General features: G+C 42.0%; 1 protein-coding gene across 2 annotated transcripts; it reads right to left on the minus strand.

Moving 5' to 3' along the window:
* Positions 1-27,426: 27,426 nt before the first annotated feature.
* Positions 27,427-110,307, minus strand: TRPC6 (transient receptor potential cation channel subfamily C member 6). 2 transcript variants are annotated; one of them, XM_081950363.1, is made up of 12 exons: positions 108,350-110,307; positions 69,001-69,772; positions 65,690-65,869; positions 56,703-56,867; positions 50,497-50,713; positions 43,263-43,496; positions 41,941-42,205; positions 39,588-39,783; positions 37,557-37,760; positions 35,408-35,491; positions 34,613-34,688; positions 27,427-27,838 (listed from the first exon to the last, which is right to left on the minus strand). In XM_081950363.1, exons 1-12 carry the CDS (start codon positions 108,490-108,492, stop codon positions 27,687-27,689), a joined length of 2,688 nt encoding a protein of 895 aa, XP_081806489.1. In that variant the 5' UTR covers positions 108,493-110,307; the 3' UTR covers positions 27,427-27,686. The 2 variants fall into 2 exon arrangements, with proteins under 2 accessions (XP_081806489.1, XP_081806488.1); XM_081950362.1 differs by having other exon boundaries at positions 69,001-69,775.
* Between the last annotated feature and the right edge of the window lie 33,872 nt (positions 110,308-144,179).

The following is a 144,179-nucleotide window of genomic DNA, read 5'->3' on the forward strand; positions in this document are numbered from 1 at the left end:
CTGCCAGGAGGCACACCTCCCAGACTTTCCAGAAAACCATCTGTATCTTATTTCCCAGTTTCAGGCAAATTTTATGAACCCAATAAAGGATTCATTTCTGTTCATGGTGATCATTAATCTTTGCTTAAACATTAGGGAAAGCAATCCCTCAAAAAGCACATTCCCCCCGAGGATGGTGAGGTTGACACCTGTGAGCAATAATTTTCTTGTGCAATAGCAATCAAATGAAAATCAAGATTCGTGAAAGAATGTTCCCTGATGAGGCAAACAATCTTCTGACTAGAATTTGGGCAGCCTGATACTTGAGGAAATGGTAAACAGCATAGTCAACAGCCTTCCATAGTGAGTACAGACAGAGCTGGATTAAGCCTAACTGATGTTGTAAGCATCGTGCAGTAGTGGTACCCCTCAACAGAAGCAGGAGAAACTGTTCGGGCCTAAGCTTCCCAAGAGCATGAAGCAAACTCCTTGTCCTGACCCCCAAAAAACCCTTTTTATTAATTTACTGTGAATTCTGCTCATTCACATCCTGCAAAGTCTTTCAAGGGAGGATTTACAATCACAGACCTCATCTGGCTTGGAGAGCTGCCAGGCCCATATCTGCAAAACTTGGCAAGGAGTCTCTGAGAGTCACAAACCAATTAATCAAAGTAATTGTCTCCTGCAAACTCCACTCCCCTTTCGCTCCTCCTTTATTTCCTCTGGGAGGGACCATTCATCATCCACCTGTGGCCTTACTCCCAAGTCAACCCCTGTTCTTCGCTGTTCCCTTCATCTGGCAATTCTGGGCATGCGCACACTGGGAACAGGCTCCAGCTGTTTGTCTGCCTCACTGATGTCTGACTCTGAAGGCAGCTGATAACTGGCATATGGCTCTGTCCCCCCCCCTGCCTCCGACACAGAGTCCTCATCAGAGTCTTCACCAGACTCCAGGACTGGCCCTTGTTCCTCCTCAACCTCCTCACTGTCCAGATCTGCTGCCAGCTCCGTTGGTCGCTGGCGGGCCACAACAGAAACTCTCACACTAAGAGATGGTAACAAATATGATCTCCGACAAAACCTTCAAACCAATTTTTCAAACCTTAGTCACTCACTATGCAAAATATCTTTTTTGAACTATGCTGCTACATGGCAGATAGAAACTATTACTAAAGTGGAACGTGGCCACGAAATGATTTAAGGGCCTGAGAGCTGAGTAGGGAATTCTGTGGTGCTCCCTTTCCTTGGCGCTTATTTTGCTTAATGGTTAATCCAGGCTGACTAAATCACCATGACTATGACTTATCCCATGAAGGATACCCTGTGGAAAACCGGCGGGAAAACCTTTGCATCCCTTATGAATGATTTTAGATCATGTCAAATTCCCTTTTCCTTTTGTCCTCCAGTCAAAATGTACATATGTACATATTCAGTTCCTCCAATCTTTCCTGATAAGTTATGTCCCTCAGACCTTGCGCTATTTTTGTTGCCCGTATCTGAATTCACTTAATTTTATCAATATGTTTTTGAAGTGAGGTCTCCAGAACTGGACACACTATTCCAAATGGGATTATCTTCTCCTTCTCCTCTTCACAGTCCTTTTCTCTTTCTCCAGTTTCATTTCCATCATTTCTTTTGTTGTTGTTGTTAGTTGTGAAGTCATGCCGGACGCACCGTGAACCCATGGACAACGTTCCTCCAGGCCTTCCTGTCCTCTACCATCCTCCAGAGTCCGTTTAAGCTCAAGCCAACTGCTTCAGTGACTCCATCCAGCCACGTTATTCTCTGTCATCCCCTTCTTCTTTTTCCCCTCAATCGTTCCCAGCATTAGGCTCTTCTCCAGTGAGTCCTTCCTTTTCATCAGGTGGCCAAAGTATTTGAGTTTCCTCTTCAGGATCTGGCCTTCTAAAGTGCAGTTAGGGGTGATCTCCTCTAGGACAGACCGGTTGGATCACCTTGCAGTCCAAGGGACTCGCAGGACTCTTCTCCAGCACCAGAGTTCAAAGGCCTCAACTCTTTGGCGCTCAGCCTTTCTTATGGTCCAACTTTTACAGCCATACATTACAACTGGGAAAAACATAGCCTTGACTACATGCACTTTTGTTGCCAGGATTCCATCTTTTCTACTTGTTTTCAATTTTATCTTTCTTCATTTCCTTCTCCCCAACTCTCTCAGGTGATGGCAAAGACAGAACCTGCAAGAAATGAAATGTTTAATAATAATAATAATAATAATAATAATAATAATAATAATAATAATAATAATAATAATAATAATAATAATTCAATTTATAGGCCGCACCCTCTCCACAAAGGGACTCGGGGCGGCGTACAACTCAATATACAAATAAATGACAAGGAGGAGGTAATCAAAACATTGTACAATTGATAAATAAATAATCATAAGTTAAAAACAACACAATAAAATTTAAAACAATTAAAATACCCAAAAAATCAGTTAGTTTAGATTTAAAATTGTCCAGGGGGGATTAGAAAATGTAGTTATAATTCAAGCCAGGCCAGCTAGTTGGAACAGGTGGGTCTTAAGTTTCATGCGGAAGGAGCGGAGATCGGTAGTTGTCCTAATGCACATTAAAAATCATGTGCAGTAACGGTAGACTATGCAAAGTAGAATGTACTAGTTTTTTTATTTGTACAGCATGGCTCATCTATATTTTATTGGTTTTGTAATTTGCTAACCTTTGTTTTTGTCTATATTCTGCTTTATTGCCATTTTAATTTCATTATTTAGCGACAGACAGGAAGTTCGTCACCAACAGGAATGGAACTAAAAATAAAACTGCCATTACAGAAAATATCCTTATATAAATTTATGGTGAGACAATATTTGGAATGATTTTTATGTAGTTGGTGATTTCCCCTCAGAAAGATATTGTAGAATGGACAAACAATTAGGAGGCTAAAGATGAAAGCGAGAGAGAGAGAAAAACAGTACCGTATTTTTTGGAATATAACACACCTTTTTTTAAATTTGCCTCTTCAAAACGTTGATGTGTCTTATATTCTGGTGCGTCTTATACTCTGAAAAATACGGTAAATGTCTAAAGCAGGGGTATCAAACTCAAGGAGTGTCTAAAGCATGGTGTTTAAATCTGGCCTGTGGGGCCAGCCTGGGAATATTAACGACCAGCCTATGGCACCTCTGTCAGCTAAAATGGGCTGCATGCCCCCCACCCATCCCCATTTTCGGCCTCCACAACCTCCAGTAGGACAAGAAGTAATGCACATAAGCTTGTTAAAGTGAGATCTAACCTAGAAATAGGGAGAAATTTCTGACAAGTGAGAACAATAGAATACATTGCCTCCAAGAGTTGTGGGTGCTTCATCACTGAAGGTTTTCAAAAATAGACTAGACCACCATTTGACCGGGATAGTATAAGATCTCCTGCTTTGAGCAGGGGATTGGACCAGAAGACCAAAGTCCAGCTCTATGATTCTATGTTCTATAGTTTTTTTCAGCTTCTTGTACTGCAATAAGCATATGCCACAAACTACCCATATTTTTCGGAGTATAAGACGCTCCGAAGTATAAGATGTACCTAGATTTTGGGGAGGAAAATAAGGGAAAAATATCTGCCTCTGCCTCCCAGCAATTTGCCTCCTTGTAACAAACAGTACAGACAATATACACTGTTTGTAGTATTATATTATATACTTGTACAGATGCTGTTAAAATTGATGTGCTTTCCGGAAGTATAGTTATTCTCTTCTTTTTAAAAGAATAGCACTTTTTAAAACAATAGCACGGGGCCTCTTTGGATCAAGCATTTATTTTAAAAAGCTTCTTCATTTTGTTATGTTGTCTATAATAATAATAAAGCAGTCTTTAAAACATAAGTCTAATAATTTGAACATTCTATAGGCATTTATAGCTGTTGACTTACCTCTTTGCAGCAAACAGCCTGATTAGCACAAGAAAAAAAAATCTGCCTCCCAGCAATTTGCCACACATGCTGCAAGTTTCACTTTCAATTTCTTCCAATCATCAGCTGTTACAGGCTGCAGGGATTGCTGTAGCTTATTGAAGCCTCCGCAAGACCCCGTTTGTTGCAAAGAGGTAAATTGCTGGGAGGCAAAGGGTTGGGGTGAATGGGGCTACATTCAGTGTATAAGACACACCCAAATTTTCACCCACTTTTAGGGGGTAAAAAAGTGCGTCTTATACTCCGAAAAATATGGTATTGGAGAGCAAACTTGTGAACTTTCTAGAATGTTGGACTTGGTGGATTTCTGGCTCATTTTAACAGTTTTATCTACTTTTAAAAAAAAATATTCTGGAAAATAACCAAGCTCAGAGAGCAATAAGGCCTCTGCATTTCAACCCTGAGCTACATATATTCTCTCCTTTTAAAATCACAGTTTGTTTTATGTCTGTTTGAGAAGCCAAAGATGCAACAGATAACTATGCTGGACTACTATTTTCTGTTTCTGCGGCAGTAACTATATTTCATAGTAAGGTTGAAGGAAATATTTTATCAGAGATTTTCATCTTGATGATTTATTATCTTGTGAACATGATATATTTCCAAATACGTATACAAGTCTTAACTAACAAAACACACATCTTCTTTCCCAAGTTCCAGGATCTTTCCTTAGAAGTCAGCAGCATATTTTCATCCTTTTTTTTTCTGAAGTTGGACAGTTCATACTTCTGAAGTAAAGAGGTTTGCCAAATACATAAATTAAAAAGGAATTTTTAAAATAAAGCAAAGGTCCCAAAATGTATAGGCGAAACGAAGACAGAAACGGGACTTTGCCCCAGGTCTGACTAGAGAATGAATCCTTGTAGATGACCCTCACTCTGTCAAGGATCTAGGAGTACTCATCTCAAATGATCTAAGTCCCAGAGCTCACTGTAACAGCATTGTCAAAAAGGCATTAAGAATTGTTAATCTAATTTTGCAAAGCTTCTTCTCTGCCAACATTGTACTGCTAACTAGGGCTTACAAAACCTTTGCCAGACCAATCCTCGAATACAGCTCGTCTGCCTGGAATCCACACTGTATATGGGACATTAATACGATTGAGTGGGTCCAGAGGTATTTCACAAAAAGAGTACTCCACTCCTCTGCTCACAATGGAATCCCTTATGCCACCAGGCTTGAAATTTTGGGCTTGGAATCTGGAACCTATGGTTGGACCTAAGGATAGTACACAAAATTGTCTGCTACAATGTCCTACCTGTAAATGGCTACTTCAGCTTCAACCTCAATAATACATGGGAGGACAATAGATACAAACTCAAGGTAAACCGCTCCAAACTCAATTGCAGAAAATACGACTTCAGCAACAGAGTGGTCAACGCCTGGAATGTTCTACCTGACTCTGTTGTTATATCCTCAAATCCCTACAGCTTCAACCTTAAATTGTTTACCATGGACCTCACCTTATTCCTAAGAGGTCTGTAAAGGGGGCATGCATAAGCACACCAGTGTGCCTACCGCCCCTGTCCCACTGTCCCCATTTACTTGTATTCATTTCCTTGGTTCATGTCCATGTTCATACTTATACCTGCTATCCTGTACATGTTTGACAAACTAATAAAAAATTTTTTCAAGATTTATAGACCGCCCCCTCTCCCCGAAGGGACTCGGGGCGGTGTACAGGCGTCTCATTAAAAACAGATACAAAAGATAAATACCCTATACCCTTAAAAACGAATTAAACTTAATACAGCTGTACAGAATAGTAAAAATTAAAATCAACTAAAAAGCATACCCCTAAAAATTTAAAAATGCAGGCTTGAGGGACTAAAATTGGGAATTAGGCCAGGTCGGCTAAATTGAACAGGTGGGTTTTAAGCTTCTTACGGAAGGAGCGGAGGTCGGTGGTAGTTCTGATATCCAGGGGGAGGTCATTCCAGAGGGTTGGGCCCATCACAGAGAAGGCCCTACTCCTGGGCATCGCCCGCTGGCATTGCCTAGTGGACGGCACCCGGAGGAGTCCCTCTCTGTGAGAGCGAATCGGCCGAAGGGATGTATGGGGCAGGATACGATCCCGCAAATAACTAGGTCCTGTGCCATGGAGCGCTTTAAAGATGATAGTCAGCACCAATAAAATAAACAAACAAATAAAAGAATAATATGTGAGAAAAATCATATTCTTGTTCAGATACTTTACAACTGACCATTAAAAGGTTATGCATTGAGAGACAGAGAAATGGTATGTCTAATTACTGTTGTAACTGAAAGGATAGAATTGGAAGTTTACGGTTGCAATACTCCCAGCAAATATTCCACAAAGCATTGCACCATAGTCTTTGCTCTTTAACATCATAAAAATATATAGAAGGTTTGACTTCAGAATCAACCTCCTGGTTTCTATCCTTTGTTTTTTTCCTAATCCAAGAGTTCAACAGGAAAAAAAAAGGTGCTAGAAAAATGACTCTGACTTTACCGAATAAAACATTTTATACTTTCTTGTATGTGATCTCAGCAGATGCAGGATTTTACTAGACTGGAGAAACCTACTCCAATGAAGTATCTTTTATCTTTATAGTTACGATCCAGTGGTTTTTATCATTAAGCTTATTTATATATTAGGGTTTTTTTTGCAGGGGTGGTGGAGTAATCAAAATTGACAAGGGCCAGGAAAGAAAACATTTCATCAGCGTTCATTTCAGAGGCTTCCAAAATTGGAAGAGCATGAAGCTGAAGTCCAAGGTATTAAATCTAATGTTCTTCACTACCCAAATCCTTTCTTGCAAATGCAGTATCATCTGGATACCATCTGTGGCAATTAATCCTGCAAGGGAAGGTTTGTCCAAAATGACGTCTCTTGAAAGAGCTCTGGGTTCCTTCAGTGGAGCAAATGACATCTATCCAGTGGTGAAATTCAATTTTTTTTTACTACCGCTTCTGTGGGCATGGCTTGGTGGGCATGGCAGGGGGAGGAAAGTTCAAAATCTCCATTCCCTCCCCAATCCAGGGGAAGGATACTGCAAGATCCCCATTCCCTCCTCACTCCTGGAGGAAGGATATTGCAAAAATCTCCATTCCCACCCCACTCTGGGGCCAGCCAGAAGTGGTATTTGCTGGTTCTTTAAACTACTCAAAATTTTCACTACCGGTTCTCCAGAACCTGTCAGAACCTGCTGAATTTCACCCCTGCATCTATCAATACTCTGCAAAAGCTTGCCCTCTGGAACAAGGTTCCCTTGAAATTGAGTGGCTCTCACCCTACTGATACTTTGAAGCAGTGGTGGGATTCAGCTAGCTTGCACCTCTTTGCTAGAACCGGTTGTTAACTTTCTAAGAAATTTGGAGAACCGGTTGTTGGAAGAAATCATTGCATTTTAACTATTTTCATTCCTCAAGGTGCTCTGGCACCTTGCCTGGTTTCTAACTCTGGGTTGCAGATATTTCTAATCTAATGATTGGCATTTAGGGCATCTTTTTGCAGGCAAAGAAGCTTTTTTGTATTTTTGTACAGGTAATCCTTGACTTACAACAGTTCATTTAGTGACCATTCAAAGTTACAATGGCTTTGAAAAAAAGTGACTTATGACCATTTTTCACACTTAAATCCATTGCAGCATCCCCAAGGTCACGAGAGGCCAGCCGAGGAGAAGCGCTCCTCGATGTGAATGAACTCAAGTGGGCCACGCCCACCCAGTCACGTGACCAACTAGCCACACCTACCCAGCTGGTCATTAGGGCAGAGCACCAGTTGTTAAATTATTTGAATCCCACCACTGCTTCCAAAAGCCCAAAGCCCTGGATCTTCGCCCAGGTCTTTGGTGAGGATGAAGGACACACCTTTCTTCCTTTTTGTTACCTTCTGGATTTGTTTACTTTGCCATAATTGTTCTTGTTTTGTGCTGTTTTTGCTAGTTCCTAAATTTTCTAAATCAAACTGAAGGCCAGAGGCTGGATCCGGCCCATGGGGTGCTTAGATCTGGCCTGCAGGGTCACCCTGGAAACAGCGAAGGACCAGCCCGCGCTGCCTCTGCCAGCAAAACTTTTTTCACTGGCAGAGGGTTGCAGGAAGCCATCGCAGCTGAAAACAGAGCTCGCGAGGACTGCGCGTGGCCCTCCCAGGCTCCATTTTTACTGGCAGATGGTTACAGGAGGCAGATGGTTACAGGAGCCAGAAACGAAGATTGGGAGCCCGTTTTCACTGGCAGAGCACTTCGGACACCATAGGCTACATGAGTGATGTCGAGTTGACCAGGCCCACCTTGGCCATGCTCCCCCCCCAAGGTCAAACACAACCATGATGTGGTCCTCAATGAAACTGAGTTTGAGACCCCTATTCTAAATTGTTCTTTATTATGGAATGTGTTTAACAATTGTAAACTGCCCAGAGCTGCTGGGAGTTGGGTGGCCTATAAATGTAATGTATTACTACAGTTGTTTGTACAGTCAGCCAGATGTTTAGTCTGGATTTGTCATTTTTATCTACCTATCGAATCTTTCCCAAGGACCTGGAACAGGAATCTGATTTTTGATGGTGTTAAAGCTATTATTGCAAGATGTAAGCTGTTCCAAGTAAATCTGTGCGCATGTGCTGCGCTTGTGCATGTGGGGGATGCTGGGCCCCGTTGCAACATACCAGTTGCAACGGGATCCGGAACCCACCACTGCAGTCGGCCTAACAAAAAGGAGAGCGTTCCACACTGTAAGTGGCTGCTAGACTGATAGCACACTCCACCCCTCCATCCTCTTTGCTCTCCACCCACCCATCTTTTGGGTTATCGTATCGATGATGCGTTATTCTCATTATGCCCCTTTGTCATTGTTTGTTTTATTGCTCTATTATTTTACTTCTGTTCTGTTTACCCTCCGTTCACTCTCCTTCCTTGTTATTATTGTAAGTCGCTTAGCGTAGCCTCATGGTGAGATAGGCGGAAAATAATTTCAACCAATAAAAAAATTAAACATTTTAATGTTTACATTATAAAAATGATATTTTAAAAAAAAAAAACATTCCAAGCTCTTCAACCGATATTCTGCTGTGTATTCTCACTCTTATGGACATGGATTGGTAGATGTAACAGTTGCTTTGCAAAAAAATAATAATAATAATGGTATTGCACACCTGCTGTTTGAAATTTTGCTGCCCTAATCTCTGAAGATTAATTTGTTGCAAACACCTTCCAGGGTCATAATTTTGTTTTGTTTTACAGAAAGCATCTTGCCTTTTTCTGACCATAACAACTCAAGGCCAGCCACTTAAACCAAAATAGAAAAATTCATTCTAATTTTAAAACAATAGAAATTATTATCTTAGAGTAGTCGCTGCTGTTTCTGCCTCCTTTTGAGGAAGGGGAATTCTAAAGTCCCCTTTATTGCTGGTCAGCCAATGCACATTTTTAAAAAACATTTAGAATAATATTTAGAATGTTTCATTGCCAGATAGGAGAAATGTTGCTTTTCCTATTCATAGACTGAGCAAAATATCACTTTTATTAATGAATGGTTTTAGAGTCAAAAGAAGTATGGGTTGGAAGGTATCTTTTTGAATCACATAGTCCAGCACCTATTTGTTGCAGGAATTCATTAAACCATCCTCCACAACTGGTCATCAAGCCGCAGTTGAAAAATTCCCAAGGCAGGAAACCCATCCTCTAAGGCAGTGATGGCAAACCTTTTCGGCACCAAGTGCGTTAGGGGTTGGGACGCACATGAGGGGGGTCATGCGCACATGTGCAGAAGTGGGGGTTCATGTGCAGGGTTGTATGTGCATGCGGTAGGTGGGGGAATGAAGGGAGGTCACACACACATCGCATTATGGGTGCATGTGCACGCACATGCTTTCGCCACGCAGCGACTAAAAGGTTAGCCATCGCTGCTATAGAAGCAATGGTGTGCTAACAAACATCTAACTGACTCTGCCAGCTCTGTTGTCTTCACCGTGCCATGCGATGAGCTGCCAAACAGCTGATCAGCATGTTAGGCTTGGTGGTTCAGCTTTGCTCTCAACCAGCTGGCAAAATTCCCAAGAATTCAACAATTGGCTCTCACCAGCTCCACCACTATATATATATACAACGGTGTTGGTCTACATCAGCGGTTCTCAACTTGTGGGTCAGGATCCCTTTGATCCCTTTCGCAGGGGTCGCCTAAGACCATCGGAAAACACATATTTTTGATGGTCTTAGGAACCAAAACACCAATTTGATGGCTGGGGGGTCACCACAACATGAAGAACTGTATTAAAGGGTGGCGGCATTGGGAAGGTTGAGAACCACTGGTCTACGTGAATCCCGAGAACTTTGCATGATTCTTTCATTCCCAGTGCTTTTATCTACTCATCCATCTGTCCATGGAGGTCCCTGCCAACTCCTTTACTCTGTTCCGATTATCTAAAGGAATAGTACTTGATTTCCAAATCCTCTATGTACCTAATAAACAATCCAGCAAATAAACTGCAATCGTTTACACAAGATTTTTGATGGGTTATAATGACTTGAAAGAACATGACACAAACCACTGCCCCAATCAAGGATTTCGACACACTGGCTCCAGTCCATGTTGGAGTGAAGAAAAAGATGATCAGACTTAAAAGTCTAATGGATACAGCCGAATAAGTAAAGAACAGATTCTCTTTCCTATGCTTTAAAATGAAAACAAAACAAAACCCAAACCATTTAAATTTCATTGCATAAAGTGAAAATTCAAGTATGTTGCTTCTCTTTGTGAATGTTCAAACAAGTGTGTGGCATTTTCTGGCTATTTTGGCAAGACTTTGACAGGTGGAAAGGGGGCATGGAGGGCTGCGCGTGCCATTCCAGACCTCCTTCGCAAGGTAAGTGAATGTCCACAGACGGAGTACCTGTGAAGACCTGGCGGGGAGATGAATAGGCAGGGTGAATGTTGCGGAGCTTCTGTGGTCGTTTGTAAGGGCGAACAACTTTCGTGGAGCTGCGACATTCATAATTTTGGGACTTATTCGTAAAATCTATCACGTAACTTTCAACATTTGCTAAGGGAATGCTCATAACCCAGGGATTACCTGTAATCCAATGGGATCTGACTAAAGCCCTATAGAGCACAATTAGGATCTCATTTTTTCCTGCTGCTGATCCCTCTAGTGATGCATCCCAGAAGTTTGTTCTGCCTTCACACTGGCCGCAGTGTTTGCTCATTTTTGCAGCCATCTGTTTATGGGCACACTTTTTCTTTTGTTGTCTAACACCAGCACTGAATTGCAGTCTCCACATTTTTGACCAATTTTCCAGCAAGGCCAAATCATTTTCCATGTTAGAAACACCCCCAAGAATGTGAACTCTATATTACACACCTTTCTTTCATCATCAAACAGCGAAACATTACCTAGCAATCCTTCTGTTATAGGCTCTCCAAGCCAAAGAGATACTATCGGTCAAAAGGAAAACAATTGAAGATAAGATCAAGAAATTTGCAAGAAGCCAATTCACATTTTCAAAACTCGCTGAACTGGAAAGTGGCGAATTTCTAAATGATATCAACCCATTTCACTTCAAGCTTCCAATCTTGTTTTGAAATTGTATTTGCTAGGATGTCAAACTTAGGTGATCCCTAAGCAACCAACCAGGGACATAGTGGCCCAGTGGCTAAGATGCTGAGCTTGTCAATCAGAAAGGTCGGCAGTTCAGTGGTTCGAATCCCTAGTGCCACGTAACGGAGTGAACTCCTGTTACTTGTCCCAGCTTCTGCCAACCTAGCAGTTCCAAAGCATGTAAAAATGCAAGTAGAAAAATAGGAACCACCTTTGGTGGGAAGGTAAATACTTTCGGCATTTAGTCATGCCAGCCACATGACGACAGAGACATCTTCGGACAGCGCTGGCTCTTCGGATTTGAAATGGAGCTGAGCACCACCCCCTAGAGTCAGGAACGACTAGCACTTATGTGCGAGGGGAACCTTTACCTTTATCAATTTAGAATGTATAGACATTTTTAGTTTTATTGGAGATTGCAGTATAAAACCAATTATAGGAAAGACAATATTATGTGGTGGAGAGGTTAGAGAAGATATAAGTGATGTTCACCTTCACTTTATGCAATTAAAAATGGATTTTACCATTTCCTATATGTCAGCTGAGCAATAGGTCAGAGGACACCCATTTTATGGCACATTATAGCTTTATCACTCTTTCAAAATTGAACTGTATAAAAACACCCACTCTAAAATGCCAGCTGCTTCATCTTTGGCTCGAGTTAGGTCAATCAGATCTTATTACATACGTTTTAAAAGATGTCGCCAGGCAGTTTTTCACATAGATTTGAAGCATACTCCTATTTGCTTGCAAAATCTTCCACTGTCTCACGTTAGGGAAAATGTGATCACATTAAGGGAAGTCGAAGCTGTGTTGTAATGAAATTGCCCAATGAAATAAATTATGTTTAAACACGTTTAACTTCGAATGAATTATACTTGTATATAAAACATGAAGAAACCCAGGTTAGGGGCAATATAAAGCAGTAGAGGCACTGATTTGTTATTCTCAGTCTGTGAACATTTACTTAGGAAATAAACCTCCATTAGCAGACCTTTGTAATTTTAGGACTCTATTTTGACAACGGTAGTTTTATACCGGTTTGATAGATCAATGTCCCCCTAAGAATTCTGGGAAATGTAGTTTCGTAACGATGCTAAGCATTCTTTTTAGCTGCTTTGCTCATTTCGTAGTTTAAATATACTTTGTGTCAGCCCTCAGGCTGCCATGCAGGGGGACCCTGTCCATCACCATGTCATGTTGATGTTGCCTCTCTGATGTCAATTGAGCCTGTAGCTGCATGTGGCTCTTCTATTCGGGTGCAACTGCCTACTCTGATGTAACTCTTTGCTCTGATGCGGCTAACCAGGAATGGGGCTATGATGACACTGAGTGGGGGTGTGGCTGGAGGTGTGGCTCATGGTGATTGGTGATGGTGGGTGGGTGTCATCTGGGTGGAGTTGTGGGTGGAGCTGGGTGGGGTAACAGTATATATATGGGTGATGGTGTTAACTTGGGTAGAACTGACTTGGATTTGACTACCTTTGTATCATTGTCATTTAGTGCTGGTTATCACGTAGTTTGTTCGATAGAGATAAAAGTTTTTCACCAAACATTGAATTTGAATTGAATTTATTAGCGCTTATAGACCGCCCCCTCTCCCGAAAGGGACTCGGGGCGGTGTACAGTCCATGTCAAAGAACAACATTAAAACAATTAAAATTACTAAATGGACAATATATATATATATACAGATATAGAATAGATGGATAAGAGGAGGATAAAAGATGTGCAGGACTGTGTTGCTAATAAATAATTGAAATATACAGACATTAAAATCCCAATACCCTATAAAATTAAGTCTACAGAATAATCCCCTTAAAAAACCAGTAAAAATATAAATGATAGGCGTTGAAATTATGCCAAACAAACTGAATCTCTGTTTGTATGCAACGTGAATGCTGGAACGTGACACTTTGTATATTGAATTAGGAAAAAAATCCTGTGTTGAGTATGGTTTTTATTCCTGCCCTCTAGAACAGGGGTGTCAAACTCGATTTCACTGAGGGCCACATCAGGGTTGTTTTTGAACATGGGTGCTGGGGTGGGCATGGCCAGGGTGGTGTACAGCTGGGGTTAATTAATTGCAAGGTGTTCCTTTCAGTTTTTGAGGCCAATAAGAAATGGTACGGCTGCAGGTGCCAAGTTTAACAGGTGTCAGAAGTTACCTGAAAAGCGGAGTTTCTGTCTTGATAACATCTTCCGTTGGAAATGTTCTTCTTTGAGGAGCCTATCATTACATCTTGTTGATGCTTGCAAAAGATTTGTCTTTGCCTAAATCTTTCCAGTTGCTTAAGTGGTTTGGCTCAGTTTGGTTTGATCTTTTTCTCCTGGCTTTCCGTGTTTATTTTAATTGTTTGCATGCATTGTTTTTATTTTTTAATAAATCGCTTTCCATTGCAAAGTACCATATTTTTGGAGTATAAGACGCACCTTTTTCCCTGAAAAAAGAGGGTGAAAATCTGGGTGCATCTTATACACTGAATACAGCATTTTTGGCCTCCCAAAACCTCACCCCCTTCACCAAAATGGCCGTGCAGAGCCTGTAGAAGGCTTTTAGAGAGCTCCTGGGGGCTGGCGAAGGCAGAAATGAGTGAAAAACAGGTCGTTTTTTGCTCAATTTTGCACACACACCCAGCCCCCAGGAGTACTCAATAAGCCTCCTAAAGGCTATGCATGCAATTTTTTTGACCAAAAACAGGCCTGTTTTCATGAACAATTGACTGTTTTTTTGCTAATTTTGGGGTGCTTCCACCCACAGGAGCCCCTAAGCCCCCTAAAGGCTATTCATGGCTTTCTTGGGGAAACAAATGGGCCTGTTTTCACGAAAAACGGGCCGTTTTGGGGGCGTTTGCAGAGTGCAAAAACTTTTTTTTTTTAATTTGCCTCTTCAAACCTTGGTGCGTCTTATACTTCGAAAAATACGGTAGTCTGAGATGTGATTATGTGGGAAGGGATATAGAAATGTGTTCATGAAATAAAATATTGTTTAATATATTTTAGAGTTGGATCAATTCATGGATGTCACAGGAATCAATGACTATTAGCCTCGATGGCAGTGGGAATGCCTCTGACGGCCAACTTCTGGGAGGCTCGTAGGCTTCCTTGTACAATTGGTTGACCATTCATGGCTACGTTAGATGGGAATTGCTTAGTTTCTTATGCCCTTATTTGATTTCTAAATATCTATTTCTATTACAAATCTATTACAGGGATGCAGTGGCTCAGTGGCTGAGATGCTGAGCTTGTCGATCAGAAAGGTCGGCAGTTCAGCTGTTCGAATCCATAGCACTGCGTAACGGAGTGAGCTCCTGTTACTTGTCCCAGCTTCTGACAACCTAGAAGTTCGAAAGCATGAAAAAATACAAGTAGAAAAATAGGAACCACCTTTGGTGGGAAGGTAACAATGTTCCATGTGCCTTTGGCATTTAGTCATGCTGGCCGCATGATCTTCAGATAGTGTTTCCTCTTTGGCTTTGAAACGGAGATGAGCACCGCCCCCTAGAGTCAGGAACGACTAGCACATATGTGCAAGGGGAACCTTTACCATACCGTTTACCTATTGCAAACTAGGAGTCACAGCCTGTGCAAAGTTACTTAGTTATGCAAAGAAGAGGTCTACTGGAATTACAAGCACTCATAGACTTAAACAACTATTTCAGGAAGGAAATGGTACTTTTGAGCTCTCTTTGAAATAAGGGAAATGGACACATTGCCCCCTTGTGGTGCTTCTGGTTAATTTATTTCTATTGTAATGTTTAAACAAGAATATTGAAAATGTTTCTTCTGATAATCCTGGAGCCCTGCCCATTGCAATGCAGTCATGTATTGTGACAGCTATAAAACAGTTTCTCATGTGAGCAACCCAGTTTTATGACTTTTTAAAAGCAGCGCCCATTTAGCGAATGCAGCAGTGATAAAATGAATGCCGCAGTCGTTAGACTACATGGTCATTAAATGAACCTGCAGTTCTCTAAAGCGCAGCTTTGCTGAAATGGTTCAGGAAAACCATTCTAAAATATGGCTGTGTGATGGAGTCTATAAATACAGCTGTGTTGCCCATGCAATCATATGACCATGGGTTCTGACCGTCAGAACTTTGGAACCCAGTTGTAACATCCTTGTTCCAGTTAGGTCATAACTTCAAAAGAATTGTTCTGATCTAGACTTCCCAAAAAGCACGAGGCAGAGTCCTGGTCCCGACAAAACCCCTTTTATTAAATAAATGTGAATTCCTCGCATTCACATTTCAGCAAGGCCTGGCAAACAGTCTTTCAAAGGAATATTTATGACTATAGACCTTATCTATCTTGGAAAGCTGCTGTGTAAATATTTTCCAAATGAGGTGCTGTGCAAGGAAAGACTGAGCACAGAGACTCTGAGATTCATGGACAGGTTTTCACACTCCTGAAACGAATGAACGAATTGTTTCCTGCAAAAGCCACTCCTCTTTTATTTCCTATGGGAGGGGTCATTCACCATCCACCTGTGGCTTTACTCCCAAGTTGACCCTGATTGCTGAGTTGTTCTTTTCTTCTGGCAGCTCTGTGTATGCGCACACTGGGAACAGGCTCCAGCTGTTCCTCTGCCTCACTGCTGTCTATCTCCGTAGGCACCTGATCACTGCCACACGGCCTCGGCCCCATCTCTGCCTCAAATGGAAAGCCCTGGTCCGAGCCTTCCCCAGCCTCCAGGACTGGCCAATGCTCCTCCCCAAACTCCTCACTGTCTGACTCTGCTGGCCACTGGCAGGCCACAACAAGGGTTGTAAGTCAAGGATTACTTATATGTGATCTTGGTATTATTCCAGTAACTGAAATGCCCCAAGAGAAATGCAGTATCTTTTCCCTAGTACTTGAAAAAAACTGATTTGGTTATAATCCAGGATAGGTGATTACTGAGTTTTTCATTAACGGACAGCATTCTGAATATCTTGTTTGGCACGATGGAAGTACTTCACAGGCAGAGGTGGGCTGCAGCCAGTTTGGACCGGTTCCCCCGTACCAGTAGTTCCGACCACCAACTGGGCCTGCCCACCTGCCCCAGTGCTATCCTGTCCTATATACCTCACCCTGCCTCACTCACCCCGCCCACAAAGCCCAGCTGATTTCCGTGCCTTGCCTGCTCAACTCACCGCAGCTCCCCAAGAAAGTGTGCTGGAAGCCGTGCGCATTTAAATGTGTGTGTGTGTATGTTTGAAGCTGCGCACAACTGCGGAAGGCCCGAGAGAGTGTGAAGCACATGTGCGCATGCGTGCGCTCACAATTCGCGTTAGGCGAACCGGTTGTTAAATTATGTGCAGCCCACCACAGGGCTGAGCTGATAGCGAAAGAGTCCATTTTTTTTTATATACAAGCTCGGAGTTCCTGAAAGAGAATAAATGATTAGATTTTGCTAGCAATTACATGCCCTGCTTTTTATCTTTGTGTCCTCTGGCTGGCAGGCATGGCCTTAAAATCAAATATTATCCGACTTTTTGAGTGTCCTTTTTTTTTAAAATGGTGAGTTTTAATTATGAACCGTTTTCACAGCTGCACTCGTTCAAATGCTTACGCACCGTCACTATAGAAAAGGTCTGCTTCTTTCTTTTCTTCATCCAGACGTCGTTTCTTTCCTGATTCCAGTAACAGGCTTCGATCCAGCCCCCTTTCAGTCAGATACTTACTCAGATAACTCAGTGCAGATATTGTGAGTCAGAGAAGGAGAGTGAAGACAGCCTCTCCTCAACAGTCCACAGAGTATATTGTAGATGCAGATAAATAGAGTCCTCAGTCTGACAAGATTTTGTCTGTAGTGTGAAAACAATAAACAACAGCTTGGAAGATGACAGAGATGGAGGGGTTGACTTATTCTCCAAAGCACTTCAGGGCAGGACAAGAAGCAGCTGGTGAAAACTCATTAAGGAGAGAGCTTACCTGGAAATGTCCTGACAGTGAGAGCTATTAATCAATGGAACAGTCCCATCACTGGAAGTTTTCAATAAAAAAAATGGACAGTCATTTGTCCGCAATAGTATACGTTCTCCTGACTTGGGGCCTGGACTAGAAGATCTCCAAGATCCATTCCAGCCTTTGGTTTTATGGAATAATCGGCATATGTAATTCTTGGTTTTGAGCTTGACAGTAATTTCATATACATACATACATACATAATGCCTAATATAAGCCCTATCCCCAAAATAAGCCCTGCTTAAGAGCCTGCGCAGCAGGCCGCCTGCCCGTGTGGTTGCTTGCAGTGCCATGACCACAAAGGCAGGCCCTTCACACTGAGATCTTCCATGCCCCGACACCTTCCTCATGGTGGCAAAACCAGCAGCCATATGCAATAGTCCACATGGCCACTGGCCCACTTTTTCTGCTCGGTTGTGATCTCAATGGAGCAGGAGGCCGAGTGGCATGCTGGTGCCACCGTCACAAGGCAAGGCAGGTGTCGGGATGTGGATGGCCAGCCCGCAGGGGCCCTGAGGTAAGCCAGTGTGGGGCACAGGAGGCAGTTCCACCACCCACCCGCCTCACAACGGCAAAACTGATGTGGAAAGTGGCCTCTTGCCACAGTGTGAGCAAGCAGGCGAAGTGGGCCTCCCATACATGAAAATAAAATAAGACACACCCCCAGTGGTGAAATTCAATTTTTTTTACTACTGGTTCTGTGGGTGTGGCTTGGTGGGTGTGGCAGGGGAAGGATACTGCAAAATGTCCATTCCCTCCCCACTCTGGGGCCAGCCAGAGGTGGTATTTGCCGGTTCTCCAGACTACTCAAAATTTCCGCTACCGGTTCTCCAGAACCTGTCAGAATCTGCTGAATTTCACCCCTGCACCACCATCCCAATCAATCCTAGTGCTTATTTGGGGCCCAAAAGAAAATAAGACCCGGTCTTATAGTCGGGGAAACAAGGGTGTATATACATATATCGTAGATTTTCATTATGAATTTTGTTGCAGATGCCAAGAAAATTAACCCTGTGTCCCCCTCTTCACCCCATCTGTTCTCCTTTTCCAGTTTTCCACTGTTATTTCTGGTAAACCTGTGTAGGAGCCATCTTCTCCTTCCTTGCAGGCTATCAGAGACAAAGGGGTGCTCTACTTTCCTTTTCTGCTGTACAACTAAGGACTTAAGTCTTTCATCAGATTTTGGACCCATCCCCCTCTCCTTTGTAGCAATCCAAGCTTATCCAGCCTGTCAAGGTAAATGCATGAGAGCTTCTGCTTTGCAATCGAAAAGTGTCTTCCAGATAGAGTTCAGAATTTTGCATAAGCCATGAGATGTAGAGGTGAGATAAAAATATGTGACTGCATTCTGAATTGCTTACTAAAAAGCAGAGGCATCACCCTGCCAACAAAAGTGCATATAGTCAGGGCTATGATTTTCCCAGTTGCAAAGTATGGCTGTGGAGATTGGACCATAAGAAAGGCTGAGCTCCAAAGAATTGAGGCCTTTGAACTGTGGTGCTGGAAAAGACTCCTGTGAGTCCCTTGGACTGCAAGGCGATCAAACTGGTCAATCCTAGAGAGATCAACCCTGACTGCTCTTTAGAAGGCCAGATCCTGAAGAGGAAACTCAAATACTTTGGCCACCTAATGAGAAGGAAGGACTCACTGGAGAAGAGCCTAACGCTGGGAAAGATTGAGGGCAAAAGAAGAAGCGGACGGCAGAGAATGAGGTGGCTAGATGGAGTCACCAAAGCAATAGGCGTGAGCTTAAATGGACTCCGGAGGATGATAGAGGACAGGAAGGCATGGAGGAATGTTGTCCATGGGATCACAATGGGTCAGACACAACTTCGCAACTAACAAAAAAAATCTGAATTGACAGCAAAGAGTCAGAAGAGTTGGCAAAAGCAAGGGAGGGGGGAAAGAACTATTGAAAGGATTCATTAAGACTTAGGCTTGTTAAATGCCATTTGCTCTGACAATGTTGTATTTTAAATTAACAGGTGGTTTACCAAGTTGGCTGCCTGCCCCTTTTGAAGGCCAATTTTGATAATCTACCAGCAGCTAACTTGGACTGGTGTTGTAAAATAAAACTGGCTCAGACCTGTCTAATACTTGGATGGAAGACCACCATAAATCCCTAGGGCTGAAGGTTGAGTTTGGAAATCTAAACGCATTCAAGAAGAAAGCTACAGTGGTCGAGAAAACTACATGGATATGTCTGCAAAGTCAACAGGAGTTAAAGTGTTGAGTTTATGTTTACCGACCAAGAAATAAAGAGACACTAGTATATATCTATTTCAAGCTATTTATCTCTCATCAGCTAGCCATGCTCTTCTGGGATTCGAACCCGGGCTACTGTATACTAGTCTATCTTTATTTCTTGGTCGGTAAACATAAATTCAACACAAAAATAGTTGGTCACAAGAGCGACTCCCTGCAAAGGCTCCTGGATTGGGGCTGAAAGCGAAAGTGGAAGCAGTTTGCTACATCCCATAATTGGTTAGACCAGGTTGCCCTGATAGTCTCACTGAGGGGGTGGGGGTGGAGGGGAAGGTTAATGTCATTCAAAGCACTTAGACTTATATACCGCTTCATAGTGCTTTTGCAGCCCTCTCTAAGCGGTTTACAGAACCAGCATATTTTCCCTGATAATCTGGGTCTTCATTTTACCAACCTGGGAAGGATGGAAGGCTGAGTCCACCTTGAGCCTGGTGAGAATCGAACTGCCAAATTGCAGGCAGCTGGCAGTCAGCAGAAGTAGCCTGCAGTACTGCACTCTAACCACTGCGCCACCAAGGCTCGTGTTGATTGTTATTTTGAGGCACCAATTCTGAACAGCATTTTGCTATCACTATTCTATAATCTTTATTTCATTCCATAATCCCAGGATCCAGAGGCCCTCCGGAGGCCAGAAATGGGTCCATTTCCGGCCTTCCAGATCTTCTGGGAGGCCTGTTTTTTCCCTTCCCGAGCCTCTGTGTGGGCCCTGAACTTACCTCACATCCAAAAAGGCCCTGGGAGGGGACCGGTGGGCTGGTCCAGCCAGGGATAGGATTTGGAGGTTCTCCGAACCAGCCATAACATTAGCTACAGATTCTCCTGAACTCGGGTGAACCTGTAGCAGCCCACTGCAGGTTAGAGTGCAGTACTGCAGGCTACTTCTGCTGATCATCGGCTGCCAGCAGTTCGGCAGTTCAAATCTCATTGGCTCAAGGTTGACTCAGCCTTCTATCCTTCTGAGGTGGGTAAAATGAGGACCCAGATTGTTGGGGGCAAGAGGCCGATTCTGTAAACCGCTTAGAGAGGGCTGTAAAAGCACTGTGAAGCGATATATAAGTCTAAGTGCTACTGCTATTTATTCAAGTTCCCCACAAATACACACATAGTCCACACTAAAGATCAACTCTGCATGATGAGGCAGGGTGTGGAAAGAATGGCTGTGTTTTCACCATGATGCTTTATCAGAGGCATGGTGTCTTAAATGAACTCACTTACCTGAGTCTTCTAAATCTTCATCCCACCTACTCACTCGGGTACACTTTCCAGTGTTACAACACATTGAGCAAAAAGTCTCAAGGGTGTATCTGTTGTATTTGCAGATAAGGCTGGGAAAAGAAACCTACTCGAAACTCCAGAGGCAAACAGGTTTAATTCCAAAAAGAAAGTAGGCCATGCGTAACTTTGATAGCTATGTTGAAGAAGGAACATTAAGGACTCTCCCCTCCCTTCCCTTCTCATTGTGCCAAGAGAGAGAAATATCTGCCTCTACCTAGGATAGAACTCATGGCCTCCTGATTGTGAGGCGAGAGCTCCACCTCCAGGCTACACACCACTCCACTACTCCTTTCTATAAAGACTTGTGGCAAAATATACTTGCATTGTTCAACTCAGCCTCTTAGTCAAGGTCTTTAGGTTCTTCTTTACTGGAAACATACTATGCTCGACATGCTCTGCAGAGATATTGTTGGCCCTCTCTTCCTGAAATATAAATGGTCAAGCACGGGTCAACAAAGAGATAACACAGCGCTTCAACACAACATTGGGCTATTTAAAACAGTATCAGTTCAAGGGGGGGCTGCCAAGGTCTTCGCTCCCACCAGCTTTGCCCCACCATTAAGATACATCACAGGGCTAAATGCATTCAGAACGCTGTAAGGAAATCTCTTTGCAAAAGGTCAGAGCTTAAAATATATAGCTAAATCATCTATCCCTTTGCTTACTCTGAATGAGAGTCAAAGAGGATGACTCAGAGAGAGAGAGAAAACAGCTGGTGGAGATGCTGGAGATCAAAACCTATGCCAAGGACTTAGAACAGAGGAATCTTAGATCAGTTTTCTCTTGCCAGGTTTCCCTACCTCTCTCTCAAGCCCTTTTGTGTCTTGGTGCAGCCCAGTGGTGGGTTTCAATTTTTTTTAGAACCTCTTCTGTAGGTGTGGCCTGCTTTGTGGGAGTGGCTTGTCGGCCATGTGACCGGGTAGGAGTGGCTTGGCAGTCATGTGACTGGGTGTCCATGGCCAACTTGTAAAACGTGGTGAAACTCACTTAACAACACTCTTGCTTAGCAACCAAAATGTTTGCTCAGAAACTCTGGCATTTGAAGCACGCAAGTCTTAAAGCTGTCAAGTTACAGGACCCTTGCATTCCTAACCCTTTAGAAAAAAAAACCAGGAGTGTTCAAACTTGACAGCTTTAAGACTTGTGGACTTCAACTCCCAGAATTCCTCCTCCAGTCATGTTGGTTCTGGAACTCTGGCATTGAAGTGTGCAAGTCTTAAAGCTGTCAAGTTACAAGACCCTTGCACCCCTAACCCTTTAGAAAAAAACCAGGGATGTTCAAACTTGACAGCTTTAAGATTTTAAGGTTTAGATAGGACTCTTAGAGGTGGGTGGGGCGATTGGTGAACCAGCCAATCAATGAGCAGCGGGCAGGGCAAGCGTGGTGCAGACGAGCGGGGAGGAGGGAGCTGGAACCGGGTCTAAACGGCACGGTAGATTTGTGGAACTTCTTCTATAGAAGAGGTTAGAACTGGCAGGAACCAACCCCTGGTGCAACCTCATTCCAACAGATATTAAGTGAATAGCGTTTATTTCTGCTGCGTGTATTTCAATCTGTTTAGTTTTAATGCCACAGATTAGAATTAGTGGAGGGAAGGGAATGATTTAACCAGTGGTGGGACTCTAAAATGTTAGCAACTGGTTCTCTGTCTGGTTGCTGAGTGGGCGTGGCCATGGTGGGTGTGGCCTACTCAGCCTTCTGTGCCACAGCAGGGGAGGGCTTTTCACCCTTCCCAGGCTCCGGAGTCTATCCCTGAGCCTTCATGAGGGCGAAACCAGCCTCCCTGGGCTCTGGGGATAAACCATAAACAGGTCTGTTTCCGGACTTCCGGAAGATCCAATATTTGCCTTCCCAGACCCTCCATGCGGCCCCTTCACTTACCTAGCATCTAAAGTGGGCTGTGTGGAGACTCCTGAGAGGGGTAGGATGGGGTGGGAGTGCCCAGCGGGTCCTTCCAACTACCGGTTCACCCGAACCAGTGCGAACTGGCTGAATCCCACTACTGAATTTAATCCTTTTCTTGCTGGCCTATTGCCATGTATGATTATAAATAAATGGTTTGGGGCATTTTTCTAGGCTGTTGTAATTTATCTTTTGGGGGACTTCAATGATTGAAAGCAAATGCAGGAAACCAGATGTTCTTTCTCCAGCATCTTTAGTTAGAAAATACATTCAGAACCTTGGTTGGGAAAGGATGGTGCTTGAATTCTTTCAGACTGTTGTGCTGTCTCAGTTTACAAAGATTTCATAAGCAGGAGCTGGGAGTGCAAAAGAAATCTACACACATTTCAAAGAAAGCACATGGGCACAATGCATGGAAACTGTTGTGGCCTGTCAGCCGCCGGCCCCTCCAGCAGCCACATCAGATGAGGAGGTAGCATGGGAGTCAGGGCCAGCATCAAGGCAATCTGAGAGCTCGGGCGGGAGAGGGAATGGAGTTGTCAGAGAGAGAGACAGAGGCGGAGCCTGGGCTGTCCGTCAGCCCTCAGATGGAGAGTCAACAGCCCCCAGGTGTGGAGGTGGCAGATGAGGAAGAGGAGGAACAGCTGAGTCCAGTGCCTGACGTGCAGATGCACAAAAGGCAGAGGAGAGGAGAGCAGTGGGAATCTATGGGCTGGTCCTTGGGATGGAAGAGCCACCGCTGCTAGCGAAGCCCCACCCTAGTTCTGGGGATAAAAGGCGGGGGCTGGAGATGAATAGGTATGGCAGACAACTATTCATCTTCTAGCCCATCAGCCACTGATAGCCTGCACTTCCGAATGCTGTCTGGAAATTATCAGAATTCTTCTTGGAATCTGGCCAGTTCCGGGGATAAAGGGAGCGAGCGTCACTTTCCACAGGACTTAGAGACTTCGTAGCTTGCTGTGAGAGAGCGGCTGCTGGTGCTTCTAATAAAGGGAAGGTTTTGTTAAATACAAAGGGCTTGTTGTGTTTGGGAGCCAGATCAGAATAGAAACAGATTGCACTGAGGAGCGAAGAGGTTCTATTTGTTTTTCCATGCTCTGATCAAACGTTCACACCAAAAAGATGTGAGAATCAGAGCACATCGAGGTAACCCTTGACTTATAATCATGCCTTTAACGAGAATTCGAACATACAACAGCTCTGAAAGAAGTGACTTACGACCAATTCACACACTTACAACATAGCAGTGTCCCCCCGTCATAGGTTCATGATTCTTCTGCTTGGCAACCAGTGTGTATTTATGATAATTGCAAACTCATTGTGATTGCCATTTATAAACTTCCCAGCCAATGTCTGATAAGCAGTGATAATGGGGAAGTCGGATTCTTTTAATAAATGCACGATTTGCTTAAATCTTGGCAAAAAAAGGTAATAAAATCAGTCAGGTCAAATGATGAATGCTGGCGCAGTGGTTAGAATGGAGTACTGCAGGCTGGTGACTGCCAGCTGCCTGCAATTTGGCAATTCAAATCTCATCAGGCTCAAGGTTGACTCAGCCTTCCATCCTTCCGAGGTGGGTAAAATGAGGACCCAGATTGTTGGGGGCAGTAGGCTGACTGTAAACCATTTAGAGAGGGCTGTAAAAGCACTATGAAGCGGTATATAAGTCTAAGTGCTATTAATATTGTCATAAGTTGAAGACTGCCTTTGTTTTGGAAGTTGCATACAAATATGGTAATCAAAAGGTGGGTTTTTTTCAAGGGTATTTATATGTTCTTAAGAGCAAGTAGCAGAATAACAGAGTTGGAAGTCTTCTAGTCCAACCCCACCACAGAGGGATTGCATACTAACTTAAGTATTTTTGTGTAGCTGCGGATGACAATGAATTTATATTTTCCACTATTTCCAATACTGCGTAGAAATAAATCCAGCTGAAAGATTTAGATTGAATCTATACCTTCTACCTCACAGCACAAAATAGTAATGATGAAATACTAGCTACTTAAAAGCCAGTGGAGAGTGAAGTAGATGTATAAATACTCACATATAAACTTCACATGAAAAACAGTAACTTTAGGGTTTTCAACAGTTTCTCAATCTTGGCCATTTGGAAATGTGTGGACAGATGTACTTCAACATAGCTGGCTGGGGAATTCTGGGAGTTGAAGTACATCTATCTTCAAAAGGTTGAGAAATAGTGGTTTTCAGAATCAACTATGTATTTTCCAATCATTCTCCTTTTGGGCCTTAGCTGTTTATGGCTTCTATACTGCATTTATGTGACAGAATAAACCTTAAGTTTCATACCAAGAAAGTCATTTCTTCACTTTCATTTAATTGTATGCTGAAGCCCGAGAGAGAAATGTGTGTTTTCTGATAATGAATAAACCCGGCTTATGACATCCTGCAAACAGCTCCATACACTTTATAATAAATAATATAATAAATATAACCCTGCCATAATTTATACATATACTGTTGATGATACCACCTTATTCTGCTTTTTTGTAACTTGGTAATATAATTTGTGTCTGTGTGTGAGATGGTTATTGTAATTCTACATAATATGGTTTAGCCCAGTGATAATTAACCTCTGATCGGTGGACTCCTAGGTGGCCGTGATGTCGTCAAAAGTCTCCGAAGGCTGGAAGAAATGTTATGATTTGGTTGCAGGAACTGGGTATGTTTAGCTTAAGAGAAAGAAGGACTAGGGGAGACATGATAGCAGTGTTCCAATATCTCAGGGGTTGCCACAAAGAGGGAGTCAAACTATTCTCCAAGGCACCTGAGGGTAGAACAAGAAGCAATGGGTGGAAACTAATCAAGGAGAGAAGCAACTTAGAACTGAGGAGAAATTTCCTGACAGTGAGGGCAATTAATCAGTGGAACAGCTTGCCTCCGGAAGTTGTGAATGCTCCAACACTGGAAGTCTTTAAGAAGATGTTGGATAGCCATTTGTCTGAAACGCTATAGGGTTTCCTGCCTAGGCAGGGGGTTGGACTAGAAGACCTCTAAGGTCCCTTCCAACTCTACTATTGCATTGTATTGTATGATTTAAATCTTGAGTCTTGGGGGGGAGGTCTATGGCCCTGGTACGTGACCACAAAAGGTATTTAAAGGGGGGGGGGGTCTGTGGTTAAAAAAACATTGAGAACCAGTGGTTTAGTCAATTCTTCAAAAAAATGCTGCATATGATAATTTCTTAAAAGGAGAACTAGGTCTCCTAAGACATTTTCGTTAGGCCAAGACAGCTAAAATACTAGTGTTTAAATTCCTTACAAAAATGATATTACAATACAGGTAGTCCCCAGCTGACTGGTTGCTTAGAAGACATTTATGAGACTCCCTAAAACAGTGATCCCAACCCCCCAAGTCTGTGCATAGGCCGTGCAAACAAGCGAAGCCCCATCCATAGAATACAGGCAAGTGAAACCACGCCCCCTCCAGTCTGTGGAGAAACCTCTTTCCACGGAACTGGTCCCCAGTGCCCCAAAGTTTGGAGGGGCCCTAAACGGTACTCATCACTTGTATTCAAACTTCCTCCTTCCTTGCAGTCACATGCTTGCATTTTGGGTGCTTGGCAACCTGACTGCTTTTATGGTTGTTTGCAGTATCCTGAGGTAATGTGGCTGAGATTTAGGACATTTTTGGCCAGAAACTGGTGTTTGCTTCTAATTCCCATCACAAAGCACTGCGAACATAAGATTTGCTTCAGAACCACAGTATTCAGTTAACACGGACAACGTTGGTTGCTTAACAACCGCAGCTTTGGTATCCAGCAGGTTCTGACCAGTTCTGGAGAATCGGTAGCAGAAATTTTGAATAGTTTGAAGAATCGGTAAATACCACCTCTGACTGGACCCGTCCCCATCTATTCTCTGCCTCCCGAGTTCCAGATGATCGGGAGGAAATGGGGATTTTGCAGTAATCTTCCCCTGGAGTGGAGAGGGAATGGAGATTTTACAGTGCCCTTCCCCTTCCATGCCCACCAAGCCACACCCACCGAGCCACACCACGCCCACCAAGCCACGCCCACAGAACCGGTAGTAAAAAAATTTGAATCCCACCATTGGTGATGACCCACTTAATGACTATCTCGACTCATTACTGTAATTCCAGGCTCAATTATGGTTATGGCATAATATATACTACTACTACTATAAATGTAGTATGGTGATACCTGTGGTGTTGTAGTACAGTAGTTCTAAAGTTACACAACTATTTCCAGATGTATTCTTTTGAACCTTTCTACTAAGCCTTTCTACTGACAATGAAATTCATCTCTTTGGTTAGTTGACAATTTAATTGCACCTCTATCTGTTTAGTAAAAGGAGCTTCAGTTCTTTTCTTTTTTATGACCGGAACTCTTTTTCCTAGCTAATTTATTGCAACCTCACTTTATTTTAATGGACTATGATTACAGATACACATAAGATATAAAGTATGCGTGTTTGAACATGTCATATATGTGAAAAAGAACAATGTTAACAGAATCCAGCAATTAAAGTCATATAGTTTACGAGACGGTGTTTTATGTCTTTTTTTAAAAAAAATTTTAAGACTATTTTTGAAAAGTTCTTTTCTTCTTCTCTCTTTCTCCTTTGGTGCATGGGATTGAACAACTCAGTCAAATGCTGTTTCTTCCCCTGTTACAAATAATAATAAAAAGATCCATTCAAGTTGTGTCTGCTGTAAAAGTGCCAATTAAGTTTGAAGGGGAACAAAGGGGAGGTAAACACTGATATGGCTTTCATTGAGTCTGCCAGCTTGGATAATTTTTGCTTCTTTTCCTTTTGAGAAAGAAGTTCTTGTTATCTGCTGCTTTGTTCCTGCTTTGGTTCAATACACAGTTTCTCCCCAAGTTTTCTGATAAGTTCTGCCAGGTCTTCTGTGTTCTGTGATTTTTCTTCAAGGAGCTCATATCGAAGGCTTGAGATGTCCTGTTTAATTTCTTTCAGCTCACCTGTAAAAGAGAAAAGATCAAAGGCTTAGGAACATAGGAAGCAAGGACCTATTTTCCAGAGGGAAGCTAATAAATAAAACACCAGTAATGAAGGTACAGTAATGATGGGATGTGGTGGCTCAGTGGCTAAGACGCTGAGCTTCAACAGTTCGAATCCCTAGCACTGCGTAACGGAGTGAGCTCCCGTTACTTGTCCCAGCTTCTGCCAACCTAGCAGTTCGAAAGCATGTAAAGATGCAAGTAGAAAAATAGGAACCATCTTTTGTGGGAAGGTAACACAGTTAGTGTTCTGTGTGCCTTTGGCATTTAGTCATGCCAGCCACATGACCACAGAGAAGTCTTCAGACAGTGCTGGCTCTTTGGCTTTGAAACTGAGATGAGCACTGCCCCCTAGAGTCGGTTACAACTAGCACATATGTGCGAGGGGAACCTTTACCTTTACCTTCATGAAGGTAATGAAACCTTTATGTTATTATTATTTTTAATAACAAATCTTGCTTTTCAAAGGAGGTAGGTTATTTTCTCCCCCAGAAATACAGAATCTTTCTCAGGAAGAGAAATAAGGTTTAACGTTGGCTCTCGAAGCAGAGCTAATTCTGCCACTATTTTGAATAGCTTCTGCAGTATTTGATAAACGTCAGTTATATTGATATGAGGATCCTTGTCCTTCCCAAAGTTGCAACTGGAGTTTCTGTTCTTTCTTCGAAGACTTTTTGCTTCTTATCCATGAAGCTTCTGATCCAAGAAGCGAAACATCTTCAAAGACAAGCCAGACAGTCCAGTTGCCTCTTGTAAAAGCACCTTTGGGGAAACCATGAACTGGATGACGGAGAATTTCCATAGACATTCTTGTCCTTCACATCTACAGTATACGGATCCCTGACAGGAGCTATTTTTAACTTCATGGTGGGAATTTTTGGGCATCAGGTTCAAATACCATCTTTGTTTCCAAGAATGCTATGAGATATAAGACACACGTTCATTTTTTTTTTTTTTTACAGTGGGAAGTTTTAGCCCTGCTTTGGTTTGTCATACTTACAAGTGATTGTTTGTCCTTGACTTACAACCATTCATTTAACAACCTTTCAAAGTTGCAATGGCACTGGAAAAAGTGACTTACGCCTGATCTTCACACTTATGACCATTGCAACATTCTCCTGGTCCCATGATCAAAAGTTGGATACTTGGAAACCAGGGTGTATTTACAATGGTTGCAGCATTCCGGGCTCATATGATTGCCATTTCTGACCTCCCCAGCTGGTTTCTCTAATCATCAAAGTCAAATTCAAAGCTGGATTTGCTTAACAATCAGATGATTGACTTAACAACTGCAGTGATTTGCTTAACAATTGTGGCCCGCCAGTGGCTAGCGGAGCTAGCAGCGGAGTCGAACAGTGAGGAGGTTGGGGAGGAACATGGGCCAGTCCTGGAGGCTGGGGATGGCTCAGACGAGAGCTCTGCATCAGAGGCAGAGGTGGGGCCAAGGCAGTGGTAGGTTGCAGGCGGTACGCCCCGGTACAGGCAGCACCGGGTACCGTTACGGTCTGCCAGGAGCACCGGGTACCGTTACGGTCTGGTGCTCCGGACAGCCCACCCGTCCATTCTCCTTACCTGTATTTGAGCTCTTTGGCGCTTCCACGCACGTGCATGGACCGTATGGCGCCTGTGCAACGCTCCGCTGAGCAGCTGGAGCATCGCAGAGGCGGTGCAGGAGGTAAGGATGCATGCGTGCACTGCGTGTGTGTGCGTGTGTGCTGCCCCGTTCATATGGTGGACATAGGCCCCGTTGCACCATACTGGATGCAATGGGATCAGGAAGCCACCACTGGGCCAAGGCCGTCTGGCAGTTCTCAGCTGCCTTTGGAGCTAGACAACAGTGAGGCAGAGGAACAGCTGGAGCCTGTTCCCAGTGTGCGCATGCACAGAGCTGCCAGAAGAAAAGAACAGCTCAGAAATCAGGGTCAACTTGGGAGTAAAGCCACAGGTGGATGATGAATGGCCCTTCCCATGGGAAATAAAAGAGGAGCTAAAGGGGAGTGGGCTTTTGCAGTAAACAATTCGTTTGTTTGTTCGTTCCAGGAATGTGAAGATCTGTCCGTGAATCTCAGAGACTCTGTGCCAAGTCTTTCCTTGCACAGCACCTCATTTGGGAAATATTTACATGGCAGCTTTCCAAGCTAGATAAGGTCTGTGGTCATAACTTCACCTTTGAAAGACTGTTTACCAGGCCTTTGCTGAATGTAAATGAGAGGAATTCACATTCGTTTAATTAAAAAAGGATTTTGTCGAGACTAGGAATCTGCTCCATGCTTTTTGGGGAAGCTTAGGTCAGAACAACAATTGTGGCAAAATGTTTTTGTAAAATTGGGCATGACTCACTCAACAACCATTTTGCTTAGCAATGATATTCTGCAAATAAAGGTGAGCCTTTATTTGTTGGTTTGTGTCGTGTCCTGCAAAGAGCGCAAAGTGTTATGCCTCATTCTGCTTCTCAAGTCTTAGCCTCAAATTCCAGGAAAGGACTACATCGGAAAGGACTACCTAACCCTAACCCTAACCCATTTCAGAGAAGATGCTAACTGGCCTTATCTTATCTTGTCTTGCCACTGACATCAAAGCACAATTTAAGGCCTTAGGACAGACGGCTGCTCAACATGAAATTCCCTTTGAAAAATCAAGTCTGCCTTAAAACTTCCAACATTTTTTTTACATCAGAAATCTGCTCCTTTCTTTAGTTTCGCAGTCAAATGCGGAAATGCTGTTCTATCCACATCTACCAGGGCTCGTATTATGACTTGCAGATTGAGATTCTATATCCTGTTACAAATTGCAGAGGTCAGGTTTCTGGATCCACCACAGACTCAAGCAGACAGCCAGAGGAAAAATAAACATATATATAAAAGTGCTGCCCTCCCCAGTCGTTTACTACTCCTCTGTAATGAGACCACTGGTGGCATTGCCTGCACAACATACAGCAATAATAATAGCCATGGTGGTGCAGTGGTTAGAGTGCAGTACTGCAGGCTACTTCTGCTGACTGCCAGATGCCTGCAATTTGGCAGTTCGAATCTCACCAGGCTCAAGGTTGACTCAACCTTCCATCCTTCCGAGGTGGGTAAAATGAGGACCCAGATTGTTGGGGGCAAGACGCTGACTCTGTAAACCCCTTAGAGAGGGCTCGTAAAGCACTATGAAGCAGAATATAAATCTAAGTGCTATTGCTATTATATACCACCCCATAGTGCTTTACAGCACTCTTTGGGTGGTTTATAGAGCATATTGCCCCCAACAATTCGGGTCTTCATTTTACCAATCTTGGAAGTCTGAGTGAACCTTTAGCCCAGTCAGGATTGAGTTCCAGGCTGTGGGCAGAATTTGCCTGCAATACTTGCACTGTAACCATTGCACCAGTGGTGGGTTCCGGATCCTGGTGCAACTGGTACGGTACAATGGGGCCCAGTGTCCCCCACATGCAGGCGTGCAGCACACGTATGCGTCCTTACCTCTGCAATGCCTCCACAATGCTCCAGCTGCTCGGTGGAGCGTTGCACAGGCGTCATATGCTCTGTGTGAATGCGTGGAAGCGCCGAAGAGCTCAAATACAGGTAAGGAGCTTGGGCAGGTGGGTGGGCCCTCCGGAGCACCGTATTGGAACGGTACCCGATGCTCCTGGCAGGCACCGGTACGCCCGTACCGGGGTGTACTGCCTGCAACCTACCACTGCATTGCACCGCCAGGGTTCATTCATATACCATGGTTATTTTTGTTCGTTTGTAGGGGTTAAATCATGCCAGCCATCGCTTCCCCTCCTACCCAACCTCACCAAGAAAACCTATTCTGGTTCACTATCTTGAACGTGTGATGGAAGTCAGAATTCAGCCCCATCTCTTGTGCCGTATCTTCTTGCAGATGGTAGATTTTAGCACTATGGGGATCAATATTACTAGCCCCACTGCTAGTAACTCTCCAAACACTTGTTTAAATTTGAAGAGAAATTGCACATTTCCCTTTTCCCCTCTGAAGTGTTTTACCTTTGGGAACTGTTTTCTTTTAAGCTACTCTTATAAAGAGGAGGGAGGGAGATCTCAGCAATGCAATCTAAGTAGTCCTTGCTTAATGACCCATTGCTTAACACCCATTTGAAGTTAAGATGGCCTTGAAAGGATGCTTTAGGTGTCTAAGGCTCTTCCAAATGTCTTAAAACCTAAAGCATTTTTATCTGCTGGTTTTTTTTTTTACGAAGTATGATTTTTAATGGTTTTCAATGTTTCTGTGTTGCAAGATGGCCAGAGCTGTTGGATACAAAATGGGCAGCACATAAATTTTTAGAAATAAATAAATAAATAACCAACCACATTTTGGTTGTTAGCCTGCATTTACAACCAGTTGCAAATTGCATAAGAGGAATGTGTGATGTTTTTCACCATTTTCTGGCAGAAAACAGCAAATATGTCTGTTAGACATTCTGGAATTGATTAATGAGCGTGCGGTTCACTTAACAACTGTGGTGATTCGCTTTATGACCACTGTAAAAAATGCTCATAGAGTAGAATCAAGTCATGTGGCAACCCATTTAAGAATGTTAGTAAAACTCTGAGCACAGTTGTGGTTATGAAGTCAGGACTATCTGTAGATAGTTCATTAGTGGAGTTGGAATATTTTAACCCTTGTTCCCAATTCCATCTCATGTCTCTCTTATGCTTCAGCTAATCAGTCATATCATTTTTTTTTCTGTTGCTGCTCAAGGTGTCTGTTTTGGCCCCAAAGTTTTGAAACTCTGCTTTAACGAGCCTCAGTTTTGTGCAGGTCTGGTCACTCAATGTTCTGAAAGGCATCCCTTTAATTTTGGATATTTTAAAATTATGCAGTAGTTTTCCTAGCCAAGGGAATACTGTTCTCTTGGTATACTAGCAGATCAAACTTTTGAAAAATAAATATAGTTTTTTTTTACTGCCCCTGTTCTGTCCCGTGATTCCAATGAATATGCAGACACAGGCTTGGCTGTCTGCCATGACTAATTACATAAAGCCACCCCTTGGCTAGGAGCCTAGAAAGTTATCTTCAAGAACCCAAGATTAAACTTACAGAATGCTTTCTCAACGGCTCCTATAATGGACTGTTGTTTCCTACAAAGATTCCCCTCCCTTCGCTCCACCTATAAACTCTTTGGGAGGGGCCACACCCTTAGCCAGCTGTCCTTACTTCCTTCTATGATGTCTTCTCCACAGCTGTTCCTTTCTCCTATCATTTCTACACCTACGCACATCAGGGACAACCTCCCTCTGTTCCTCCTCACTGCTCCCTGACTCAAATGCCACCTGGTGGCCAACAGGCCTCTCTATTCCTGCTCTGACTCCAAACACCCTCCAGAGTCTTCCTCATCCTCCAGAGCAGTCCCCTAATGGTCAGAGCTTTCAGAGTCCACCAACAGCTCAGCCGGACGCTGCTGAGCCACAACAGCCCCCAAGAAAGAAAAATAGCGTTTGTGATCAATGGGAAAGATTTTGATTTTGGGGTTTTTATGTATGTTTGTGTGTTGAAGAAAAGTTATACAGGTTGTCCTCAACTTACAACAGTTCATTTAGTGGCCACTTCAAATTACAATAGCAATGAAAGAAGTGACATATGGCTGTTTTTCATACTTATGGAGCAGCCTCATGGTCATGCGATCAAAATCTAGTTGCTTAGCATCGGATTCATATTTATGACCATTGCAGTGTCTTGGGGTCCTGTGATCATCTTTTGTGACCTTTTAACAAGCAAAGTCAATGGGGAAGCCAGGTTCACTTAACAGTCATATTATAAACGTTATCAACTGCAGAGATTCACTTAACACCTGGGATAAGAAAGCTCGTAAAATGGGACCAAAGTCACTTCATAAATGTTCACTTCACAACAGAAATTTTGGGCTCAATTGTAGTCATAAGCCGAGGACTACCTACCATATTTTTCGGAGTATAAGATGCACCTTTTTCCCTTCAAAAAAGAGGGTGAAAATCTGGGTGCATCTTATGCACTGAATTCAGCATTTTTGGCCTACTGAAAACCCACCCTCTTTGCAAAAATGGATGCACAGAGGGTTTGGGAGGCTTGCAAGGTGCTCCTGGGGGCTGGGGAGGGCAAAAACGAGCAAAAAAACTGGCCGTTTTTGCGCCCGCCCTCAGTAGCACTCTACAAGCCTCCCAAAACCTCTGCATGCTCTTTTTTTTTTCAAAAAACAAGCCGGTTTTTTTACTCGTTTTGCCCCTCCCCCCAGAGCACTCTAAGAGCCTCCCAAACTCTGCATGCCCTCCCCCCCAAAAAAAGAGAGGTGTGCAGAGAGTTTGGGAAGCCTGCAGAGTGCAAAAATTCATGGTGTGTCTTATACTCCGGTGCATCTTATAGTCCGAAAAATACCGTATATTTATAGGTGTATTAAGCCCACCCAAGATTCAATTACTACACTTTGCTGTAATAACGGATTCCTGCATTGGGCAATTAGGTTGGGATAAGTGATCACCAAGATCCCATTCACCCCTTACATTTTCTGCTTTCTACATCCATGACCTGAAAACTCTGCTTCTCTTATTCATCAATTTGCTAACGAACATTGGGCAGCATGATCTTGAGTTGAATCTTCTACAACTGCATATAATCTTGAGTTGACACTTCTAGGCCATAGATTAAAAATACATGTTTGGCAGCAAAAATACAACTAAAATCTTGGTGATACAAAGAAACAAGAAATCTTTTTTTTAATCTAATATTAGAATTATAGGCATTCACCCATCTCACCTTCATTGACTTCATCACTCTCTCTGTCTACTTGAGCTTTCAGTACATATCGTTTAATAAGACGTTTCATGATCTTCTAGAAAAGAGAAGCATAAAGAAATGATTTGTTTTGATGAAAGGATCCCAATTCTACAAGCTGACTAATGCTTGGCTTGCCCTCCAGGAACTATTCAGCGTCTTGCTATGACCAAACGGATGCTTATACAAATATTGCCGTGTCATGTATATTAGCAGCCCCCAAACTTTAGGGCACCAGGGACTTGTTCCATGGAGAGAGGCTTTCCAATGGACTTGGGCTTCGCTTGTTTGCATGGCCCTGTTCCTGACATGCCGTGGCCCAATGCTGATCCACAGCCCGGGGGTTGAGGACTCATGATGTGTGTGTCTGTCTGTGTGTATTCCAGCATAACTCTGGAACGCCTCAAGCAATTTCAACCAAACTTGGTACACAGATGACTTACTCTGGAGAAAAACACTCTGGGGGTAAGACACCCCTAACACTCCTTGGTGTGTGTGTTACAGCCTGTTGAGTTGTACTGCCATACTGGCTTCTACTGTACAGTGCAGTGGAATTGCCATGGTAGCAGCTTCACAGGACTCCACAAGGGGGTTCCCTCTGATAAGGGGAAATTATGTTTGTTCCGGACATTTCCCCCCTATAAATAAATACCTGGGCAATGCCGGTTTATTAGCTAGTTAAGTATATTAACTCAGAAACTGCACTGAACATAGTAGGACTAAAGACTATGTCTTTAACTGATCTAGTTAAGCATAAGATGCAAACTTGATACTTACCTGGTACTTTCTCTGTGAATTATTTGAGCTGTTTAAGTCGATGTCATCTGGGCTTTTTATATTTGGTAGCTTATTATGCTCCATCTGAAAATAAGAAATAATGAGAAGTTTTCCTAGATAATTCCAGCTTATTTTTCTTCCTTTTTTCTACCTGCTGAATATTTCAAAGAAGATAAGCAAGGAACCCCCAAATATAAGCCAAGGAAAAATAGTGAATCTTTTTATTTAGTGGTACAATTTTATTAATTGTCACCAACTAACAGTTGGGTTCTGTATAGATATATCATTTCAATTTATTTTCTTTCTTTTCATGGCGTTTTGTATTCAGTCTTCTGTATTATTTTTTTATCTAGGAACTTGATAGTTATATATATTATATATATAATTGATACCAAATAATTGTGATGATATTGACAAATTTGGTAGCCTTAATTACATTGATCAGGCATTACTATTATAACATTGTACATAATACAATCAACTTTCAACTTCTAATCCTTTCATCTTCATACTGATGTTAACATATTATATAGGAATATGGATAATATTTTCTCCTTTCTGATTTCCACCTCTATTCTATATCTTAATAACACAGATCTTATATTAGTAGATATTCTATTTCTATCCATTAACTCTTGCCCATTTTAGTATTTCAATTCTTGTTCATTTTTTTTCCCCCACACTCCTCCTTTGGGGTTTTGTATTGATTATATTAAGAACTTGATAGTTTTTGAGGATACAGGCTCTCTGCTTTACTAAATTAAATGGTTTCATACTCATCTTGAGGATCATGTTCGCATGGATCAAAGTATTTTAAAAAATCACATTTCATATTTGCTGGAGTACTTGCTTACTTCGCCAAATGACTGAAACTTTAGCTACAAACATGATAAGGGAAGAGCAAGCTTCATACTGAACACAGGAACTATCAGAGATGAGCTCCAAAAGACTGATCATTTTATTTATTAATTCATAGGAGCTTTAGAAGAGAAAATAAAATAAACATCTCCTTCACTCCTGTTTTTCCTTTGCCTTCCCCTAAGCGAAAGATTGATATTCTTATCCTTATTTTCTTCATTTTAAGGAAAGAAAGCTTAACATGCAAGTTGGTTATTGGAGTATTCCATAATAAACTTAATTTGTCCTTTTGAATCTCCATAATTGGCTTAATTCTATTTGCATCCATCTCTCTCTCTCTCTCTCTCTCTCTCTCTCTCTCTCTCTCTCTCTCTCTCTCTCTCTCTATATATATATATATATATATATATATATATATATATATATATATATATATATATATATATATATGTGTGTGTGTGTGTGTGTGTAGGGAGGGGAATGTATGCGTGCGTGTGTGTATATGGATGTATATGAATATATTCTAAATTATTTTTAATGTAATGCAGAAAAAAATATCTCTAATTTTCATTTTTAACTCTCTCTCTCATGAAAGAGAATTTCCTTTCTAAAAAATTTTCAGAAAAGAAGTCTGGAGCATTTGCAGCTGTTTAGTTCTAAAGTCCACGATATATGCATCCATTTCTATTTTTTCACATAAAATCATCTCTTCAGCAATCTACAGTTCTCCTGATTTCTCATACTTCCATTAAGAAGTCATCATAAGGAAACTTCATCCACGCAGAGCTTTCTAATTCGAAGTGATGGAAAGATCAGGGCCACTAGCAATAGCAGGGACCTCCTACAATACACTGCCACTAAAAGAAAGTCAGAAATAATTCTCAGTCCCTCTGAAAGTAAGACATAAAAAGCAGAAGGCAGATTTCATTGGGTAGTTGCATTAAATTGTTTCAGGGTAATAATATTTCAAGACTGGCAGTTAAATTTTAAAAGGCCCAAGTGAAATGACATTGCATTACAGTCTGTGGACACGTGGTGGCAGGATGCACAAGGCCTGCACATTTTTCAATTGTCTAATAGTCTAAAAATTGGCTTGAAGCAATGGTAAGTATGCTGCCTCATTTCCTGAAACAGTAGGGCAGCAGTGTAATAGCTCATGATTTTACTTGCTGAAATCACACATCCCGAGGCAGCCATTGTGTTGAATGGTGTAGGAATAGCACCTACTTCCACCTCCAACTCAAACTACGAAAAAAAATATATGTAATTCTAGTATGTGGCAGCTGGTTACCTGATTCATCTCAGCATCCTCCTGGAAACCTTTCGCGTGGCAAAACAGTAGCTTAAACATCCACGTCTTCATTCTGAGAGAGACGTACAGCAGAGATTTGGGGCTGGGCACTAGATTGAAAGGGACAGGAAGTGTTCTGCCTTCCTCAAAATAAGAAAACCAGAGTTTCGCTCTGGCAAACTTCCATTCTACATCAGCATCATCCTGGAAGGCAAAGAAAACAGTCGCGGCTACTTGAAACAGTGGGACACAGAAGAGAACATACACTTATTTAAACAGCTGTAGATTTGTCTAAACACCTACAAATGCTATCTCTCTGTCTCTCTCTTTTTCTGTCTCTCTCACACACACTCTCATACAAACACATGCACACACATTTTTTTAATATATGTATGAGCAGTTAAGTGGCCTAGATGTTAAGGTGCTTGCCTCACATTCAGGAGGTTGGGAGTTCAATTCTAGGCAGCAGCAGATATTTCTCTTTCTGGGAATCTAAGAGAAAATATCTGCTGTGAACTGCATGTAGGTGTCAGGAAGAGCATCTGGCCAGTAAACACTTAGCTCCATTCAGTCGCCCCGACTCCACCCCAATGCCAGGGGATTACAGAGTTGCAAAAAGAAATAAAATAGATGCCATTCTTCAAAATCAACATTTTCTCAGGGTGATCTATGTTGGGTTTTTGGAGCTGACTATAAATATTGTTAAGTAAACACATGAAAGGCAAATACATTAAATATATAATTAATTAACAACTATTAAAAAGCACACCACTAAAGCAATAAAATAAAAGAAGCAGCCTGAATGCAAATTTCTGAACAGCAAGATGTTAAAAAATCAGCACACTGATTGAGCGATTCAAATAAAAGTTCTTTGCTTGGTGCTAGGAAATAAAAAAACTAGTTTCCTCAGTGCTGAAAATACTTCTCTTTTTCCCCCATAGTTTATTACCTTATTTTGTCAGGTGATTCTTTCTGGAATTTAATCAAAATCCTTTTTTTTTATTCCATCCTGCTCTTTTATGTCTTATCTTCTAGAATGGCAGAGAACCAGAGCTGGATTCCTATACCGGTTGGTACCAGTTTGTTTCACACGGGCACCAGCCATGCATTCCTAGCGCATGCACAGTTGACTGTAAATTGTTCTGTGCATGCACAGAAACATGTCGGCAATGGTAGAAGAGACCAGGGAACTGGTTCAGGGGCGTGGCCAGCCTAGGTCCCTGTCGGTTCTGCATGCATAGAAACATGTCAGCAATGGTAGAAGAGACCGGGGAACTGGTTCAGGGGCGTGGCCAGCCTAGGTCGCTGTCGGTTCTGCATGCACAGAAACATGTCGGCAATGGTAGAAGAGACCAGGGAACTGGTTCAGGGGCGTGGCCAGCCTAGGTCGCTGTCGGTTCTGTGACCCAGGCCAAATTACCACTACAGGTTTGCCTGAACCAGTGCGAACTGGTAGAAACCCATCTCTGCAGAGAACTATCTAGCTATAGCTTCAGAAGGTGAGTTTTACATCATTTTTAATAGCTTTTCCCCTCAAGCTAACATCCTTCAACTTTTCTTCACAGGCCTTAGCGTGCAGGCTAAGCATCATCTCTGGGCATGTTGTAGCCTGTCAACATCTTACTTAAATCACAGTGTTGGAAATTAGATATAAAAGTAACAGAATACTCTTGCTGGATTTGGCCAGAACATAATTCTGTCCAAAGAAAGCAACACCCAGGAGTACTCAAGAAGATAATAGCTCTCATGACAATCTTCCAGAAGAGGCCTTGGCCAAAACAGAAGACTGATGCAAATATAAAGTTTTATTGCTGAATACTCATATTTAACTATCGGCAGAGCCGTAAATATAATTTTAATGAACAGTAATAATTTTAAAGAAAAGCTCTATTAGCTCAAAGACTGCTTCTACGCCACAATGTTTCCTGGGGTTTTTTTTTTTACTAGCATGGCTGTAGTTCCTAATTAAGAATATATACAACATTTTAATGTCTCTGAGGAAAACCCGTATCAGTTTAATCAGAATATTACCTCAATTTCCTGGAAGGAACTATTAATCATTGCGATAAGCATGTTCAACAAAACAATAACCATGGTGACATTATAAACACCATAAAGGACATAGCCAATATTTTCAATAAATTTGTGGTTATAATTTATGACCACAGATTTTACTTCAGAAAGTCCAAATATTGCCCAGAACAAAGTCTTGAAGCTTTCTTCCACTCTGGAAAAAAAGAAAAGAATAATTAGAAGCATGAACCAATCTTGCAAAAGATCTAGAAAAGAATAAATAGAAGCATGAACCAATCTTGCAAAAGATCTAGAAAAACATGAACTGCAGTAGCAGCAACCTGCCTATCTTTAATTAATTAATAGCATGCCATGGGTGGTACTTGCAAGATATGCATTGTATATTTGTACAGGTAGTCCTCCACTTATGAGCACAAACAAGCCCAACATTTCTGTTGCTAAGTGAGGCATTTGTTAAGTGGCTTTTGCTCCATTTCACAACTTTTCTTGCTACAGTTGTTAAGTGAATCACCGCAGTTGTTAAGTGAAACTGGCTTCCCCATTAGCTTTCCTTGTCAGAAGGTCGCAAAAGGTCACACTGCAACCATCATAAATATGAGCCAAGTGCAAACCATCTGAATTTTGATTACATGACCACGGGGAGGCTGCACTGGTCATAAGAGTGAAAAACGGTCATAAGTCCCCTTTTTTCAGTCCCTTTGTAACTTCAAATGATCACTAAATGAACTCTTGTGAGTCAGGGACTACCTGTATATCGAAAAATGCAAGATGAAGGTGCATTTGTCTCAATCTAAAACCTACCTGCTTCTACTATAACAATGCCATACTAACATTCAAAGGTGGTGTGACATCATACCTATCATCCTGCATTTTTGACTCATCTTTGTGAATACACACACATATCACAATGAATTGGGCGTGTCCAATTTTCCAACTTTCAATTTCCAAACATTAGGGGGTGCTCAAAAGTTGTGACATGCCTTGGGGATTGTAAAGGTATTTTGGTTACTTTAATAGAATTTAGATGTGCTTGATAAGTAACTACATAAATATCACAACTTTTTAATATTTTGTTTCTTCCATTTGATAATATATTAAACTTCTGGGGCTCAATGATTCTGGGTGGATCACAACAATAAAAAAATTACAATAACATAAACATCAAATTTTTAAGTGAGACATGATCAGATGTTGCTAGAAAAAGATAGGAAAAATGCAATTACTTTGGCAAGTCAAAAGTAGAAATGTTTCTAATCATCTCCCCCCCCCCTACTTCTTTTAAATATTATCGCCTTCCTTTTTTCTACATGTTTACATTTTCTTAGTGTGTTTGAAAGAAATGGGCATGCTCTGGCATAATCTGATTTGGACATTTTCTTAATATCTTTTTACATATTAACAGCAATTTCAACTATTTTGAGTGTTGGTCCTGATGAAATCACAATGCTATGCACACACACACACACACAAATCAGTACTGGATTGGGAAAACCCTAATGCTTCAATAACAGCAAAATGGGACAGAAAGAATATAAAGAGAAACAAAATAGAGCAATTAGAACTGGAGTTTGTTAGTCAGCATAAAATGCTGGATAGCGAAAGGAAAACAGTACATCTGGGAAAGAGTGTAAACAAATCCAAAATATAGTTGAAGGCACAGGTAGAGAATTAGCTGAAATCCCAAGCTGCAACAATTTACAGTATGAATTTTGATACAGCCCTTTTCCAATTTATTTCATCATGCACAATGCTGGATTTAGGATTGTAAGATTCTCTGCATACAGAAAGTCCTTGGAGGAAGATGTGCTGGATATGTTCACTGCCTTGAGTTGCTTGTAAAAATAATAAGGCAGGATACAAATAAATAACCGAATAAACTAATTAAATGCATGCTCACACATCTGCATCAGAATATTGAATTTTGAATGTACACAGAGTAAAGAATATGAAAAGTATTTCACAAACTTCCTTCTGCATAATATCTCTTCTTAGGAAAATGTACAGGCATCCTAGTTCCGCTTTCTCTAATAATCTTATCAATCCATTTTCTGGCAACCCAACAGTATGAAAAAAACAACAACACACTGATTAAAAGGAATAATGCTTCCTCAAATCCATTCATGAAAACATTCACCTAATCTGATTTCACAGATCTGAAGGCATCGATATTAACTGCATAAAAAAACCAGTACAGCAAACAAATGTTTCAGGGTCAGCAACCATAGCTAACTATGACAAGGGAATCAAATACATTCTGCTCACTCTAAGAATGTTGCCAAGTCAAAAAGACTTAATCCAGCTGAGTGCCTTCCAATGCAATCATTCACCGATTCCATAAGGATTAACTTACGTAGTAAACGCTTCATTCTGCTTTGCTCCCAAGTAATAGGAGTAGAGATTAAACATTCCTATCATGAAGGCCACAAAAACCATGATAAATATGACCATGAACTTGAATATGTCTTTCACGGTTCTACCAAGTGATATCTGCAAGGGTCCAAAGCTTTCGTTGGCAGGCAAAATGTAGGCGATGCGTGAGAAACTCAAAACCACAGCAATTGCATACAGGCCTTCGGATATGATTTGAGGGTCAGATGGATCCCAGTCTATTCTTGCTAAAAAGAAAGAAATAGAAGAGTTTTAGTTTAATATGTTGAGCTTTTGTCCTTCTACTTGCCTGCTCAAGACAGTAGGTCAACCACAGTACAGGCTGTCCTCAGCTTACAACAGTTCATTTAGTGCAGGGGTTGGCAACCTTAAACGCTCAAAGAGCTACAAAGGTCCTAAGCAGAAGACCCCTGTTCAGTTCTGGAGCTGACCGGAAGTTGGGTTCCCCCACCATAGAGTCTCCTCCTAGCGTGGAATCCTTTTTCCTCTACCTGTCCTAATCGAAAGCTCTATCAATTGTGGAGCCGACGGTGACAGGGAGCCACAGCAGAGGGGTGAAAGAGCCACATGCGGCCCCAGAGCCACAAGTTGCTGACCCCTGATTTAGTGGCTGCTTGAAGTTACAACAGCACTGAAACGTACGAACATTTTCACACTTATGACCATTGCATTACTACCTGTAGCCTAGGTATCATTTAACCTTGTATGAAATAAAACAAATGAGCGGATCTTCCTTTGCTCTGGAACTGAGTTCATGCAACAATGTGCAGAAGTGTTTCTCTTTGGCTTCAACACTGTTTACATTCAGGATTGCAATGAACACATCACTTTTCCTGCCGATGATGGCTGATAAACTTGGTGAATAAATTATGGCATCTCATAAGAAGAGTTAAACCAACCTTTTATATCTTGCTGCTTTTTATTATAATTTGGGATTGCAGCCAGTGAAGGACAAGAAAGCTAGGATTTTGAGAGTCGCTGTCTCATCAGATTCAGGTGGTGTCATATTTTGGGGGGAAAATGTTTTAAAAATTGTTGTATATTTTATGGAAATGGCTTGTTTATGTCTGGCTGATATTTATTTTATAGCATTTAATTTACTTTCAGTAAAACCTCTTTTACTTTAGAAGGAAAAGGACACGTTTATGTGGTGTTATTCTGTTTCATTTCAAAGATAAACCAAGTTTGGTTTAAAAAAAAGAGGCTTGGCTTATTTCTGGATGGGCTTATATATAAGTATATACGGTACACTTCGGAATAACAATATAAATCTGAGCTGCTCACCCAAAGTGTAGTACTTTATCCTGGGATCCAATGTTGCATCTGACAAGTCCTTCATCTCTGGATCAGCGTCAACAATATTCTGGGCTCTAGACGCATGCCAGAAGGCCATAAACCTTGCAATGAATGAGGCTGCAAAAATAGCCAACATACCAAAATCTAGCATATTCCACAACTCAAACAGGTATTCCTTGGGACCTTGGGACCAGATTTCTTTACATTCAGCCCATATCATACCTAAAAGAAAAAAAAGAAGAAAACAGAACATTAGCTTTAGACTTCATGCCTCTCCTTACCTCTAAAAGACTCTGAACACGTGTTCTGACCTAGGCTTTCTTAACAAGCAAGAAGCAGTCTCTTGGTCCCGGCAAGATGGTGAATTCCTTTCATTCACAGCCTGCAAGGCTTGGCAAAGTCTTTCAGAGGAATATTTATCAATATGAACCTTATCTCACGTGGCCAGATAACTAGTTTCCAAACGCAGGGCAAGGCAATACTTGGCACAGAGTCTCTTATAGTCACAAACAGAACTTCCCACTCTTGAAACGACCAAATGAATGAATGGTTTCCTGCAAAAGCCCACTCCCCCTTCGTTCCTCTTTTGTTTCCTATGGGAGGGGCCAATCACCTCCAAGGTGTGATTTTACTCCTAAGTCGACCCTGCTTTCTTAGTTGTTCTTGTTCTCTAGCAGCTCTGTGCATGCGCATTCTGGGAACAGGCTCCAGCTGTTCTTCTTCCTCACTGCTGTCTAGCTCTCTCTCTCTGCCTCAGTGCCCTCGTCTGAGCTTCCATCAGCCCCCAGGACTGGCCCATGTTCCTCCCCAAACTCCTCACTGCCCGACTCTGCTGCAACTCCGTTGGCCACCGGCGGGCCACAACAACACGGTGCACAATGGTTAAAAGAACAGAGATGGGGGCAGGTAGGCAGGTGGGAGGGGTAGCTGAAGCATGAGCTGTACTTGTAAATGCAGACTAGCTGACAAGCACCCAAATTTTGATCACACAACCGTGGGGATACTGCAGTGGCCATAACTTTGAGGACTAAGTACCATATGTTCAGTGGCTTTGAATGGTCATTGAATGGTCATTAAGTGAGGAGTATCTATCGTTCTCACAGTCAGAAAATTTCTTCTTATTTCAGGTCTGGTTCTCCCTCTGTAAAGTCTCCATGCCCAGTTAATCTCTGGGAGCTATGGAGAATAAATACCTGCAGTCTGTGACAGACCTTCAAGGATCTGACCGCTGTTATTATCTCTCTCCTTAATCTTCTCTTCTTTAAGTCAAGCATATCTAAATTCTTGTTATTCAAATTTTTATTGGTTTTTAAAAAGATTTCAGGGGGAAAGGGTTATAGGGTATAAAACATTTTGACAGCTACATCATGCGGGGAGGAGGAGCCCCCCCCCAGGTCTTGCAACTTCCAAACAATGATAGAAAAATATCAGCATTTACCTAAGTATTAGCAGTTTAAAATTTGACACAAAATCATCAGTATGTTTCAATCATTTGTTTTGTATCACTTCCATAAAAATACATTGTAGCAACAATTGCAATAGTATTCCAAATCACTTTTGTGATCTGAGTCTTCTAGCTGTTGCATCCTCTCTCCCATCCACCGGCTGAGCCTCAGCCCCTCCCTCCCTTGTTTCTTGTGTGACATCCCCCATTTCACCTAAAAGAGCACTATGTTTTTTAGCAAAAGCCTCTGCTTACGCTGGTGTGTGAATTCTAATTCTGTTGCCCTCCCAAAAAATCAGCATGCTTTCTGGAAAAAGCCATCTGAACCAGACCCCATTATTACATATTTTTTTTGCTAAGAAGGAATATCTCTTACTTTTTGGGGGATCTGTAGCATATCTAAATTCTTGTTCACTTTTCATGGAATCATCACCATGTTAATTGGATTTTCTCTGCATTCTTTTCAGTTCCTTAAGTTCCAGTTCTTGCTTAAATTGTAGTGATCAGAACTGGACACAGGGATAATCTGACCAGCATGGAGCAGAACTATCATTTCCCCTTATGTCACCATTCTACCTCTGTTGATGCAACTCAAGGCTGCTAATGACATTCTCAATCATCCAGGTCACAATTGTCCCAAAGGTATTTTTCCAAAAAGCAACTGGACTTTCTTGGTTTCTTTCTCCTATGAAAACATTCCGTTTCTCATTCAAGAAGCTTCTTCAGTTCAATGAAATGAACTTCAATGAACTGAAGAAGCTTCTTGGGTAACAAGCTAAACATTTTTAAGGGAAAAAAATCAAGAAAGTCCAGACGCCTTTTGGAAAAGCGTCAAGGGGCAACCCAAGACTGCATTAATTCTTTTGACAACTGCAGCACAATTCTGGGTCATGATAACTTATGTTCTACCAGATGACCTATAAACCTTCTCACAAGTACCATTCTTGAGACAAATGTCATCTATGTTGTCAGCTGGGCATCCCATTTTTCCTATATGAACGCTACATTTTTTTCATGACTGGTTTGAATTTAGATGTAAAGGGCCCAATGGTTTATTCTATCAAGATTCTTTTAAGTCTCATGTCTGTCTTCTGAAGTATTAGGGGTCTCCTCCAGCAAAACAACAACAACCAACCCACCCCCAAAAGCAGTAAATTCAGGTTTATATTTTTAACAAACCTATACTGGCTTCTAGCAATATCCTTATTTCATTCTAAGTATCTGTGGTGCTTGATTAGATTTTTCTAGGATTTGTCTGGTAGTGGTATGAGATTGATCAGCCTATAGCAGGGATGGCTAACCTTTTTGTTGTTGCGTGCATGCACAGGGGGGCATTTTCATTGCATTTTGGGGCCTCGTGTGGCACCCCCGTGCCCTGTTTTGGGCCTGGAAGGCCTCCTGCACCAACCTGGAAAGCAAAATGGGGCACGGAGATGCCACATAAGGCCCCCAAAATGCAATGTGAGTGCCCCCCTGCATATATGCTCCATCCCCGAGCATGCACGTATGCATCCCCTGCATGCACCCCACTTCCCACGCATGCACAGCAGAGACCCAAAGACCAGCTGGCTGGCAGGAGGCATGCATGCAAATGCAATGGAGCTGGGCTGGGGCGATGACTAGTGTGCCCGCAGAGAGGGCTCTGCATGCCGCACTTATGCCATAGGTTCACCATCACTGGCCTATAGCTCACTGAGTCCACTTTTCCTAGTTTGAAAGTAAGAAAAAATATTCATTCTTCACCAGTCTTCCAATACTTCTTCTGCATTTGACAAAACAGTAAAAGGTTCTAAGATCACATCCACCAGTTCCTTAGCCCTCTGGGATTCATTCAAAACAGCTAAGTGTTCCTTCACCAATTATTTACCTATTATAACCTATTTTGTTCTATGCCCTTATGGTGTGGCTTCCTAATACTTCCTAATGGTGGGATGCATCTCCCTCCAGCAAAAGCTAAACAAACCTGCTTTAGCAAGCAAGGAGGTACAAATGTTTGTGCAGAAAGCAAGGGGATTGCTGCTGTCTATGGAGAACCCATAAAACATTTTTTCTTGGAGTCAATTGAGAGCAGTCAAATTAGTTAAGTTGCAATGTAAGGAAGGGGGGGAAGGGAGGGAAGTGGGTGAGACAAAGAACAGACTGAATAGATCAAGACCTGGATGTCAGCTCTATTTTATTACAAAAGTCACAAACTTTCTCTTTTCAGCACAGTTGAGATTTATTTGACCTGAATATTTAATCTAACGTAGAATTGTTTTGAACTGCGTTCCTTGTGGAACCATTATGATTTGCTGCAAACAAAGGCATTGTCAACAAGGAAAAAAACAGATCAGACAAGCCAAGTCTCAGATTTTTCTGCACTAGGAAGCATTAAAGTACAGTTATTTGGTACCTTGAGTTCAAGCTGGCATTTTCAATGAGTGTATACGTATTACTGTATAACAGACTTGTCATTTCATGGGTCAATGTATGCTTTGAATACGATTCAGAAGAAGCCCTTAAACCTCAAGCAAAGCAGAAAACTTGTCTGCTGTTCCTTCAAGCAACTCTACTTTTTTTCAGGCGTTGTGTGAGTTATTCAAGTCAAGCTCCTTAAAGCAGCTACATCGTTTTTCGTAATCATACAGAGGACTGATAAAACAGAGGTCATTAATGAATAACTTTGCTTAGGCCACATTTGAGCACTTTAGGATAAAAGTGTGTATGTTCCTCTTTTTTATATATGAAAAAATATTAATTATGAAGTAAAAGAAACAATTTCATGGAATCCCACTAATTCATTTACGCTTCAGGTCTTAAATTTATTTACTTTCATTACATTGAATAGAGTAGAGTAGGGTAGCGTAGCGTAGCGTAGCATAGCATAGCGTTTATTGTTTTGATTATGAATGGTCTGTACACCGCCCCGAGTCCCTACGGGGAGAGGGGGCGGTCTATAAATTAAATAAACTATAAACTAACTAAACTATAGCGTAGCATAGAATAGAATAGAATAACAAGAGTTGGAAGGACCTTGAAGGTCTTCTAGTCCATCCCTCACCTTAGGGAGGAAACTCTACACCACTTCAGATAAATGGATACCCAATCTCTTCTTAAAAACTTCCAGTGTTGGAGCATTTAATATTTGTTAATATTTAATATGATTATATTCATTTCTCAAGAATCGTACTTACGGTAGTTATCTGGAAGATCAAGCTGACTCTCTCTTGTATTACATACAACTTTTCTCTAGAATTCACCAACAGTATTTCATACACTTATTAATGTCATGTCAACCTACAAATTCTTTTTTAAAAACATTGCTACAAAATATCTATATTTACATAGAAACTACAGCCAGAAATGTCTTTTTCAATTGATGTATATTGTTAATTCTACAGACTAATTGTTCTGTAGTGCTTTCACGATAATGTTTGACCTTGTTTTTCACAGCATATGGCTAAAATACAATAAGCAGATGGTCAGGAAGTATATTAAAACTTGAATTCTTCTTCCTAGGATTGTGAAATGCAAATTGCAATGGAATTAATAGCATTTCAGCTGCAAGCTATTTTTTAATGCAACTATGAAATGTATTATCAGGGATGAATATATAACATATGGACACTGAGATCAGTTTAATTGGTCCAGCTCTAATGAATCTGACTCCAAAAATGGTACTCGTATGAATAAGCAATGCATTCTATGCTTGGTCTTTTTCCTCGTTTGGGACTTTAATACATAACTGTAAATTCCTTTAGTTTGTATTTCAGTGTTGTGATACTGCAGCAACCATTCAAACTTGTGATTGTGCTGAATGAATGGTAGTTATGACCGGTCCTCAAAGTCCTGGCTGGCACAGCATCTCAAAGGGTCACAAGATGACCAGGGCATTTGGCATTGGCCTGGGTTTCTAATTGTCAATAGCAATAGCGTTTAGACTTACAATGTATCACAAAAGTGAGTACACCCCCTCACATTTTGTAAATATTTAAATATATATTTTCATGTGACAACATTGAAGAAATGACACTTGGCTACAATGTAAAGTAGTGAGTATGCAGCTCGTATAACAGTGTAAATGTGCTGTCCCCTCAAAATAACGCAACACACAGCCATTAATGTCTAAACTGCTAGCAACAAAAGTGAGCACACCCCTTTACAGCAATCTCTTAAGCGGTTTACAGAATCAGCCTATTGCCCCCCAACAATCTGGGTACCTCATTTTACCAATCTCGGAAGGATGGAAGGCTGAGTCAACCTTCCATCCAAGCTAATTATGATATGTGACCTTCCCTGCTGGCTTCCCACAAGAAAAATCAATGGGGAAGCTGGAGGGAAGTCTTGATCACATGAGGTCCTCATTTAACAACCCATGCTTGCTTAACTATGGTAACTGGGGACTGCCAGAACTGCCATTTGCACTGCACCTGTAAATGTCACTTAGCAGTGGAAATTCTGGTCCCAAGAGTGATGTGGTGGCCTAGAGGTGGAGCTTTCACCTCACATTCAGGAGGCTGTGAGTTCAATCCTAGGTAGAGGCAGATATTTCTCTCTCTGCACACCATGAAAATACATCTGCCGAACAAAACTCCGCATTGGCAACAGAAAGGGCATCCGGCCAGTAAACACTCTGCTAGCTCCAATCAGTTGCCCAGACTTCACCCCGCGAGGGATTATGGGATCGTTAGAAGAAGAAGATGATGATGATGAATGGAAATTCTGGTCCCAATGATTGTGCTTAACTGAGAACTACCTGTAAAACATCTTTGTTCTGACCTAAGCTTCCCAAGAGCATGAAGCAAACTCCTTGTCCCAGCAAAAAAACCTTTTATTAATTTACTGTGAATTGTGCTCATTCACAGCCAGCAAAGTCTTTCAAAGGAGCTGACAGGCCTATATCTACAGAACTTGACAAGGAGTCTCAGAGAGTCACTAACCGATTAGCAAACTAATTGTCTTCTGCAAACTCCACTCCCCTTTCACTCCTCTTTTATTTCCTCTGGGAGGGGCCATTCATCGTCTAGCCTTACTCCCAAGTCAACCCCTGCTCTTTAGTTGTTCCCTTCATTTGGCAACTCTGCACATGCGCACACTGGGAACAGGCTCCAGTTGTTTGTCTGCCTCACTAATGTCTGACTCTGATAACAGCTGATAACTGGCATACGGCTCTGGCCCCCACTCTGTGTCAGGCCTGTAGTTATGTTCCTTTTAGGATCTTTGGCCTGCCACACTTTCTTATATTTTCCTATGCTGTTTCATTAGTGTAGTAGTTGGGAGGGGGGAATAGAAAGGAGTAGGATTGTGGAATGTTTTGTTGTCATTCTTTTCTAGAAGCTCAAGGTCATCTTTTGTCTCCGCACCTCGACACCTGACCGGAAGCAGAGGGGTGTAGATGCCAGCGTTGAAGATGATGATTGGAACATGTGATGGATTATGGGGTGTGGGGATAGATCATGAACTTTCAACTGGGTGGAATTCCAGGAAGAAGATCAGAGTTGGAATTCCACAGTATGTTGCCAACATGCCTGTATGATTAAATTAGAACTTTAAGGATGATTCTGCCTTGGTCTCTGATTGATTTCATGCATGGTATTTGGAACGCTGACATTCTACCTCCAACACAGAGCCCTCATCAGAGCCTTCCCCGGACTCCAGGACTGGCCCATGTTCTTTCCCAACCTCCTCACTGTCCGAATCTGCTGCCAGCTCTGCTGGCCACTGGCGGGCCACAACAATCTTTAAACATATGTAGCCTCTGCTATTGTTGCAAAACAGAACTTCAAGAAATATCTTTACCTATTACCCATGAGATGATCAGCATTTCCATCCAGGAGAAGCAAGATGTCTTCATTCGAAACAGCTGTTTTGCACTATCTGTCATGGTTTCGTTGGGCTTTAGTTTGATGCCATCAAATCTGTCTGCTGCATTCATGACCAGGAGCCCAAGGAAAATGGTGAAAGAGGCCGCATGTGCCACAAATTTCATAAAGGGCCCACGCATGATTCTACCCAACTGCAAGACAAGTCAAAAAAGAAAACTTCTTTCAGATTACATTTAGAGGAAACTGGGGAAAGTATCAGAAATCAGTGAACGCATCAAGTAAAATTATGAGCTAAGCCTCATGTAATTTAGCATAGAGGCAGTCCTCGACTTATGACCAAAATTGAACCTAACGTTTATGTTGCTAAGTGAGACATTTGTTGTGAGTTTTGCTCCATTTTATGACCTTTCTTACCATAATTGTTAAGTGAACCATTGCAGTTGTCAAGTTAGTAACATAGTTTTTAAGTGAATCTGGTCCCCCCATTAACTTCTGTTTGTCAGAAGGTCACATGGCCCCATGGGATCACATGACCGTGGGACATTGCAACTGTGCTAAGTTTGAATCAGTTGCAACCATCTGAATTTTGATCACGTGACCATGGGGAATGTTGCAATGGTCGTAAGTATGAAAAACAATCATAAGTCACTTTTTCCAATGCTGTTGTAATTTTAAACTAAACAAACCACTGTAAGTTAGAGACTACCTGTATTTGGAGGGTTGGAGGTCATCGTCAACTGCTACTTGGTATTTTTTGTATATGCTAGATTACAATTTCCATCACCATAGCCGTGGGGTTGAATGGGGAGAAGTTGTTTAACTGGAGATGGGAATTGTACTCAAACGCACCTAGATGGATCATGATCTAAAACAGGGCTGTCAAACTCAAGCCTGGGAGGTGCTTAGATCTGGCCCATGGTGCCTCCCTGGAAACAGCGAACCCTAACCTGCCATGCTTCTGCCACACTGTGCTTCTGCCAGTGAAAACGGAGCGCTCCTGAGCTCCATTTTCACTGGCAGAAGGTTGCAGGAGGCTCTGGCAGCTGAAAACGGAGCTCGTGAGTTTGTTTTCGCTGGCTGAGTGCTAGGGCCACTATCGGCGCCTCCGACAGGAGTGATGTCAAGCTGGCCATGCCCACCCTGGCTACAACCACCCTGGCCACACCCACTCCACCCCACCCCAAAGTCAAACACAATCCTGATGCGGCCCTCAATGAAATTGAGTTTGACACCCTTGATCTAAAACAACCAAGAGCGGATTATAGCATCTTAAATACATTTACTGAGCACATTCTATCAGAGATGTAAGTCATCATCACATTTCCTAAGTACACAGTGAATATGTTGCTCATGTATATCCTTCATGGATGGATGCAAGCAGTGTGTTGGACTAATGTATAACTTTCCCAAACCAACAAGTCACACTAAGTGCAACACTGTGCATTTATTCCAAAGCGTGACTCACTGCATTTCGTATGTTTTATGTTTGCTCAGAGGGCTTCCTAAAATAGGTTTTGCCTTTCTTCAGAAAAATAGGCAGCTGTCTTCCATGGCCAGATGGCCGCCGTTCCTAATCACTCTTCTTAATGATCTGAGAAAGTTTTTGTTAAAGCTTCCAAAAGGACAGTTAAAGACTTTGATGATTAAAATGCACTTTATAAAAAGCCTGGCTATATTCTTTTAAATTGACTGTGTATCTGTATTTAAATCTGTATAAATTTGAAGGAAAAACGAAAGCAGGGGAATGAAGCATCACTATGGAAAAATTATCAAAGTAAAACAAGGTAATGGCGAAATAGCTAGAGAAGGATTAATTTGATTCTACTTGTTTTAATAATGCCATAGATCTGTTAAATATGATAGAGACATGTAAAGAAACATTGTGCAATAAAAATAAATAATAATAATAATTTGCATCACCTGTAGTAAATATCAATAGATGACATTTTGGGGATATGCTAGATTATAATGTCCATCTTCTACCAACCACCATAGCTATGGGGTTGGGTGGGGAGAAGTTGTTTAACTGGGATTATGGGAATTATAATCTAACACAGGCCGATGCATCACAGTTTAAAACAACCAAGAGAGGGTTGTGGTACCTTATTTACATTTATTTACACCCCTTAGTGCCTCATAAAATATGAATATGCAGGTTTTTTAAAAAGGCAAATTTAGACAGGAAATTGACCCACAGTCCCATATTTTTAACCCACTGTAGTAAATCTCCATTCTAAAGCAGTGCTAATAAAGAAAATCTTACAATGGGAAATCCAGTTGGGATAATCCCATCCATGACTGAACTGAAATCTCATGGTCAAAGATGGACACAACCAAGAACACTTTGTACGTGTGTGTGTGTACACATATAAGACATATTCATATATAGCAGTGATGGCGAACCTTTTTTGGCTTGCGTGCCACAAGTGGGGGGAGCGCAGGGGGGTCGAGTGCGGATGTGCTGCACCCATGATGCAACGCGCAACCCCCCAGTGCGCATGCGCGCAAACCGCGCGACCCCCCCATTTTTACATTTTTTTTTGCCCTCCCCATGCTCCAGGGGCTTTATAGGAGCCTGGGGAGGGCGAAAAGAGCCTCCACCGACCCCCCGGAGGCCCTCCGGAGGCTTCAGGGACTGTCCAGAGGCTTTCCTGAAGCCTTCGGAGCGCTTAAAACCACCCTCCGAGCAAACCGGAAGTGACTTCCGGGTTGCTCGGAGGGTCGTTTTAAGCGCTCTGAAGGCATCAGGGAAGCCTCAGACGGTCCCTGAAGCCTTCGGAGCGCTTAAAACCACGCTCCGAGCAAACCGGAAGTTACTTCTGGGTTGCTCAGAGGGTCGTTTTAAGCGCTCCGAAGGCATCAGGGAAGCCTCGGACGGTCCCTGAAGCCTCCGGGGGGGCAGGGGAGGCTCTTTTCGCCCTCCCCAGGCTCCTATAAAGCCTCTGGAGCCTGGGGAAGGCGAAAAATAGCTTTTAAAAAGGTGAACTCAGCTGGCCAGCGCGCGCTGGCCAGCTGACAGGCCAGCGCCTCGCGTGCCCTGATAAATGGCTCCGCGTGCCACTTGTGGCACACGTGCCATAGGTTTGCCATCACGGATATATAGCAATAGCACTTACACTTATATACCATCACAGTGCTTTAGGGCCCTCTCTAAGCGGTTTACAGAATCAGCCTGATGCCCCCAATAATCTGGGTCCTCATTTTACCCATCCTCGGACGGATGGAAGGCTGAGTCAAACTTGAGCCTGGTGAGATTCGATCTGCCAAACTGCTGGCAGCCGGTGATCAGAAGAAGTAGCCTGTAGTACTACATTCTAACTACTGCACCACCACGGCTCTGTCTTATATATACATATGTCCCAAATTCTCCTGGGATGTCTATTAATTAGGAAAATGCTGAAAAACTATTCTTCAAGCAGTTCAAATACATGAAAGATTGGATTAAGTGTATATGTCTTCTGATCAATACTTAAAGAGAGGAATTATAGTTAACAGAAGGGATGATTGATGGCAGAAATGTATTCCACGTTCAAATATTAGTTTCAACCATCTAAATAAAGTTGCAAATGGCTCTGTCCAGCTAAGACACTATACTTCAGTAAACACAATATTTAGGTTAAAGTAAAGGTTTTTTTTAAAATAGGAAACACAGAGGCACAGGCAGAGAGACAGACAGACAGAAAGTGTGGTTATTGTTAAGGCACCAGGCTGGTAAGCAGGAGTTAGGCACACTCCTCCAGACCACTTCTGAGATCTTGCCAAGAAAACTGCAGGAAGCAGGTTTTATGCCAAAGCTTGCTTTTTTATATAGTCTACATCTGTTCACTCATTTGATAATCATCATTAGTATGACAAATAACTCTTTCTTCTCCCTCTGTCCTGACAAACTTTATCAGCATAGGAAATGTCATTCATTTTTATTCATTTGGAACTTACGCATGGAAGTTTTTATAACCACAAGTGGTCTAGTAGCAAAGCACAGGGACTGCACATGGAAAATCTTGGGCTGAAACCTTGTGCCTAATAATCTGTATTTTATAATAAAGATCAATCAAAATGTAATCATATTGACGACCTGCTCTTCTGTATCTTTAGTTTAAGCACAATTGTAATACACTGCATGAGCAAATTTGCCTGCAGTCTTTATATAAATGACATATCTGTTTGATGTTAAGCAATCTAAGAGAGATTGTCTTTCAACCCTTCCTTCCTTCCTTTCTCCTTCCCTCCCTTCCAATCAAAATGAGGGTTTATAAGTTAAGTCCTTTTGTTGACATGCACTTAATGTGCTCAAGTACGACAAGTTCATGGTTTAAAGTAGGCATGAGTAAAATGTTTCAGATTTGAAATATTTTAATTTTGGAAGTGGATTGCTGCAATCTTCTGATCACAATGGAAGAATGCAAACTCAAAGCAGGACCAATGTTCCCTCTAATTTTTTTTCAATGTGAGCAGAAAAGTATAGTGTTTGAGCGGCACATTTTCATGCCTGAACACCTGAATTTTTTTCACAGATGTCACCTAAGACAACAACGAAATCAGTATCATTTGAAACTCAAAGTTATGTTTCTTCAAGGTACCCGCTTAATTAAAAGTGTTATATAATGTCAGTATCACTTAACAATGCTCCTGCTTAGCAACCAAAATGTTGGCTCAGGAACTCTGGCATTTGAAGCATGCAAGTCTTAAAGCTGTCAAATTACAAGACCCTTGCACCCCTAACCCTTTAGGAAAAAACCCCAGGGGTCTTCAAACCTGACAGCTTTAAGACTTGTGGACTTCAACTCCCAGAATTCCTCCTCCAGTCATGTTGGCTCAGAAACTCTGGCATTTGAAGTGTGCAAGTCTTAAAGCTGTCAAATTACAAGACAACTCCCAGAATTCCTCCTCCAGTCACGTTGCAGCGACATCATCTGCATGGATCTGCTCCATCTTTGGTTTCTTCATCATGGGCAGGGCTGCTGCTGAAGGTGCCGACGAACCGCCGCCGCCACCAGAATAACTGCTGCCACCTCCTCCTCCTCCAACAGTACCACCACATTTGCTGCCCGGTGCTGCGGCTGAGGTGAAGCCGGCAAAGCTCCAGCCGGCATCCTCGCGCATGGCAGGGGTGCCTCCCCCTCCGCTCGGAGGACCTGAACTCAGCCCCGCGTTACTCCTGCCCCCTCCTCCTCCTCCGCCGTGCTTTTGAGAAGCCATGAGGCATTTTTCCCCTGCTCCCCCCCCCGCCTTCCTACTGGCTCCTGCAGCCTCATGGCTCCTCAAAAGCACGGCGGAGGAGGCGGCAGGGGTAACGCAGAGCTCAGCTCAGGTGCTCCGAGCAGAGGGGGAGGCGCCGCTGCCACGCGCGGGGATACCGGCTGGAGCTTTGCTGGCTTCACCTCAGCTGCAGCGCCGGGATGCAAATCCGGCAGTGCTGTTAGAGGAGGAGGAGGTGGCAGCAGTTATTCCGGTGGCGGAGGGGGCTTTACCCTCAGTCGCCCCATGCTCATCAAAAGAAGTCCAAGGAGGTCCTTTGCGGGCAGCCAGTTCTAGCTGCCTGCAAAGGACCTCCCCAGCTCCCGGAGCCTGTGGCAATAGAAATCACTGCGCGGCAGTTGAAAAGTGCTGCGCGGTGTTTTCTTGCCCCGTGCGCGGCCGCGCAGCCGCGCACCTTAGAGGGAACATAGAGCAAGACCAAAGGTGTTTTTCCAAAAATCAACTGGACTTTCTTTTCTTTTTTTTCCCTTGCAAACATTTTGCTAGAACTTACACTTTCCCAGTTTTGGTATGCATGTAATTCATTTTATTGCAACTGATACTGGTCCAAAAAACTGCCTCTGTCAAAAAACTGCCTCTATCAGTCAACAATCTCAAGTAAATCAGACAGGAAAATCAACTAGATGAGCTAATTCTACTTTATTATAAGACTACATTAACAGAACCTTACAAGTCTTAAGATACAAACTTCTCATTGCTACTTTTAATAGTCTAATCCATTAAGACAAATCCTTGCTATGGTTCTTTCTCTGGCTGTTGGAGACACTAGGGGGGCTTCTGCTTCTCTTCTCTGATGGTTTCCTAGGCAGCATCTCTTGCCTTCATCCCCAAGGTCATTCACACATTCCATTACATCATCTACATGCAAACCAAGCCCCAAAGCTATTAAAAAGTCAGGCCCATCTGAGCACCAACTCGTACCTTACTACATGGAGCAATCCAATAGGCCATAGAAAGGAATGGCAATCCAACAGCTACAGCAAGAACCACTAAAAACTTTACTGCCATGGTCTGTTGCCGTAAACCCGACAAATTCTCGTACCAGATTGAGAGAAGCTGCTGCTGGCAGTTTGGATGTGCAACAAACTGCAAAAAAAGAGAGAGAAAACACAAAGAAGCGTTAGCCGTAATCTGCCACTCACCTCAAAAGTAGAATGCTAAAATAATATTAAAACAAAAAAAATATCTAAGTAATCTTCACATGACAGTCGCAAAGGAAGCATGGAACTTAAAGTGGGGCAGGGACCTCTTTATGTGCCTTATGTTTTTTCTAAAGTAGAGAATTTTGATTACTTAACAAAAGGAACAGAAGAAATCCTGAATTTAGTTTTCAGCAATATTGCTTTTAAAAAGATTTTCCTTCCCAAAAATGTCCCCAGGTGAAGACTACTACAAATAAGAGCATAAAATGTGCTAGACTGAGTCAAGTCAATGGTATATTTTACTGTATCCTGTTAAGATATTACTTTAATAATATCTTTGGGATTTCTGCAACACGAATCTGATGGCAGGAACCATTCCTTTTATAATATTACAGCGTCTCATAAAAGAAGTACAGAAGCAATTTGGCATTGAAAATGAAAAATATGTTTTGGATTTTTAATAGCCATATTTGATCTCTATCGCTAGTATCCAAGAGCATTAAAGAGTTTTAATGCTCTTTTCACTTCTCTGCTTACATGAAGTTGGACCTCAATTGTTCAATCTTTATGAGGCTGCAGGGAGAGATGGAGGGCTTTTTAAAAAAAAATTAAAGAGAGATTTAATTTGCTTGTTTTTGAATTTTAGAGGTGTTAATATACATTGTTAAATATACTGGAGATTTAAAATACTAATATATACATTACAACAACATATGTGCCATCTTAGTACATTTATCCTGAATTTGAGCAGCTGATCTTGGTAACTGTGAGGCTGCATATAATTGGCAAGTCCCAGCAGAAGAGAATATCTCTAGCTCAAGGTTGAACTATGGAATCCTTGGTTCTCTTTGAGTTGTTGGGAGTTTTCTCTTTGGTGATCCCTTAATCTAGGTATTGTTTTCTGCTCAATTGTTTGAAACTGATACAATACAATACAATACAATACAATACAATAGTAGAGTTGGAAGGGACCTTGGAGGCCTTCTAGTCCAACCCCCTGCCTAGGCAGGAAACCCTATACCGTTTCAGACAAATGGCTATCCAACATCTTCTTAAAGACTTCCAGTGTTGGGGCATTCACAACTTCTGGAGGCAAGCTGTTCCACTGATTCATTGTTCTAACTGTCAGGAAATTTCTCCTCAGTTCTAAGTTGCTTCTCTCCTTGATTAGTTTCCACCCATTGCTTCTTGTTCTGCCCTCAGGTGCCTTGGAGAATAGTTTGACTCCCTCTTCTTTGTGGCAACCCCCGAGATATTGGAACATTGCTAGCATGTCTCCCCTAGTCCTTCTTTTCATTAAACTAGACATACCCAGTTCCTGCAACCGTTCTTCATATGTTTTAGCCTCCAGTCCCCTAATCATCTTTGTTGCTCTTCTCTGCACTCTTTCTAGAGTCTCCACATCTTTTTTACATCGTGGCGACCAGAACTGAATGACCATTGTCTTACCTGAAGGGTCCTTTTCAGGGCGCTGCAACGGAGAGTCCAAAGAAGGGTTAAACACAGCCAATCTGCCCAGAACTGAATTGAAACTTTAAGCCACGCCTCTGGTGCTGACTCTCCTCAGATTTATTCAATGAAGACGTGGAACAGTTGCGCGCTGAAACTTCAACTGGAAGTCTAATATGGAACAAGTCAAAAATAGTCCAACAACAATAACAGAAACAACAAACAACACTTTGACTTCACAAACAGCAGCGGAGAATAGACCCCAGGGCGGGGTGGACTCTCCGTTGCAGCGCCCTGAAAAGGACCCTTCAGGTAAGACAATGGTCATTTTCCAGGGCGCTGCTCTGGAGAGTCCAAAGAAGGGACATGCCCAAGCTAACTATCACTAGGGCGGGAAGGCTCAGCCATCAGGGTCGCTCCGCTGGTATGGATGCCCTGAAGAACACGCCTCCCAAAGGCCCCTTCCGCCGATGCAAAACTGTCCAGTTTGTAATTTCGGACAAATGGAGACAGAGAAGTCCAGGTGGCCGCCTAGCAGATCTCTTCAATCGGTGCCTGTGTAGACCAGGCAGCTGTGGTGGCGGCGCTTCTAGTCGAATGTGCTGTGATATTACGAGGCACAGGAACGGACTGTAAAACGTGGGCAAGCGCAATGCAGGCTCGCAGCCATCCGCCGATGGTAGATGAAGAGACCTTCTTGCCTTGAGAAGCTGGTTGAAAGGAGATGAATAGAGATTCGGATTTCCGAAAACTGGCCGTGCGCTTGATGTATCTGCGAATAGTCCTGCGCACATCCAGCATGTGCCAGCGCTTTTCCCTCGGGTGCCGAGGATGCGGACAAAAATCCGGAAGGACCACCTCCTGCGCCCGATGAAACCAGGAATTGACCTTCGGAATGAAGGAAGGGTCGAGCCTCAGGATTACTCTGTCGTTACGAATGAGACACAAGTCCTCTCTGACTGACAAGGCAGCCAGTTCCGATATGCGACGAGCAGACGTGATAGCGACCAGAAAAATCCTCTTGAATGTGAGGTGTCTGAGACTGGCCGTCTTAATGGGCTCAAACGGGGGCCTGATGAGGGACCGCAACACTACATTGAGATCCCAAGATGGGTATCTGTGGACCACTGGGGGTCTCAGGTTGGTCGCTCCCCTGAGGAAACTGCGGATGGTCGGATTCCGGCCAAGAGATGCGTAGCCCTCAACTGAGAGGATGGTTGACAGGGCTGCCGCCTGGCGCCTCAGGGTGTTAGGAGCCAGGCCCTTGTCCAAACCTTCCTGCAGGAAGTCCAGGATGACAGGAACCGAAGCAAGGGGCGCAGACGTACCATGAGCCGTGCACCAGCTGGCGAAGGATTTCCAAGTGGCGTTGTAGATGCGCGTCGTGGACTGCCGTCGTGACGCTTGGATGGTGCCAATCACCTTGTCTGACAACTTGCCTCTGCTTAGGAGATCCCTCTTAAGTGCCAGACGGCCAGCTGCAGCCACTGGGGTTCTGGATGTTGAAGGGCCCCCTGGCTGAGAGAGATGTCCTGTGGAGGAATCCGCCACGGTGGTGTGATCCAAAGACTCACCAAGTCTGCAAACCAGGTTCTCCTGGGCCAGTACGGTGCTACCAGCAGCACCTCCGCCTCCTCTGCTAGGATCTTCCTGATGACTCTGGGAAGAAGAGGTAGCGGGGGGAAAGCGTAAAGCAGACCTTTCGGCCACGGGCCGTGCAGCGCGTTGACTCCTTCCGCCCTCGGGTCGTGGAACCTTGTGAAGAACCGCGGAAGATGCGCGTTGGCCGCGGTGGCGAACAGGTCCACCAGCGGGAGGCCGAACCTCTGGGACAGTTGCTGGAACAGCAGCGGATGTAGACGCCACTCCGAGTGGTCGACTGTGGATCTGCTCAGCCAGTCCGCCTGAGTGTTGCTCACGCCCGAGATGTGCTCTGCCTGAAGAGAAAGGAGATACCTCTCCGCCCATCGACCCAAGAGCTCCGCCTCCTTCATCAGGGATCTGGAGCGCGTTCCCCCCTGTCGATTGATGTGCGCCTTGGTGGCGACATTGTCTGTCATGATGCGCACGTGGTGGCCCTGAACGGTGCTCTGGAAGCGCTTCAGCGCAAGCCTGACTGCCCTCAGCTCCAGCCAGTTGATGCTGTGAGAGGCTTCGGAAGGGGACCACCTGCCCTGTGCGAGCTGGTTGTGGCAGTGGGCCCCCCAACCAAACAGGCTGGCATCCGTTGTGATGGTGAGCCTGACTGGCTCCTTGAATGGCGACCCCTTTAACAGGGCCGGAGACAACCACCACTTTAGAGAGCGACGTACCTCTGCTGGAACTGGAATCAGTCTTGTTGAGCTGCTTTCGTTTGTTCTTTGATATGGAAGCAGGAGCCACTGTAGGGGACGGGAGTGAAGTCTCGCCCAAGGCACGATTGACAGGCACGAGATCATCTTGCCAAGGAGCTGTGAGAGCTGAACCACCTTGACTAGACGTGACTGCTGCACCTGAACGACCATCTCCCGAAGGCTGGCCACACTTTCCGGGGACAGGGATACCGTGCACGAGGTGGTGTCGATGACGGCCCCTAGATGCTTCAGTCTGGTCGTGGGAATGAGATGACTTTTTTCCAGGTTGATGGTGAACCTGTGGTCCCGGAGCGCCTGCATGGTGTGTTCTAGGTCGCTGACAGCTTGTTGATGCGATGATGACAGAATGAGAACATCGTCTAGGTAACAGTGGAGTCTGACCGGACGTGACCGTAGAAAAGCCGCCACGGCTGCGAGAACCTTTGTGAATGTCCTGGGCGCCGATGACAGGCCGAATGGCATTGCCCGGTACTGGTAATGGAGGCCCGCGTAAGAGAACCTCAGGAACTTGCGGTGGGCTTTGCGGATAGGGATGTGGAGGTAGGCCTCTTTGAGGTCTATGGACGTTAGTATATCGCCTGGCCTGATGCACCCCAAGATGGACTGGAGGGACTGCGTCTTGAACCTGTGATATGTCACGTGGTGATTGAACCTCTTTAGATCTAATATCCCCCTCCACCCTCCTGAGTTTTTGGGGACCAGAAACAGGATGGAGTAAAACCCTCTTCCTTCCTGGCCTGCTGGGACAGGTTCTATGGCCCTGATCTCCTTGAGGTGCCTTATCTCCTGTTCCATGAGGGATCTTTTGACTAACCCTGAGGGAACTGGACACCGGATGAAGTGGCGGGGAGGGGGGGACCAGAATTCTAAAGTGAGACCCATGCGGACCGTTTGAAGAACCCACTGGTCCGACGTGGTCTGCTCCCATTTGGCGTGGAACAACTGCAACCGCCCTCCTATGGGAGCTGACCTGTGATGGTCATTTATACCTCCTAAAGGGTCGGGAGCCGGAGCCCCCCCGAAATGGCCGCTTGGAGAAGGGCTGCTGGCGACCTCTGTCTCGAAAGGACTGACGGTCCTGAGACCGCTCACCCTGCTGGGGATACGCCCGATGATAGGGGGCGGAGCTGGTGGAGGGCTCATTGTTCCGAAAGGCCTGCCTCCTGTAAGAGCCAGGACCTTTACGATCAGGCTTTTTGGTGACTGATGGCATCACTTTCTTTTTGTCCTTGTTTTCCACAAGGACTGGATCAAGGACCTCACCAAACAGCTTGTCCCCTTTAAAGGGGGCAGTAACAAGCTTCCATTTGGAGCGCATATCCACATTCCAGTGCCTAAGCCACAGGAGGCGTCTGGAAGTAACATTAGACGCTAGGGCACGCGAGGCAAACTTAGCAGCATTCAGAGTGGCATCAGCAGTGTACTCTGTGGCTGCCATGATTTTATTGATATCCTGCCTGACTTTAACGTCCTTGGCAGGTATCTTCCTCAACAACTGCCTCAGCCACAGGAGAGCCGCCCTGGAGAAAAAGGAGGCTGAAGCGGAGGACTTAATGGCCCATGCAGCTGCCTGATGGGTCTTGTGACAAGCAGTTTCGGTTCTCTTGTCCTCAGCCTTGAGCCCCTCCAACAGGTCAGGAGGGAGCACAGAAGAGGAGGTAAGAGCCGCTACAGGGGGATCGATAGGAGGGAGCTTGAGCAGCTCCTCCAGGCTGGCATCCACCGTATATAGCTTCTTGTCATGGCTGCTGGGGGTAGCCATGGTAGCTGGCTGCGCCCACTGTCTTTGAACTAAATTGAGGAACATCTTGGGTACAGGAACTATTTCCTGGACCGAAATGGGTTCCTCAAAGAGATCCCCAGATAGATCATCAGGGTCTACAACCACCTGAGCTGGGGGGGTGGACCCCATGTGAGTTGAGATCTTAGCCTTATCTAAAATGGTTTTGAAATTATCCAAATTAAATAAGCCTGAAAAGGCCGGCTTTTTGGCGGGGCTTGCCTCATCCCCAGAGAATTCAGCTTCCTGCCTAGGAAGAAATTCCTCTTCTTCCTCCCAGTCTGACTCATCGGAGGCCACTGAAGAATGCAGGGACGGAGGTGGAAGGCTAGGAGTCATCTCTCTGGAATCCTCCTGGGGTTGCAAATGGTGGGTCTTGCGAGTGCGCTTGCCACCTTTTCGCATGCCTGCCTCAGTGCCCTGGGAAATGGCCCTGTTAATTATTTCCTGCATTTCAGTGGATAGGTTAGGCCCTTGGTCCTCAATGGGGCGAACCCCTTGAGTGGGCCCGGGGATCGGCTGTTGAGGGGCTAAGGGCCCCATTGGAGCTGGTCCCTCCTCCATATCAGAGGGACAGGCAAAGAGATCAGCCTGATCTGCCATGGAATGGCCTGGAGAAGTTGCCATGGCCAAGGAATCCCCTTCCTCTTCACTATCAGAAATGGGGCCTCCCTGGGCTGGAGGAATTTCCCTGGAGGGCTCCCCAGGAGACACCGAAAGGGAAGATCGGGCCTGCTGTTGGGCTTTGGAAGACTGTTTTTCTAAGGCCTTCTGTCGCCTTAATGCATCTTTGTCTAGGCCTGAGCCCTGCTTGAGGCCATGCCTGGAGTAAGGCTTACTCCCTCTAATGGCCTCCCTGGCAGCTTTCCCGGCCTGTCTTACAGGGGCTCTGGAAGAGACACCCTCAGAAGTCTCAGGGGCCTGATCTGCCATGGTAACAATCACTGGTTGGGACAGTAGGGGGATGGGAAAACCACCACTCACCACCTCCAGAAAGCCCACCACAGCACGATGCTCCTGAGGAGACAGAGAAACTGCAAGGCCTGAAGTAGCTTGGAATCTTTTAGGCGCGAGCAGAATTCGCTCCCAGCGCCTGCAGGAGAGTAAAGGAGGCGACCCAGCAGGCCACGATCCCACGCCGCTATCACTTGCTTGGATTGGGGCCCAGGTCGCCGGTCACACCGGGCAAGTCTGACTCCACGCGGCTCCTGCAAAGAGCCAGGCACCAGGCAGCTGCGGCAAAAAACTTTTAAAAGTAAAGCCGGAAGATTGCGCAATCCAAAATGGTGGCCGGAACTCACTGGAGCTTTGCACGCCAAATTTAAAGAGGGAAGAAGCCAAAATGGCTGCCCTGGAAGCCCACGCTGCAATTTGACTTGCTAGAAGCACAAATTGCAACGGAGGGCTTCCAGTGGAAATCGGCCCCCAGTATGGGTGCCCCAACAGCGCTGGCGTCGGCACTCCGACCCACGCGCTTCCCCCAACAGCTGCCTGTGGCTTCTAGGAGCCAGAGCAAAGCCCCGGACTCCAGGAGAGCCGAAAGGGTGAGAAAAACCCAATTAAAAAGGGAAAAAAACAAACTTAAATTTAAACTCACCAGCCTGCTCTAAAAATCCTTAAATATACTGTTTTAAAAAATTATTCTTCCTCTGGAGAGTCCAAGGAATCAATCTTAGAACTGGAGAAAATCTTAAAGCGCGTCCACTGGGCTAGCTGAATTGAAAAAATCTGAGGAGAGTCAGCACCAGAGGCGTGGCTTAAAGTTTCAATTCAGTTCTGGGCAGATTGGCTGTGTTTAACCCTTCTTTGGACTCTCCAGAGCAGCGCCCTGGAAAATGCAGTATTCCAAGTGTGGCCTTACCAAGGCATTATAAAGTGGTATTAACACTGATAAACTGAGAGCCACCTAGAAAAACTCCCCCAAAATGCTAGGGAATTCCTGGAAGCTTAGCATTTAAAAAATCAGTCGTCAACAGACATAAAGCACATTTACACACAATTCAAAGGAGAATAAAGAAAAATCTAAGAAGGAAACAAAAAGATCGGAATAGCCCCTTTCCCAGTTAAATCGGGATTAACATCACACAACAATCAAGCAGAAAATAATCAAGGAATTACCACTCTCTACCAACATTGGTAGAGCAAGCTGCTGAATCTAAACAAGGAATAAACCCCACACTCACTAGCACTGGTGATGTTATCTAGTTGAGTAATGAAATGTTTACAAGCAAACTAAACTCATAGACCACCAAAGACTCCAGTTTCCAGCCTGTAGTTGTTCATATTTGGCTGAATTTGCATTGGCTTATTTCCTTATTTAACACACGTATAGATGCAGCCATGTATTAATGGAACTCTAGATGGGAATCAAGGATGAAAACTGAATGCAATTATCAATGTTGGTTTAAAGGAGAAAAAATACAAATGAGAGACCACAATAAAAATTTCACAGTTGTGGATCATGTACAATCAGTTATGGATTTGCAAAAGAAGGAAATCCATAATTGTGATTTGCTATTTATGGTATAAGTCTATTACATTTTTGGAACTGAGAATATATTTTAGTAAGTTTATATTTAAAGTAATGATGGACTCAACTAATTATTTTAATTTTCTGGAGTTAAACATACTAGAAAATTGTCTATCTAGGGGGCCGAGATGGTGCAGTGGTTAGAGTGCAGCACTGCAGGCTATTTCAGCTGACTGCTAGCTGCAGTTCGGCAGTTCAAATCTCATTGGCTCAAGGTTGACTCAGCCTTCTATCCTTCCGAGGTGGGTAAAATGAGGACCCAGATTGTTGGGGGCAATAGGCTGACTCTGTAAACTGCTTAGAGAGGGCTGTAAAGCACTGTGAAGAGGTATATAAGTCTAAGTGCTATTGCTATTGCTATTTTGTATTATCCACTAAGATTTGGCAGCATGATTTTTAATGGATGTCAAAAAGTGGGACTTGTTGATGACATGTGGTAATTCCTTGAAAGCAAGGAAAGCCTACAAAAAATGCCACCAAGTTAAGTAGACTGATCAACACCAATCATTCTCCAGGATATATGAATATCAAAAATTTAAATGCTCCAGGATGCTGCTTTGACTATTAAGACTATTTTTGGTGTTCCATGCTAACAGTATTGAATAATTGTGAGGGGCTTAACTGAAAACCCCTCAGTTAATCCCAGAACTCACTTTTTTGACTTCATATTTTATAGCCCGTTTTAAGCGGCTCAGACTTGGACGTCCATGCTCCCCATGGTTCAGTTCAACATCTCCGTTGAGGATAGCTTCCACTTCTTCTGTGTTTCTGCACAAATCAAGAAGTCCAACCACAAAGTCCTTGCACTGCATTGACAATTTTTTGTAATCGTTCTTTGAAGGAAAAGAAGTTGATGAGTAAATAAACAGACCCTCCCGTTCCCAGCAATACAAGTGTACAGAGGAACTCTCTTAGTAGGCTGTTGCAAGTAGGAAGACTCTACTACAGAACGTGTTCTACTTTGGGTCTAGCTGTGGAATTTTCTGTTCTCCAATGGGTGTAGATTAGTGGATGTTATACCAGTGAACATTAACTTCCAAGTAATTAGATATGACTATGAGATAATGGAGTGGAGTGTTTGGCATGTAATGTTAAATATAGCAATGCAATTCTTAGGCACCATAGGTCAGCCTTTGCAGAAGATAACCAGGCTGAGTGAAGGAGTGATGACATGTTTGACCAATGGACAAAGGAGTCCTTTCATGCCCACAAGTGATACAAGTCCATCCCACCTTGAATCCCTTTGACTCTTATCTACTGCCAATTTACTTTGACCATTAGTAATTTAGATTCCTGAGTGGTGCGGTAGCCTAGAGGTGGAGCTCTCACTTCCCAATCAGGAGTCTGTGAGTTCGATCCCAGGTAGAGGCAAATATTGTTCTCTCTAGGCACAATGAGAATACATTGTATCTCCTGAATATAACTCCACATTGACGACAGGAAGGGCATCTGGCCACTAATCACTCAGCTCCATTCAGTTGTCCAGAATCCACCCCACAAGGGATTATGGGGTCATTGAAAGATGATGATGATGATTAGTAGTAGTTTAGATTCCTGTAGAGAACCTAACCTTGCAATAAATCTTTATACCCATTTGAACTGCCTGGATCTTCTTATTTCCCCAGCACTTGGACAGTCCTTTTATATAGGCCTTTCATGACATGGGGCTAGATTACTTATGAGACTGTCTCTTCTCAATTGTTTCCATCCATTGCATTACATTGGGCAGAGTGGCCTGTTCCAGGTCCCAACAGTGAAGTAATGTTACTTGGTGGGTGCTAGGAAGCATGGCTTCTCTGTCACGTTTCCTGTCTGTGGAATACTCTCTCCCAAGATACAGACAGACTTGGTCCTAGTATCCTTCTGGAAGGTGGCAAAGCCTTGGCTTTCCCCCCAGATACTGGGGTCATGATGTGAATGGAACTTGGGCATTGGTGTGGCTTTGTTGACATGTTAGTAATGAGATTTTGGGGGACCTCAATGTAGAGTTTTCAATTTCTTAATGATTTTCTAAATTCTAATTTCTGTTTTCTATTGCCACTCAGAAGTACTCTGGTAAATGGGTGGCTATAAATAAATAAATGTGCCAAGTATAATAAAAATATCTAACTAATGTTTTTAAGCTATAGGCCAAGGGTGTCAAACACAAGGCCCGGGGGCCGGATTTTTCAATTAATTTTAATTTTATGATCATTTATTGTTTTAATACTTTAGAGTACATTTTAACTGAATGTCTGTAAGTCACCTCAAGTCACCTCTGGCAAAATGGGCAGCATGATAGGTAGATAGATAGCAGGGGTGGGTTCTGGCCGGAACTACTGTCAGTTTGCTGGTTTGCATGCCGCGCGCATATGCACAGTGCCATTAAAATTGTTCTGCACATACACAGAACTGAAAACCAAGATGGCGTCACCTGGAGAACCAGTTCGGGGACGTGACAGGCCTGGGTCACTGCCGGTTCCAGCGACCCAGACTGCCAAATCATTACCGGTTCAGCTGAACGGGTCCGAACTGGTAGGAACCCACCACTGGTAGGTAGGTAGGTAGGTAGGTAGGTAGGTAGGTAGGTAGGTAGGTAGGTAGGTAGATGATAGATAGATAGATAGATAGATAGATAGATAGATAGATAGATAGATAGATAGATAGATGATAGATAGATGAAAAATAGATAGAAAATCTGATTTTCTTTTGGCCTTCAAAATATATTTGCTATACTGAACAACTTGAAATAATGTAGGGCAGTGATCAAGATAATAAAACATAGGTTCCATTTTGAGCAATTCTGACTACATCAAAAAAGGATTAGGTTGGTGTGTTTAGTAAGTCGATAAATATTTGCAGGACTTATAGGTTGATCTGATCTACTAAGTGCTGCATAACTCCTCGTGTCTATGAATCAAATCAGAGAGATGAGTAATCAAATGTTAAAAATAAAATCATTTACTATAAAGCCCAGGAATTGCCTAATTATAATAAGGCAAATTCATCATCCACAGGGATGGCCACAGCAACCCTGATGAAATAACCAACTCTTCTGATTTACTGAGAATCAGGAGGAAGGAATGGAAGGCTTTTACAGATCATACAAAAAAAATGTTGGTGCTACAACTTGTGTAAGGAAAATTGAATCTAATAAAAAATGCAGCTAATACATAACTGAATGATCAGGCAATGAGCAATCAAGGAATAGAAGCCCTGGAATTTATGGCCAATTACCAATTTACAAACCTATTAAGAAAATAAGTCATCACCACTGATGAGCTCCGGCGGCGCAGTGGTTAGAGTGCAGTACTGCAGGCCACTTCTGCTGACTACCGACTGCCTGCAATTTGGCAGTTCAAATCCCACCAGGCTCAAGGTTGATTCAGTCTTCCATCCTTCCAAGGTCGGTAAAATGAGGATTGTTGGGGGCAATATGGCTGACTCTGTAAAACCGCTTAGAGAGGGCTGTAAAACACTGTAAAGCGGTATATAAGTTTAAGTGTTATTGTTGCTAGTGCTGAAATCTTTTTTATGGTGTATGTGTTTTTTATGGTAATGGAAAAGAGTTTAAGATATTTACTCTGATCCAAAAGAGGTTAAAGGTAAAGGTTCCCCTTGCACATATGTGCTAGTATTCCCAACTCTAGGGGGCGGTGCTCATCTTGATTTCAAAGCCGAAGAGCCAGCACTGTCCGAAGACGTCTCCGTGGTCATGTGGCCAGCATGACTAAATGCCGTAGGTGCACGGAATACTGTTACCTTCCCACCAAAGTGATCCCTATTTTTGTACTTGCATTTTTATGTTTCTGAACTGCTAGGTTGGCAGAAGCTGGGAGAAGTAACGGGAGGTCACTCCATTACGCGGCACCTGGGATTTGAACCAACCTTTCTGATTGACAAGCTCAGCCACTGAGCCACCGTATCCCATCCAAAAGAGGTTATGTAATCATAAATCATGCCTATCCATTGATTAACATCTTACCTTGAATTCTTTTTCAATGTTAGCAAGCACAGCCAATTCATTGCTTAGTTCCAAGGCAGTCATAACCGGGTCCTCACTTGACAATGACAGATAAGCTGGACTCGCCAGACCTTTGTAGGCATTGATCCTGGATCTAGAATGGCTGAAAGAGTCATTCTTTTGCTTCTTGTTGCATTCGCTGCATTTGCAGAAATAATCGTGCGGCCTCTCAATCCGAGCTCCTTTCCTCAGCAGGATGTGCACAATTTCATACTCCTGGCAGTGGGCAGCGAGGATAATGGGGGTCACGTCATGGGAGAAGCGAGTTCCGTCCTCATCGTAGGCGTAAAAATCATCATGTTGCAACTCCGATTGACTGGGACTTGTAGCCAACCTCTTCCCTTCTGCAAACGCAGGATGGTTCAAAATGGCTTCCACGATTCGGATGTAGCCTTTGCTAATGGCTAAGAGTAGCGCATCTCCAACCCGTGACAAGTTTTCCTTCTTAAGTAAAAGCTCCGTGATTTCCAGGTGTTCGTTTGCCACAGCCAGTTGTAATGCATTCTGGCCCATGTAATCCACACAGTTCACGTTGAGCGATGTGCATTCCTCCAACATTTTACGGACTACAGGGATATTGCCATATTCTGCTGCTTCCAGAAAACGCTCTTCCTCAATAGAAATGCTGGTTGAGTGGTCATTAAACATATATGCCGGGCCCCGAATAGCAGATCTCCTGCCTTTCTCTCTAGCTACAGTCTGTTGGCGAAAGCCATGACGATTCTCAGCACCTCTACTAAAAAGAAAGAGAGGATTAATGCTTTGCCCACCTTCCTTTTTTTAAGGATACATTTGTGAAGTGCAAGGAAGAAGGAGAGAGACACAAGAAGAACTCAGTGGTATCAGACGTGGTTTTCCGCAGGTTCTGACCTGTTCTGGAGAACCGATAGCGGAAATTTTGAGTAGTTCAAGAACCGGTAAATACCACCTCTGACTAGCCCCATCCCCATCTATTCTCCGCCTCCCGAGTCCCAGCAGATTGGGAGGAAATGGGGGTCCTTCCCTTGGAGTTGAAAGGGAATGGAGATTTTACAGTATCCTTCCCCTGCAATGCCCACCAAGCCACGCCCACTAAGCCATGCTACACCCACAGAACTGGTAGTAAAAAAAAATGAATCCCACTACTGACTGATTTGTCAAGTGCAAGGAAGGAGAGAGACACAAGGAGCTGAACACAGTGGTACGCTTATTGCTATTCGCTTGTAGACAGGAATCTGGTCACATTAAATCTCACACACACACAAAATTACTAGATATACATTGGTCTCCTTTCAGCTGCTTCCTTCCCATCAGTGACTCAAGGTTAGCCAGCTTCTTCGATATACCCCTCAACTCACCTCCAAATTCCACAACATTTTGAAGACTCCTGTAGAATCTTACTTCAGGCTCTATGCAACCATTAAGCTAGATCTTCAGCCAGCTCTTCAATTTCTCTACCATGTTTCCCTGAAAATAAGACAGGGTCTCATTTTCTTTTGACCCCTGAAATAAGCGCTTGGCATTATTATCGGGGAGGTCTTATTAACTTTGAGGCTCAGGAAGTGGCGAGTTTGGTCACCTCATGGCCGCTGCTATATTGCAATATTTTCAGGGAGGTCTTATTTTCAGGGAAACAGGGTACAGACTAACAAAATAAAATTAATATTTGAAAGAGATGCGTATTCTGTAATCCTTGCACTGTCTGCTTGAACGTGGACTGCAGAATGCTCAAAATATTTTACTATGTTGTAATGTTTAATGTGTTAGGAAATTTCATTGTTTATATACATGGGGGTGGTATTAGTCAAATTAATATTGAATTAATAACGTTTAACCCTATTTAATGTTATATTAAAATTAAATCCAATGAACAGTTTTTTTATCTTTTCCAGTAAAACTATCCAGTTTTATCTTTTAACAATTTTTTGGCATATATTCCCCATTATATTATATGTCGGTCTCCAAATAGAACAGACAAACAAGCTCAGAAAAGAGTATTTATAGCTCAGGGTTGAACTATGGCAGGGGTGTCCAAAGTTGGCAACTTTAAGACTTGTGGACTTCAACTCCCAGAATTCCCCAGTCAGCTCTGCTGGCTGGGGAATTCTGGGAGTTGAAGTCCATAAGTCTTAAAGTTGCCAACTTTGGACACCCCTGAACTATGGGATCCTTGGTAGTTTTTGAGCTTGGTTGATTTCTTGCAGATACCCAACCAGGTATCATCATTAGTGTTAATGTAATGCAATTACTTCCAGTAATTCTTTGACTTTTTGTATATATTGTGATCTGTTCATGATGACCATGGTTTGGCCTTTCTCTGCTGGTAGGATGATATTAACTAGTTGGAAAATGAAATGCCTACATAGAAGCCAATCAAGTTCAGAGAGCAACAAGGACCCCACAAAGAAATGGGTGAAAATAGTATTAAAAGATTTAAAATTTTATGTATTGAAATGGTTTCCTCTAATAACCAGTAAAAATGTTGAATTTATTTCTAATCCATATTCTCTTCACATTGCTTTCAATCTTGATATCATATACTTTTTACACTATAGTCTATTTTCAAGCTGTGTATTTATGCACTTTATGTGTTTAAATTTTTACCTACCTTTTTTACTCAGACGTTTTCCCAAAATGCATATTTAAATGCCTAGCTTGATCATGTTTTAATTGCTGAGAGCAGCATTGCAATGATGGGACCAAAATGAATTATGTCCATTTAAACTCTAATAACTGCATCCATATAAATAATATCTAAGTAGTAGATCAGCACCTCTAGCAGGGGTGTAAAACTCAAGGCCCACGGGCTGGATCCGGACTGCAGGGTGCTTAAATCTGGCCCGCAGGGCTGGCCTGGAAATATCAAAGGACTAGCCCACAGTGCCTCTGCTGGCCAAAATGATCCATGTACACGGCCCGTTTTTAGCCTCCTGCAGCACTCTGCTGGCCAAAAACGGACCGCGCGAAGGTCAATGCGCAGCCCATTTTTGGCCAGAAGAGTGCTGGAGGCCGAGGAGACCGAAAATGGGCCACACAGGGGTATCGCAGGGCCTCCACATCACCTGTTTTGGTCAGCAAGGTGCTACAGGAGCCATCCATCCCATCTCCGCCATCCCGCAGAGGAGAACTACAATGCTTGTCCGGCTCTCGGAGAAATCCAGTTTGACACTCCTGGCCTGTAGGAATTTGCCTGCAATTTGCCTTTGAGTATTATTTTTTTACATTCGGTAGAACTAAAATTAAAACTTAAAGAAGAGAGAATGAAAACTGCTGATAGTAATCTTTGCTACTGATTCACCCTATGTACTCGTTTGCATTTAATTTCCACCTAAATCAATGTCATTGTAATTATCTCTTCACATGATTGCAATTACACGTTTTTTTCTTTCAAAATTATTTTTTTCCAGGCATACAAAGAATGTATTTAGGGTCAACAGGATAATTATTTCAAAACCTGATCCATATTTTCTTGGAACTGTAAAAATATACCTGTAATAATATATTAGAAGCTCCAATATGATCTCAGATTAGCACCAGAGACTTAGATGAAAATTGGAAAATCTTTCTGAATTGTTTAGTCTTTAAAGGGCTGTCAGATCCATTTTGCTCATAAATTAAAGTTCATGAAATGTTGGCTTAAGCTTTATATTTTAAAAACTGTCTAGTAATCATTGCAGTAATGCTAATTACAGAGGATGAAAATTTGCTTGTGTTATCTGCAGTAGCTTCGATTTACTTTGCTCACTACCTTTCCCCAGAACTTTTAAATATTGTAATAGATGCACTATGAAGTACACTTGCAAGACGATCTTTTCAAATAAAACAAAAATCTGAAGAACTTTCCTAGAGTCAAATTCTTAAACTGAATTACCTTGCTTTGAAATAAAAATTGGAAAGTTAGAATTGCAGACATTTTCCTGCCAAAAAGGCATTCTAAGCCACCTGCGTCCCCACATATAAGAAAATTCACTTCCTATCCAGACTTACAAAGAAAATGAAGAGAATTTGTCTGAAGCAGACACATTTGTGAACTTTTAACAACTGAAGCACATGACTCACATGGAATGCAAAAATCTGGAGGTGAATCGTGAAATGGTTATCATAGAAACATTCATGTGGAAATAGAGCAACTGGCATGCTTATTCAGCTTTGTTAACATGTATGTCTTGCTAGAGAAAATAACTCTAATTTGATGGGTCTTTATTACAACTTTTTCAAAAATAGCAGAGTAATCAGCATCTGACTGAAATAAAACTGACATGAACACTAGGATAATACTAATAATAATAACACTAATAATACTAGGATAGAGACATTTGATCAATTAAGAATACAAAGAAAGTCAATCCCATCTAATGCAGCTGCCTATGGAGCTTCTCAGTCATCCAGGTCATAGTGGTCCCAAAGGTGCTTTTTCAAGAGGCAACTGGACTTCCTTGGTTTTTCTTTGAAGACGTTTTGCTTCTTATCCAAGAAGCTTCTTCAGATCTGACTGGATGGTGGGGAATGGCAGGATTTATACTCCTTGCAGACAGCTGCTCATTTGCATTCTTTTGAGAGAGTCGTTCAGGCCGCTTGGAGGTTTATTTGTGTTCTCAAGGTCACCTGAGTAGTGCAAATGGATGTGGAGACTTCTTGAACTTCATAGTCCTTTCAGCAGTTCCAAGAAGGTTCCACACCCATTTGCACTACTCAGGTGACCCTGAGGACACAGATAAACCTCCAAGTGCTTCAACGACCGTCTAAAAGGATGCAGATGACCAGCTGTCTGCAAGGAATATAAATCCTTCCATTCCCCACCATCCAATCAGAGCTGAAGAAGCTTCTTGGATGAGAAGCAAAACATCTTCAAAGAAAAACCAAGGAAGTCCAGTTGCCTCTTGAAAAGGCACCTTTGTGACATCTAATCCAGTGTTCTATGTTAGAGAGAGAACAGTTTGGAGCAGGGGTGTCAAACTCGATTTCATTGAGGGCCGCATCAGGGTTGTTTTTGACCTTGGGAGGCATGGATGTGGTCAGGGTGGGTGTGGCCAGCTCTACATCACTAGTGTGGCTGGGGAAAACCATTGTCTCCAGCGGAAGAAGGTGAAACCAGGGAGAACGCCAAACCCTTGCCTTCCAGAGGAGCCTCGCCATCCCTCTCAGGCCATGCAGAGGACTTCCAGATGGCGGTGCAGGTTGTCCAGAGCCCTAGGCAGTGAGGGCAAGCACCCAGCCCAGCCCTTGAGCTCTCAGGGCAATGGGACCCCACAAGTCGTGGGTTCTGGATTCCGTTCCAACCGGTACGGTTGGAATGGCCCTGGCGTCACCCACATGGACGTGCATGGCGCACCCATGCGGCGTACTTGCCTGCGATGCTTCGGCAAGCCTCGGGGATGCTCCAGCTGCTCGATGGAGCATTGCACAGTCGCCATACGAGCCATGCGCGTGTGCAGAAGTGCCAAATGCTTAAAGCACAGGTAAGGAGCTTGTGTGGATGGGTGGGCCCTCTGGAGCACCGTACCGGAATGGTATCCAGTGCTTCGGGCAGGCTCCAGTATGCCCGTACCGGAGCGCACCGCCTGCAACCCCTCACTGGACCCCACAGTCCAACTCACGCAACCCTACTGGGCTGGTTAGAGGTCTTCAGGAAGCTCGTAAATATGGACTGTCTTCTGATACCATCACCCTCTAGCAACTATTTGAGGCATGTGTGATTCAGGAGATTGTACTGTATTTTCCAGTGTTTCTCAAACTTGGCAACATGAAGATGTGTGGGCTTCAACAGAGTACTCATTTTTTTTTCCCATCCAAGCAGAGTTGGCTCTGCACTGAATATGTTTAAAGATTTTCACTGAGCTTATTTTTCTTTATTTTTCACTCTTGGTGAACCAGTGCAGTTCTGACACCACATAGCAAAATATGCAAGGTAGTATCAAATAAAACCATTTATCTTTGTTTGAAATGTCAGTGATAAAATGTACTATCTACAGGCCCTTTTTTTAAAGCTTCCCGCATTCTTCTATACAGTGGCAGATATAAAATATATTAACCATTTGATCTAAAATTCAAAACACACAGTATGTCTATAATCATACGGAAGAAAGACTGGTATGTTATAGATCTGTTGGAAATATAAATTGCATGTTCTTTTAGTAGCAAAAAGCACACTAACAGCTCGGATTCTCTCACAATGAATGTGTTTCTAAAACATGTTAAGAGACATGAGGTATGTAAATAAATGCTGGGCAATAAATTTTCAAAATATGATTCCCATTTGCAAATACATAACTATAAAGGTAAAGGTTCCCCTCGCACATATGTGCTAGTCGTTCCCAACTCTAGGTGGCGATGCTCATCTCCGTTTCAAAGCCTAAGAGCCAACGCTGTCCGAAGATGTCTCGGTGGTCATGTGGCTGGCACGACTAAATGCCGAAGGCGCATAGAACGCTGTTACGGTCCCACCAAAGGTGGTTCCTATTTTTTCTACTTGCATTTTTACATGCTTTCGAACTGGAGAAGCTGAGACAAGTAATGGGAGCTCATTCCGTTATGCGGCACTAGGGATTCGAACCGCCAAACTGCCAACCTTTCTGATCGACAAGCTCAGCCTCTTAGCCACTGAGCCACCGTGTCCCATAACTATACTTTCTTAAATTATAAAGGGATTGTTATATAGTGGACACAAAGGGCTATGTATACTAATGCTTCTTATTTAAAGAGGCTTCAATGAATTGTGGTCCGAGCGCAGATTCAAGTGGACATTTTCCTATACAGTTCCATTTTAATCTGTTTTAAATATTGTGCATTTTTTTCTAAAAGCTTCCCAATTCAGCATTATTTGGGGGTGCATGAAACTGTGCAAACGTTTATAACTGCTATGTAATTTGCTTCCTAGAAATGATGCATGCATTTTAATACAGGTAGTTTTTCCTTACTGACTGCCTTGTTTAGCGAACATTCAAAGTTATAAGCAGAGTTCATGGAGAACATAAGAGTAAACATTTGCGAATTGTAGCCTAATTTAACAACCATGGTGAGCCACCTAATCGCCAAATGGGAAATGATATCATGTTGCTTAGAAACCCCAGTGCTTATAAATGAAGTCACCAGTGCCAATTGTAGTCTCTAAGTAAGAACTACCTGTACACAAGCAGATACACCTAAGGCCAATAGTCTATTCAGCTATGTCCAGTGCTCTAAAGCTTTAGCAGCAGCAGTATCAACAGCATAAAAAAACAGGCAAGGTGTATCCAAATTGAATTCTAGGTTTACAATTACTCTGGTCAGTTCTATTACAGTGCGTTCCAATTATGCCGAATTTCACTTTACCAAAATGTGACTGCCAATTTTTTTAACCTCTTTGGCTGGCAATTCTGGCAGAATACATTTGAAAGGCACCAGATTGGAGGAGGTCATCCTATAAGATATGAAGAGCTCAGCCAGATCAAGCCAAAATTCCATCTTCTTTTTTGTATAGAAAATTCACAAAGCAGAATTGTTCACTTGGTCTCCTGATTGTTTTCAAAATCCATTTAAGCTAGTAGCCATCAACACATCTTATAGAAGTAATTGAAGTCTGGGTCATACAATAATGTGTGGTGTTTTTTATTTATTTTATCCCATGTAAATCATATTACAGTGTTGTAACTTTGTAATCCAGAATACTAATGGTTAAAAACAATCCTGTTGCTTATTTCAGACAATGAGATTTTTCTCTGTAGAAATAACTCTTTCTTATCATAATGTTTGTTTCTGAGTAAATGCCATTTCCTTCCCCCAGATATATGAATGTTTATCATTCTATCTGGGGAAAATAGAGGCAAAATGTGCTCTTTAGAATAGAATAACAGTTTGAAGGGACCTTGAAGATCTTCAACCCTCTGCTTAGGCAGGAAACCCTACACCACTTCAGACAAATGGTTATCCAACATCTTCTTTAAAACTTCCAGTGTTGGAGCATTCACAACTTCTGGAGGCAAGTTGTTCCACTGATTAATTGTTCTAACTGTCAGGAAATTTCTCCTCAGTTCTAGGTTGCTTTCTCTCCTTGATTAGTTTCCACCCATTGCTTCTTGTTCTACCCTCAGGTGCTTTGGAGAATAGTTTGACTCCCTCTTCTTTGTGGCAACCCCTGAGATATTGGAACACTGCTATCATGTCTCCCCTAGTCCTTCTTTCTATTAAACTAGACATAGCCAATTCCTGAAACCATTCTTCATGAATGGTTTCTTTATTTACAACCTATCAAAAACTTTGTTGCTCATTTTCTTTTTTTAAAAATGTTTTAAAAAATATTTGCAATGGTAGAAAGGAAAACCAACCAATTCTTTTCAATGAATATTTACCTGAGGAGACATTTAGCTTACAATTATTCAAGTCCTGATATTGATTGTGGGTTCTAAATTTAGCAGGAGGGAAAACACAGTGCTACAGCTTATCAAAGACTCTTACCACATACACAAATGCAAACAGCCCTTCCTATTTCATTTGCCTTTTAGGAAACACAATGCCAAAAAGAAATCAGTGTAAATGCATTTAGGAGTTTGGTAATAAAGTGATGATAATGACTAGTGGCCACTTTAAAGTGATAAATCACCATCATCATCATCATCACCACCACCACCAGCACAACAAAGCCTGACAGAAGAAATAAAAAATTACTGTGGCAACCAAAAGCAAAGGCAGTACTAATGGTAGTATTTTAACCGCAATCCCAAAACAGCTGGCGCATCACTTGAACACCATTGGCACTGACAAAATAACCATCGGTCAATTGCAAAAGGCAGCTTTGCTGGGAACAGCTTACATCCTGTAACAATACCTCTAAGAGCATCAAACATCAATATTTGCCTATCCCAGGAAGGACTCGACAACTGGATAAAAATACCAAATCCAGTCTAAACATCTGGCTGACTGTGTGACCAACCATAATAATTCTTCATGATTACCAATTCCAGGTGATATTGACTTTGAATATACTGGTATTATTAGGGGACAGAATAAATGTAAGTATCTTTCAAAAGTGGATAGAAGAAGAATAGGAGGAATCCAAATGGCGGTGGATCTGAGAAATCGAAGATAGGAAAATGACTTGGGCAACAAAATTTAAGATCAGAATCTTGAGGAATGGAAGTTTAGATACAGACTGTAAAATTAAGTATGATGTCAGGAGTTTCACATACTTTGTCCCGCAAAGCAATCCTTGAGAAGGATGACATGTTTTGGACTGAAGCTACAGAAATAGGGCAAGAGAACCATTCTGGTGTAGTGGTTGACGTGCTGGACTTCCAACTAGGGAGACCCCTGTTGTACCAATAGTCTTTGGCTTATTACTACAACTGAGCCTGGAATTTTGTTTGTAAGTCATTGAGGTCATAAATCCAGTCATCATGTGACCAGACTCGATTTTATGACCATTTTTACAATTATTGCTAATCAAGTCATCCCAGTTTGTTAAGGGAATCATGTGGTTGTAAATCAAAACCCGGTTTATCCAGTTTTTGCTGATTTTTTCGCTAGGAAATGGCAAAAAAGCCACAAAACCTGATCATTTGACTGATCAATGCTGCAACCAGTTGTAAATCAAGCTGGCTGACAAGCACTTGAAATATGATTACGTACGATGTGGTATTCAGCGGGTTCGGACCGGTTCTGGTGTACTGGTAGCCGAAATTTTGAGTAGTTCGGAGAACCGGCAAATATCATCTCTGGCTGGCCCCGCCCTCCTGCCCCCGCCATTCCCTCTCCTATATTCCCTTGTTTTTAGCTGATTCGTGCAGCAGAGCAGATTGCCGCATCTCAGCTCAGCTAAACAACAGCTCAGCTCACCAGCACTGACACCAAGGGCAGTCTTGGAGTGCTGTGTGCACACAAAGCGTGCTTTCATAAAACTGGTAGGAAATGATTTGGAATACCACTGATTACGGCACCTTTTTCCCTCAAAAAAGAGGCTGAAAATCTGGGTGCGTCTTATAGACTGAATACAGCATTTTTTGCCTCCCAAAACCCTGCCCCCTTCACCAAAATGGCTGTGCAGAGCCTCTAGGAAGCTTTCAGGGAGTTCCTGGGGGCTGGGGAGGGCAGAAATGAGCAAAAAACGTGCCTTTTTTGCCCTCCACACCAGCCCCCAGCAGCACTCTATAAGCCTCCATAAGACTATGCATGCAATTTTTTTGACAACAAACAGGCCCGTTTTCGCAAAAAAAAATGGACTGTTTTTGTTTGTTTTTGCCCCCCCTTTTGTCCCCCTCCCACCTCCCAGGAGCATTCTGCAAGCCCTCCCCAGGCTATTCATGCATTTTTTAAAAGAAAAAAAATAGGCCCATTTTTGCGAAAAACGGGCCATTTTGGGGAGGTTTGCAGAGTGCAAAAACCTTTTCCCCCCTTTTGGAAAGCTCTTTAACTGATTGATGAAAATTACATTGATCAAGTGCTGTGCCAGTAGAAACAACGTCTTAGGTGCTGCAGATTGTCAGCGATTTCCTTCTCTAGCACATGGATAAATACACCTGGAAACCTCCAGTTACCTACTTACTCTCTTTCCCTTCCTACCTATCTACTGCATTTCTCTCTCTCTCTCTCTCTCTCTGTCCTCTCAAGTCTCTCTCTGTCTCTGTCTCTCTCTCTCTCCGCCCTCTCTATCTACCTACGTACCTACCTACTTTCTCTCTCCCTCTCTCCCTATCTACTGTATTTCTCTCTCTATTTCTTTCTATTTCTCTCTTTCTATCCCTCTTCCTACCTATCTACTACACTCTCTCCCCTCCCTACCTACCTACTGTATTTCTCTCTCTCTCTCTCTCCCTTTATCTACCTACCAGTGGTGGGTTTCAAAAATTTTTTAGAACCTCTTCTGTAGGCGTGGCCTGCTTTGTGGGAGTGGCTTGCTGGCCATGTGACTGGGTGGGAGTGGCTTGCCAGCCATGTGACTGGGTGGGCATGGTCAACTTGTAAAATGTGGTGAAACTCACTTAACAACGCTCTTGCTTAGCAACCAAAATGTTGGCTCAGAAACTCTGGCATTTGAAACACACAAGTCTTAAAGCTGTCAAGTTATAAGACCACTGCACCCCTAACCCTTTAGAAAAAAAAAACCAGGGGTGTTCAAACTTGACAGCTTTAAGACTTGTGGACTTCAACTCCCAGAATTCCTCCTCCAATCATGTTGGCTCAGGAATTCTGGCATTGAAGTGTGCAAGTCTTAAAGCTGTCAAGTTACAAGATCCTTGCATCCCTAACCTTTTAGACAAAAAACCCCAGGGGTGTTCAAACCTGACAGCTTTAAGACTTGTGGACTTCAACTCCCAGAATTCCTCCTCTCGCTCTTCATCTTGATGATGTGCGGATGGGCGAGGGGGAGGGAGCTGGAACCAGTTCTAAACGGCACTATAGATTTGTGGAAGCTCTTCTATAGGTTAGCCCCTGCTAACTACCTACCAACCTAACTACATTCTCTCTCTCTCTCTCTCTCTCTCTCTCTCTCTCTCTCTCTCTCTCTCTCTCTCTCTCTCTCTCTCTCTCCCTACCTACCTACCTACCTACCTACCTACCTACCTACTGTATTTCTCTCTCTTTCTCTCACTCTCTATCCCTCTATCTACCTACCTACTTTTTAAAAAAATTGTCTCTTCAAAACCTTGGTGTGTCTTATACTCCGAAAAATACGGTACATAAATGAGGAGGTTGTGTGGCAATGTTTACTTTAAGATGGATTCTAAGTAACTTTTCAAGCCTGTTGTAATTTCCAATGATTGTTAAGCAACTTGTCATGAGTAGAGAACTACCTGCAGTCATTCCTTAGGCACAGAAGCCATCTAGGTCAGGGGTCTCCAACCTTGGCAACTTTAAGCCTGGCGGACTCCCATAATTCCCAGCCAGGCTTAAAGTTGCCAAGGTTGGAGAGTCCTGATTTAGGTGTCCTTGAGCCATTCAGCCCCAATCAGTGTCAGTTTCTGCATCTAGTTGGCTGTAAAATAAACCCTTATGACGATGCCTTGATGGCTTTGCTGTGTCCAACTGTAGACAACTACAGTGGATCCTGCAAGCAGGATCAACACTAAAAAAAATGTAGCAAATCCATGTTTAAGAGTTGCTCTCAGCAACTGCATTAATCCAATCGTGGCTTCTGAGCATTATGACACAATGCAACTGTTTTCTTGGAATAAACAACATAAGTCATACTAATGGACTTTTGGTTGCAATTTAATAGACTTATTCAAATACATTTATTTTGTAAATAAGGCATTTTGCTGAAAAGTCCCATTTATTCCATATTTATAAGTGCATTAGAGATCAGTTCTAAATGGACAGAAATGCTTATTTGAAAACTCTTTCAAATGGAGTTGCCAATTAAATTTATATCAAAACATGTAGGAGTGGTAGTACCCAACTAAACAAAAATCCTGTAGATTTCAGATACAAAAATTGCAGTGTTTTTCAACAGTACTCAGATCCAAAAGTTAACATTATAACTTTAGGGAATGAACTTTGTAAATTAATAAGTGTTTAACAGACTAAAGATCAGGTACTTTCTCACTATAGTAGCAGATGTAGTAGGGGGGGACGACAGAAGGGGATCTCCTAAGACAGTAATTCCTAATTTTTTCCTTTGTATGGATCACAATAACTTTATGTGAAAAGCCAGTTTAAGCATCAAGCTACAAACCAGGAGATTGTGAGTTCTAGTCCCACCTTAGAAACGAAAGTTGGCTAGGTGACTGTGCCAATCACTTTTTCTCACTTCACGAGATTGATGTTGTGGGGGAAAATAGGAGGAGGAAAGAGTATTATGCATGTTTGTTGCCTTGTTATTTATAAAAATAATAAGAGGAAGGATAAAAATCTAATACATGAATAAATAAAGCATTAGCACTGAAAGTTCGCAAACCGTACATAAACCATAGGCAGTGGTGTACATGTGCTCCCTTCCAAATGGACATAAATATTATGTGAAAACGAATGTAATTTTAACAAACTGAATAAAGAATAAAATAGCCAAAATCTTAGGAAATCAGTAAATCTCATGATACTTTGGCATTCCTGTTTAAAATTTAGCAGGCATTTAGATAACTATCCTAAAAACCCATGGGACTTGAATGAAATTGTACAACGGTTGCAAGACCTCCCAGGATTTTATCTTTTAAAAAAAAAATCTATATTTGCCATCTGTATCAATAGTTCTTTGTAGAATAAAGAAGGTGACCTTGACAGAAGATATTGCCTAAACAAAAGGGTTAAAACATTTTTAAGTCCAGAATATAAAGATAATATTAGGAAGGAGTCCAGAAAGACACTTCTCTAATTCAGAGAAGCATCAGAAGGGGAACAATGTAGAACATAATCTGATTTGGACAACTATGTTATTAAAGCAAAAAGAAAACAATGCTTAGATACTAAATTACATTATTCAAACCCTTATCTTTGGTTGGATCATCAAGTGCAAAGATGGGCAAAAGGGAAATCTGAATCTTTGCCTGTGGACTGGGTATTCCATTTTCTGAAACATATTCTGTCCATTACCATAGTTCAAGATTTTCTCTTTCTTTCTTTAACTAAATTCCAGTATTGCAAGTTCAGTAAACTATGATAAGCAAATATGAGAAATTATATTTAAAAAACCAACCTTCAGTTCATGGGATAGAGAAATGTTATTTTTCCTATTTTATAGGCAGAATTATAAGTAATTTGTTTAAAACTCTCCAGGAAATAAATGGAAATTATTTCTTGTAGTATTTGTTTCTTACCAACTTAACCAACTTCATCTGGATGCATCATTCTACATATTTATGTATACAACCAATAAATTGGACCCACAAGAAGGACTTACTTCTGGGTAGACATGCATAGGATTGTAGTGTTAATTTTGTTATTTCCCAAACAATGTATCCCAAGAAATAATAATGGTGTCTCAAGAAACTTGCCACTGATTTCAGCTGCAACAAGATTTCACTCCTAGAACAGAAAAAACTATTAAATTTTCTTTAACACCAAACTGATGTTTACAATAAATATTGTACAATCTACTGTAAATCAGATCATAACATGGAACTCAGAGAAGGCACAGATATATAAAGTCCATTGCGCTACAAGGTTTTTCATTTCTGAGACTTCTATGGTAGAATTTGGCGTTATTTTAACAAAACAAAGAAATGCAAGATCAGAATTCCTTATTTGGTTTCTAGAGGTGGTTATTTTGCTTTATGCCAGATGTTTCTAAAAGATACCGTCCCTAAAAGACTAAAATGATCTCTGTTGGCTGTATTGTACAAAAACCAAGGTGTATGTTATCAAGCATGTCAACTTGCTTAGGTGAACATTGACAATCCAAAGCACACAAACAAGACCTCACAGAGATTCATAACATTCACTGATATAACAAAACATCAGGAAAGGGCTGTGGGGATATAATTTGGTCCTGCTGCTACTCAATCTTCTAGGATAACTTTCTTACAATCTATTTAAAAAAAAACACTAATTAATTACATGTAATTAACATGCTATTTGGTCATACCACCCCAATTTTTCCAATTAATCCCTAATTTTAAAGCTCTCCATTGTATTTTATTCTCCTTATGTACACTGAGGGCATATGCACCAAAGACAAATTCATTGTGTGTCCAATCACAGTTGGCCAATAAAGAATTCTATTCTGTTCTGTTCTATTCTGTTCGTTCTCCACTTTATTCTATTCTATTCTCTACTTTATTCTATTCTCTACTTTATTCTATTCTCTACTTTATTCTATTCTCTACTTTATTCTATTCTATTCTCTACTTCTTTATTCTATTCTATTCTCTACTTTATTCTATTCTCTACCTTATTCTATTCTATTCTGTTCTCTACTTCTTTATTCTATTCTATTCTCTTGCTTTCAGGATTGAGCCAAGTAGGTTGGTTTATTAAAATCAAACACAAAACTATTAATCCATTGAATCATTTCTTCAACTAACCTAATATTGTCTGCTTGGACTGGCAGCTCCTTTCTATGGCTTTGCTTAGCTTTTCTTGACTATCTTTAAACCAGAGGTGCTGAATGACGTCTGAACAAAAGGCATGCACCTCACACCATCATCCTATAGACCCGCCCATCCAAATAAATCTTAGAAGCCTAAAAAGTCATATCTGTTGTACATGGGAGATAACATCTCAGCAGAAATGCTAGGACAGTAGAACATACCTTTCATCTCGGAATGGATGGAGTATGAAGACAGGAAGAGCTAATCCAAGGTTTAGAAACTGAAGGCAGAGCCCCAATCGCAGAGATGTTCTTAAACGATGCTTCAGCATCAATCAGTAGCTCTGTAAGAAGGCCCATCGCAAGAGGAATGGAGTATTTATCCTCCCTCCGTGGAAGACGGCAGTCCAATTAAGGGAGTGGTGAACTATGCACTCTGATGGTGATAAGTGTATCAGCATATGCTATTGCCGGTGGGAATAGCAGCGCAATAACTGCAAGATGCTAAGAGCTAAGGCAATCCTTGGAGAACAGTAACCAATACTTGGATAATGTCAGAAGAAATACCCATCTAACTGCATTTCATTATGTTTGGTACCACAAGGCTAATTGGCTGCCTGCTGATAACACACAATGCTTTTTTTTAAGCAATGCATATGGTTGCAATTCTGTATGGACAGCATTATTGATTTTGTTCTAACAGAATTTTGGTATAGGAATCCTTGAGAATCCCATTTTCATTTTTATTTTCAAACATTCTCTAGCAAATATCCAAAGGCATGTGGGGTACACTAATACGATATTTAACTGCACCTATTCAATATTCAATACAAGAATTCAAAATCTTACTCATTGTAAGATGAGACGGTGGCTAAGTTCATACACAATAAGCATTGATATACTGTTATGCTGTCCAAATGATTCCAAATGAGTTAATCATGTAAGCCATATTTTAGTTCACTTGCTTTGGCTTGTGGTTTTGATACTAACACAATGGTTTGTTACCATCTGTGGGATGCAGCTGTACAGTTTTTTTATGCCTTACATAACTTTTTCATCTTGCACCGTTGACTTAGAATTCATGAAGCACCAGTTTACATTTATGATTCAACACGTTTTCTATTTTTATTTACTAATATTAGCCTGAAAACAATTAAACTTCTTTAATTGTTCTGTGTTTAACATTTCTGAAAACCTTTAACACGTTATTTTAAGGAAACAAGTCACTTCTCGCAGCTCTTCCTGACATTTCTAATATAGGTAAATCAGCTATAGTATTTTCCTAACATTTATACATTGGTTAATTATTAGAAAATTACTCAGAATAACTTCCTTCTTTGATTGGTACCTATTTTCTCTTAATCTATGTCCATAGTCCCCAACATACAACCAACATTGGGGCCAGGATTTCCATTGCTAAACAAGGCAGTTGCTAAGTGAGTCACACCCAATTGATCCTTTTTGCACAACTGTTAAGTGAATACTGCGGTTAAATGAGTCACGTGATGGGTAAGTGAATCTGGCTTCCGCCACGGATTTTGCTTGTCCGAAACCAGCTGGGAAGGTCACAAATGGTGATCACATGACCCTAGAACCCTGCAACCATCGCAAATACATGTAAATTGTCAGGTTCCAGAATTTAGGTCATGTGACCATGCAGACACTGCAACAGTTGTTAGTGCAAAACGAGACATACCATATTTTTCAGAGTATGAGATGTACTTCCCCCCTCTCCCTAAAAGAGGCTGAAAATTTGGGTGCAGCTTATACTCTGAATGTAACCCCACCCACCCACTGGCCCCCATTCTTCGGCCTCCGCACGTCCTCTTCCTGGCTGCAGACATTGCCAGAGACAATGGCTTGAGTTTTGGGGCTGTGCGCCTTGTGTTTTCAGCCTCCAAACACTCTGTTTGAGACCCGTTCAAGGCTGCTGGAATTGGCAGAACACATCACCACTGATCGCTACCTTCGCGCATCACGTTTTCAGCCTGCTCATGCTCCATTTATGGCCTCTGCGCATCGTGTTTTTGCGCCCGCACCCGTTCACAACCAGCAAACTAATGTGCTAAAGTTGACCAAGTTAAGGACACTAGCCAAATGAATACCTGGTAGGCAAAGGCAGATTTTTTTTTCCTATTTTCCTCCCTGAAAACCAATGTGCGTCTTATGCTCCGGAGCATCTTATACTCCGAAAAATATGGTAAATAATTACCAGATAAAAAGAATAAGTGCCTTAATATTTACAATCTACATTATGAATATCCATCTATATCAAAAGGCATAGAACTTTCAGAACCAATTGGAATCACTATGAGTAATTAGAATGGAGAGACCCAAAAGGAGAGGGGTTTGTTATTCCACTTTAGCGATAGCGATAGCATTTAGACTTCTATACTGCCCCATAGCACTCTCTGTGTGGCTTACTCTATAAGCATATTTGCTTATTGCATATTGTTCCCAACAATCTGAGTTCTGGGTTTAATCCACTTATGTATCTACAGAGGAATAGAGATGGAACATAGGACACCCACAAGCCCTACTGTATTCTGCATCATGAAGGAATCAATTTGATGGATGGGATGAAGTGTCCAACAGTAATAACATGCCTGGATCTCTATTCCTGCTGGGAGTCAGTGACGTGCGGTGAGGTTTATGGCTGGTGAGGCTGGTGATGTCATCAGAAAGGTGGGGAATTCTTAATAAGGCGCCGGCCACGACTCGGTTTCCAGGGTCCTTTCGTGAGTGAGCTGGCAGGGAAACGGTAGCCGATGGTCCAAAAACTCCATCGCACTTTCTGCTTTCGCGAGCAACTTCCCGTAAACCTGCCATTGCTCAGTGCGAGGAAGGGAGCTGCTCGCGCATGTGCATTCGCCCTGGAACATGAGCTCTGGCATCAGAACCCGACAGAAGGTGGGAAATGGGACCACGTGTGCAGGAGGGAAGCTGAGGCTAGAGGAGCCTCCTGCACCTCCCTCTGTCCTGCACATGTGGCCCCATTCCCCGCCTTCCTTGAGTCAACATGAAGGGGACCACAGCTCACGCAGTCCCATTCCCGGAGGCTCCTCAGCGCCTTTTCCCTTTCCCCTTTTTTTTTCATGATGAGAGCGGTGAGGCTCTGCCTCCCCTAACCGCACGTCCCTGCTGGGAGTTGATGTCCATACACCTTTAAAGTTGTCAAGGTTGAGAAACACTGACCAAGAGAGTACAGGTGAAACTCGAAAAATTGGAATATCGTGCAACGTTCATTTATTTCAGTAATGCAACTTAAAAGGTGAAAGTAATATACGAGATGAGACTCATTACATTCAAAGCAAGGTAGTTCAAGCTGTGGTCCGATATTGTTCTATGTACAATCCTTGTTTTATTGATTGCATGTAATATTCTAATTTTCTGAGATTGTAGATTTGGGGTTTTCATGAGCTGTAAGCCATAATCATCACAATTATGACAAATCACGGCTTGAACTATCTTGCTTTGCATGTAATGAGTCTATCTCATATATTAGTTTCACGTTTTAACTCGCATTACTGAAATAAATGAACTTTTGCACGATATTCTAATTTTTTGAGTTTCACCTGTAATTCTCAAAGTTTTGATTCCTTTGTTCCCAATGATTTCATGAATGAGATAAACATAAAGCTGTAAGTTTATTAGGTCCCCTTCCTTTCAGCCTTCAAGAAAGTAATCAAGACCTTTTTTTTTTACCCAGGCACTGGTGCAAAGTGAGGGTGTTTTACATTTGTTCTTACCTCCTCCCACTTATGACTGCAGGACTTTGTTGCTTGTATCCTTACGATTTATACTGATATTGTTTCCTGATTGCTTATTTGTACCCTATGACTAACATTAAGTGTTGTACCTTATGATTCTTCATGAATGTATATTTTCATCTCTTTTTATGTACACTGAAAGCATATGCACCAAAGGCAAATTCCTTGTGTGTCCAATCACACTTGGCCAATAAAGAATTCTATTCCATTCTTGGAGCATCCCAAAGGGATAAACAAGGTGCTGGGTTTTGTTCTTGTTTTATGTTTTTAATTTGAGATTTTACTGTTATGGTAATTGCCCAGAGTTGTGTTTGAAGATGGGCAACCACATAGCAAGAGCAAGAGCACTTAGACTTATATATCGCTTCACAATGGTTTACAGCCCTCTCTAAGCAGTTTACAGAGTCAGCATATTGTCCCCAACAATCTGGGTCCTCATTTTACCCACCTCGGAAGGATGGAAGGCTGAGTCAACCTTGAGCCTGGTGAGATTCGAACTGCCAAATTGCAGGCAGCTAGCAGTCAGTAGAAGTAACCTGTAGTACCGCATTCTAACCACTGCACCATCGTAGCTCATTAAATCTTTTAAATCAATAAATAAATCTAAAATCAGAGCCTAAACATTTGAACAGTTTCTTTTAAAACTGGTACAAAATGGGTGCTAAGTTTAAAAATGTGCAGTACTTCAATTACTGTAAACCGGAATATTGGGGTTTTTTTTTCCTTTCTCTTCCCCCAAATAATGTTAGAATGCAAATCATTCCCATGTAGAGTGGTGAGTGCATTTCACTTTATGCTAAATGAAATTGAGATTTCTATTTGATACTGTAGGCCTAAAAACTGCTGTTTATTTCAACTTGTATCCCGGAAGTATGTGATTATAAAGTTTCCTTGATGGAAAAGGAAGTCAAAAGCAGCCAAACAAGCAGAAATGGTTCTGGATTTGGACCATTAGCAGCCATATAACTGTATGTGATAAAAGTATCTCTTAACAAGCTCCCTAGCGATTGTCATCCATTCTAACAAATGGGCATTTATGTTTTTTTCACTTAAAGCTGAGAAAACATTATTAAAGGCATGAAATTATTTACATAGTGTAGCTATGGCAGAACTGAATGTGGAGAAAATCTCCGCTAAAAGCCTTGGTTTTAGTGACTTTTTCTTTCAAACATTAAAAAGCCCAAGAAGAAATGTTGATAGATATGGCACTAAAGACAATGTGAAAGGCAGAGGGAGCTTCCTTAATATCCTTATTTATATATCCCATCATCAGTAACATTTCAGCAATTATCTAGTACTTTTAGTAGAAGTTTTAGCTGATTACAAACACAGAGGAAGGTTAGGTAATTACTTTCATTATATCACTGCAAATTATTGTAATGCTTTCATTTCTTTGATGTGGAAAAGCCCAGGGAGATGCATTACATGCAAGATATATTACAAGATACGTTGCTACTTCTGACTGGCAACCTTTTATGGGTTTTTGCTGACACCAGAACTGAAATATTGAAATGTTTTTTGGATTTGTTTAGCTAAGAGATGGGATGAAGAGATAATTGTTTGTAATCCTAGATGGTGAAGTGTCACTAAATTTGTTTACGCTTGTGATGAAGTTTGGAAGTCAACCCCCCCCCCCCCCCACACACACATATCTGTATTATATTCTTGCTCTTTCATTTCTTTGTTCCTTCTTTTGCACTTTTTATTCTTTCTGTTTTCTTTTCTTTTAGTCAGTGATGGTGAATCTTTTCGGCATCGGCTCATCAGGACCACAACCCGGAAGAGGAGCTGCCAGTTTCTGGTGCACACATACGCTAGTCTTCCGGTTACTGGTGTGCATGCATGTGCAACAATCTGCTGTCCAGTGCAAATGCGCACACAGGAAACTGGAAGGCCAGATCTTCCGGTTCCTGGCACTAAAGCGTGCACGAAGGGCAGCTGATTGTCACATGCATGCGTCCCAAATACCCAGAAGAGGAATGGGTGATGCCGTGCATGCCAGGCGACATGGCTCTGCATGCCACTTTGGACACGTGTGCCATATGTTCACCATACAGCTTTAATCTGTATTATACTTTACCATTATAACAAAAGTTCTTAAAGGGAGGGAGGAAGAGAGAAAACATTTTTCCGGTATGCCTCAGATACTAGTTGAACAGTACAATAATTCACTGACTTCTGCTGAAAAGTTAATATTACTGATTTCCTCCGAGATTGATGCAATACAGAGGTTGTATTCAGCAGGTTCTGACCAGTTCTGGAGAACCGGTAACGGAAGTTTTGAGTAGTTTGGAGAACTGGTAAATACCACCTCTGACTGGCCCCACCCCATCTATTCTCTGCCTCCCGAATCTCTGCTGATTGGGAGGAAATAGGGATTTTGCAGTTACCTTCCCCTGCCATGCCTACCAAGCCACGCCCCAGAACTGGTAGTAAAAAAAAAGAGTCCCACTACTGATGCAATATCAAACCAAGTTTAGAAATTATCAGGCTATAGAGGTCAGGTGAAAGAGAGAATGTGCAAGTTCAGACTTTTTGCATTTGTTCTCTTATTAACAAACCATAGTACTTCCATTTTGCCTGTAATGTGAAACAATAGTTTGTGGTTACCAGGCAAAGGGAAGGAGAAACCATCTTCTGGGTATAACCAGGACATTCAAGTCAGTATCCTGTCCAGAAAACACATAGGAAAAGGGCAGGATTGCAAACTCTGCATTTAGGACTTGGCAGAGATATTTAGGCAAAGGCTAAGGAAGGAAGTTTTATCTAACATTATAATGAGTTTTGGAGAAGCAACAAGCATCTAATTATTTCTAAGTGCCTCCAGATTCTCTATAATACATTCCATAAAATCTAACTAGCAGAAGATGACTTAAAGGTTTGCTCTTGGCAGACTCCTAATCCTGTTCAGAGCTAATAACACACTATGGGGTGACAGAACTCTTCACTATTTCCTAGTGCCAGATCTTCCATGCAGTGTATTTCAAACCTGTTTTACCCCTTTATAAATTTTGCTTCCCTTTGTTTACGATTACTGTCATTCATCTTTTTGAATGTTATGTCTAGTTTGCTGCAGGAAAGATGAAAACAAGAACAAGATGAAACAGGCAGTAACTGAAAGAGCTGGAGAGCAAGCAAATCTAAAGCTTTTGAAGTAACTGGTCAAATGCTTGGCTGTGGGCCATTCAATTCCATTTCATGCATCCCCCCCCCCCAAGCTTCTTAGCAAAGCATAAGCACCAAAACCACAAGAATTCTGATTTTTCTTCTTCTTCTTGATATAAATTTGTATCTGTTTTGATTTTATGGAATCACGGGCATGTATTAGAATGATGTGTGCATTGAGAGCAGCAGAAAATGTGTGTGTGTGTGTGTGTGTGTGTGTGTCAAATAAGAAAAACCTAGCGGAGTTACCAGAGAAAACTGGCTAACACCCAATGAAGTAAGTAATAGCCATAGAAGGAAATTTTCTCTCCAGAAAGAAAGTTGGATTGTATCAGACATGAAAGGATGTGGGATTAAATGGACCGCACTGCAACTCTGGACTATTTTACAACTACTCAAACAGTTGTAAAAGGTATGCAAGGGGTGAAAGATTTATCAGGACAGACACAAAAGTAGAGTTAAAACAGGTGAATAGCTTTGCATTTTGCATGAGTCAAAGCAGGGAAAGTATACAAAACGTCCATGCACACACACACACACACACACACACACACACACAGTTACAGCTTTCGTTTAATATTAAATGTCTGCATTTATTTACACAAGAAATTTATTTGCTTCCTTTATTTCTCCTTTATTTTATTGGTATCAGAATACTTTACGCCCGTGATGGTGAGCCTATGGCACATGTGCCACAGATGGCACACAGAGCCCTCTCTCCGGGCACACCAGCCATCGCCTCAGCTCAGCTCCACCACGCCTGTGCGTGTGCCTCCCACCGGCCAGCTGATTTTTGGGTCTCTGCCATGCCTGTGGAGGGGGTGCAAGTGGAAAATGGGCATGCATGTGCGGGGGGAGGCCTTTGAGGCCCAAAATGGGGTACAAGGGGGTCACGTGTGCATGTGCGGGGGGGAAAATGGGTGGGTCACACGTGCATGCTCAGGGAGGAAGGACGCGGGGAGGGAACGCGCCAGCATGGACGACGAAAAGGTTAGCCATCACTGCTCTAGGCATTAGCGTTGACTCCTGACAACTCTATGACTAGTCCCTGCAGTTTTCTTGGCAGTATTTTCGGAAGTGTTTTTGCTGGAACTTCTTTCTGAATGTTGACATAGAGCAGAGTTGTCAAACTCAATTTCATTGAGGACTGCATCAGGATTGGGTTTGACCTCACAGGGATGGGTGGGGAGAGGACATGGCCAGGTGGCTTGGCCATCTCCAAGTCTCTCATCGAGGCTTCGTTTTCAGCAGCGGCAGCCTCCTGCAGCCCTCTGCCAGCGAAAACAGCCAAAAGTAATGTTTGGATAGGCAAATATTGCGCAAACTTTATTTTGAATCCATGCACTGAATGCAGTGTACCAAATAGCTTCTTCTACAATTCTATTAGATTTACTTTTGTCCATGATGGGAAACAAAGTTCATTAACTGCTATGTCTTGTTTTCTTGTTGCCAGACAAATGTAGTTAATGCATTTTTTTTAAAAAAAACAGAAGTTTACAAAAATGAACACTATTAGGTTAAGTAATACGGTTCTAATGCACATATTATAATAAAATATGGGCCTAATTTTCCAACCCACCCAAGCAGAAGTTTCTGCAAGTAGCATAGTAACTAATTTAATGGGATAAATATTAGTTTCACAATAAAAGATTACAATAATTTGGTTTTCACATTTCCTCTCTGTATATGTGCTCTTGTTGTATATTAGATTTGCAATACAGTGATAGGATTGAGAAATACATACCAAGACATGCTAATAGCAATTTTTCTAAGAATTAGAGGATAGCAGTTATCTTCTCAGTAGTCTATAATGTTGATATGGAAGTACGATAAAATAACTATATATTTTCTACCATATTTGCACCCAAAGCAATTCCAGGAGTTTTTCCATTCAGGTCTTACATTTCCTCAGATCGTTGTAAATTAGCATGGCTTGCAATTAGTAAAAATACTTGATTCTCTTTTTGTGGCTGCTATTGTACCGTTGTAATTTTTCTCTAGAGCAGGGGTGTCCAAACTTGGGAACTTTAAGACTTGTGGACTTCAACTCCCAGAATTCCCCAGACAGCCATGCTGTCTGGGGAATTCTGGGAGTTGAAGTCCACAAGTCTTAAAGTTCCCAAGTTTGGACACCCCTGCTCTAGACATTGTCCATTTGTTTTATATTTTTTCACAAAACTAACCCTCTTTACTTCCACAATGCTTTAAATTTTTCCTGAAATGGTCTCTAGGAAACTATTCAATCAAAGGCTCCAGAAATGGATTATGCTACAAACACATTTTACCCAAAGTCATTCACCATGCTTTCCAAAAGAAAAAAAAACAATTAAAAATGCTTTATTGAAACTACTACACAAAACCAAAGTATCACATACTAGGAAAAATATCTAAGACTTTATTTAACAGTCCACTCCAGAATAACATAATGACAATAGACCCAATACTTTAAAAAAATGAGTAAGGGATCAGTGCTTAGCACTAATAGTTGCCTGTCCTTTTAGTGGAGGGTTATAGTGAAAACACAGTGTACCCGTTTCAGAAAGGGAAAATGTAAATTGATTATTGGGTAGTTTATAAAGACCATTTGTATGATAAGAGGGGAAAAATAATTGTTACATAACAATAACACTCATATTAATGTCTTTAATAGTTGTGTCAAATTTCTCCCAGCACAGCTTCTAAGCATGAGAAACTTCACCTGCCAAAAATTTTTGATCTGCATGATTAAAACCATCGTAACCATGGTATAATTCTAAATGCCTCATGCTGAACTAAATAGAAGAGGAAGACTGTTATATTGTCTCTTATGAGCAGATTTTTGGCCTGGGCCAACTTAGACAATTACAAAACAAGTATAAAGAACATCACAATAGAAGATATATCACAAGAAATAATGACAATGGCCCAGTGGTGGGATTCAAATTTTTTTACTACCGGTTCTGTGGGCGTGGCGTGTTAGGCATGGCTTGGTGGGCATGACAAGGGAAGGTTATTGCAAAATCACCATTTCCTCCCAATCAGCTGGGACTTGGGAGGCAGAAAATAGATGGGGGTGGGGTGGCATTTACTTGTTCTTCAAACTACTCAAAATTTCTGCTACCGGTTTTCCAGAACTGGTCAGAACCTGCTGAATATCACCTCTGCAATGGCCAGATCTAGACATCATACTAAGTTACTCTGAAGCTTGCTTGGTATTGGCTTAGATCTTGATCTTGTGATTGGTGCACCATGATTTATGATGTATAAATAATGGATGGATGGATGGATGGATGGATGGATGGATGGATGGATGGGAGGGAGGGAGGGAGGGAGGGAGGAAGCCAGCAAGAAAGCAAGCAAGCAATCTTCTCCCAACTCGTGGCTATATAAATATTGTATTGTTCTGTATTTCCTGGTAGAATAATAAAGGTGTAAGAATTCTGAAAACTTCAGTCCAGATACATGTGGAGGATGCCAAACTGGGATGAAGATGTCTGACATAAGATTTTTTTAAAAAATTAATATGGAATAACTATGCTTTGCATAATTCTTATTGTAAGCCATTTAGACAATATTCAAATGTATATTGCCTGAAAAATCTAGATTATTGAGTGATGGGAAATAAGGAAGACATTATTTTCTAGTTAAATAATACAAGCTTATAATGAAATTGATCAATATATTAAATTTCTTTGGATTGGTAAAGAAACATGGAAATTTGTTATTCTGGAAAGTCAGGCAGAAAAATGAGCTTAGTAAAATTATAAAAACTTGGTACTACTAAATGTTTTCTTCTAAAATATTACTTACGCTTCCAAAATTATTTGCTAAATTACATCTTTAGAGGGAGGAAATGACTGATTTTGATTTTGTTTGATTGCTTCATGATTATAAAACAGATATAACTTTGCAGATTTGGCATCTGTTGTCCAAGCCACTTTGAAATGAATAGGAATTGTGCATTACTATAGCCTGGGGTTGAAGTAGCAAATAATAATAATAATTTTTTAAAAACCAGTGGGCAGAAGATATGAGCCATGCACTCTGTAACATCAGAAAAGATTTTTGAACCTATTTTCTAAATAAACAAATTGCTTTTTCTGTTCAAAGTTGATTCATTATTGAAACATTTATGAAGAAATAAAAATCAGCAGTGCAAAAATATGGTTACAGTTTGCTATAGATATACCGTATTTCTCAAATTCTCAAATGTATCCATTAAGGCTTCAGAGTTAAGTGTGTATTATTTAGAGATAAGTACAAATTAGCCATGCTAATTGCAAAAGTCAAGTATAGCAGGGCGTTTCACTTACTTCATTTTCTTATGCTAGAATTTATAATTAAGTTTTGTTTTAGTGTATGGTTAGGTCGCTTCTCTTGGGATTATATATGGAGATTTCGGTTTAATCCCCATGTTGAGGAATGAAATGTTTCTTTACAAAAGAGTAAAATGAATAACTTAATATATCCAAATGCCTTCATTTCTTATTAATGACCTCTATACTAAATGATATCCACCTTGTGTAACCATAATAGTATCACTAGTAATAGAACATGATAATTCATGGTAGTTTAGAATTTTGGAGAATTGGAAAGACTGCTACAGTGTTTTTCCCTGGATATATCTGGTGTCAGGCCTGCAGTCGGTTCCTTTTGGGATCTTTGGCCTGCCACACTAATATTCTATTCTACCATGCTGTTTCATTAGGGGAGTAGTAAGAAGTAGAATGTGTTGTTGTCAAAATTAAAAAATCCTTTCTAGAATCCAAGCCCGTCCTTTGTTTCTACACCTGTGCACCTGACTGGAACTGGATGGGTGGAACTGCCAGCATGGCAGTGGAAGATTGGACCATGTGATGGACTTGTGGATGTGGGGGCAAGATCATGAACTTTTAACTGGGTGGGGAAAACCGGGAAGCTTTCCGATTTCGGTTTTCACAGATGTGCCAACATGACTCTCTTAATAAATTGGAACTTTGAGCAATACTTTGCCTTGGACTCTGATTTAATTTTGGATGTTATTTGGAACCCTGACATCTAGTAGATTCAAAAGTACAACAAGGTCATTTTAAATTGTGAATACACCGTATTTTTCGGAGTATAAGATGCACCGGAGTATAAGACACACCAAGGTTTTGAAGAAGCAAATTTTAAAAAAGTTTTTGCACTCTGCAAACCTCCCAAAAATGGCCCGTTGTTTGCAAAAACGGGCCCGTATTTTTTTCAAAAAAAAAGGACATGAATATCGCTTAGGAGGCTTGTAGCAGGTTCCTGGGAGGGGCTGAAAATGAGCAAAAAACGGCCCGTTTTTTTGTGAAAATGGACCCGTTTTTTGCAAAAAAAGGCCATTAGGAAGCTTAACGAGTGCTCCTGGGGGCTGGGGGGGGGACAAAATTGAGCCAACAATGGCCCATTCTTTGCCCATTTCTGCCCTCTCCAGCCCCCAGGAGCTCTCTGAAGGCTTCCTACAAGCTGTGCACAGCCATTTTGGTGAAGGGGGCGGGGTTTCAGGAGGCAAAAAAAATGCTGTATTCAGTGTATAAAACACACTCAGATTTTCAGCCTCTTTTTTGAGGGAAAAAGGTGCATCTTATATTCTGAAAAATATGTAATAATGTAAGAGAACTTTTTATGGCGATGAAACTGTATAGCACTTTAGAACAGTGGTCTCCAACCTTCTGGGCACTGGATCTGTAGAGAGAGGTTTTTATGCGGACTGGAGAGGGCGTGGCTTCACACGCTGTCCGCATTCCATGGATGGCGCTTTGTTTGTTTCTGGCATGCCACGGCCCGGTGCCACTCTGGATTTCTGCCCCAAAATCCCGCTCTAATAGTGCCACAAATTGAAGTTGTGGAACCAATTTGATCTAATGGTTAAGGCATCAGGCGAAAATATATAAAATATAATATAAGGCATCAGTCACTCTCTCTCAGACCAACTTATCTCACAGGACTGTTGTGGAGAAAATAGGAGGAGGAAGGAATATTAGGTCTGTTCGCTGCCTTGAATTACTTATATAAAAATAATAAAGGCAGGATAAAAATAACTAAATAAAAAATCAATTATGGAGATATCATATGAAGCTACTCTAATAAGACAACTCCGTATGAAGCTACTATCTAGATCCATATTGCCCACTGTAGGAGGGGCTTCTTAGGCAGTATTATGCAAAAATCTACTGCAAACATCCCCATTATTGGTGAACAGAGAATATCTTGGTGTTGAACCCCATAAGTCTTTGAGAAAAGGGTCAGAAAGTTTGCAAAAATAGAAATGTGAGATCCAAATTGAAAAGTAAGTACTCTTGCTGCAGGGATTATAGCAAAATTTCATCCCAATAAAGTTTGCTAAAATAAATTTTATGAGATTTGGGAGTTGGGGGGAATCAATTCAGGAAGCTACCCGAAGATGTCTTCCAGAACAGGTCACCGAGAATTAAGAAAGCTGACTTCATCTAGAGATATTGCAAAGTCGATCTCTGATCTTCTGTATGGAAAACGTGATTTCCCAGACTACAGATTCCATACTTCTCATACCACATAAAATGATATTGGGGGAGAGAAAAGAGGTTTAATAGCTAGGTGTGTGCTATACATCACATGGTGTATGGGATGAGTGAGATTCCAGCTGCATGAATTTCTGGATAGTTTGAAGAGGGTATTGGCTTTAAGCCTCAGTCCCCAGCTGCACAATGAGAATAACAATATAACTCAAACCAATGGGATTACAAGAATGAGAAACCTTCATAACAACTTTATAAATGCTGGGGAGAATGTATGGGTGATTTATACAGTTGAAATGTAATGTGTTAAGTATGCGAAATATTTATTACCATTATTACTATAAAGATCATCAGTAAAGATACAAAAAATAACCGTGTATATTTTTCTTTGTATAAATAATACATAAGCAAACTAACATAATAGATTAGGGGTGTCAAACTCATTGTGTCACATTGTCATCACGTGATGTATCATGACTTCCCCCCTTCGCTAAAATGGGAGTGGGCATGGCCAGCACATTAACGCCTCTGGCTTGCAAGCCACAAGTTTGACACCCTTGTAATAGATAATGGTTACCTGAAAAAGTATGGTCATTATTTCATTTCAAAGCATTAATTCCATTAAATGTACAGAAAAGGAGTACGTAGGTCTATTATTAAATTTAATGTCATCATCTCAATGTATTAAAAAAATCAATCATTTATTATAATAACTTGACTACCCAATGCTTTTTTTAAAAAATATTTAAGCCACTTACTAAAGCTAAACCATGATTTAAGCTATTAAAGAAGCATCTCATGATCAACATGGTAAACAACCAGTAACCAGTTTCTCAGTAAGATTGATAATCTGTCTGTCTGTCTGTCTGTCTGAGTGTCTGTCTGTCTGTCTATGTCTGTCTGTCTGTCTGTCTGTCTGTCTATCTATCTATCTATCTATCTATCTATCTATCATCTATCTATCTAATTTAATCTAATCTAATCTAATCTAATCTACCAGGCAATTTATTAAGGGAAAAAATTATTCTGTTCTGTTTTTTCACATTCCTACTTGCCAAGTCTACAGAGTACTGGAATATTGTGTTCGAACCAGATGGCTTAATGCTACAATCATTCCTCCTCCTCCTCTTCCTTCTTATTTATTTAGTACATTGCTCTGATTCTATGTAAGATTTATTTTCCACCTCTATCATATCTATTTTCTTTCCATCCTACTTGGTCTCACTTTTTTAGATTTTCTCCATTTCAGAATTTCACCTGCACTAATTGTCTCTCCTCCTCCATTTCAACCTTTCCCACTCTTTTTTCACTCACTTTTGCTATCCTGTTTCTGTCCTTAACATTATCATTATTTTTTCTAAATTTCCAGTACAGAACTTTATAGGGTCCTAATGCCTTGCTTGCTTCTTTGTTAAAAAATATCCCAGATTTTACTTCAGACTTCCTGAATTAGATTCCTGAACTAGAAATACTCAAAACATACCACTGAAATCAACCAAACAAATAGGCAATGACTCAGTGGAGATCCAATGTGTTTTAATAAATGATTTGCACTTTCATCTATTATTTATTTTGTATTCAATAAATTTATATTCTGCTTTTACTGTGGATTTAATGACAGCATCTATATGCTTATTTCATTTGTTTGTTTGTTTGTTTGTTTGTTTGTTTATGTACACTGCCCAATGTAAATACAATAAAACAAAACAAGGAATAAAAAATGGCAAATGAAAAACAAAAACAAAAAAGGCAGCAACAAAATATACATATTCCCTGGAGGAGATTATATATATATATATCCTAACCAAATAGGTGGACAAAGAGCCAAGTGTCAAACTACTAGGATGGCCAATTTGCCATGGTCAACTCACTGTGGGACAATGAGCCACAGGACATGAGTTACACTAATATTGAAGAAATAATCCACTAGAATCATTAATGAAAGGATGCAAAGGGAGGGGCAAAGAGAAATGTGAATGACAAACATTAAAATATGCTACATTTTAAATTCTAATTTAAATAATTAAGTTGAATTGTTGAATTGTCCCATGGTTTGAGTTGGCCATGGTTAGCTGGCCATGGCGAGTTGGCTGCAGCAAGTTATCCCATTCCGGCACCAAAAGGATGGGGCCTCCCCAATCTCAAGAGGAAAACTCATTCTAGAAGGCAGATGCTGCAACAGTGAATAAACCAAGAGCTCTCCAACCCTGCATGTATGCCCCAATGGTGGGTTACGACCCAGTACGGGCATACCAGTGCCTGCCGGGAGCACCAGGTACCATTCCGGTATGGTGCTCCAGAGGGCCCAACCACCCGCCCATGCTCCTTACCAGTATTTGAGGTTTTCAGGGCTTCCGCACATGCTCACGGAACATACGGTGCCTGTGCAACACTCCACCGAGCAGCTGGACCGTCGTGGAGACATCGCAGAGCATTGCATGCGTTAAGTACACATGCGCACACTACATGCTTGTGAGCACGTTAATGTGGTGGATGCCCAGCCCCAATGCACCATACCAGTTGCAACAGGATCCAGAACCCACCACTGGTATGCCCATAACTGTCCATGTCATTGTATTCTTGGACCATTTGAAGCATCTGGAAGATCTTCAAAAACATGTAGGGTGTAATGCAGGGTGTGTTACATTAATCAAGCAAAATGTTTCCTCTGCATTCTTTCATCATGGTCAGACAGAAATCAGTGGGTCTGAAGCACCTAACCAAAAAAGACATACTAGCATATTTGCTTATTTGTATAGTCTAGGATGCTTTATCTGGGTGATTTAGGATTAGAATGTTGGCTTTGGACCAAGGAACCTGAATTCTTATTCGTCAAAGAAAATATGTGTTATTATTGATGATAATGATGATGATGATGATGATGATGATGATGATTAGCAGTGGAGCAACAGTGATTTTTAAATGTTCATATTACTGCCTTTTTCACACTTTCATTCACACTTGTTTTATTACATGTCACGTGACGTATTGCAACATTTTTGCTTTTGCAGAGCTGGAATGGGAGTAGCATGCATGTTTATGCATCCGGCTCATGGGCTGCCAGTTTGACAGGCCTGTTATAGGTCATCTAGTCATCTAGTAATAAAACAAGTGTGAGAGTACAGAGAAAAGATAGAAAAGTCAAAAAAGGTTAATTTTGCACAACATATGTATCCATGTTTTTGTTTGGACTTATTATTATGTCGTGTGAACCCCACGAATAACAGATTATGCATCAAACCATGCTTAAGTAACTTAGCATGATGCACTAAATACTAAGTAGCCGAAGTGCCTGCTATGTAAGTGTACTATAATCCTTCCATTAGTTTTTCCAAGCAAGGATATCAAATGGGCTTTTGAGCAAATATAAATGACATTTGACATGAAGTATAACCACCCTGACACATGTGGCTGACCTCAGCATGCAGGGAAGAGTTGAACCTGGTTAGTTCTTGTATGAAGGATCCCAAGATTACAAATCATGCTGGGAAATTGAGGGGAAAAAACAGTGACCAATGGGAAACAACATCCATATTATTGCGAAACAAACAAATCTGTAACACTCAAGTTTATGTCAGGTGACACTTTATTAATTTCTATCTAGCTGTCTGTCTGTCTGTCTATCTATCTATTCGTCTATCTATTCATCTATCATCTATTTATCCACACACAAACAAAATATAAACTAAATCCACAAATATTTTTTTAAGAGCACTTGAAAGAAGAGATATGAACAGTATAACAAAAATAACAGAATAACAGACTTGGAAGGGACCTTGTAGGTCACGCGTGTCAAGCTCGATCATGTCACGTGACGTATTGCAATTAGTCATCTAGTAGGTCATCTAGTATAAATACTTGCAAAAATAGAAAAGGTTTCCTAGGGTTTGTAAAGCTTTTCAATCACCAAGTAAGCTTTCTACATAGAATATTCTAAAAGCAGAAAGCAATTTCAAAAAAACCTTCTCCATTCCCTTTCCCGGTCTATGATAGCTGTTACAATTCTCATCACTTCCAGCTAACATCTGACAGGTGGTTGAGTTGCAATCCAATGCATCAAGAATGAGCTCAAATTGAGAAAACTGGTAGTCAACCATACTCACATTCATTCTGTCTCCTATCTGATTCCAACCTCTCTAATTTATTTCCATCTTTTCCAAGGTCCACCTAATGAACTTTCAAATGAACCCAACCAATAAAATTATCATTTCTTCAATGTTCTTAAGCCCATAGATATTGGTAATTATTCTTCACATGGTCTCAAAGCGAGAGTCTTGCATATAATATTTTAACATTTGCATAATATTTAACAGAATTAAACAACTGTTCATTATTTCTTTGGAAGGGCTGTGTTATCCTGAGATGTGTACAGATGGAGGCTAAACATATCTATGTCTATGTGATGATTCAATATGAAATCCTCTACTAAACGGGATTGGATTCAATGGCCTTTTCCAATGCTGTTATTCTGAGTATCTATTCTTATAACTTTAAACTTTATCTTAATCTGCTGCCTCCTCATACCAGCACTCTAAAACTGTGCTAGGTTATATTAATATATTCTGGCAAGTTCAACTTGTATAAATCAGAGGAGATGCATAACAAAATGACTCATGTTAAAAAGTTCAAATACAAAGTTAGACTATTAGTGAGATAGAAAACATATCTCTTACAGCCATCTCTGAATATTCTAGATTCTTGTCATGCTTTCTAATATAATTATTTATTGATCTCAAGGGAGGATTATTGTATGCAAGATGTTGTGATTAAATTAAAATGCATTGGAAGCCACAATGTTTATTCTGGTTTTATTGAAAGTCCATAGAATTCAAAAGTGTGTACCATCAGATCTTAAATCCACGTGTGAACTTTGAAATTGCCACCAAATTTAGTTTTTTATGCGATTGGAGGGAAGAATTAATAACTATATGAGGGACTATTGTATTAATTTATTTTATCAATTTAATATATTTAAATATTAGTTTTTTAATTGATGTCACATTTCCTGAGTAGTTCTACCAACTTTATAAACTACTTCTTAAGCACAATAAGAGCTTTTTTAAAAAGTTGTATGCCCTTTCATGAAATTTCTCTAAATCCTAAAATCTAAATCAATTTTTATTCCTAAAATTCTACTTTTTTTTAATAATTATTTTTCTGGATTACCTACTTTAAAAATTATTCAAGATAGGACGCCAATTTAAAATAGTCCCAAACAGAACTGGTAAAAGATTAAATCTCAGTGTACTGTTCCACTAGAAGAAAATATATTTATTGAGGTATACTTCAGAACCCAGTTCAGCAGTGAAACAGAGAGGAAAGTGAGATATTGTGTCAAGATTTTGTTTTTACATGAAAAGTACTGAGATGATGGTGACCTACATCCCAAATTAAGTGTCAACATTTCACACCTTTTACTGCAGACAATGGAAGTTAGACACAGAGTAAAAGTTTATTAAGTGAAAATGCCAAAACTACTGTATATAAAATGGACCTTTTTCCCTCAAAAAAGAGGATGAAAATCTGGGTGCGTCTTATACACTGAATACAGCATTTTTGGCCTCCTGAAACCCCACCCCCTTTACAAAAATGGCTGTGCATAGCCTTTAGGAGGCTTCCAGAGTGCTCCTGGGGGCTGGGGAGGGCAGAAATGAGCAAAAGATGGACCATTTTTTGCTCGTTTTTGCCCCCCCCCCCCAGCTCCCAGGAGAACTCTACAAGCCTCCTAAAGGCTACCATAGTAAAGTAAAACATACCGTATTTTTCAGACTATAAGATGCAGAGACTTTCTGGGGATTGGGGGAAGGCAAGAATGCCTCCGTTATTGCAAAAAACAGCCCGTTTTTTGCAAAAATGGTAGGGGTGGGGCTTCGGGAGCTCAAAAATGGCTCTATTCGGTGTATAAGATGTACCAACATTTCCACACTCTTTGGGGGGGGGGGAGGTGCATCTTTTACTCCAAAAACTAAGTAACATCCAGAGGTGGGATTCTACCGGTTTGGGACAAGATCGGGTGAACTGATAACTCCAACGATCCGCAAGGTCTTGAACTTTCAACTGGATGGGGAAAACCTGGAAGCTTTCAGATGTGGGTTTTCCCAGATGTGCCAACATGGGTCTTCTAATAAATTGGTGTTTTGAGGAACTTCTTGCCTCGAGCTATTATTTCATAGAGAATGCTATTTGGAACCCCGATAGATCATTTCGTTACAATATCTGCCATCTTTATAATAGTAGGCAAGATAGTTAGGAATATGTTAAACTTGCACAAGGAAAGGAAAGGAATATGTCAAAACCTGCAGTAGCTTGCAGTCCTTCTATTCTCTACAAAGAAGAGGGGGTCAAATTACCATATTTTCCGACGTATAAGATGACTTTTTAATCCCAAAAAATAATTTCAAAAATCAGGGGTCATCTTATACGCTGGGTATAAGAAAGGCCATACCAAAAAACCAAAACAAAAGAAAAAGCAACACCGCCAAGCAAAAAGCCACACCGCCACCAGCACAGATGCAGGCCTTTCAATCAACAACCTTGGCGCTCCTTGCCTGGGCACATGGATGGATGAGCACTGGAATGGCTTAGTAAGGTCTGGCTGGCAGTCTGGAGGAGGAAGGTGCTGAGCTCAAACTACAAAAGCCTGGCAGCGCGGAGGCCTTCAGCTGGCTCGCGGGCGCCTGAAAGTAGGGGGTCATCTTATACACCCAGTCACCTTATACAGCAGAATATACAGTATTCCCCAAAGTACCAGATAGCAGGACAAGAAACAATGGTTGAAAACTAATCAAAGAGACAAGCAACCTGGAATTAAGGAGAAACTTCCTAACGGTGAGGACAATTAACCAGTGGAATAGCTTGCCTTCAGAAATGATGGGGACTCCATCACTGGAAGTTTTTAAGAAGAGACTGGACAGTCACTTATCTGAAATGGTAGGTTCTCCTTCTAAAGCGTGGGCTGGACTAGAAGACCTCCAAGGTCTAGTCTAGTCTATTTTGTATTCTATTTCATGTTCTATATCATATTCTATATCATATTCTATTCGCTGTTCTATTCTCTGCTCTGCTCTGCTCTGCTCTACTCTACTCTATTCTACAGTATCAACCAGCACCAAAGCTGTTTACCTTCTGAACTTAGACAAGGTTGGCTAGATGACACCTTAGAATTAAACACACTTTGCATCCATTTAATATATAGTTTAGCCATTGTTCACTCAAGTTCACTTTGCCCCATTAGATTTCTTTTTTTCAGAACTGGGCTCAATGAGAATTCTTATGCATCATGCCTCGTTTAGCCACCATTTGTAGTTACAAAGGTGATGAAAGAATAACTTTAAAACCAATCCTTGCATTTATAACCTTTGCAGGTCTGTAAAGGAAAGGGAAGCTGAATTAAGATCATAAGAACAGTTGTGGTTTCACATAGCAACTGCTTTGCTTAATGATTAAATTGCTGGTTCTAATTGTGGATGCTAAATGAGGACCTCTAAATAGAGTAAGGGAAGAAGAAGGGAATAGTGCCATTAGTATTCACCTTAAAGAAAGAAATCTCTGTATCCTGGTCAGCAAATGTTGTGATGATGTATTGGATGAAAGACATTGTAAGGCGGGGAAAGGACATTTGAATCAGTTTGAATCAGAACAGTGCTGATCCAAATTCTCTATCACATGATGTCCTCAGTCAGAAAGGAGTCTTCCTTCCTTTGCTTCTAGTAGCATAGCAAAAATGGTTTTTCAGCAAAGGTTAGCAAAAAGAAACTGCTGTGTCATATTCTACAGCACACCTCCAAGTCTTGCCCAAAATCTTCCAGGTTGGACAGAGTGATGAGTGGTGTCTAAATGAATAGAAGGGAATGGAATGGAATAGGAATAGGGGTGGGTGGGGTGGGAAATGTGATAGGATAGGATAGGATAGGATAGGGTAGGGTAGGGTAGGGTAAGGTAGGGTAGGGTAGGGTAGGATAGGATAGATGGGATAGAATAGGAATAGGCGTGGGGTAGGAAATGGGATAGGATAGGATAGGATAGATGGGATAGAATAGAAATAGGATAGAATAAGGAGAAGGATAGAATGAAATAGGGGCAGGGGGCAGGGGCAGAGTAGAATGGAATGGAATGAAATGAAATGGAATAGGATGGAATAGAATTCTTTATTGGCCAAGTGTTTCTTTATTGGGCATACAAGGAATTTGCCATAGTTATCATAAAAATACATTCATCATAAATCATAAGATACAACACTTAGTGATAGTCATAGGATACTAAATAAGCAATCAACATAAAACATGTTAGGAAACTAAATAAAACAATATAAATTGTAAAGATACAAGCAACAAAGTTATAGTCATACGTAGAAAAGGAGATAGGTAATAGAAAAAATGAGAAGAAAAACAGTAATGCAGCCTTACTAAATAGTTTGACAAGTGTTGTGGGAATTAGTTGTTTAGCAGAATGATGGCATGGGGGTAAAACTGTCCTTGTGTATAGGTAGGTAGGTAGGTAGGTAGGTAGGTAGGTAGGTAGATGATAGATAGATAGATAGATAGATAGATAGATAGATGATAGATAGATAGATAGATAGATAGATAGATAGATAGATAGATAGATAGATGATAGATAGATAGATATAGATGATAGATAGATGACAGATAGATGATAGATAGATATATGATAGATAGATAGATAGATAGATAGATAGATAGATAGATAGATAAGATAAATATACTTCCAACCAATTAATGATCATTAAGATTCTCACTCCTCATAACCAATTACTATGTGAGAATGCACATACAGAGTATGTATGTATGTATGTTTATATGTGTGTGTATACATACACACACACACACACACCTTCTCCTTTCTACTTTAACTATGTGCATTAAGAAGTAAACTACTGCACATATAATACCCATGGCTCTGTTTTTAAGATGGAAAAGTTCAGAGATTTGGTACTATGTTATGTAGATCAAAACCTGCAGCTTTCCTGGCTGTCATTCCCTGTCAAATACTATCTGTTGTCTTGTATTTGTCCCCTATGTTGCACTCATTCACTTTCAACTACCTGCTGCAGTTTTGTCAGCAAGCACATAAACGCAGGTTTCGTCCAACAGGTCATTCACCTCTAATGTGTCCTTGATCTACAGTAAAGGCACAGAAATTATCTACTTTTCTACTTCACATCTTGTTGTTCCACTAACACACAAATACTGCTTATCACAGATAAAGCATCTTGCAACAGATTCACCCAATGCGCAGGTATGCCAACTGGGGCAGAAATGGGTATATCAACCACTCTGCCCTAACGTCAGCATAATCATGAAACAAACTTCCAGCACTGTGGGATGGCTTTGCCATCAATATAGCAATAGAAGTGGGCTGATCAATACCTTAATTTACTTTCAAAATCATTTGGTCTTTTGCTACCATACTTTTGGAGCCTGGATTCAATGTTCTTATTGGCATTTAGCAGTTGATTATCATATCTGAGAATAAGCACAGTGGGCCACAAGGAGAAAAATGTTATATCAGATGGCACCAGCAATTGTAAGATTTCATGCTGGTCTTCTATTTTCTGCCAAGTCCAGCTCTAATTTCATCCTTGCCTTGGAGAGGTAGACATTATGTGATATTAGTGGCATGAATACAAGAGATTGGCAAACTTTTATTCTACGATGAGCCCATTCCCTCCACATCCCTAGAGATTTGCACATCCCTGTGCAAAGGGCCCCTTCTGTCCCACAACCCAACAAAGGCCACCTTCCCCACCAATCCTTATCACAAACAAACATTTTTATGGCGAGTAGGACCACTTCTCTGCCTCATTACACATGGCCTATTGCTGAGGGATTATCACCTAAGGACCATCCATAATACGCCTCAGTCTTTTATGCCTCGACAGGCAGTAAAACTAATCAGTCCAAACATAATCGCAAGAGTTGTTTCAGTATGTCTCGGGTTTTCCCATATGCTCCTATTTCCTGCACCATTGACTTTAATGGACAACAATAACGGAGAGGAAAATGCAGAGATGGGATGGAGGGAGAAGAAAATTGGAGGGTTGTCCAATGAGCACTCTGCATCCCACCAGGGCCCTTCAAGTCCCTTTAAAAGGCTTGAACAGCACATTCACAAACACACACACACACACACACCTTTCTATCACCCACACATTTTTTTCTTTGGCCACGCGTTCAGGTAGCAAACATAAACCCATCCTTTCGCATCCCCCCACGTTTCTTTGCAGCAAGCACTCCTCCTCGCCTCAAAGTTTTCTATAATTTCTCTCCAACTGCTGACAAAGCCATTTTTTTTATTAAAAAAGAGGTGGAAATGCAACAGGTGCTTCTCAGAAATGAGCGCTTCTGCCCACTATGCAGTTGTCAGACCCACTTTGAGGAGTGAAGAAAAAGGAAGCCGGGTGCTATATTGTACCCCACTCAACGCTTCCTCCCCCCCCCATCCCTACCTTAAACTTCCCCCGTTTCTTTCCCACGGCGCTTTATCAGCGTTTGGTGGCCCGCACGCATATCGGAGTGGTGGGATTCAAGTAATTTAACAATCGGTTCTCTGCCCTAATGATTTCTTCCGACAACCGGTTTGCCAAACTGCTCAGAAAGTTAACCACCGGTTCTTTCAACTGGTGGGAGCTGGCTGAATCCCACCACTGCATATGTGATTGCGAGGACAGCTTGGTCCTTAACTGCTGCATCCGTGCAACAGGCTTGCTTAGTTCTTGGCTGGCAGGGTTTAGTGTGCAGTGGGAATCCGCGCCGTTTCGGGAGTCGTGGGAAAAGTATTCGGCAAATGTAGCAAACGGGGCAATTTAGTAACCAGGTTAGGCACGTGGCGCCAACAACAGCCTGAACCGTCCCCTCAACCTGGCCCAGCACAGCCGACGCCCCCCCCCCTCCCCACTCTCTGCCCCGCGAGCCTCTTTTTTTAATTTATTCATTCGTTTTTAAAGCGGGAAACCCACTCACACGGGGTAGTAAGCGTAAGGCGCCAGGCAGTTCTCCTCACACGCTTCGGAATCCATCAGCAAATAGTCCTGGCTGTCGTTCCTGGGGGTTCCGCCGACCGGCGAGCCGTTCCCCCGCGGCGCGTAGAGCTGGTTGTGATTCATGGCGCTTCCTCTGGGGAAGAGATGCGGGGGGGTCCCGGGGGAAAAAAGCCCCCCTCTTCTTCAGGAGGGCCCCAACAGGAGAAAACCCCCCCTTTCTCCCGCAATAAAATAAAATACAGGAGCGCGCGCGCCGCCCAGAGAGCAAAAGAGATACACGCGCGCGCGCGCGCGCCCGGCCGGCGTTGTTTAAAAGCAATATTATTGTTGTTGTTTTAAAAAAATGGCTCGAAGCGCTCGCCGTCTTTTCCTCCGGCTACCTGTGGCGCAGCGTCCCCATTTTAAAAGAGGGCTGGAGAAGGTCGTTTCTGCGTGTGTGTGTGGGGGGGGGAGAGCAAAGGGCGACCCCCTCAGCGGACCTTCGCGGATGTCTCCCTCGCCGGGGTCGCTTCCAGCTCCCGCACCTCAGCCCCTCCGGTCCAAAGCAGGCGGCTTTCTCCGCCTCGCCGAGCCTCCGGATAGCCACCGAGGGAGAGAGAGAGAGAGAGAGAGAGAGAAGGCGGGGGGGGGGGGGGGATAAAAAGGACGGAGTTACTATGTCAACCAGCCCTATCCCCTCTCTCTGAAAGCCATCCGTGCCCGGAGTGGCTCAACCAGCTTTTGTAAAGCCTCAACGGGTGGGGAGGGTGGGGGGGGGAGGAAAGGCAAGGCGGAGGAAGAAGGTCTTAAAAAGTTTACGCGACCGCCGCCAGCCAGAAAGCCATGCGTAGGCGGCGGAGGGCCACAGGTCCAATGGTGAAACGCCGGATAAACCAGCCCCGGCGTAATAACCACCGGCCCTTCCCACGTTTTTTTTTTCCATCTGCCCCTTCGGATCGCTTTACATCATCTTGGGCGATCACGTGAAGGAAGGGATTCCGAAGTCTTCCTACTACTTGCCTGGCGAAGAGCCTCAATCTGTGTAACTTCGTCGGCGAAGTCCCCTCGCTGCTTTTTGGGCTCGGTTTTCTCATTGAATGGAAGCTCTTGCCCCCGTCAGTTTTCTAAGTCAGCGCTTAACGCTCTTAAAGCTTTGAGTAGCGGAGGCTGGAGAAGTCCGGCGAAGTCCCTTGTTGTCTGCCCTCTCTCCGTTCCTTTTGCTCTGGAGGCATGTTTCTCTCAGGGCTGGCTACCTGGTTATGCAATGCATTTGATAAATCGGCTCCATTGGCGTTCAACAGTTAAGCAAATCTGAATGTTGCTTGGTTGAAAAGAAAAGGGAGAATCGGGGATGCAACAGGGATTGGTTACTGTGAACAGAACGGACAACTTCTGTAATGAAAATTTATTAGCATCTCCTGAAGATGGGCAAATTGGAAATGGCATTTGACTGGATGCATCACTCTTTAGAATTGGGGTTGTTTGTTGTGTTGTGCAATTAGCATCTGGCAATTGTCTATTCTGGCCGTGCTTTTCACCCACAGATAATACTTTTACCTGCAAACTCACTTGGCTTGATTATTTTAAAGCCTTGCAACAGCATTGCTGGAAAGTTTGCAGAAGGTCAGAACATCCTAAATGTCCATAAGATGGAAGAAAACTATTATTATAAGATACCAGCTGCCAACTGTTTCAGACTAAACTCAATGCCATTAGGTGAGGCTAGAAAAATGATGATTTCTGCTCCTTGTTCAGTACAGATGTCTGCAATTCACAAAGAATTAAAATGACTTCATCCAGATCTGTTCCAAAATCAATTATTTTTAGAAAGATTTTCACACATTTACAGTCTTCCTTATTTTCATATTCCATCATTTCATATGCTCTTTTTAAAAAAATGTTAAAAGGATTTTCTATTCTTTTGACTATTATAATAACGAATTATAACTTCTATACTGGTATAAAGTGTAGTTACATTTCAAGGCACTATATATACTGTGATATTGATGCAAGAAAAAGAAACAGTTTAAACTTTCAAATCAAACATGTTTTTTTCCCTTGAATTATTGTGACTGATTGTATTTGCAGAATTTCTAGCAGTTATAGGTACTGTAATGTACAGGTAGTTCTTGACTTACAAAGTTTGTTCAGTGACCAAAGTTACAACAGCAGTGGAAAAAAGTAACTTATGACTTGTTTCTCACACTTACCACTGTTGCAGCATCCCCGTGGTCATGTGATCAAAATTCAGGTGCTTGGCAACTGATTCATATTTATAACGGTTGCAGTCTCCCTGGGGTCATGTGATCACTTTTTGTGAAATTCTTACAAGCAAAGTCAATGAGGAAGCCAGATTCACTTAACAACTGTGTTACTAACTTAACAGCTGCAGTGGTTCACTTAAAATCTATGGCAAGAAAGATTGTAAAATGGGGGGGGGGAGCTCACTTAAAAAATGTCTCACTTAGCAACAAAAATTTGGGCTCAGTTGTGGTTGTAAGTCGACGACTATCTGTGTTGTGTATTTGTGTGATGTTGCTTTTAATTTCCCCACAATTCAGAATAAAGTTGTAAATTTCTCCCCAGTTGTTGTACCCCCTGCTACAGTCTGAATCTTATTCTCCAAAGTATTAGAAAATTCCCCAAATTTGATGAGGTATCCGTCTATCATCTCATCTAGATCATTTATGAAGATATTGAAGAGCTGTGGTCCAAAACAGAACCTTGAGGTAGTCCACTGTATGCTTGTCTCCATGCAGATCAGAAGTGGGCTCCTGCCAGTTCTAACCTCTTCTATAGAAGAGGTTCCACAAATCTACAATGCCGTTTAGAACTGGTTCCAGCTCCCTCCCCCCGCCCGTCTGCACATCATCAAGATGAAGAGCGAGAGGAGGAATTCTGGGAGTTGAAGTCCACAAGTCTTAAAGCTGTCAAGTTTGAACACCCCCGGGATTTTTTTTCTAAAGGGTTAGGGGTGCAAGGGTCCTGTAACTTGACAGCTTTAAGACTTGCGTGCTTCAAATGCCAGAGTTTCTGAGCCAACATTTTGGTTGATAAGCAAGAGCGTTGTTAAGTGAGTTTCACCATATTTTACAAGTTGGACACGCCCACCCAGTCACATGGCTGGCAAGCCACTCCCACAAAGCAGGCCACACCTACAGAAGAGGTTCTAAAAAAATTTGAAACCCACCACTGATGCAGATGTAGTTCCATTGCCACAGCTGACTTCTACTACCACCGTATTTGCCAACACAGCAGAACTGAGCTGTGTGTGCCCTAAGGCAGAACTTCTCAAACTTTCCACACCTGTTCACTTGAAACATTGTGAGACCAATTGTTCAGAAAATGACAGCCATGCAATTGGAAGAATGATTATCATAATTACAAGAAAAATAACAGTAACCAGACTCAATAGAGTTAGAATAAACCAAGTCCTTTGTTCAGTGCAAGAATCCAAGTTATAGTATCCAAGATGGTTTTCTAACTTCCATTTGACCATATCCAGTGATGGGAGGCCCAATTATTTTCATTCAATATTGGGTTCACTCTGCTGTTATTGTTAGAATGTATTCTCCTAGTGTTTAATTGGAATCTGCCTTGCTGTAGCCATTATTTCACATCCTACCTTTGGAATGATGGTTAAGGGGCCTTGACCTTTGGTGTGACATCTTTTTTGGTATTTGGAAAAAGCTATCATAATACTGCTCAGGAGAAATTTCCTGACAGTTAGAACAATTAATCAGTGGAACAGCTTGCCTCCAGTTGTGAATGCCCCAACACTGGAAGTCTTTAAGAAGATGTTGGATAGCTATTTGTCTGAAACGGTATAGGGTTTCCTGCCTAGGCAGGGGGTTGGACTAGAAGACCTCCAAGGCCCCTTCCAACTCTACTATTGTATTGTATTATATTGTATTGTATTGCTCAGTCTTCTCAAGTCTACCTATTTCGTTCTTTCTATCGCCATTCATAGGACTTGATTTCTTTCTTCCCAAGTCACACTTTGCTAAACCTATTCTAGTTTCTCTTAATTCTTCTTAAAGTGTAGTGCTCAGAACTATACTATGATGCAACGTAAAATTGCATATGCCTTTCTTGTAGCAACATCACACTACTAACTCATACTCAGTTTACAGTCAACTAAGGTAAAGGTAAAGGTTCCCCTCGCACATATGTGCTAGTTGTTCCTGACTCTAGGGGGTGATGCTCATCTCCGTTTCAAAGCAGAAGAGCCAGCACTGTCCTAAATGTCTTCGGACAGACATGACTAAACGCTGAAGGCTGATGGAACGCTGTTACCTTCCCACCAAAGGTGGTTCCTATTTTTCTAATTGCATTTTTATGTACTTTCGAACTGCTAGGTTGGCAGAAGCTGGGACAGAAGCTCACTCCGTTATGCAGAGCTAGGGATTCGAACCGCCAAACTGCTGACCTTTCTGATCAACAAGCTCAGCGTCTTAGCCGCTGAGCCACCGCTCCTTCACAGTCAACTACCAATCTATTATTGTAACAAACAATATCCATTATATGTATCCATTATTACTATGTTTTGTCATAAACAATATCAAACTTTTATTCTCCTTATCTCTTCAATGAACTGTTTCATTTTCATATATTTGAAAGAAAGTTGTGGAGAGCAAGATGGATTTGATACATCGGTAGGACTATTATGAAATCCAGTACTTGGATCCTGACCAAAGTTTTAGTCCACAGTTTGAGCCATTGGCAAAGAGTTAGTTCTTGGTTTCGCTTGTTTGTATTCAAATCATGCTGTTCATAAATAATGGGCAAAAATAATGGGCAAAAATAATTGGCATAATATGGCTGCACCGGGAGAAAATGGAAATTAAGTGCAGCTTTAAAGCGGGAAAGGTAGAAACTAGGATGTTTAGTGAAATCTGATTTCTTGAATGGAATGCTGAATTTTCCATTGAGATTCATAATGTAAGTGTCAACTCCTAAACCAGGGCTGTCAAACTCTATTTCATTGAGGGCTGCATCAGGTTTGTGTCTGACCATGGGGGGGGGGAAGGGTGAGTGTGGCCAGGGTAGGCGTAGCCAGCTCAACATCACTTATGTTGGGGGACACCTGTGGTGGCCCAAGCGCTCTGCCAGCAGAAACAGGCTCCTAAGCTCAGTTTCAGTTGCAACTGCCTCCTGCAACCCTCTGCCAGCGGAAGCGGAGCTTGGGAGTGCCACCCGCGGCCCTTGCAAACTCTGTTATTGGCTGTGATGGCCTCCTGCAACCCTCTGTCAGCGAAAAAGGATCTCGAGACAGTCACACACAGCCCTCCTGAGCTCCATTTTCGCTGGCAGAGGCACTGCAAGCCAGTCCTTCACTGTTTCCACAGATCTAAGTACCCTGAGGGCCAGATCCGGCCCCTGGGCCTTGAGTTTGACACCCTCAGTTTTCTCAGTTTCTCAGCTTGACACATTTTGTGGAGGGGGGAGGGAGCTTGGATTGTCAGAACAGAAATCAACCACTTACTATCTCATGGGAACCAAGGTCATCCCAACAGGTGCTGGCCAGAGACTGGAAGAGGTTGCCAAGGGGATGCCAGAACACCTAATTGGACAATGTGACCTGTGACATTGGAGGGAGGGAGCTGTCTATTCTTAAATTATACTGAAATTTATTTATTTATTTATTTGTTTCGATTTATCAGTCGCCCCCTCTCCGCAAAGGGACCCGGGGCGACGTACAATTAAATCAAAAATACAAATGTGGCATGGAGGAGGTGACATCAATATTTAACAATCAAATACAAGTGAAAGCCACTAGGTTAAAATAAATAGCAATAAATTAAAACAGTTAAAACAATTTACAAACCCCAAAATTTACGTTTAAAATATTAAAATATTAAAATTGCCAGGGAGGTTAGAAGGTTCAAGTTAAGCCAGGCCGGCTAGTTGGAACAGGTGGGTCTTGAGTTTCGTGCGGAAGGAGCGGAGATCGGTCGTTGTTCTGATATCTGGGGGGAGGTCATTCCAGAGGGCTGGGCCCATCACAGAGAAGGCCCTACTCCTGGGTGCCGCCCTCTGACACTGCCTGGTGGACGGCACCCGGAGGAGTCCCTCTCTGTGGGAGCGAATTGGTCGCAGGGATGTATGGGGCAGGATGCGATCCCGCAGATAGCTAGGTCCTGTGCCATGGAGCGCTTTGAAGATGGTAACTAACACCTTGAAGCACACCCGGTAGACCACAGGGAGCCAGTGAAAGCGTGAGAATTAATTAGAACTGGTTTTGTTTTTCAACTATGCTGAAATGGTGTACTCAATAAAGCAGTTCTTTGAGAAAGCTAAAAGTCTCAGAGTTGCTGGGTTGGTTGGGCTCATTACTTGGAACCTTGACTGTAAGATCTAATAAGGTAAATACTATTTATAACTTTTGTTTTGGAAGGATCTTGGTTTATTAAAATCATAGGCTCCAGTAGCTACAGTTATGATTAGAGTTAGATTTGTATAAACACACTTGAACATTATTGCTTACAAGGTTTTTTTGCATATTTTTGGAATATAGTCAATGTTCATCATCATAACTTATAAATATTTGGCCATTATGAGAAATTATTCTGTATTCTGAAGAAAACGGGAAGATTACATTTTGCTGGCATGAGAACTAAAAATAGATACAGTTACCAATTAAAAGCTGAGGCTATATTAGTATAGAAAATTCAGAGGATCATATCCATCAAGAAATGCCACTTACTAGTTTTCGCTGAATAATATTAAATATTTCCTCATAGTATATGTTGGAATGTATGTACATCTGTACTCTGCATTCAGAAATATGTAAGCAACTTATACTTAATTGCAATTTAAATATTGATTTTTTTTTTCTATAACTTGTAAGTACTTTTATTTGCAATGACAAGAAATTATGACTTGGAAGGTTACATACTACAATTAATATACAAACATTTAGAAGAAAATTGCAATAGTATTAGAAGGGCTGTAGTGAAAATGGCAAACTCATTCAGCCTAAATTGTGCTGATGAAGATGGAATCTTGTTCCAAGCCCCCTAAATAAAACATTGTGGTATTTTTTAGAGTGAAAATGTAGAAATATCATCAATGTGATATTTGTTGACTTTTCAAGGCATTATCAAATCTTCTACATAGTGCAAGCATAGTGAGGTATTTAGATACAGGCTTTACTGAAATTTGACCATAAAAATGAATTTTCATTAATTATCCTTTGTACAAATTATGCGTAAATTGTATAATGGGAAAATGTATAATAAAGCCTCTCTAAATTGAAAAGTTCAAATGTTCTAAATCAAATGTTCAGTATTAAGCCTATAGCATTGCCAGATGCAAGATGCCCTTTGCATGGGGCCAATATCTAATTGAAGTTAAATCCAAGCACATCAAGTAAAGATTGTATTTGACTTTGGAGAAAAAGTCTTTATGTACTTAAGTGTTGCTGTTGTTGTTATTATTATTGTTGTTATTACTCTTGTTCTAACATTACATGACAGTGGCTGAGAAATAAGATGCTCAGTTAACTGCTTTTTTAATTAGTAATTTTTCTCTTATTAATTGAGCAGAAAAGAAAAGAAAAAGAAATGGAAGAAAAAAGAAGACACAAAGTCACAAAACACACACACTTACGCTATATGCTAAAGGTAGATATGGATATAGAGGTAAACATAGAGAAAGATTACTAAAGATATAGATATAGTTTTACATAATATTTTAATAGAGGATGACCATCTAGTCATGAATACTTTCATGTTCTTAAATATGACAAATGAATAAATATTTTATTGCAATAGTCATATAGTCTATTTCTACAAGCATTCTTAAATCGCTGGTAACGTAAGGTCTTCAATTAATTGAGTATTTTGAACTATACATTTATCTTTGCAATGTTCAATGTTTGGCAAAAATTTGAAGCACACAGAGAATCCATTTTCACTGTCCAGCCATCCGTTTCCATGTGATAGATGTGTACAGTAGTTCAAAATAATATAGGTGTCTGAAGATACTAAAACTGGTTTCAAAATCAAATTAATATGCACAAAGATATAAGATATCACGGAAGTTTCAATGAAGATTTCTTCCCACTTCATCTCCATTAATGAAATAATTTCTTCATTCCCTTTCTATATAAATGCAATGAGTTCCAATGTCCAAAGTGTTATTTTTCATTGCACAAGCTGTAGTTTAAGAACTATTTAAGGTTTTTATAAGAAAAGTTAAGACAGTTTTCTATAGTTTAAAAAAAATGGGGATCCCAAATTCCTTATTTCATTCACTGTTTAAAATGTGCATACCAAATTGATTTATTAAAAATAATTCAATAGATTTTTATTTAATTACTTCAGTCTAGAGATTATATATAAAATGTCAGATTTCATGTCATTATAACCTCACATTGAGTAAAGAAAGTAAAAACAACTTCAATCAACAGCTTATCAATATATACATACAGAAAAAGACTTAAAGATAAAGGTTCCCCTCGCACATATGTGCTTGTCGTTCCTGACTCTAGGGGGTCGTGCTCATCTCCATTTCAAAGCCAAAGAGCCAGTGCTGTCTGAAGATGTTCTCCATGGTCATGTGGCCGGCATGACTAAACGCCAAAGGTGCACGGAACGCTGTTACCTTCCCACCAAAGGTGGTTCCTATTTTTGTACTTGCATTTTCACATGCTTTCGAACTGCTATGTTGGCAGAAGCTGGGTCAAGTAATGGGAGCTCACAACACAAGGACCTCCTAGGTGAAACAAGAGACGGTGCACAAGACATGAAAGGGGGGGGAGCCTTGGCTCAGCCAACAGACGGGAGAGGAGACAGTAATGAAACTTAGGTCACAGAAATGAATTAAAAACATATTGCAATTGCTAATATAATGAAATGTAGAAGTGATATAAAATATGATTGAAGATGCTAAAGAATTGAGTAAAATAACTGCTAATGTAAATGTAACAATATTTTGATATATATAAAACATGAAAGAGATGTAAGATTCCGGGGAAGTACCACCTTCCATATGATGTAGCTGTCAAAAAATTTTCTCCCACATTTATGTACCCTTTTCCCCAAAATATTTGAAAAAAACCCAATAAAACTTTTGTTTGAAAAAAAAAGTAATGGGAGCTCACTCCGTTACGCAGCGCTCAGGATTCAAACCACCGAACTGCTGAACTTTCTGACCGACAAGCTCAATGTCTGAGACATGGTGACCCTTAGAAAAAGACTTACAGAAGCATATTATATTGAGATTCTCCCCAGGAGAAAAATCTATTGAATTTGATTCATGTTATTGCAGATGAACTTTTCTTTTTATGGGAAAAGGAAGAAAATTCAAGGTAAGATTCATAAATGTAGCAGGTGTTCTATGAGGTTTTTTTCCATGCACCTCCATACAAACATGTGGAAGCTAAATGTGAAGGCTGTATTAAAAGCGGTAACCTAGAGGTAAAATGTAGTCCTAGGAAAGTGCTTTAGTTGTTCTATAAAAGCTTTTTTTTTTTGCCCGACTGGCACAATTAGCTTAGAGTCGGTTGCTGTGGAAAAGAACATGAAAGTCAAGGCTGATGACAACAGAATATGTGATGGATGTTGTTGAAGAGAGAGATTGAGAAGATGACTAAGTAGATTAGCAACAGAATAATGTGAGAAGAAGTTTCTCCAAGTCCTCCAGAATCTTCTTCAGAGAAGTTCCTTTTGTCAACACGACCTTCTACCGAAGATTAACATTTTATAATCCTTTTTATAAATAAATCTTGAAGAAGCTTGTACTCTTTTTTTTTTGGCTCGGTCTGTACTTCCTCCTAATAGTCTCTTTAAGATCACCTCTGTCCAAAATATTGGTGCATGTTGTGATAACTAACAGCTATGATTTCGTACTGTTACTCTATGTATATTAAACTTCTACATATGTTTCAAAACCTCCAACATCTTACATAAATACGAAATGACATCATCACTGCATGAATCACTTTTGGATTTTTAATATAAGGGTATTTTCTTTATTTAGTAATGTACTAGGTGATAACCTGGCATTGCCCGGGTATTTATTTATAGGGGAAAATGTCTGGACCAAATGTAATTTCTAATGTTGGATTTTCCCCCTTACCAGAGGGAGCCCCCTTGTGGAGTACTGTGAAGCCGTTACCATGGCAATTCCAGTGCACTGTACAGTAGAAGCCATTTTACAGCAGTACAGTAGAAGCCATTTTAAGGCACAACAGGTTGTATCCTTCACAGAACACACACCCTGAGAGGTGTTAGGGGTATCTTACCTCGCAGTATTTGTTCCCAGAGAGTAAGTCATCTGTGTACCAAGTTTGGTTGAAATTACTCGAGGCATTCCAGAGTTATGCTGGAACACACACACACACACACACAGCCATTTATATATATATATAGATTTCCATGGGTATATTCTTTTTTAAAATTGCTGCCTATTGTTACTATTGTAACTCCCAACTCTGAATTAAGCTACAATTCACGGTCCAAGATCTGTCAAACCCAGAGTTTGGTGTGGAACTGTTACACAGATTCCCTAATTTGGTGTTGTCTAGATGTTGGAGGATTATAAATTATCTTAGCTGTTGACCATAACAATGGGGAAATCTATTTGTTTGTTTTTCAATCTCTACACATGTAAAGGCCACAACATTGGTGAAGATTGCTAAAATGGTATTACTAAACAGGAAATGATCCTTACTGTGTGAATGCAAACAGTACTGGTTAATTTTTTAAAATATATATATAAAGAGTAATGATGGAATAAATCAAGCAGAAGCTTTTGGGGGGAGTGGGAAAATGTTTTTCAAAATGATCAGAGAGCAACAGATTTCTATGTCCCCTCTTGACTGCTGGCACCTCTGCCTGACAATATTAAGATAGATAGATAGATAGATAGATAGATAGATAGATAGATAGATAGATAGATAGATGATAGATAGATAGATAGATGATAGATAGATAGATAGATAGATGATAGATAGATAATAGATAGATAGATAGATAGATGATAGATAGATAGATAGATAGATAGATAGATAGATAGATAGATGATAGATAGATGATAGATAGATAGATAGATAGATAGATAGATAGATGATAAATAGATAGATAGATAGATAGATAGATAGATAGATAGATAGATAGATAGATAGATAGATAGATAGATAGATAGATCGATCGGAGGAGGAGCTTCTGGAGGAATGGAGGTCTGCCTCTGAGCTCCGCTTATTGCGATGGGCTTTTTGACGGGCAGGGATGCTGCCGACCCTCATTTCCAGCTCGAGGGTCGGGATTTTTGTTGCTAACCACACTGGCTTTCGCCCGGGACCCAGGCTGGCCCGTTAGGTCGGTCTGGCAGCCGGGCAGAAGGTGGATAGTGCGCTGGCTGGCTGGCGTGGTGACTGGCGTTTTTTGAACGGAGCGGTATGGAGCGGCGAGGCGGTGAAGGCCCTGAATGGAGGGGGGCTGGATGACGGAGTTGGTCTGGACTGAAAGGACGGGAAGATTCATGGCAGGATGGCGGCAACTCATGAGAACCGAGCAGCCCGAACAGCGATCAGCTGTGAGCCCAGACCAGCGGGAGGGCCGCGGGAAGGAGAGAGAGGCATGAGCGAGGCCCGAGGCGCCGGAGGGAATTGAAAGATCACCGAGGTGCCGGAAGGAGGAAGGGAAGGAGAGCGAGGCCCGAGGTGCCGGAGGGAATTGAAAGAACAGCAGGAGGGCCACAGAGAGGCTGCAGGCCACAGGAACATCAGCGGCCGCAGGAACATCAGCGACCTAGGCAGAAGGTTTGACTTTATACCCCTGCCATGCCTATCACAACCCCCCCCCCACGCATTTACCACTCATTTACCTGGGCTACCCGCCCCTACCGCCCATTACCTCCCAGTCCTCTCTATTTACCAGTTGGCTATCTTATCCTATCTTATTATTCCATCAGCCCATCATTTCCATCAAGATGCGGACTATATCCATCTGCCTATCCCCTCAGCCAGGACTATTCCATCCGTTCCATCTAGGATGTGTATTTATCCCCTAGTGGGAAACTGTGGTTCACTAACCCATACTAACATCGACAGCTCCCACTTGACGTGTTTTAGCCCTGTTTTAACATGTTATACTCGAGGCTAGACCTGCTGCGGCTGCGAGAGTCCCCCCTCTCGCAGTTATGGCCTTCAGCCCTCTCAAGGGCCCACCTCGAGGACGGGTTGATTAACCCAGAGAGGTGGAGGAAGCGTTCTTTGAGGGGTTTTTTAATTAATTGTTTTTTAAAAATTGTAAGGGGTTCCAGGGATGGGGGGGGGGATGGACCAGGTCAGGAGTGATGGTAGAGCCAGGCGATTAGGTGTGGTTGAAAGAGGAGGGAGCGGAGCGGGGGAGGAGACGGAAGACAGCATTCCATTACAGGGCTCTCTGATATCAACGGTCGTGGGGAGGGGCAGGTGTGAGGACAGATTAAGAACTCGTAGTCGGTTGGGAGACCGGGGGTGCTGGTTATACCCGGTCACTTGTACCAACCCCCGCATACTAGGTGGTCAGGATCTACAGACTCAGGGCCTGAGACTGTTGTTATGCAATGCGAGGTCCGTTGTTAACAAGCCCCCCCTCATCAGCGATCTAATTCTGGAGGGGGAGCCTGACCTCGCAGGAATAACTGAGACCTGGTTGGGCCACAAGGGAGGTCTCCCCCTCGTGGAAATGTGCCCGCCAGGTTATCGAGCATTTCACCAGCCTCGGGCCCAGGGAAGGGGCAGTGGGGTAGCAGTGATTATCCGGGAAGACTTAGAGCCGAGAGAGTTCACTGTGCCGCAGACATCCGGGTGTGAGTCCCTTGTCGTGATATGGGGCCCAGGGAGGCAGTGGGGCCTGCTGATAGTGTACCTGGCTCCTCGCTATACATCAGCGGCCCTGCCTGAACTCCTCGAGCTGATCGCATCGGTGGCGGTTGAGACCCCCAAACTTTTAGTGATGGGGGATTTCAACTTGCCGTCGATGGGAGAAGCGTCTGAGGGGGTTCGGGAGTTCATGGCTTCCATGACAGCCATGGACCTGACCCAATTAATTCAGGGCCCTACCCACGAAGGGGGCCACACGTTGGACCTTGTTTTTGTCTCTGGCCAGTGGACGAGTGATCTGGGAATAGGGGATTTAACTATCACTCCCCTGTCATGGTCAGATCACTCACTTCTCCGACTTGACTTCCCTGGTGCTACCCCCCGTTGCGGGGAGGCGGAGCCGGAAGGCATTAGATGGTTCCGCCCCAAGCGCCTGATGGAACCAGATAAGTTCCAGACGGAGCTTGGGCCACCTCCTGTAGACCTGACCCGCCCCCGGGTGGAGGACCTGGTAGCCGCAGGGAATAGTGCGACTGCCGGGGCCCTTGACCGGGTGGCGCCTCTGCGGCCTCTCCTGCGGCAATGAACCACCCTGGCTCCTTGGTTTACCGAGGAGCTAAGCGTGATGAAACGCCACAAGAGACGCCTAGAGAGTCGTTGGAGATCCTCCTGCTCCGAATTTGACCGAGCACAGGCACGAACCTACTTAAGGACCTACCTTGTGGCATTAAGAGCGGCCAAACGTCACCATTGTGCCGCTCTTATTGCGTCTGCAGATAACCGCCCTGCTGCCCTGTTCCGGGTGACTCGCTCCCTCTTGTTTCAGAGGCCGCGGGAAGCCCCTTTATAGGGCAGAGCAAAGGAGTTTGGGAAATATCTGCAGGACAAAGTCGCTCAAATCCGGATGGGATGGGTCCCTTTCAGTGGTCCAGTGGAGACGCCCATGGCGAGTCTTGAGAGACCATTCTGGGAGGAGTTTGACTCGGTTGCCATCGAGGATTTGGACAAGTTACGTGGACGTCTGCGACCTACCACATGTTTATTGGACCCGTGCCCCTCCTGGCTTGTACTGGCATCCTGGGAGGTTACACGCGACTGGCTCCTGGGCCTAGTGAATGCTTCATTGGGCGAGGGGTCTCTGCCGGCCGCCTTGAAAGAGGCGGTTGTGAAACCCCTACTCAAGAAGCCTTCCCTGGACCCAACGGAGCTAGCTAATTATCGTCCAGTCTCCAACCTTCCCTTTTTAGCGAAGGTTGTAGAGAGTGTGGTGGCCCAACAGTTTCCACGTCACTTGGAGGAGAATGATTATCTAGACCCGCGCCAGTCCGGCTTCCGACCCGGGCACAGCACGGAGACGGCCTTGGTCGCATTGGTTGATGATCTCTGGAGGGCCAGAGATAGGGGTTGTTTCTCTGTCCTGGTCCTATTAGATCTCTCGGCGGCTTTCGATACCATCGACCATGGTATCCTGTTGCACCGGCTATGGGGGTTGGGAGTCAGGGGCACCGTTTTGCGGTGGTTCGGCTCCTACCTCTCCAGCCGGACGCAAAGTGTGTTGGCAGGGGAGCAGAGGTCGACCCTGAGCCCCCTCACTTGCGGGGTGCCACAGGGGTCGGTTCTCTCACCACTCCTGTTCAACACATACATGAAACCGCTGGGCGAGATCATCCGTGGCTTTGGTGTGGGATACCATCTGTATGCTGATGACACTCAGCTGTACATCTCCACCCCGAACCACCCCAACGAGGCCGTCGAAATGATGTCCCGGTGCTTGGAAGCCGTACGGGTCTGGATGGATGACAACCGAGTTAAACTCAACCCCTCCAAGACGGAGTGGCTGTGGCTCCCGGCCCCCCGGTTCAACCAGTTGCTTCCATCTCTGGCCATTGGGGGCGAGCAACTGGCCCCCATGGAACGGGCGTGCAATTTGGGCGTCCTCCTAGATGCCCGGCTGTCCATGGATGACCATGTAACAGCCGTGGCAAGGGGGGCGTTCCACCAGGTCCGCCTGGTGCGCCAATTGCGCCCCTTATTGGACCGGGATGCCTTGCGCACAGTCACCCATGCGCTAGTGACGTCTCGCCTGGACTACTGCAATGCTCTCTATATGGGGCTTCCCTTGAGATGCACTCGGAGACTACAGTTGGTTCAGAATGCGGCCGCGCGGGTGATTATGGGGAGGACTAGGTTCTCCCATGTAACACCTCTCCTGCGTGAGCTGCACTGGCTTCCTGTGGTCTATCGGGTGCGTTTCAAGGTTTTGATTATGATCTTTAAAGCGCTCCATGGCATAGGACCTAGTTATTTGCGGGATCGCATCCTGCCCCATACATCCCTACGACCAATCCGCTCACACAGAGAGGGACTTCTCCGGGTGCCGTCCGCTAAACAGTGTCGGGGGGCGACACCCAGGAGCAGGGCCTTCTCTGTGATGGGCCCAGCCCTGTGGAATGACCTCCCCCTTGACATCAGGATTACTTCCGATCTCCGCTCCTTCCGTGTAAAGCTCAAGACCCACCTCTTTCAATTATCTGGCCTGGCTCAACCGTAGTTTATCCTCCTCCTGACAGTCCTTTTTAAATTTGTATTTTATCATGGGATATTTTAATGGCTAATTTTAATTTTCTATTATTATTATTATTAATGTGATATATGTTTGATTACTACCTCCTCCATGTATGTATATGTATGTATATGTTTGGATCTGTATGTCTATATGTATGTATGTATATTTTTATTGTACGCCGCCCCGAGTCCCTTGCGGAGAGGGAGCGGCTAACAAATTAAAAATTTGAATTTGAATTTGAATAGATGATAGATAGATAGATAGATAGATAGATAGATAGATAGATAGATAGATAGATAGATAGATAGATAGATGGATGATAGGTAGGTAGGTAGGTAGGTAGGTGGCAGGCAGGCAGGCATCATTTCTATCATCTATATGTCCATCATCTCTCTATCTGTCACTGTATCTATCTCTATTATCTATCCTCTTTCTCTCTTTCTTTCTCTCTCTCTCTCTCTCTCTCTCTCTCTCTCTCTCTCTCTCACACACACACACACACACACACACACACACATCTATTGTCTATCTCTATATCATCTATCTTATTTCTCTCTCTCATTTCTACACTGACATAATCAAATCTCATTCTGTATTGCACTAAGTTCTCTAAGGCACTTTTCATTCAGCAGTTTTTCCCCCTCTAAAAATTGTTGAAGAAAAGCTCCTAATCTTTCCCCATTCTTTATTTTCCTCTGTGTAGATTTTTTTTTCTTTCTGTTTGAGAAAACAATTTCTTCCTTTTTATAATTAATGAATTACTATTGCTCATTTGATCATTAAAATTATCATTCAGATTCCTCAATATATGTTTGAGTCCTTCTGCAGCATGTCTTTTAGAGGGTCAGCAAAGATGATACCCTGTGTGTGTGTGTAATTGCTTGGTATGAAGATTTGGGATTAAAAGAAACCAGAAGAACAAAAACATCTTAAAATGTTCTCTTGTATAGAACAACTCAGAACAGCCCAATTTCCTTTGAATCTGAGGACCTGCAGGATATTATTAGACTATGTTCTCAACAATCCTTTGAAGTGGAGACTTAGTCTATATTTCTCAACAAAGAGGACGGAATCTAAAAGATTTTTTTTTCAATGGGGGATGTACAATGACCCTTCAAGCAGGCTGCATCATTCTCCATGCAGGAGAGATATTACTAATAAAACGTAATATCTGCTTCAGCAAATCTCTCTCTGCACAGTACTAACAAATAGCAATAGCACTTAAACTTATATACCGCTTCACAGGGCTTTTACAGCCCTCTAAGCGTTTTTACAGAGTCAGCCTATTGAACCCCAACAATCTGGGTCCTCATTTTACCGACCTCAGAAGGATGGAAGGCTGAGTCAACCTTGGGCTCATCTACGTGTTGAAGTTTAATTAAGCATAAATTGATCCAATAAAATTGGACAAACAGAAGCATTGGCCTCTTCCCTCTTATCTTCACTTCAGTCTCCCCACCATTACTAACCAATTTAGTTGAGAAACATATAATAAAATTAATTGATACACCTCACAGGACACTGCCAACTTACAAGGAAAAACCAACAACGTTTATAAGCTTTGTCAGCATTTAGCACCACCCAGAAAATTCCATTAAGTGATATTCTGTACTATGGAGAGGAAAGACTTTTCCTTCCCTCATAGACTTCCTGTTTATTCTAAGCTTATTTTGTGTGTTTGTTTTGCCACTTACATGTCACTGACAGTTAGGTGGATCATTCATATTCATTTGTAAGTTACCATCACCTGCACTCTGTCTGCCTGTGCATTGAATTGTCTGCATCTCCCCCAAAATCTAGAGACTTCTTAGAAGACAGTCGGATAATGCTAAACAGTTGATCATCCCAAGCCCTCACCAGGTTCTTGACTGAAGGATTAAAGTTAGAGTATTGTGGCAAACTAAAGTTCTTCTGGGTTCAGCTCCAAGTGGGGGAAAAGATACTGGAAACATGGAGGCTGCTTGGAAAGATGGTTTAATGGTGGACAGGACCAAATGGCTTGAGGTCCTGGGGGGAAAGGTGATCACATGCTTCCAGATGTTGGATGAAGAAGAAAAGAGTGAGATGCTGAGAGTTCGTGGGATTTTTATACTCTCTGTTCGGCCCCACCTCTCTGTTTCCTGTACATGTGTAAAAAATGTATTCTGATTGGTTGTCAGACTCCCATGGGCCATGCAGGGGCAACTCTCTAGGCTGTGTTTTGAGTCCCAAGTTTGGTTAAGTTCCCAGATGCCATGTGGTGAGTTTCTATAGAAAGCTAATCCTATCTTTGTTATACAGAGTAAAGTAGCTCAGGGCCCCTAATGGCCCATTGAGAAAGATGGAGCTATTAAGAGTGAGTCTGTTTCCTGCCTAAAAACATGTTTCTCCATTTCTTATCCAGGAAAATATAATATTCTGCCTATTCAATATTTTCTAGGATATTTCATTCTTCTGGGAGAGGGGTGGGTGCTAACTTCCTACAGACCCAATAAATCCAGAGGCAATTTTAGGGACCCCCAAACACCCCAGATTCCTCTGGAAGAGAGGCAACACTAGCCTGATAGCAATCTGTCCATAACAAAAGAGTAATCTCTGATTCACCCATCTATGGAAGACTATCCTCAGTGTATCTAAGGTGTATTCTGCTGTGGAAATTATGAAACCTATGAATTCTAGAGCCATTACTGAGAATCAGGCCTTAGCATGACTGTTGAAGTACCTCAAGACTTACAGCCTAGGAACTCTCAAAAATAATGCAGCTCCAACTTTACATTTCAGGTAAGGAAATTGTTTGCTAGTAAATGCCATGCTGGCACAGTGTTTAGAGTGGGTACTGCAGGCTACTTCTGCTGACTGCCGGCTGCCTGCACTTTGGCAGTTCAAATCTCACCAGGCTCAAGGTTGACTCAGCCTTCCTGTCAGAATTCCAAGGAACACCTCCAATGAAAGAAGACTCCGAGGCTTGAGGTTCCTCAAAGGTCCATTTTATTAGAGATGTCATATTGGCACACCTGGGAAAACCTGAATCTGAAAGCTTCCAGATTTTTCCCCACCCAAAAGAAAGTTCAAGCTCCTGCCCCAGCACCCACGTGTCCATCACATGGTCCAATCAAAGCACCGTCCCAACTGGAGATACCTCCCAGCCACACCAGTCCAAGTGCAGGGCAGAATGGCCTTGACTCTTGGAGAAAGGAATGTTACTATGACTATATATCTCCCCAGCTCCCTACAATCCCTCCTCCCAATTTCCCACAGAACTAAATGTGGCAACCTGAAGGCTCAATGCAAAAGATGGCTTCCAGGCCTGACACTTCCATCTTTCCGAGGTGGGTAAAATGAGGAGCCAGATTGTTGGGGACAATAGGCTGACTCTAGAGCAGTGACGTGCAGTCAGGTGAGGCAAGTGAGGCACAGCCTAATCTCTCATCATCAGGGCAGCGAGTCATTCGATGGGAAACTTGCCTTTTGGGAGGAATGACCCAGCTTGGCTCCCGCTTTCGATTTGCCACCCAATGACCGAACGGAGAAGCGAAGAGGCAGGAGAGACAAAGCAGGAGCCAAGCCAAGTCATTCCTTCCAAGAGGCAAGTTTCCTATTGAATGACTCGCTGCCTTAGACTCGAGGCTCCAGTCCAGCCTGCGGTGATTGCAGCCCCCACCAGCTCCTCCAGGGACTCCCAACTCGGCACCAGAGAGCCGCCGCGAGAGAGGCCAGCCAGATTGCCCGGGCGGCAGAGGTTCCCTTTGTTCTTTCGGGTGCGGGAAGCGGGGGGGGGGGCGGGGAGAGGCTTCCTCCACTCCACCCGCTCCCCATCTGCGCTGCCCTCGCCCGACAAGCGCGCCCGATTCTGGCAGGCGGTGCCGTGGCCAAATCCCAGGGCGGAGGGTGGCAGGTCGCAACTGAGCATGCCTGACTGTGGAATTCTGGGAGTTGAAGTCCACAAGTCTAAAAAAATTGCTGCCTCACCAGGTATAAATCTCACCGCACGTCACTGCTCTAGAGAGGGCTATAAAGCACTGTAAAACAGTATATAAGTCTAAGTGCTATTGCTACTGCTATTGTACAGCAGTAAGATCCCCAACTTGTTCTGCTCACCTAATTCCTCTGAAATAAACGCTGATCGCTTCTTGAGTTTGGGAAAGGGGAATAAATAAAGCCTTTGAGACCACTTTCTCTCCTAGCTCATTCATGTATTTGTTCCAGAACACTGAAACCTGATGGGATAATCTTTGAAAGTCCTCTAGGAAGTCCTCCAAACTTGGAATTCTGCATCCAGTTTTGGTCGCCACGATGTAGAAAAGATGTGGAGACTCTAGAAAGAGTGCAGAGAAGAGCAACAAAGATGATTAGGGGACTGGAGACTAAAACATATGAAGAACGGTTGCAGGAACTGGGTGTGTCTAGTTTGATGAAAAGAAGGACTAAGGGTGACATGATAGCATTGTTCCAATATCTCAGGGGCAGCCACAAAGAAGAGGGAGTCAAACTATTCTCCAAGGCACCTGAGGGTAGAACAAGAAGCAATGGGTGGAAACTAATCAAGGAGAGAAGCAACTTAGAACTGAGGAGAAACTTCCTGACAGTTAGAACAATTAATCAGTGGAACAGCTTGCCTCCAGAAGTTGTGAATGCCCCAACACTGGAAGTCTTTAAGAAGATGTTGGATAGCCATTTGTCTGAAACGGTATAGGGTTTCCTGCCTAGGCAGGGAGTTGGACTAGAAGACCTCCAAGGTCCCTTCCAACTCTGCTATTGTATTGTATTGTATTGTATAGATATGCTTCTTATTTGCCATTAACCTAGCACCGTGATGGCGAACCTATGGCATATGTGCCCAAAGTGGCACGCGAAGCCATGCCGCCCAGCACGCATGGGCTTGCCTGTTTGTCTTCCCGGTTCCTGGTGTCCTGACCAGTGCCGAAAACCAGTGTGCACATGTGCGCTGGCCAGCTGACTGTCAGGTGTGCATGCGTGCCAGAACCCGGAAGTTTGGCTTTTCTGGAGTGTGATCCCTTCACGCGCGCGGCAATGCCTAAAAACGCCTGCACATGCGTGCCAGCCAGCTGATTGTTGGGCGTGCATCCGTGCTAGAACCCAGAAGTTCGGCTTTTCCAGAGCGCGGCCCCGATGAGAGTGAGCACGTGCATGACATTTCCACGTGACCTTTTTGGCACTCGTTGCTGAAAAGGTTGGCCATCACTGGTCTAGCAATAACAAGGCAAGGGAGATAATGGGGAAATTATTGGGGGAATAATTGAAGTCTACACAGAACAAACCATGGTACATTTTACCTATGGCTGTGATTAGACATCCCAGAAAACTTCAAATCTTAGTTACAGTTGAATTCAGACATCACAATAAATCCAAATTATATTATGTGAGAAACCTTCCCTAATAACATTGAACACTGCCCAGGAGGGAATCAAGAAAGGCCTTTTAATGCGTATATCTAAATATAAGGATTTTATCTGGAAGAAACTACCCCGCATAGGGTATCTCCTTTTCTATGTCCCTAAATTATGTTATAGTGCAAAATGATAGCCAACTGGTACTTTATAAATACCAGTAAGCTATGTTCTGATAGACGTTTAATCTTGCTTCGTTCTCCCATGACTCAATATTTAGAGCAGATGTTTAAAAATGGTGGGGGAGAAAATCAGATCAAAGTTTTGTGAGCTATGGACTGAAAGAAGATGAATTTTCATTTCACGCATGAGGAACTATCAATGAAAGATATGACTAAAATAGAATTTCATAATGGGGAAAATACTGCCATTTCTATGAAAGCCAAAAGTATTATTTTTTTAAATAAAAAGTTTAAATGTTACCTTCAATACTTTACAGCACATATATTTATTTATGCATTCTTAGGTCTCCTTTGGAGGCAGTCAAGGAGAAAAAGGAAAAGTCCTATACTTTTATCACAGGGCCATCTAAAGAGGTTCTTATACAGACGCAAATAAACTTTAGTTAGCTGTGAGGAACATTTAACATCCTGCAGAAGGCGGACAGCCAAAGTCAATTGAGTAAAGATGGAAATGGTGTATTATTATTATTATTATTATTATTATTATTATTATTATTATTATTATTATTATTATTATTATTATTATTATTATTATTATTATTATTATTATACTACAATTGTATCACAGTGGCCAGTTGTTTCGCCGGATTTGGCATTGATTACTAGTTGGGCCCCACCGTAACGTATTTTCGTAATATATGTGCGGATCCAAGCAGTGCAGCTTTTTGCATTTGATTGATGGTGATTTTGTCAAGTTTTAACTGTTTTAAATGTAATTCCAGTGCTTTTGGAATAGCACCAAGTGTGCCAATTACCACTGGAATTAACTGCTGGTTTGTGCCATAATCGTTGAATTTCAATTTTTAAGTCCTGGTATTTCGCGATTCTTTCATGTTCCTTCTTGCCGACCCTGCTATCACCTGGTATTGCGATGTCTATGATTGTAACCTTATTTTTCTCAACCAGTGTGATGCCTGGTGTGTTATGCGCCAGTATTTTGTACGTTTGTATACGAAAATCCCATAGGATCTTGGGTTGGGTTACACAATGATCAAGAGTAGAATTTTCAAGAATGAATGAATGAATGAATTTGGACTATTTTTCCTTTTAGGCCTTTTTAACTACATTAAGAACGTTTTGTTAGCATGTATGTGCTCACAATTTTCTTTATTACCTGCTTGGAAATTGGCTCAAATTGGCTGGGAATTGTAATATTGATTTTTTTTTTTTTTTTGACAACTGTGGTGGACAGGGCTTTGGAGATTGCATCAATATTCCTACTATCCTGCTTATTTAAAGTCCAATTTTTACTTCCACAGAATGCCATTGGGCAGGGCTGTCAAACTTGCAGCTCATGGGCCAGTTGCGTCACACCCTGGCCATGCCCACGCCCGGTTTAGCGAAGCAGGAAAAAGTCACAATGCATCCCGTGACGCTGTGAGTTTGACATCCCTGCCCTAGGGAATACCAAATCCTTGCACAATTCTCATCTTTGTAGATAAAGGCATTGCGGCAACTAAGTTTTCAATTCCTCCCACCACTTGGACTAAAAGGGGATATTGGGCAGAACTCTTGTAGATTTTTATCCAGTTTTTTAAAAATAATGAACTAATAATAAAAATGTATGGATAGCATTTCAACACTCCACTACTATATCGCTGCTGTACCAGTGGTGGGATTCAAATTTTTTTACTACTGGTTCTGTGGGCGTGGCTTGGTGGGCTTGGCATGGCTTGGTGGGCATGGCTTGGTGGGTGTGGCAGGGGAAGGATACTGTAAAATCTCCATTCCCTCCCCACTCCAGGGGAAGTTTACTGCAAAATTCCCATTTCCTCCCGATCAGCTGGGACTCGGGAGGCAGAGAATAGATGGGGATGGGGCCAGTCAGAGGTAGTATTTACTGGTCCTCCGAACTACTCAAAATTTCTGCTACCGGTTCTCCAGAAATGATCGGAACCTGCTGAATACCACCTCTGTACTGTACCTTTAAAAAAAAGAATATATCCAATATCTCATGGCAGGCAGGTCAATTTGAAGTAGCCATCAATTGCAGGGAGAGGGTTTGGTTGGGTGGTAGATCTGTCAGATCTCATAACAGTACATTGCAATGAAAATGTTTGTAGAACACAAAGTGTAGCTGGCAATCCAGACTGCCCTACTTACACCAGTAAAAGGTGAAAAACACTGTTTTGGATGCAGAGAGAGAGAAAACTCAGGTCTCTGCTCAGAATTTAGGGAAGGGCTGAGAAGGAAGTCATCCATTTCTCCCCTCCCCAAATGTTCTGTTGTCCATCCTTGTGATAGGACAAGCAGGAAGCTTGGATCAGCTTACTTTTCTTGCCTCCTTTTGTATGCTTTTTTATCTCCATTGGTCATTATTGATGTGAGGGATTGTGGAAACTAGGCAGAGGGGGAATCAGTGGATCTGAGAAGAACCAGCCCATCAGAGAGTTGGATGGACTGTAGGAAGGGGACACTGCTAAGCCTTAATTGACTTCTCTAAGACTGCCTGGAAATTTTCTGCATTTTAAGATGATGTTTTTATGTTGGCTAGCTTTAAAAAGGCCTTCTTGAAGTCTTTGAGCTTACCAGTTACATGAGGTGTGACAATTGATTCAGCAATTGTCTGGGCTGTATTCCTTCCTCTGCTTTCCCAAAGTTATTCTCACAGATCATCACACTTTTGAGTTTAATTCTCAGAAGTTCCCCTTCAGCAGGGCCATTGCTAATAATTCCAGGAGTATAAGTCACTTGGAAGGCACCAGATTGGGAAAGTTTAAGAGAGCAGAGTTTCTTAACTTCAGCCACTCTAAGATGGGTGGACTTCAACTCCCAGAATTCCTCAGCCAGCCATGTTGGCTAGGGAGTTCTGGAGTTGAAATCCATCCATCTTTTAAGATGCCAACATTGAAAAACACTGCCTTAGAATATGGAACCATAAGAAGAAGAAAAGTCATTCAGTGTTGAATTTATGTTTTACCGACAGAGGACTAAAGGGAGACTAGTATAGATTTATTTCAAGCCATTTCAGTCTCATGAGCTAGCAATACTTTTGTGGGATTCGAACCTGGACTACTTGCATATTAGGTAGATGTATTACAGGGTGGCTCAGTGATTAAGACACTGAGCTTGTCGATCAGAAAGGTTGGCAGTTCAGCGGTTCGAATCCCCAGCACCATGTAACGGAGTGAGCTCCCGCTACTTGTTCCAGCTTCTGCCAACCTAACACTCAAAAGCACGTAAAAAAAAATACAAGTTGAAAAATAGGGATCACCTTTGGTGGGAAGATAACAGCGTTCTGTGCACCTTCGGCCTTTAGTCATGCCGGCCATATGACCATGGAGACATCTTCGGACAGCACTGGCTCTTTGGCTTAGAAACAGAAATGAGCACCGCCCCCCAGAGCCAGGAACAACTTATTAACCTCCAAGCCTCCCTTTGTCGACTATACCAGGGGAAAGATTAAGTGTTTTTACTAGTCTCCCTTTATTTCTTTGTCGGTAGAACATAAATTCAACATAAAAATAGTTTGTCATGAAAGCGACTGCCTGTGAAGGTTCCTGGATTGGGGCTGAAAGGCAAAAACGGAAGCAGTATGCTCCGTCCCATAATTGGGTAGACCAGGTTGTCCTGACAAAAAACACTAAAACTCACTCAGCTTTCCATGAAAGATTTGCCAGTCTAGACTTAGGAGTTTTACAGAAGTTCTCTGCACGACAAGACATTAAGTAATATGATAATGCCAATCTCAGGTAATCGCGATAATGGTGCCGTTGATTTTGATGCCACCCTTAAAGAAACAGCCTGAGAATTATTTTCAAAGATTTTTTTTTCAACTCCCTCCGTAAAGAAACATTCTCCTCACCCCATTCACACATGTGTCACCTTCTTCCAAGCCATTTTGCATGAGTGCTTCCAAAACGTTACTCTCAATTGCTGTAAAAAATATGCTTGCATTTCCCTTTCAAAAACCACTCTAGAATATTATTGAAATGGGCAAAAGTTGGAATTATGTATAAGCGTGCTTTGCTTAGTGCAGATGATACGCCAATTTCTGTAAATTGGAAAATGGTGTCCTTAGATATTTCTCTAAGGCAGGGGTGTTAAACTCATGGCCCGCGGGACAGATCTGGCCCACAGGGTACTTAGATCTGGCCCGTGGGGCCACCCTGGAAACAGTGAAGGACCGGCCCGTGGTGCTTCTGCCAGCAAAAATGGAGCTTGGGAGCCAATTTTCACTGGCAAAGGGTTGCAAGAGGCCGTGGCAGCTGAAAATGGAGCTCAGGAGCATTCGAGCCACCACAAGCGCCCCCAACATGAGTGATGTTCAGCTGGCCACACACCCCAGGCCCCCCAAGGTCAAACACAATCCTGATATGGCCTCATTGAAATTGAATTTGACACCCCTGCTCTAAGGCATTATATAACGAACAAAATACCTAACATCTGATTTCTATTGAGTCATCAATATACACCATAATCTGGAATCATAGAAGTTCTTGGCATCTCACTTCCTAAATGTTTATCTGCCCCACCCCCCCTTTTTATTATCACTTTTTCGTTGTACCACTTGCATTTTTTTTCTTACTTTCTCTCTGAAGTGCACATCTTATCACATAAACTGTTAAACGAAGACCAGCTTTTATGCAGTTGCTATAGGCTCTGAGCAGGAGAATTTTCACAGATTTCACTTAGAATTCAGCTGTTTTGTTACCTGTGCTTTATAATGTGTACCTTAATATATTTGCTTTCCACATTGACCCCAAAACTTGAGATTTGTTTTGGTTTGCCTTGAGCTACCTTTACACAACTTGCTCTAAAAAAGAGAGAGAAGGAAGAAAAACCAATTCCAGCAAGCTTTTTGCAAAATGTGATAATGCTGCTAAAATTCTTTTGCTGTATTTTGAAAAAAGAGTAGAACTTATCTTTTGATTAAATGGTCACAGAGACACACAAGTACCATAAGATAATAAATGTCCTAGGAAAAATTACATAATAAATATAGTCTAGTTTTTTTTATTTATACATTTAGGACTATAGTATGTACGATGACAAAACTTTAGGATAGAAAAGTCATTCATATATGTTTTCTGTCATGCCACCAAAGGACAAATTATGCCAAGAGCTGACTGTGTGCCCAAATTGCTGTTGATTTTTAACAACAGCATAGGCAGATCTTCTTCTTCTTCATCATCATCATGATGTTTTTAGACAAAGTATTAAATGTCTGTGTTATTTTAATTTGCTCTATACTTTCCCTAGGCATTGTATATAATGCCTAGACATTATGCAGAATGAACAAGAACTATTTAGGCAAAGTATGCAAAGTATTAGGGCTAATTCTAATCCTTTAACCTAGGGATGTCAAACTCGTACTGGCCACGCCCACGCCTGGTTTAGCGAAGGGGGAAAAGTCACAGTACATCACATGATGATGCTGTGACAACAGGAGTTTGCCACCCCTGCTTTAACCTAACCCGAAGCCTTTATTGAAAAGACATATATGAAAATGAAAGAAGAAATGCAAAATCAAGTAGCTTTCTTACTGGGGAAAAAAAAGAGAGAGAAAGACCCGTATTGTTGCAAACAGTCAATTTCTCCATGTTCTGTTCATATTGTGGCTTTCTAATTTGTGAACAGGTTTTACATGAGACACTGAGGTATTGTGGGACTCCCATTTCTCTAATCATGTTCCACAACTTGACATGACACAATTGAAAACCTTTTGATATTGACTTCTTTTTTTGGTATTCTTTGGATTTTTCCAGCATGAATCAGCGATAATGTCCTAAGTTTCTCAGCCTTTTCTAAAGCTAGCTTAAATATCTGGCATTTCTTTTTCCATGTATGGCTCTCATCTACGTTGGATGGTCATTTTGCTAGTATGTGAAGAATATTGTACGATAGTTTGCATTCAAACTTTCCTACATTCATAGAATATTTCCCATATCATGAAATTAAACAGTGCTTAAATAAAAGATACCGTCAGGTAGAGGACTGTCTTCTGTAAAATAAGCAAATAAGCCATATGGTCAGACTGTTGTCAGTGCTTTTGCAACAATCAGACAGTTGAACTTAATTTATAGTTTTACTGTTATCACACTACTTAATATCAATGCTCATATTCAGAGCAGTACACATGACTACCTAATCCAGCTAAAATACTGTGATTGCTTCTTATATGGTATGTATTCCGTTTTAAAATTTGGAAAGTCCATCTATTCATTCATTTATGTACGTGTTGACAATAGGGTACGTTTACTTTGTCAAATGACATTTGAGGAACCCCAAAATCAGTTTTGCTGGTTAAAATTACTGAACTCTCATGAGGTTGTTGTCCCAAAAGTGCTTTTTCAAGAGAAAAAATGACTTTCTGTTTTTTCTTTGAAGATGTTTTGCTTCTCATCCAAGAAGCTTCTTCAGAGAAGCAAAATGTCTTCAAAGAAAAAACAGAAAGTCCAGTTGCCTCTTGAAAAAAATCATCTTTGGGACAACCATGACCTGGATGACTGAGAATCTCCATAGACATAAGGTTGCTGAAATTTGTCATGGGTTGATGTTCTCGTATTAAATGTTGTGACATTTCAGATGAGTATGCCAAAGTCTTATAAAACCTTAGTGTCTCTGAGTAAGGTTGTAGGGCAATGAAGCTATACCTATATGTTCTGGGACCGATAAAAGTCTCATAATTATATTTTATGTAAGGTATTAGCACTCAGCAGATATTCTTTTCTAGGCTGGATTAATTCATTATGTTTAATGTATTGTATTAACATACGATATATTGCATGATAAACTACTCAAACAATTTAGTATCAAAAACAGATACTAAACTTCCCTTTAAAAAAAAATCTCTAGCCAACATGAACACGGAGTAATATTTGCTTCCAATTACACAGCTCCTTATACATGACTATATTTGGAAGGAAATGCACTACCTCTGGTGATGTTCTTTGCTCATAATGATCATAATCATGCCAGCATTCTCTACTTACCTGCTTATTTTACACTGATTAGTATCTTCACCATACACACACACACACACACACTTAAGGGCATGTAAATTTGATGTTTTCAAAAGCAAGCTGTGCAAAATGTTTGTACGACATGGGAAGTGGATGGAGGAACACACACCAGCCAGTTAATGTGTGGTGGTTTTCTCCAACTTTGTTTGAATAATCACTTTCTACAGTCACCCATAAAATAACGCATATTCAGCCGGGATCTTACATTGTCATTTATTAGCAGAATTTCTGAATAAGCACACTAAACCTAGTGAGTTAAGTACTTGTCATATTTTTCCAGGTTAGAAGTAGAGTGGGGTAGAACTATCTACAGCACAGGATGAAAAACAGGTCAGAATTGGCTTATGAGAAATAAATACCAAGATACTGGAATATGCAAAGTATGCAATTGCAAACTTTCAGTGATTCTGGTGCATAATGAATGTCACAATATACAGCAGCTTTCCCCAATCTAGTATCTTCCAGGTATGTTTGGCCAACATCTCCTGGAATCCCCATGTTGGTTTCAAAAAGGGTACACTGTCCCTTGGCTATTCCTCAGATGATAAATCCATATTTTGGTCCAAATTGCCCAAAGCATCCTGTTAGGGTGAATTAAATCTACTTCTACTCAGCGACACAATTCAATTTGGTGTAATGGTTAATAGGTTGGGCTGGAGCACAAGACTCAAGTAAAAAAACTGCCATGAAGCTCAATTAATAATTTGGACACTGTCGTAATGTCTGAGCCCACTCTAGTTTAAAGGTAAAGGTTTCACCTGGCCAGTTGTGTCCAACTCTAGGGGTTGGTGCTCATCTCCATTTCCGTGGTCTTGTGGCCAGCATGACTGACACAGAATATTGTTACCACCCAAGTGGTACCTGTGTATCTGTTGCTCCCCTCTGGGAGGAGGTTTTGAAGTATTTCTATCAGGACTACCAGTTTCTGTAACAGCTTTGTTCCCTATGCCATCCGTCTGGTAAACTCACAAGATTTATTTCTCTCCCCATATACATGTATATATCTGAACCAGTCTGTGTTGTTTCTCTATGTCATATAATACATGTGGGTACATGCATAATTATGTATGTATGTATGTATGTATGTATGTATGTATGTGTAGGGATGCGGTAGTTCAGTGGCTAAGACACTGAGCTTGTCGATCAGAAAAGTCAGCGGTTCAAATCCCTAGTGCCGTGTAATGGAGTGAGCTCCCATTACTTGACCCAGCTTCTGCCAACATAGCAGTTCGAAAGCATGTAAAAATGCAAATAGAAAAATAGGAGCTACCTTTGGTGGGAAGGTAACAGTACTCCATGCGCCTTCGGCGTTTAGTCATGCAGGCCACATGACCATGGAGACGTCTTCGGACAGCATTGGCTCTTCGGCTTTGAAATGGAGATGAGCACTGCCTCCTAAAGTCGGGAACGATAAGCACATATGTGCAAGGGGAACCTTTACCTTTTTATGTATGTATTTCGTCATGTTTATATAGTGTGTATTGGAGGTGGAGACCCTTTGAGAGCTGTATGCAACAAAATTTCATTTTAATATTTGCTGATTAATGTACATTCATAGTGACAATAAAGTTATTCTGTTCTGTTCTGTTCTATTCTAATCTAATCCATTCTATTCTAGAGGATTGGTGATTGCATGAATGAAAATCCTTGTGTAGATTGTCATGTGGGAAGAATAATATATATTAATTCAAATAGTATTAATATAATAGTCACATTCTTTCCATTGCTCATATGAAGGGAAAGAGAAGAAAATGTTTGTGTATACATTGGATTATAGGATAAGACATCAGGGAAAAGCCTGGGCATATGACAGTAGAAGCCAACTTTGTCCAAGTCGCTTTCTAAACCTTTAAATGGAGATTCCTAGGGAAGAAAAAATGAAAAAGCATATTTCTGTAATGAAATCCTGTTGTGAAAGTTGATGCAATTCATGATTTCTGTAACTGATGAACAATGGATACAGAAAGCTGGAGAGAGGCCTAAAATCACTAATTTACTTCTTTCTTTGGTTAATTAGGTGCTGTTCCTAATTAAACCTAATTAGTTGCTATCCAGAAAAACATCTACTTTTGCTTCATTGCTAAAGACTTTGATTGTGTGGATCACAACAAATTGTGGCAAGTTCTTAAAGATATGGGAGTGCCAGACCATCTTATCTGTCTCTCGAGAAACCTATATGTGGGTCAAGAAGCAGCCGTGAGAACTGGACACGGAACCACTGATTGGTTCAAAATTGGGAAAGGAGTCCGGCAAGGCTGTATACTGTTACTCTGCATATTTAACTTATATGCAGAGCACATCATGAGGAAGGTGGGGCTAGATGAATCAAAAATTGGAATTAAGATGGCCAGGAGAAATATCAACAACCTCAGATAGGTAGATGATACCACTCTAATGGCAGAAAGTGAAGAGGAACTAAAGCCTCTTGATGCAGGTGAAAAAGAAGAGTGTAAAATTTGGCTTGAAACTCAACATTAAGAAAACTAAGATTATGGCATCCAGCCCTCTCAATTCCTGGCAAATACGTAGTTGGGGAAGAAATGGAGGTAGTGATAGATTTTATTTTCCTGGGCTCCAAGATCACCGCAGATGGGGACTGAAGCCAAAAAATTAAAAGATGCTTGCTCCTGAGGAGGAAAGCTGCGGCAAATCTGGACAGAATATGAAAAAGCAGACATCACCCTGCCAACAAAAGTGTGTATAGTCAAGGCTATGGTTTTCCCAGTTGCAATGTATGGCTGTGAAAGTTGGACCATAAGAAAGGCTGAGCACCAAAGAATTGAGGCCTTTGAGGTGCTGGAGAAGACTCCTGCGAGTCTCTTGGACTGCAAGGCGATCAAACTAGTCAGTCCTAGAGGAGATCAATCCTGACTGCTCTTTAGAAGGCCAGATCCTGAAGATGAAACTCAAATACTTTGGCCAGCTAATGAGAAGGAAGGACTCACTGGAGAAGAGCCTAATGCTGGGAAAGATTGAGGGCAAAAGAATTAGATGATAGAGAATGAGGTGTTTGGATGGAGTCACCAAAGCAATAGGTGTGAGCTTAAATGGACTCCAGAGGATTGTAGAGGGCAAGAAGGCCTGGGGGAATGTTGTCCATGGGGTCGCGATGGGTCGGACAGAACTTCGCAACTACAACAAGTTGCTATTAGAGCCAGTTAAACCACCTAATCTTCCTTTGTCCTCCACGTCTATCTGCTAGGAAATATTAGACATTATGCAGAAGGTTATCAACACAGAAAAATAGTCTATGGACTATTATTGCAAACCTTCACCTCTTTTTTATATATACATATATTCCTAAAGTAGTCTGAATTATTCACTCTTTAATATTGAAATGTCAGACACTGTTCTTATAAACAATGTAATGAGATTGTTCCATTTCATTCAAGAGGAAAGAAAAACAATGATTTCACCATTGCTTGCTCTACTTATGATTACACCATTAAAACTTCATAATAGACACAAAAATAGACTTCCTCATAATATAGTTGAGCTTCTTTTAAGTGAAAATCTAATGTAATCAAAGCTGGAAATAGAAGACAAGTTACTCTTCCTTTCAATCCTTTGCATTGTGTGTTATTTAATTGACAGTAGGCAGAAAATCAAACAATTTCCCCCCCCAAAAAATCCTTTTTTTCAATAGTGCCTTTTTCTGATAAATTGTTTATTTTGAACAACTGAAGATTGTAGCTCTAAGCCCCCTGATTAAGGGATAAAGCCTATTGATTGGCGATAAACTTGTTTAGAAATTAATAAATGGAAAATTGATCTGTAAACAAATAATAAATTCTATGAAGGGGGGGTTTAAGATTAATTCTTTTAAATAAAGTTTTGAAGCATGTGCCATAAACCCATTCCATTATTACTATCCATGCTATCCTTTAAAAAGCACAATGACATTAACATCATAGTTGCACGATGACACTATTATGCAATCAATCAAATTATGTAATCATATTATAATTTCTCATGAACCACAACTGCGCTTCGGGCTTGTATAACATGTATTTATTGCATTTGGCAATCTCTGGCAATCTGGTCTTCTTGCCTTAGGGGTTTTGTTTTGTTTTGTTTGTCCTCAAATGCGCAATTTAATTTCTTGACCTTCATTTATTATGTCAGGAAAAGAAGTGGATAATGCAGGAAGGGAGGAATAGATTTTTCTCATCTGTAACAAATACTGTAACATATAACTTATTGCCTATGGGTGATACACTGGTCACTGAGCTTATCGCTGAAAAGATTTGCATTAAAAAAAATTTGTATGGCTGTGTGAGGGAAGAGGGTGAAACATAGGTTAGATGAGCTGACCACACACATAGAAAGATTTTACAGTACAAATCAGTTTTCCGAAATGCGCTATTATTCTCTCCAGATATGATGGTCTTTGGCTTCACTAGTTAGGAAATATGGTATAGCAGCCATACAAACGTATGCTGGTATTAGTTTAGGATGTCATTCATTCATTCATTCATTCATTCATTCATTCATTCATTCATTCATTCTTCTGTTAAGTGTGTCCAAGTGTCAGAGACTGTTTGGATAAATTCTGGTCATTTTCTTGGTAAGATTTCAGAAGTGGTTGCCATTGCCTCCTTCCCAAGAATGAGAGACAGTAACTAGCCCAAGGTCACCCAGCTGGCATCCAAGACAGGATTAGAACTCATGGTCTCCTAGTTTCTAGCCTGATCAGTTAATTACAACACCAAACTGGTTCTGAGTGAGTGAGTGAGTGAGTGAGTGAGTGAGTGAGTGAGTGAGATAGGTACTACAGGTACTGTAGGTAATTAAGTAGGTTCTGCTCAGGTTGGGATTGAAAACTTTTAGCAAACAGTTCTCTGCCCAGTTGCTGGGTGGGCATGGCCATGAGTGGTGTGGCCTACTCAGCCTCCTGTGCCTTGGGGGGGGCATTTTCGCAGTAGATGGCGAAAACGGCCTCCCCTGGGCTTCAGAGGCTCTCCAGAGGCCAACGGACCGATTTCTGGACTTCCGGAACTTCCGGGAGACCCATTTGTTGCCCTCCCCAGGCTCCAGAGGCTTTCATCAAGCCTCTGGGAGGGCAAAAACAGCCTCCCCCAGGTTCTGGAGGCCCTCCAGAGGCTAGAAACAGGCCATTTCCGGACTTTTGGAACTCCTGGGAGGCCCGGTTTTTGCTCTCCCAAAGCCTTTGCGTGGGCCTTGCACTTACCTGGAATGATGAACGGGCCACGTGAAGACTCCTGGGAGGGGAGGAGTGAGCAGGGCCAGCCAGTCTTTCCAACTACCGGTTCAGCAAACCAGATGTAAAATTAGCACCCGGTTCACCTGAACCGGTCCGGACCGGCTGAATCCTACCCCTGGTTCTGTCCCTCCTCTAGAAACTCAACAGCAATGCTGTACACAGTGTTTACTTCAATTTTTCACCCATTATAAAATCTTATGAGGGCTGAGGTTGTGATTAATCAATCAGTAAGCTTCTAGTCTGAAGTAGACTTCAATCTAAATATCTTACACCAAAACTGTAATGACTTCTTTGCATTGATGTCTACAGAGGTGGTATTCAGCCAGTTCTGACTGGTTCTGGAGAATCGGTAGCGGAAATTTTGAGAGTGGTGAGGAATGGGGATTTTTTAGTATCCTTCCCCTGCCACGCCCACAAAGCCTCACCCACAGAACCGGTAGTAAACAATTTTTAATCCCACCACTGCTCTTCTACCACTGAGAAGTCAATGACACAAGTACAGCAGAGACCAGAGTTATTTAGCAATTGCAACACTGGCCATTATGGTAGCAGATTCAGAATATGAGACCACGTAGAGGCATTTCAACAGACCTATAATGGATTTTCAGTCATTAAAACATTCCAGGCAGGGCATAATTAGCGCTGTAAGATGGGATCATTTCATGTCAAAGGGAAAAACATTGTAACTTTTCTCTCTGCATATTATTCATATTTTTTTCACAGTTGGGAATTTACTTGACAAAAAGCAGCAAGATCTATTAAAAATACTTATTCACAGATTTGGAAAAATATAATGACAGATGTTAACTAAGACATCTGTAGTAACTTCCCATCTAGAAGTTATAGACCAAGCTGGCCTAGGAGACAATTGATAGAATACACTGCACTGAATACTTTGTTCACATTCTTGGGTATCGCAAATTGAATTCTTCCAGTCTAGTTATATAAGAGGAGTTATTAAATAAAACCCATAGTTGACTCTTCTTCAAAGTTGACACCCAGATCAACTTCAGTATGAAAGATTTCACTTGCAAAAAAACCTAATTCAAGGTGTGATAACAAACCTCTGAGGGCTCTGGATCAAAGAGAGAGAGGAGAAAGCTGCCCCTTCACAACTCAACCAACTATGAATTCACAAATGCCATATCTGCAGAAAAGAAAAAACCCACAACCTCCCTCTCCTAAACCATCAACAACCACAAATTCTTTCTTTGTTGAAATTTATTGTCAACCTAAACTTGCAAAGCTTCTTCTCCAGTAATGTTGTACTGCAAACCAGGGCATTCAAAACCTTTGCTAGACTGTATTCTTTGCTAGAATACAGCTTGTCTGCCTGGAATCCGTACTGTATAACGGATATTAATACAATTGAGAGAGTCCAGAGGTATTTCATGAGAAGAGTCTTCCACTCCTCTGTTCGCAACAGAATACCTTATGCCACCAGGCTCGAAATTTTGGGCTTGGGTAACCTAGAGCTACGCCACCTATGGTCTGACCTAAACGTAATTCGCAAAATTACCTGCTACAACGTCCTACCTGTCAATGACTACTTCAGCTTCAACCACAATAATACACCAGCCAACAATAAATACTAACTCCAGGTGAACTGCTCCTAATTCAATTGCAGTAAATACGACTTCAGCAACAGTGGTCAATGCCTGGAATGCTCTACCTGACTCTGTTGTACATCCCTGAACCCCCATAATTTTAACCTTAGACTGTCTATCGTGGACCTCACCTCAACAACAACTTTAACTAACAACAATAACAACTTTAATTAATTGTTCAACCTTTTAGAATGGACACCGTCCTAAATGCACTATCCCTTCAGACACCCGTAATCCAAACCTAACTTCCACTCTGCTAATGCCAGTAGGTAAACCTAAGGTGACTTCAACCATGGAACATATCCTTGCTTTGAATAATTGCCAAGTCAAGATGCGACCTGCATTGTGCATTGACTCTGGGATCAAATGGAATTGGACTATAGTTTTTATGTCTGTTACAAACGTATGAGTCCTTCTAGATAAACCACATCCAAAATGTATAGTGAAATCTCCCTGTGGATCTCTATTGCACAGCAATCTGAGACCAGATCTCAGTCAGGAAGCCTACCAGACAGTGGGCAAGTAGCAAACTTACAGAAGTCTCAATTCAATCCCTAGCTTCTTCCAGCCAGGTCTCTGTTAAAGACCCAAGCAGAGGTGGGTTCCAGTGGTGGGTTTCTGCCGGATCGCACCGGATCGCGCGCTCCCGTTCGGCGCTAAACCCGGAAGTACGGTCTTGCCCCGCCCCTGGTGAAGGGACGACGCTTGCCTGCGCTCCACCAGCTCGGCTGGGACCGGAGATGTTTCCTCAGCGGAGCAGAGCTCCTGAAAGGGACGCAGGCTCAGCCTGCCAGGCTGCCACCGCTCCACTGAAGACATTTCTGAGCAGAGAAACGTCTCCGGTCTCAGCCGAGCTGGTGGAGCGCAGGCAAGCGTCGTCCTGTCGCCAGGGGAGGGGCAAGAACATACTTCCGGGTTCATCGCCGAACAGGAGCACGCGATCTGGTGCGATCCGACAGGAACCCACCACTTGTGGGTTCCTACTGGTTCGTACAGGTTCAGCCGAAACGGTAGTAATTTGGCAGTCTGGGTCACTGGAACCGGCAGCGACTCAAGCCTGCCATGCCCCAAACCGGCTCTCCTACG

Source organism: Natrix helvetica (genome assembly GCF_964273705.1).
Source record: "Natrix helvetica genome assembly, chromosome: 4".
NCBI lineage: Eukaryota > Metazoa > Chordata > Lepidosauria > Squamata > Natricidae > Natrix > Natrix helvetica.

What these genes read in the sequence shown, in the direction of transcription:
- TRPC6 (XM_081950362.1), bottom strand. Translation starts at nt 108,492, where the DNA reads ATGAATCACAACCAGCTCTACGCGCCGCGGGGGAACGGCTCGCCGGTC. An exon ending in GATAAAGTACTACACTTTGG is followed by an intron (nt 42,206 to 43,262) that starts GTGAGCAGCTCA and finishes CTTTCTTTTTAG; the next exon opens with CAAGAATAGACTGGGATCCA. An exon ending in CAGAATGAAGCGTTTACTAC is followed by an intron (nt 39,784 to 41,940) that starts GTAAGTTAATCC and finishes CTTTTTTTCCAG; the next exon opens with AGTGGAAGAAAGCTTCAAGA.